This window comes from Plectrocnemia conspersa, unplaced genomic scaffold, assembly GCF_051122295.1.
Source record: "Plectrocnemia conspersa isolate PC_06_02 unplaced genomic scaffold, ASM5112229v1 ptg000012l, whole genome shotgun sequence".
Classification (NCBI taxonomy): domain Eukaryota; kingdom Metazoa; phylum Arthropoda; class Insecta; order Trichoptera; family Polycentropodidae; genus Plectrocnemia; species Plectrocnemia conspersa.
The window spans coordinates 11,030,824-11,157,195 of NW_028277176.1; the positions used below are offsets into that span (position 1 = coordinate 11,030,824).

At 28.8% G+C, this 126,372-nt stretch overlaps 6 protein-coding genes across 7 annotated transcripts; 2 read left to right on the top strand and 4 right to left on the bottom strand.

Moving 5' to 3' along the window:
* The first annotated feature begins 754 nt into the window (after window positions 1–754).
* Window positions 755–77,174, top strand: LOC148228188 (QRFP-like peptide receptor). The gene is made up of 9 exons (XM_088199837.1): window positions 755–1,222; window positions 26,577–26,719; window positions 36,379–36,593; window positions 39,068–39,176; window positions 40,937–41,034; window positions 41,113–41,281; window positions 41,366–41,493; window positions 62,126–62,206; window positions 76,529–77,174. The coding sequence occupies exons 1-9, from the start codon at window positions 945–947 to the stop codon at window positions 76,739–76,741; spliced, it is 1,434 nt and encodes a 477-aa protein (XP_088055963.1). The 5' UTR covers window positions 755–944; the 3' UTR covers window positions 76,742–77,174.
* Window positions 77,175–78,766: 1,592 nt separating this feature from the next.
* Window positions 78,767–82,595, bottom strand: Chmp1 (charged multivesicular body protein 1). Its single transcript, XM_088199994.1, has 4 exons — window positions 82,399–82,595; window positions 82,032–82,276; window positions 81,752–81,972; window positions 78,767–79,365 (listed from the first exon to the last, which is right to left on the bottom strand). Exons 1-4 carry the CDS (start codon window positions 82,418–82,420, stop codon window positions 79,242–79,244), a joined length of 612 nt encoding a protein of 203 aa, XP_088056120.1. The 5' UTR covers window positions 82,421–82,595; the 3' UTR covers window positions 78,767–79,241.
* A 1,855-nt stretch (window positions 82,596–84,450) lies between these two features.
* Dus3 (Dihydrouridine synthase 3) lies at window positions 84,451–86,339 on the top strand. The gene has a single exon (XM_088198959.1). The coding sequence runs from the start codon at window positions 84,548–84,550 to the stop codon at window positions 86,291–86,293; it is 1,746 nt and encodes a 581-aa protein (XP_088055085.1). The 5' UTR covers window positions 84,451–84,547; the 3' UTR covers window positions 86,294–86,339.
* A 3,836-nt stretch (window positions 86,340–90,175) lies between these two features.
* cnk (connector enhancer of ksr) lies at window positions 90,176–103,258 on the bottom strand. 2 transcript variants are annotated; one of them, XM_088198958.1, is made up of 12 exons: window positions 103,149–103,258; window positions 102,599–102,762; window positions 102,347–102,525; window positions 102,108–102,276; window positions 101,847–102,032; window positions 98,293–98,537; window positions 98,015–98,231; window positions 94,357–95,632; window positions 93,915–94,069; window positions 91,964–93,837; window positions 90,654–90,840; window positions 90,176–90,568 (listed from the first exon to the last, which is right to left on the bottom strand). In XM_088198958.1, exons 1-12 carry the CDS (start codon window positions 103,204–103,206, stop codon window positions 90,335–90,337), a joined length of 4,944 nt encoding a protein of 1,647 aa, XP_088055084.1. In that variant the 5' UTR covers window positions 103,207–103,258; the 3' UTR covers window positions 90,176–90,334. The 2 variants fall into 2 exon arrangements, with proteins under 2 accessions (XP_088055084.1, XP_088055083.1); XM_088198957.1 differs by having other exon boundaries at window positions 90,654–90,897.
* Window positions 103,259–106,172: 2,914 nt separating this feature from the next.
* Window positions 106,173–106,720, bottom strand: LOC148228192 (cilia- and flagella-associated protein 58-like). The gene is made up of 3 exons (XM_088200195.1): window positions 106,594–106,720; window positions 106,407–106,531; window positions 106,173–106,340 (listed from the first exon to the last, which is right to left on the bottom strand). Exons 1-3 carry the CDS (start codon window positions 106,718–106,720, stop codon window positions 106,173–106,175), a joined length of 420 nt encoding a protein of 139 aa, XP_088056321.1.
* A 518-nt stretch (window positions 106,721–107,238) lies between these two features.
* Window positions 107,239–119,319, bottom strand: e (nonribosomal peptide synthetase ebony). Its single transcript, XM_088199264.1, has 15 exons — window positions 119,212–119,319; window positions 111,930–112,077; window positions 111,703–111,856; window positions 111,253–111,386; window positions 111,017–111,184; window positions 110,453–110,956; window positions 109,643–109,810; window positions 109,415–109,573; window positions 109,211–109,350; window positions 109,047–109,137; window positions 108,769–108,981; window positions 108,553–108,706; window positions 108,218–108,484; window positions 107,965–108,148; window positions 107,239–107,904 (listed from the first exon to the last, which is right to left on the bottom strand). Exons 2-15 carry the CDS (start codon window positions 112,060–112,062, stop codon window positions 107,767–107,769), a joined length of 2,607 nt encoding a protein of 868 aa, XP_088055390.1. The 5' UTR covers window positions 112,063–112,077; window positions 119,212–119,319; the 3' UTR covers window positions 107,239–107,766.
* Window positions 119,320–126,372: the final 7,053 nt, after the last annotated feature.

Genomic DNA, 126,372 nt, shown 5'->3' on the forward strand with positions numbered 1-126,372 from the left:
ATAGAAATTTTCAGTCTCTCGATTTAATTTAACGTTTTGCACCATCGTGAAATGGTTTGAAATTTCGCCTACTCATAATCTGTAATAATTTTATTAATTTAATATATTTTAATATTAAGAAAAAGTCAGTAATATTTAAATTTATTATTATTTTTACAAAAATCCTAAAAATAAATATTGCTGAGAATAATAAAAAAGAGCAAAATTCTCACAGTATGTCCTGTTACAAAAGTCACAGCACGCCACTGATATGGATATGTATGTGGGTGTTATTATTTTATGTATATGAATGTACGAGGGATGTATACAAAGTTCTGCTATTTAATCGACATCCGCAGTACAAATGTGCGTGCTAACAACTCTTGACATGCTTATTGTTGATTAGGGAAAAGGGACATTTAGTTTGCTCCAGTCGTTTGCTACATATACTTCTGCAAAGTTATGATAATTTTAAGGCCTTGGAAAACGCAGTTATCTCACACAAAGAGCAATCATTTTCTTCTTAGGAAGAAGTAAATCAAATTCTCAGCTCAAATTATTCTGCATTTACAGGCTGAGTTTTGTGCGATTGGATCGACCGATTTAAATAAAATAGAAAGGGCCTTAAATGCGATTAGTAGATTTATAATAATGTAGGCACTAGAAAATTTTAATAAATATACTTTTAACTAATTTATGAATAGGTAACTAATGCACTTATAAAAAAATAAATGAATAGCGAATAAAATATACTATAAAATTATTTTTGAATAAGGAATCAACAAATAGATTTTTTAAATATTTATAATTAATAAGACACTGCTTCAAATTTATTAGTGTATAAATTAAACAAGTGAATAACTACAAACATATATTTATTAAAGTGCAGACTTGTGTGACTTTTCGATACATTATGTCGTCGAATAGGACCGAGCTTTTAGTGGAAATTTAAAAAAAATAACGATATGTTCACGTCGGAAGAGCCTCCTATACAGACTTCCGGTCAGACTCCGGAAGTCTTCCTCGACATGGAGTACGAGGAGACGACAGAATCCGGAAATGGATTCTACACCGTAAACGCTTCTGGAAATGTCTTCGGAAATTTTCCGCCAGGAAGCTTCATGAGCGTTTTCATCGATCCTGATCCGATCCTAATCAGCTTCTACATACCGGTGTTTCTGCTTTCTGTCACTGCCAATACGCTGGTCATCATCATAGTCATCAAGTACCACTACATGAGAAAGTAAGTATTTACTATTTTATTGCTACTATTACATAATTTAAAAAAAATATATCACGATAGAATATACGAGTGTAGTTTTGAAAGAAGAAAATTTCAAGTATCTTATTTGAGGATTGAATAATTATATCCTTAGAATACTTCTTTATTTATTTACAAATATATTTCCTATGAGCCTTTATACATATTATAAGCTTGATAAATATTTACTTCTCGTATTCTAACGTCATCGTCTCGCGCCTGTTCGATTTTTCAGAACCCAACGCGCGCAGAGGTTCGATAACCAAATCTATCGATTACATTTCATAATACTTATTTATATTTTTTATAAAACCCGTTAATAAAACAATTTTTAAAACCGATTTTAAAAATCAGTTTATTTTTTCTCATTTGCTTATTATGGTTTATTTATTGTATGTGTTAAATATGTTGTTAAATAATTGAAAGCAATTTTAAATAAAATATTTTGTCACGTTGAAAAGTTCTAGATTTAAGACACAAATTATATTTAATAAGACGCTTTTAGTGGGATTTTCAATTTTTGAATAATTATTTATTTGAAAGTTATCCACCGCTTGATATTTATATGAACATAAATACAGCAGTGATAAAATTTTAATATAGCTTAATAACAAAGCTCCTAAAATTAAACCGTTCAGGACGCCACAGACGAGATTCTAGAATAAAAGAATCTACAATTAAAAATTACAAAACGTTACTGGAATATTTTTTATTTTAAAATATATCAAAACATATAATGCGACCTTTTTGCGACCAATAATATGACGACGTTTCTCGTAACCATATTTCATTTCAATCATTTCCAACGTTTTTTGAACACAAATTCTAGTAAAGTGCTTTCAAATAAAAAATAGAAAACCGGTCTCCTTATAAGATATTTCTGAGAGGTTTTCCCATTAATCCTCAGTGAGATGTCAAAGATGTCGATTGTTTTAAACCACATTTAAAAACAGGGATTTTGAGTCAATCAGAAGTGCAAAGGTATTTTTTTGGACGAGGGCCAAAGTTATCATGCCCGACGCTGGAGGCTTCGTTTTTAGCCTTAGAATGTCTTAAAGTAGGCCACTCACAAAAGCAAATTGCTAATTGCCAAGCTTACGTCTTTGGCCGGTCATGCCCACATTTAAGGCATCCGCCAGAAAGAGACCCTCATTGGCACCGTTCATTGCAGCCTTCAGAGCTTCCACGAAATTTGAATGCCTTATAGACAGAAGTACACCCACCTAAACTGTAGCGCTTCGAGCTGCATCCACAGAGTGAGAACATAATTGATTAGGTGAGTCTGCGCCGTTTCTGAGGAACAACCTCAACTGCGGGGTTTCGCCCCAGTGGCGTTGATATTTAATTTTTGTTTTATTTGTTGATAAAATGCATATAATATTTTTTAGGGTTTGGGAACCCTAGAGGGTGTGACTTCGTACCCAGTGTAACGCTTAGTGGAATCTAGTTTGAGTTTTTATTAGATTATATTACAATTGCGTCAGACGATAAATGGCGAGATGTTTTCTCCGAGCGGTGGTTGGAAAGCTGACGTAGGGATGATGTCTGTGGGAGATCCTCAAAGGCCTTGTAGGTAGTGAGAGTGTCTGGAGGTAGTTCCTGCCGTGTTCGGGAGTCTCAGGTCGTACCTTCGCGTCTGTCAGTGGGGGCGCGTCTGGCAGGCGGCGGGGTGAATCTGCCGCTTATAAATCTTGTTCGAAACAAATGATATGACGCTTATAAATCTTGTTCGAAACAAATAACGCTTATATAACGAGTTGCTTAGCACAATTCAAGTGACTAAGGAATGCGTTCTTTTGATATAACTGTTTCACAGTAAGCTATACAAAAGTCAAAAGCTGTTCTTCCGAACAGGTTACCTACCAAACTACCGTTGCATGTTTTATATGAATATGTATTCTAAAACAAGTTTTTAAGATATTAATGAATTAGCAGCACCTAAATTGTCTCGCCCCATTTTTCCGGCAATATAGGTTAATACATGTAAGCCAAATATTTCATTATGAAGCACTTACTAATTAATTATGATTTATTATTTCTGATACACTAGTTTAGCCTTGTGTTTGATAAAGGTGAAGCTCAAGCCAAATTGACACAGACGATCCAACTAAAATTAAAAAACACTATATAAGATTGGAGTTTATAGATTTTCCACTTGAATCATCAGATTGCCAAAATTTGGTATCTTAGACTAAGTTTATTTTAATTATCTTAGACTAAGTTTATTTTAATGTTTTTTCAATATGGCTTAAGTGAAAAATTTTGTATTCAAGAGTAAACACGCCAATATTTTTATTTCTTTATAAGGTAGTGAGCAATTATTTAAAGAGGGTCATGTCAAAAATCACTTTATAAATTATAATTTAAGTAAAATACCAGTAGGCAAATTAATAAAAATCGTGTTATGTATACTATTGTGAAAACACTTCTTATTCAATATTATATAATAAATATTGTAAAAATATATTATAAAACAAAAAATATTTAACTCTACATATGTAGTTTTTAATGGTATTGCCTGTAAATTAAGTTTGTTGCTATCTAATTTTATAAAGTTTGCCTTTCTTCGAAAAATTTTGCTAAGGATAATTTTAATTCTATATGTCACAAATATTTTCCCGAAATATCCAAATGTTAAAGTAAAATTAATTTAATCAAAAATCATTATCTCTTGTGGTGGTGGTTTTTAAAATTTATAGACTGTATTGCGCATTATTGATTCAACGCACGTCTAAGTAAGATAGAACGAAAATAGAATACCAAATAATTCATACATGGGACTTAAACATGCTCGTGGTCTTGCATGTGGCTTTATTGTATAGTGACTTTGTGTGTTCGGATATATACGGTTGCGGCCGTGATTTTTGCTTGTTTGTGTACATTTTTGATCAAATAACTCGATTTATAAATATATGCACTATTATTTAAAAAATCATGTAAACTTTGAAGGCCAAATAATTTTAAATCTATTGACTTTTAGACTAAAATTGCTGGGTCTCTTGTATTTTGTGTCGAATTAAACGCAAATCATTAAATTACCTATTTAAAATAATTATTATAGGGCAGACACTGGAGTGCGCAGTATCCGAGAGGGGTATATACTCTTGTGACGCCGCCTCTGGGTCACCGGAACCCCGAGTAAAACTGGAACTATGTACCAGGGTACTTGCACGTTTTAAAAGAACCTAGTACCCTGTAATTTGTAGAGGGTACCCGATTATTTTAATTTCAATTTAATATTTGATTTCTCTATATAAAATATATATCGCACAAAATTCTTCGCAAAATCCATTTAGAGATTAGGTGGGGTAGTGAGGGCGGTGTATCGAAAAGGGACAGGAAATCGTTATTTAACAGTCCGAAAATATGTTTTATGACACATTTCGTTTCGGCTTCCTCAAATATTTGCCGTTTAATAAAAAAAAAAAATGAGAGTATTTTCAAAAACGATATTTAACACTATTGTTATTATTTACCGTCAGTGATTCACGATCGCAAAGAGTCTTGATCGCTCGGTATCCATCGGTTGATGGTTAGCTGATATTAAGAGATGTGAACAGATTTTTTAGTATTCTAATGCAATTTTAATACCAATTATATATAATAAAATATTTACTTAAATAATTTATATTTATTATCGATTTAGAAGTAACAAAACAAATTTATGAAAATATGAAACATGTACAATTAGATGATTTATAAATAGATTATAAAAAAATTATTCAAAATTTTATAAAGCTTTAAAGTTTATAATCCGCGAGAGTTGATAAAGGTGAGCACTTCACAACGTTTCTGTTAATCCTTTGACTCATAGTAGAAACACATTTTTGTTGTCAACAATAAACTGGGACGGGTGGCTTCATAAGCATGCTTTATCTCTTTCTTCGTTGCATGCGACACCACTCCCACTTTTATTTCTAGGGGATCGGCGTCAGTTCTGGATTGTTAAATGAATAAATTTGATTAACCTACAATACCACTAACTTCATTCCATAATTTTACTACTTATGTTTCTGATTTTTTTTAATTTTGTGCAGAATTTTAACGATATTCTAAATAAATATAATTATTATAGTCATTATTAAATGTATTCCTACTATTTTTGTTTCCAAAAGCAAAAATATTTATATTTATTATAAGAAAAAAGCATTATTATTAGAGTCTCCAATTCGAGTAATCAAGTACTCGATACTCGAGTATTTTTGTCTATTTTTCAAGTACTTGATAATCAAGTATTTTGAAAATTACTCGATTAATACTCGAAATTAAAAAAATTTGAAATATTTCAGAAACAAAAATAACTTTAACTTGGTCCGGTAAAGGTTAACGTCTTGCTTTTATTTGGCGTTTATGCCCGAAGTCTCGAGCTAGAGCGGTTACTATCAGGTATAATTTTTTCATAGTTCCATAGTTGCATAGTTCCGGTCGTCGGCTATGTTAGTGGGTACGACGGAGAAATTTCTTTTGTGTTTTCTGTTAGACAGTCCCGACTTATCTAATTTATGGCAATGAACAATATGAAATATCAACAAAAAAAATTTTTAGGTTTTATGACTATGCAGTTGTAGCGTAAAGTGTTGTAAATTGTTTATACTGATCCCTCAGCTTAAAATATAATTAAAAAAAATTGTCTGTTTTAAAGGCATTTAAAGTAAAGTTAGTTCTTTGCGAACCGTTTAGCTCTAGAGTGAAAGGGATTCACCCAAATACATCTTCGAAGGATATAGATTTAAATTCTTCGCAATAATCAGAAGAAGTAGAATATTGTATATTGTTAAGAAAAAAAATCTATTCAAGAAGAATTACAAAATGCTATTTTGTCAATAGTCGAAGGAAATAAAAGAAAAGCAGAGAAGAAAATGAAAGAAGAGAACATAAAAAGAGAGTTCAAAAAATTTTATATCTATAAAAAGCGAACAGATATAAATTAGAAGCTTTATCCAACGCGTTAATGACAATAAGACCAACATCAACAGCAACGGAAAGGGTTTTTTCCATAACGGGAATAATACAACCAAAGGTTAGCAGTGATATTAAATTCGAGACACTTTTTGCATTATTGTTTTTAAAAAGTATGTTCGTGAAGTTAAAATAATTGTAAAAATTAACATACTAAGTATTTTATTTATTTATTTATATGTGCACGAATTTGAATAATAGCTATTTTGGTACATTTGGTAAATACTCGAAAGTACTCGAGTACTCGAGAATTTTAAAATTGTAATATTCGATACTCGAGTAGTTGATGGTTCGAGTAATTGGAGACTCTAATTATTATATAATAAAAATAAAATGGTAAATATTTATTTAGAAGCGCAGGGTAACACCCCCACGGTGTATGGCTGAGAGGCAAATAGTAGTGGATTCTAATTAGAATGTAACGGTAAACCGTCGAGCTCGATAGGGAATCTTATGATGCGGACGGGTGAGATGTTTCACGTGTTTTTACGATAAGAAAATTCATATAATAAAATTATCTCACGCTCACAGACAAAAGGCGAAACAAGAGTAGTTCTGTAATATTTATTTGCAATTTTTTTATCCTAATTTGGTGTTATAACAAAATTTAATTTTCTCTGTGTACTTTAAAATTTACATACTATGATTAAAATTATTTTTTCCTTAGATACAACTTTATAAAATTACATTAGTTTCATCATAATAGTTTTGTACACACAATATTTTTAATCGCTGCTTCTTAGAATATAAAATCATTTTAGGCGAGCAAACTTTGTTGAAAATACCACTATTGTATAAGATTTTGTACTCAATGACTGTACTATATTTTTCAACAAAACAAATTCAAGCACATATATCTATTGATATATTGATATTTCTGTATTTAAAAATTGCTCGGTATTCGGTACACTGGTATTGAAGTTCCTAGTTTAATACAGTATGCGTATTAACTACCCACTCGCGTCTCAATACGACAAAAACACGCAGAGATGTCCACATTCGCATCCTGAATATAAATGCGGGAATCCTTAATCTTGGATTAAACCTTTTAATACCGGTGGGACGGGCAGGGATATCTTGCGACGCTTTTTTAGTATTCCCACACGTGTGAAAGGTTTTTATGGGCCGTCAACCGTCAAAATCTATTTCCAAGTATTCACTTATTTAAATTTTATAACCGTCGTTTATTTTGAATTCGTCCATGAATAATATAATGGAAAAATTCTTGCTCACTTTATATTACGTATTTTACGAGGCTCGTGTTGCTTTAGTAGGCAAATTTTACGCATTTAATATAGGGTAATATTACGTATTATGAGTCTTAAAATATAGTCAGAATGACTTTATGCGACGTAAAGTTGTGTGGGGGGTCCTACATATTTCGCCACCTCTGCACTGTTTGACGTCTAGAACAGACTAAGGGGTTGTAATTTTTATATTTAGTTCTAATTTTAGTTTACGTTCAATTCTAAATTACTCTTTATTAATTTTTGAATTTCAATGTTTATATTTCATATATCATTAACGGTACAATTAAAATATTTATAAATCATATTTTAAGCCTCTTTTTTTAATACATAATAATGACCCTAGCAATATGAGTTACCGGTGTGAAGTAGGTATATAATTTAATATATCAGTTAACAATCAGCCGTACAAAATCCAACAAATATATTTGATTTTTACTATTATTGAATTAATTCTAGATAATAAATAATAATAATTGTAAATGTATATATAATAATACAAATACAAACTGTATTACATATAGTTTTTAGATGTTCATATTTCTCGTGAATTTTCGAAAACTTCGGATCAATTTTGTATTTATTAAGAAATGGAAAACAACAAGAAATGAGAAACACTAAAACAATGAGCAAGGCAGCCGCTTTATATTATGTATACCGTCAATAGATGAAAAAAACTAAAAAACCAATATTCCAAATTTTTGCTCAATTGATTTAAAAATGGATTATTGTAAAAAAACTAAACAAAAAATTAAAGTTCATTCCATATTCTTTTAATTTATATTAATTAGTATCTATCTAAATTGTATCATAAATATGTAGGGACTATTCGGTGAAGTAGAAATAACTTATTACAAAGAAGCATTGACCGTTAGTAAAATTACTTTTCGCATATACGCGTTAAAAGCGTAATAAAATGCTATTTTACTTAACTACTTGCTGCGTAAAAACGCACTTGCATAGCAAATACATTTTTACGCATCGATCAGAATCATTTACAAACACAAAATAATGTGCTTTGATAAGTACAGACAGCTGGTCATGTAATGTGCTTATAGTGTTACCGAATCTCTACCTGTTTTAAACCTCAACGGTCACGCAACTATTTCTATAATAAAAACGACAATAAAATATAATTTCATCAATAAATGCTCATATATTAGCGCAGACATAGCGCATAACATTCACTCTTATTCTAAATGTACTTTAGACGTAAACCTTTATTAAGTCACACGAAAGTTCATCTGAACACGTACCAAGAAGAGCTACGCCAAGCATCGACTGAGACTTAACAAGTCTAAATAAGCAGCTATTTCCCTCATATTTTCACCTAATCTTTTGAGACGACTCGATTCTGCAGATACAGACAAGGCTACGATAACATCACGTATTTATAATACTTATTTAAACTGTACGTGACTCAAAATTTTTTGTACAAAAATATTATTTTCTAAGTAAATAAATATATAAACACGATGACATTTAAGTCAAAACAAATATTAATTTTCTAAGCAACCAGCACAAATGTACTTATATGTATATAAAAAAATAGTTAATACATAAAAAGTTGTTAAAATCCTTCTATAAGAATGTGGATAAAAATAGTTTTATAGCATTGTATATATATATATAGTATATTAAAAAATAAAGTGTGTTAAGGTACATATAATGAAGACAAAAGCTTGAATTATTCTCCTTCGTGTTTTTTACTTTTCAAAGACTCGCCAACCTCTTTTATTCGTCGTCCTTTGAGTAATGTTTGTGCTTCACGACATTCGGAAATTATTTTATCAAATGCATGATCTATATAAAACTAAAGTTTCCACTCCTTTTATAATGTTTTGTACCGGATTTTCCGCCTCCCCATTCCTAAGTATAAAAGTAGGTTGTAAACCTACTTTATTTGGCCCTAATGAGACGTAATTTGAGCTTGGTTATACATAATGCAGACTTACTTATATGCTTATTATACGACGACATAATTTAGTTATTAATTCTGGGTGAATCGTTTTTGTGCGAAAGCTGATTTCGAATTAATTGTATCTAATCTTGATTTAGTTAGACTTTCTGGTCTGCATTTAGTTGATCGAATCTCCAATGTCGATGTTAAATGGCGGACTTCTTAACTAAAGAGTTATTGAAATGTATATGTCCTTCTTCCTTGTTTTACTGCAGAAAATTCGAAGGAAGGGGTGCTTCTGACGTTTATCTTTGACTCGGCCAATCGAGTTTAGTGAAGCTTGCAATAACCATAACCGCGTAAAAAAATATTTTCTATGAGTTTTAAATCTGCTTTTAAAATACAATTGGAATGTGTATATATAACCATCCAAAATGGATGGTTATGTTCCACTAGAGACTAAATAATACGTTCACAGTTCACTCGCTGTCGAGTAGTTAATCGAAATGTGATTGTAACAAATTGTCATTATTATATCTGCGTCATAGCTTATGTAAAAAATCAGGTCTGTAAATTATTTACTAATTATCCTCTAGTTACAAATCACGTACCACCCCAAACCCGTTCCAAAGCACAGGCCTAATATTTCTTACTATATAAGAATATGTTTTTGTTTCCAATCCAATCACGAAAACAATCATTATTTCTGACATTGTACATTGTACGCCTTTGTTTTTTACATATCTAAATTTGAGCACAAACCAAAGGTATAAGATATTAATGTCATACAATAACATAAAATAAATGTAGAATATTTCATAAAATATTATACAAAAAATTGGAGAATTACGTTGTTAAAATATGATTATTTTTGATTTATTAATATATTTTCGTTTCTATTATTAAAAGAACATTACACAAACGATACAAAATCACTATAGTTTTTTATGTTTGTTTAAAGAACCCCTTAAAAGCTTTTTAACGAAATGTGTACATATATTAAATAATATTTTCACAATAAAAATGTTTCACATATTTTTTTAGTGTGAGTGGTAAGTACACACATTTTTGGGCAAATTCAGCTATATAAAGAGAGAAAAGTTTAATATAAAAGAAACCATGCAAGTTAACAAACTCAGTCGAGCAAAAAGTTACGCATTTCGGCAATATTTTGTCCGCCAATCTTATACATAAAAATAAGATGATCTCATTTTGGAATGTAAAAAGTTGTGTGATGTGAAAAATCAAGTTTTTTTATAGAATATGATTTGATATAAATCAATTTAAATTTGACTCAATCTTCATCATATTTTATTAATTAAAAATATCATTTGATACGTGTACATTAAAATACAAATAAAAAAGTATTTTCATGATAAAAAGGTTTTTATATAACACAATTAAATTCACTTCCATTGTCTTTCAATTTATTTTATTATGACTTTAAATTTAATAACGTATTTTAATATTATGATAATATAAAACGTGTATATATTTTTTCATCTAAAAGGTTAAATAATTTCATTTTTAAAGGTGGTTCGAAGTCAATTGACATAAAACAATTCCTATTTCTTTTAACATCCTATAAATACGGAATGGCCCAATATTTTTTTGCCACTGTTGTGTAAAGATATATGCAGAATGAGTCACGGTTATTTAAATAAAGTTTTTTTAAACATTTATTCAAACGTAAATCGCATTTTTTAAAACCGTCTCTGACACTCTCGTCTCGAATTGTCTGATCTTCCCCCAATGTAATTAAATGTCAATTTTTTTATATTCGTGATTTGAGACGTATCTTCGATCACAGATGTGGATGTTGATGAGCCAATTGCATCACTTGATGGTCCAACAAACGAAATATTTTTACGCTTTGAAGTTAAACTGCTAGGTGCAAACTTCGATGATTATTAATACAAGAGGTAGATGACAATAGTGGTTTTTGTGTAAATATGAGGCATTGACTGTTGCGCACCATTTACGCACAAAATGCTAGTTTCTCTGATACTAATGAGTAATTAACGCGACAGATGTGCTAGCCAAAGTGGTCCGTAAAATCTTTTAATTATTACGCAATTGTTATTTATTATATTATTTGGCCTTGCGAGCTAAATATTTTCTTTTTATAAAATTTGAATGCCCTTAGGATTACCGTTGGTTGGAGCCCCCGTAGTTTAATGCGCTTTATAACTAGAAGAGTGATCCCGACAGTATTTTAATTACAATAATCACTGATATGATTGAAATCGAAAAGCATTGAAGTACATGAGGGATTTGAGCCCATGTGACTTACACGACTTATACCACTGATCTATTCTAATAAAAAATAGCAAATGTGGTTTTTTACTTAATTTCTCAGTATGTTATTATCTATTGAAATCAGAAAAGAAAAAATTCGAATTAAAAGTTAAAAACAAATAAGAGCAAATGTCCAATAAGGTCTAACATTTTTTTAAGCATACCAGCTGGAATTAATCAGGGCCAGGCAAAATAATAATGCACATTTGTTGTACATGCTAGTGTAGGGTCTACCAACGCAAAATAACTCTTTAAATGAGTATTTGTAAAAGTTAGATATTTATTTAATCTTTATGTTAGATAGACTGGTAAATTAAAATATATATTTTAAGATTCGCTAAGTGATAGTAGGTGTATTTAAAAATTATAATAATATAGTCTACAATATTAAAATATTTTTGTATCTCTTTTACTTTCATTCATTTTCTCTCTTTATGCTTACTTTTAGCTCAATGGCTCAAAGTCCAATAACACTATTTGACCTTTATATGAAGAATATTTTGCCTTTGACAGATAATTAATTTTAAGCAATCTAAATTTATAAAATTCAAAGCAAAATAAATCGAACGATCTGATACAGGTGATCCATTAAATCTACAACAAAACAACCAAAAAAAAAATATATATATTGACAATGTTTGTAATTATTAATAAAAGTAAATATATCAATAAAATATCAACCTTTTCAGTATCAGGAAATCATAATAATAAAGCAAAGACATAAATATTACAAAATGAAATTTCGTGTCATATCCTTAAATGTATTATATCACACAATTCATATTTTGCAACCTATAAAAGACATATATATTTATAATATTTATATATTCATAATATTAATTTATATATAATAAATAAATTCATTTTAATAATTTATAAATATAACGTCTTGTATTTCTTAAATAATTTTATAGCCAGTTGTAATAAAAAAACATTTACTTCTTCTAAGAGCCTGGTATAACACCACTAGCTTTTTTTTTATCCCTTAATTAATCGACTAACTTCAGCCATCTATAGAGCATTATCTGCCCATAAAATTATAGGATTTCTGCGTGATATATTATGATATCCAAAGATTTCGTATTGTTTGAAGAGTGCCAGCACCAGTGCCAGAACGCTAATCTAAAAATCGACAACTTTGCCGTAGTACGAAAGTTTGTCCTAGTACAGGGAATCAATATGTTAAAATAGACAGATGCTATTTATTTTTATTAAGTTAGACATATACATATAGCCAAAGTATAATATATTACCTATGGTGAGGCCTTGCCTTATAAAAAGATTTTTCTCCAATTCTTATGCGACGCCATTTACTACTTATACGTCATAGAAGCAATACTAGCAGACCAGAAATCTTTTATTCATTTTTAATCCTAAAATGTGTTTATCCTTATAAAAACACGTTGCCAACACAGTACTTAAAGACTAATGCGGATTATAGAAAATTTTAATTTGAAAATTTCGAAAGGGGAATAACTAAAATGAATCAGAATAAAACAGAAAACTTACATACGAAAGGAAGATAATCTTTACTATTGCCTCTTTAAAGTGCACAAAGTAGTAATATAAAATTTAAAACTAGCAATAAATATCTGGGCATAAACCAAAGTTCTGCTGCAATCGCGATCCTTAGAGAAATATTTGATAAAAAAGCAGATTAACCACAATTTTTTTGTATTATTTTACAAAAATGTATGCTTGCTGGGTGTGGAGTAACAATAATGACAAACTCAGTGAACTACTAGTCATTTAAAATAAAGTCATAAAAATAATGAACCATCCACTTTTTACACTATGAAAAGTAACAAATTGTTATTTTCCTCTAAAAAATAGTATAAAAATATTTAGCAAAACCACACCAACTCACTTTTCTCAAGTGTCAACCTCAAATATAAATATAAGAAGAACATATTAACGTAAGAAATGCTTTATAAGCAAAAGCACATATTTCCAACGTCCCAAATCCTTTGCCAAATTATTTAAATTAGCATATAAATCTTAGTTTTTTCTTTTAATTTTAATAATAAAATTTAAACACTAACTATTAACTTACGACTTCATTATATATTTAAGAAGAAACTATTTTACACAAAACACAGATATTTTGACACTTATAAAAATTGATGCATTAACAGTAAGGAAAAAACTTGTCACAATACGCGTCTCAACAATCCGAAGAAGCAAAATATTATTTAACAATTATCCCAATAATGAAAAACCTTTTGCTTAAAATATTAATAAATTATATATAACAGATGCGTTTGGCACATAGACTGGCTGCAAACATTTTAATTAAACTGACATTTTTAAAAATGATATAATTAAAAAAATACGGGTTTTATAAATATTTTTTTAGTTAGTTATTTTTAAAGCGTCTCTAAGATTCAATGAACTCTGGGAGCTCAATATTACTCCTTGACCTGATCGAATGATCGAAGAGCCGTCTGCGTCGATTCAGCGTAGATTCGAGATCAAGGCTTACATACATACGAGGCTTACATACATACATTCTGGCTTACATACGTACGGGGAAATGGAAGAAGATCAACGTCACTATATATATTTTTTTGCCCAATCGAGATGATTTGAGACTGACCTGGATTCTTTGTTTATATTTCATTTTCTTTGACTTTCTAAACATTGGAGCTAGTGCAACAAAACAATTGCACCTGCTCACTCGGAGACGATATTTTGAATATTTCAAAAGTGAAAATTATGTTGGAATCATTTTTCATGTCAATAAAAACCTTTTCAGCGATAATTTCTTTCGGAAACGAATTCCATAACTGATATTCTGTTCCTTTTGTTGTAAATGTGAGGAACACAATCCATTACGTATTATAACCCTTTTTGTACATAAATTTGGACAACTTATTGCAACGCGACAATTATGGGTGGTCCTGACAACAGCGATTATTAAATTACGAGCCGCCATCGAAGAAAAACAACACAAAGCAAATATCCTGTTTCATTACCACAACGCCCTGGTTCATTTGTCAATACAAACGACCGCAAAAATCCATTATTTTGCTCTCTGACAGGTTTCTTAGGTTCTTATAAATTAAAATGTTATTCTCTGAAATGAGATTTTAGACAAATGATAGATGAAGTAAATGTATTTTTGAAAGCTTGACAAATCGCTTTTAAAAGGGATATATTGATCTTAATAAAAATCATACGTTCTAAAACATTATCTTTAAAATTAGTTTTAAAAACTTTCTGATACCCATAAAAAATACAAGCTTCCAAGAACAAAACGTTTTCTTTTTTTTTTTTAAATTTTCATTTTGTCGAAACAAAACAAAAAAAATACTACATAATTTTATATTTAAAATGCATACTTTTATTTATTGTATAAAAATTTTATGATTTATCATTTATATTTTTAAAATGACTCAATTTATAAATATATTTTTTCATTATCACTTATTTTCGTATTTTAAACATTTACCAGGATTTGTAATTAATTCACGCACTTCCTGAGCGATCGCGATTTTGTCTTAAGATTAAGCCTTACTTTATTAACTATGCCTAAATTTACTAAGGCCAAATAAATTAAAGCAGAAAACGAAAATGACTCGAGAGAGCATTGTGCCCACGGAAACGCTTAATTAATTTCCGCAAAAGTCTTGCACGTATTAATGAAGATTCATACTCGGTAATTAGCGTATTTTTGTATAAATACCATAAGTCATAACGTACATAATGCGTCTTAGTCCATTGAAAATTCGTGTCACGTAAATACGCGTTCAGTTATTGGATATTCCTTAGGTTATCCTTGACAGAAAAAAATAATTCATTGTCAGTTGCTCTGATAAATTTATATTCTGCAATGCGTACGAGTATAATACCTGTATAAGATGTATTGTATAATATATTTATATATAACGCATTTATTAGTTGCCTTAATATAAATATCATATTAAATGTAATATTATTATTTCGTCTAATATTGAATCATATTAAATGTAATATTATTATTTCGTCTAATATTGAATTATCATAATAATAAAAGTGAAAATATACAATAGAATATGTACATAGCATGATATTAAATAAGAAAATTGTAATAAGTCAACGTATGTCATAATAATATACAAAGGAATTAAAATTTAAATACATAAGAAAAAAATACATTTCCTTTTTTTATTAAACATATATAAAAATACTTTCTAATGAAAAAGTCACAATTGGCGTGAGAGAACCAAATGGAATATATATTATATGTTGATGTTAATACCAGAATTGTAAGGCAGGACCAATTGTGTCTTATTCGTGTAAATAAATGAAATTATTGTATAGCGAACGTCTACATTTGTAGGCAAATGAAGGAAATGTAATTATAATAGAATAAAGGGCGTAAAAGACGAGTAACTTTGAAAAAAAACAGCATTCAGAACGAAATAAGTTAGAATACCAAACTTTGTACTTCAATATATGAAAAGAAGATCCAACGAAAAATGTTTAATTGGAAATCTATCGAATGAACGATACATATGTACATATATTACACAAAAAGATAAATAGAAAATATATACATACGTTATTCTGATTTTTAAAATAAATATAACTCCAGCTAAATATATTTCATTTACAATGAATAACATAAACAATCAACTTTTTTTTAATGATTGCTATACACTTTTATACATATTAGTTCGTATAATCGTAGTTAAAAATTTGTTATAGTGTGTATGAAAACTACACATTGATAACTTTTAATGAAGATGGTATTAAACTTAATAAAGATAAACACTGGTAAGAAATAACAAGCTCCACGACAAATATATTATATTATTTATTTACATATACAAAGACTGGTCTTAAACGACTAGAACAAAAATATGTTTTTTTTTTTCAAAATAGGAACACCACCATGAGAAAATCTTTTTTGCAAATTTAGTCAAAGTATCCGCCGCAAAAGCTTTGTGAATCGGAATCGAAATCCAAACGACTTTCGTAATCTGTTCTAGTGGCCAACAACAATCTGTTTCAAACAAAATATCAAAGAGTTTTGTAATTGTCCGTCTCACCTAAAGGGACGAAAAGCAAAATATTTATAGAGTGCACGAGTATAAATACGGGAACACAGGTAACCAACGAGTACTTTCACTTTTTTAGAGACTTTCATTGACACTAAATGTCTACTTCAGAGTTCAAGGCAACAGAACTTCAAGAGCCTTTCAACTTAGTTCATACGAACTTCGACCAAGAGGAAGCCGACCCAACTTCAAACCATTAAAAATTAATTGTATCCGCTTTAGAGACGCCTGGGGGCTACAGACGCACTCATAGTAAACTTCACATATAATTAACATATACAAACTGTAGTGACGATCACAAAAAAAAACAAATAATAACAATTAACTGTTTTTTTTTAAAACAAAAATATTATATATCAATGATACAATAGTTAATAGATATATAATAGTTGGCAATTATAAAATATTTTGTACTTGGACATACTTGTAAAAACTGAAAAGCCGTCAGACAAACCATTTTTGAACAGGTTAATGAATTTGAATAACGAATAACTGCCCACGAAGAAATTCATTCCTCAAGACACAAAAATGATAGCATTTATGAATCGTAGTCGTACATTTTACAAAGTAGAATTATAATATAATAATGACAGTTGATAGTTAAAGGAAATTCCGAATCCAATTCAATTGGATGACTCGAAATAAGCAGACGAGGATATTTAAAAAATAAAATAACTACATGTATTTGTAATATGAATCCCAACAATCGCCAGAGACCAACATCTCTTCGTCAAGCTTTATCTTCATTGCTCTAAAAAGTATCTCATGTACCTGTTTTCTTTTATTGATTGATTGCTCTTTGATTGATAGATTGTTCCTTGTAAATTGACATTTTTAAATCCTTTTTATTTTTATCACATCCTGAAACTATTTTAAGTACTCCGATTTTATTTTGTTTAAACAGGAATAAATTCGTTATTTTTGCCAAATATTTCTCAAAATTGAACAATGACAAATAAATATTAAAAAATAAAAAATAGATATAAGTAGAATTACGTCTTAATAATAGATAATAACATCTTAACAGAAATCGTGTTTTATTTATTAAGAAGCTTATGTAAACAAATCTACAAAATACAGCCCGAAGCACTTTATAATCAATATACATAAAAAAAAACGGGAGTAGCTCAGATCAATGGCATTCTTGTTGTTTTAGTATTGAAAATATTTCATAAAAGGGTTGCACAAGAGTTAGGTTAATTTAAATTACAATATCAGATTAATTCCTTATGCTAAATATTTAACAAATTAATTCTACCCATTAAAATATATCGCTTTACATCCTTTGTGTATCGGCTTACAGTCTTTATAAATAAAAAGTGTCACTTGACTTGAAAGCTTAACTAACGTTTAAAAAATAATGATTTGATTACTTAATTTATTTTCAAGACTCGGGAATATTAAATAAAAAGTAAACTTGGAAATATTAAATGAAAAAACAAAGCTTGTAAGCTCAATTTAGTAATGGTGGTAAAAGGAATTAAGTGAAAACACAAAATTTCCCGTTTGTACTTGAATTTTTTTTAGTATTTTAAAAATTAAATATATTTTATCTTAAAATTATTTTGGAATGCTTAGATTATATATTTTTAGGTAATTTTTTAACTTAATTATTATCATGAACCAACATATCTTCTGTCAGGCATACTGTTTTATTTAAATTTAATTATCTATATGTAGACAGACTATTCTAAGAATCAGTTAATTAGATCGTGTTTGTCAAAATCATATTGTACAAGTGTCAAAGGCGTTCTCTACATTATACATGAACCTTATACATGATGAATAATCACTGATTATCAATCTGAATTATATTTATGATAATCACAGACACGATAAAAATTCAAATTTGTGTGAAATTTTAACTTGTATAATTCAGGTGTTAATCATTGACTTACGCCACTGATAAATTATAACAAGAAATGCTTATGAAATCTGTGGTCTTTTATGTAATCTGCTTATGAAATCTGTATCTTTAAATGTGATTATGGTGACAAAATTGTATCTTTCGATATTTTATAAGAATAAATATTAGGCCCATTATTTCTATTATTAAAAATAAATAATACATGTATTTTAAATACACAAAAACAATAAATTTTATACAAACTAAATATGCTAAAATAGACATATTACCATAACGTTCAAATAAATAACTTAAAGGTTAAAACAGGAATAAACACTAATTTTAAATTATTTAATTATAATAAACATTAAGTTTTAGATATTAAAATAAATTAATACTAAAATTTTAGAGAACATAAAATAATATATGTATTTGGAGTTGAGAATATACTGCCAAATAATATTTTATTATTTATTTATGATGCTATGATTTATGGTCACGTATCATATCATATCCGTTTTATAGAGATAAGTACCTAATATTCAACAAAATAATAACCACAATTTCCCATATGATTCCTACATAGATAAATAATAATTACTGTAATGTAATTATATAAAAATATCTACAATATGCGTATTATTATTTATTTATTTCAATCTTCCGTTGTAACATGACAGGTGCTAGCTCATTGCGTTACAGCGGTGTAAATCCAATCAATATTTAATAAGTAGAGTTGTGATCGCGTCCCTTATTATTACTCGTCGCAGCCTGAACGTCAGCGCTTGCGAATGTTCAGCTTCGCAACGAACTGGCAAAGAACAAATGTGCTTTTGGCGATAGCTATGAGGATTTTAAAAAAATATATGGAATATTTATATTGGGATAGTCATAGATCTATTTTAGGTGTGCATCAAAATTATATTTGTTTATGTTTATTTATATAATAACTATCAAGAAGCATTGGTTAAACAACCCTATTAGGTAATGATTGTCAGATTTGTATAAAAAAAAATAAGTAGTGAGACACAGTAAAATAGTGACAGTAATTTTATTTAATATAAAATAATATTACAGCTCACATTTAATAGTCACAATGCAGAACTTCTATTCAAATTATTTATCGTGAGATTAGGAAAAACTAGAAAAACCTAATTTGTGATGATCGATTAGAATTCAATTCATATAATAATGACTAATTCCGATCTCCCAGCTACAATAGGGTATAAATTGAAAAACAATATCGGTCTATCATGTTAGTTATGTTATGTTTAGTCTATATATGTATGTTTTATTTATGTGATGTGTATTTGATATACGCAATAAAAACTGGATGCTTTTAATAATAGCTTTGAGAACTATTGAAAAATAAAAATATAGTACTAATACGATAGAAACTTTAATAAATATATAGTTGTAGATAAAGGACATTGTATATATTACGACGAGTTTTATAAATATGTATTGTAAAATAAACATCTAAAGAGTAATCGATCTGTTGACAAACGACCCTTTTAAAATATACAAAACTATTTATTTATATGATATAAAATACCAGAGATCGACATGGGTTCTTTGTGATCCACGAAAAATGTTTACTTTTACGTTTAGCCAATTATATACTACATATACATACCATCCTACGGTCTTTAAGAGACATGAGTAAAATATTAAGCAGTCCTGTAAAGTGAATTATTAACATATATTCATGTATGATATTTTATATTATAATTACATACGCTTATGTAATCTATATTTAGTATTTAAAATATATGCTATATATATATCGGTCGAAAATCCATCTTATACAGCTGCCTAAACGCTCCTAAGCTGTTTTAACTAACTTCCTCAACTTTAAAGGACCTCTCCTTCATTGTTTATATATTTTATTGTTGCTTGTAAGTGCTGTGCTTTGAGTATGTATCAGAAAATCTAAGTTTATGTTTAATTATACGTTCAAATATAACTATCAATATAATTTTAAGTTGTTCGTAATTTAATTTTAAATACGTAATGGTTTTTAATTGTATTACCAACTTTAAAAAATATTATCGTTGGAATCAAAAGAAGCTGGCTTAAATAAGAAATATAAATTAATATAAGTAACGCAGAAATTTTAAACGATAACGCTCTGTTACAGACAGACAATAGGGATTAATTATATTCATATTTAAAGGTCTGTTTCGGGTCTGAAATATATTCTTGATTACGCAAAATTTGACTTCGACCTTCGGATTTCATTACTAATATCATTTTTGTTTATATAGGTATACAGTTTAATTAAAAGTTAAGCGATAACGAAACTCGATACTTCACTTTATTCCAAGGCTCATATTTTTAACGGAAATTAAACTATACAGATATTAGCCTACATGGCTATATTACAATCGCTAATAAGCGTTTCAAAACCATTTTGCCCGTCCTTTTTTATCTTTAAGGATTGATCTATTCAGCTGGTGACAGGAGAATAAACACGAATTAATCTACTTTAATAGTTTTGTAAACTTTTAACTATAACTTTTTAAGCTTGACATTACAGTCTGAAGAGAGAGTGAAATGAATGAAGTTCTTATAAAATAAAATAGTGTTTTATTTTTAAATTTATTTTTAAATAAAATTTCGAAACTTTTTCTTTATCATATATATAAAGAGTGATGCGCAATTTTTACAATACTTAGTGATTCGTTTTAAAAAGTAATAGAATTAATGACGCACATATAATAAGAGTGGTACAAGATCTTTGTTAATAAATTACTTCGCATCCATAGGCTGATGTGGGTCTAATTAGAGCTTTATATTATATTATAATGATTTCATTCTTTTCAAAGCCATAATTGCTTTTTTTATATATACACACTCACACACACATACACATAAATATATATATATATATATATATATATATATATATATATATATATATATATATATATATATATATATATATATATATATATATATATATATATATATATATATATATATATATATATATATATATATATATATATATATATATATATATATATATATATATATATATATATATATATATATATATATATATATATATATATATATATATATATGTATATATTCACAGGACAGTTCTAACAGTCCTCCGTAAAAACCCCAGAATAACAACAAACAAATTTAAATAAAAAATATGTATTCACATTTATTCAGAAACAGCTACTCGTTTTTCATCCTTTATTATTCCAAAATAAAAATGGTTCATTGCCATTTGTGTCCCATTGCTACCAATAAAGAAAGGGTAATGTCAAGTAAAACAGGACACGAATCAAATTCTCCTGGGAATAAGTCACCCTTAAGTCATGGAAAACTGTGTTACATGAAAAAATAAACAACTTATTTCGATCACGTAGAAATATTTCTTAGATACTGAAAATATAAAGTTTATTTACAACAACCTTGATGAAAAAATGTTAAAAATAGCCCTTATAATTGTAAATAGTAAAACAAATCAAAATAACAAAAATAAAGTATTGTCTAAAATGTATTTAACCATTTATTAAACTTAGTAAAAGTTTTAAGTTGAATTGAATTCAATTACTCTTGTTTTTATTAAACATGCTAAACAGATATATCTGGCGGGATTTATGTCACAAAATTAATTAAATCACAAAGCTTGTTAAGCGAAAGTTATAATCTTCGCACAGTATGTTGACATTTCGTTTACGCAGTATATTAATAACATCTTACATTATGATTTGTCATTGTTTGATATTTTGTAGCTTACATATGTAGTATTGTACAATATGTTTAAGTAAAAAATTAAAATATTGTATTACTGAAATTGTTAGATAAAGTTAATTTTTAATATTTTATTAACATACAAATTAAATATATTTCACAATCTACAAAGGAATGTGCTGCAAAGGTTTTCCATTACATCGATAGTGAATGGGATAGGTGTGATAAAATGCCATAAAGGAGTTTATAATCCTTTAATACTTATGTACTATATATGTAATACATTTTAAATAAAAAGAAAATGTATACATTAATTATTACAACTTTAGTTTAAACTACAGTTTTTAAATCTAGATAATGAGAATAAAGATACAAAGAATTAAAGATTAATTAATATATTTTAAGCTAAAGATCTCTAACAAATATTAAATTATTTTTTATTAAAATCTCCGAAATATAATATTAATAAATTGATATACCAATTTGTTTATTGTGTTTTATAGTATTAACATAATGAGTCTATTAATTCTTTAGTAGGCATTTAATGAAATTTTAATATTTGTATAAATAAAATAAATATTGTTATTTATTTTCTAGCTTTATTTTTTATAACCAGTAGTTTTACAAAATAGCGTTTAACAGTAAATGTAGTACTATGTAACTACATGGTACTACATGAGGACATTTAAAAATCAGTCATTTAAATGCCTTTCATTATAAAAGTAGAGGGAGCTAGGTTTAGAGCAAACAAAATGAATGAATAACTTTGTAAAAACATTCTGGAGAAAAAGTTTAAGACAACTCATACAAATATAACTTCAAAAGGCAACGAAGATAATAGTCAAACGACATTGTTAACATTGAGGACATTCAAACAATCATTTCAAATATTATAAAAAAGAAATAACCAACAGACTAGACAAAAGACTTTAAGGCTTAAACATATTTGATTTATGAATAATCAAGTGATGCAATTGGCCCACCAACATCCGCATCTATGAAGCAACAGAGACGTATTGAATCAAGAGTATATAAAAAGTGACACTTTGTGTCACTGGTAAACGAGAGGGTCCGAGATGATTCGAGGCGAGAGATGATCAGAAACAAATTCAGACAGACGGCATCCACACGAGAAACATCAGCGAATCTTTCAGAACGACAATCACAACGACAATACCAGTTTCTCCACCAGCACTCATTCTACGGAAGACAACTCGACAGTATTTTTCTGTGATTAAATGAAATTGAAACTGTTCTCAGCTTTCTCAGTGTATATTTTGGCTTTAAAGTTATACCCCTTCGGTCTCAAACCCAGAAAAAACTAATGTACCAATATAAAACATCAATAAAAGTGTAAATTTAAATCTTAAAGTATAAGAGCACACGAACTACATCTGGATAAGATTATATCATTGAGCAAATGGTAAAAGAACTTTCGATTAAATATGTATGTTTTTAACTTCCTTATCCGGTCAATGCATCCCTTAGATAAAAATATACATGATTTATATTTATTAAATATTAAAAAAAACATTACTAAGAAAAGTATTACTTTGATCGATAAGCTTTTTTGTACACAATTATAATTGTTTAACCAAATGGTTTATATATTAAGATCAATATATGGCATATATATGCGAATTATATATTATTATATAATATATAATTATATAATGAAATAGATTTTTTTTAAAGTATTATATATAAATTTATATAGATATTTATTATATCAAATTTAAACTAAACGTGGTAATTTAATAATATCTATATTTTTTAAAACAATAATTTGAATGGGACAATATTCGTACATTTATAAAATATTTTCTTGAAAAAATAAATATTTTATTCTTATAAAGGAGCCGGAATACTGTAGTCCGTAAGGATAATCTGATAATCCCGAGCCTATGGTACAATCCTCGCAGCAGAATAAAAATAAAAATTTTCTAATAAAAAAATATGTAATAAAAGCTAACAAGACTGCATAATATTGAAAAAATTTAATTTATTTCATAAAATAGTGTATATTCAATCAAATTGATATCATAAATTCTCAGACTCTTGTACTATTATAATAGTTGGTCAATTTAGTAATCCATTAATTGTTACCAACTGTTGCGTTGAGCCCCCCTTAATATATATTTTAGTGAATGCGTAATAAATGTAATTGTTACTTTGATTATTTCTAATCCATATGTATATTTTAATACAACTTGTTAAAAAAAACAAGCAAGTCAAATTAAATAAATATTTCGGCCACAATATTATTGTTTATACTTTATTAAAAATATTAATTTTTTTTTTTTAACTATTAACTTTTAAGGGAAATTGCAAACTTTAATCAATTAACTGAACCCCTTTCCCCTCCGCGCACCTGTCAAATATATTCTAAAAATATCCAGCATTATTGGAACTTTTGGAACGCTCTTCCAATTTATTGCGGCAAATTAGTAAAAAGCATGATCGAATCTGATCGGTGATATATACGATACTCAAAAGTGAAAATATTTTAATTGAAAAATGTAAAACAAACGGAATGACACCGCTTAAATAAATAATAAATTCTACTGATCATGTATATTTATATTTGTAGCACACCATATTTGGCAAAGCAATAAAGGATAACAACGATGTCAACTTGGTGAACAAATTGAAAAAAGTAAAGTCGTAAAACGTGACAATAATTCAAAGCGAGGGACTACGAAAATTGCTGTTTACTTATCATGATGGATATACATACTTATTTACAAAACTATAGGTACACTGGTGAAACTAGGTGCTATTAAATCAGTACGTAACAACTCTCAACCAGTTATATAGAGTTACTAAAATTCATAATTGCTTTTCGCCGTTGTGTTAGCTATACATATCATATATCCTACCTAAAGCATACAATTAAATTACGAAAGCTTAACGGACCCTTGAGAAATGTGACTAAGGTAAACAGATTTTATATTTGGAATAAAAATATTATACAATATTAAGTAATAGAGATTTAATCCCAAAATCCTTTTATGTCTTAAACTATTTTAAATGTTTCAAGATTTCAATAATTATTTAAAAAATCTTATTTTTTTTTCAAAGTATATGATACTGTTTGGGTGTAATTGCTAGCACGGTATTTAGTGCATTCGTGCTTGAAATTAAATTTTATTGCTAGAGGCAAAATTGAGCTAACTTATATTAAATATGGGAATTGGAAAAAAATAATCTCATAAACTGTACGTTAAATTTTTTTTAAAAAGGACATGAAGTCGGTACAACTTTTATGTCTATCCTAGTTTACAATCACAGCACTTTAAGGCAACCTAATTTGTATTATATTTTCACGTAAATTATCTACTTAATTATTCTACAATGTCTTAAATATAATCATTAGTTACAATATATTATTATTAAATTTACATGTCGAAACTAATAATTTGTTAAACAAATAAAAAATGTGGCTCGCAGTAAATATCAGCGTATTTCTAATCGCGATACGAGCTACAATAAGCTCAGAAATCTAGTAGAAAATTTGAAAGATTCACCAAAACTATTGATTGTACTAATAATTTGATATATTACTACAATCCTACAATGCTGTTGAAAGTAAGACTAAAATTTGACAAAATTACCTATTAAAATAATTAATTAACAAAAGCGCACGTGACGATCGGAGATATAAAATTATTAGGGGCACTATAAAATGTACCTTTTAAACGCACTTAAACAAAGGCTAGTTGCAGTGCCTAGCAGAAATTACAAGTGAAAAGTGACAATTTTGCTAAATCTACAGCTGTTTAATTTATTACCTCCGTGTAACATGACATTTTTAAAAAAAAAAGAACATAGCCTGTTTCCGCCCTAAGTCATTTCGCGCGAGCAAAGCATATTTATGACACTACCCTTCAGAGTATTTTTCGGAAACAGGATCTTTTATCTTGAGCTTTCATAAATTAAAACATGACTTTTCTGCTACTTCGTTTCCGATACCCAAAAAAATACTAGCTCAGAAAAGTTTTTTTTAAATATGCAATTTACTATCTACTAAAGACAAACATAAGAGTTTTTATTCAGTTAATAATGATATGGTTTTAATTCAGCAATACTAATATATGTATATTTAAGTTAACGGATAATTGTATATGTACTTGTATTTATATGTTATTTTTTCAAAGTGAATATAACTTTTATAAAATTCCGTTCATAATATATTATTGCTAATCAATAAAATAATGATATATGATAAGATTTTCGAACGGTCAATATTGCTTGATTTCAATTGTGTATTCTTTTTATTGGTATTGTAAAGATATTCTAATATAATAAACACCGCACTTATTTGTTTCAGCGTTACCAACATCTTTCTGGTCAATCTATCAGTAGCCGATTTGCTGGTCACCCTGTTGTGTATGCCTGTGCAAGTCGGGAAAGCTATTACTATAATATGGTTCTACGGCGAAGTTATGTGCAAGACGACCTATTATATGCAAGGTGAGTGGATCGATTTACATGCCTTTGTGTACGAACGTTTTCCGGTAATTTATCCTTAATTGAACTCGAATTTATTAAATTCAACACGCAGGATTCGTAAGGAAGATAAATCCAAGATTTAACTCGGCTACTTGGAATTGCCGTATTGGGCTTGTGTATAATAATTCGTAGAACTTGTTTGTTTTAATGATCCAGTATAAATATATTCACAGACTGCTTAGTATTCGTTTCCCCGAAGAAGGAAAATCTGTTCTTTAATAATTTAGATTTACATACAATATAGCTTTGGACATTTATTAAATATGTTATACCCTTAATTGGATATATATTATATATAGTTTTAAATTAACGTGTAATTTTATGTCATTATTTGTGCTTTTGACAGAATGTCTGATTATGTCAAAAACACAAATACACGCACTTAGCTTTGGGAGCACAATCAAAAACAGGTACTTAGCTTTGGGACATGGAAAAGCTTGCGAATATGGCCTTTTGACTCTCTCGTGTCTCTTGCCAACGTGTCGAGCTTCAAAGTTGATATATATTCATGGTCATCATTGTTGTTAATTAAAAACTTCGGTTTGGTTGATCTGTACTACAGATTAAGAAAATTAAAGTCAATTTCTTCTCAAAAACCAGATTTCATCACAGTCTAATATTTTGAACCCTCTTCGATTTATATTTTATTTAATTTTGAAATCATTCTGTTTTTCAAAGTAATTCAAATACTCTATGGTAATTCTGATTCATAATAATTACAGGCCAATAGCGTTTCTTTCAGCACCTGTAAAAGTATTTGAAACTATATTATATAAATATATTTTTATTCACTATAGGTGTATGTTTCTCGAACACTAACATGATTTCCTCCAATCTCGATATACTGTCATTAATCTAATGGGTTTTTTATCTTTGTTTTAAGATTGCCAATGTTGGGGATCATCATCTTGGGTGTAATTTTCATCTTATCTCAGCCACCGCAGAATATTTAGCTGCGTCGTCTTCGTTCGATTTTGTGTTTTATTATTTTTCCGTTTGTTTGTTACTAAGGGAACAACAAGTACATTCATTTAATAATTGGTTTGCTTAAATAAATTTATTTTCATATGAATTTTGTTAAAATTCAATTTAGCTGCGTTTTAAAACCGGTAACCATGTATTCGAAATTGTTTTCGCGTCGTCTCTTTTATTTAGTGCAATTTTTTTTTAGTTTCGATTTCAATTGCTTCACTATACTTTTTTACAAGTGGATTTTTAAGTTATAAGAAATATTTTTTTAAATTTGGGTTTTTAAGTAGTAATAAATATTTTAAAAAAATGAATTATTATATGGGGCTCTTCTCTATCAGATATATTCTCGCGATATTGCAAGTGTAATATGGTTTTGGGTGAATAATTATTTTCTATTATCTAATAAAAAAAAATAATTGATTTACATTTACAATTCCAAAATAAAATTATTCTGCGATTTGTCTTTTCAGTAAGCTAATTTTCGTTTCTGTGTATTTTAAATATTCATATATACAGAATTTATTTTCTGCAAATTTCGACCCTATTGCTTATCTACCTGAATGAGCAGCTATTATGCAAATTGTGCAATTTAAACGTTAGCCTTCCGCAACACTTATAACCCTAATATATTTTTACCTAAATGCATCATGCAATTAAAACGTTTTGTGAAAACGACGTTTGTGTCGGTTGCTATAGCGTGTCTTGTAATTTTTTGTTGTACGGATTCTTAATTTAAGTTTGATGCTGCTTTACTCTATCTACGCAATTAAATACCTATTAACTATTTTATTCACATTGATTATATTAAAAAAAAATTATTATAAAATAATATTTTTATTTTGAAACAAATTATATATTATTACAAAGACGCAGATATATATAATGTATGACAGGTATGGCACGTGCTTTAGAAGCTATTTGAATTGGAGCGCTACTGAATTTTTTTACAAACCCATACACCCCAAGGGGTGTTTTACATTAGACATGATATTATTTATTCATACATGTAGTTTATTTACATTCATAATATCTTTCTTCATTTTGAGAAATTTAAGATCGTGTCAGATTTTAGCTTTTGGTAACTGCAATTTTCTCGGGAAAGCTTTTACTTGTCCTTCTTTCAACCCCTTTTTCATTTTATCTCGGAAAAGTTAAATCTAGCCTCATGGGAGCCAATAATGTAATCAAAATAATTATATTCCTAAACAAGTCAACCAACTTCTCAATGAGCTCGCCGAAAGATTGGTAGCTTTGCGTGACGGTTTGTTAATTACATTATGATTTTCCTCTTTAATATTAAGGTTTAAATATAAATTTTAATAAACTTTCAAGCAGTGTACATCTATAGTTTTCAAGCAAGCATATAAAACAAATCGTCGTAAACAAGGTACAAACCCTACGCTTCGCTCCATTTATTGAATCATTAGTTAACTGATTATTGCGTAAAAGAGTACAAATACACTACATAATAAGTAATATGAAATCAAGGGTTTTAACATAAAAGTAATTTATTTTCAAATGCTGGAGTTTTAATTAAAATTTCGATATACGACATTGAAAGATATACATATTAAAGAATTAGACGGCACTTATTTTAAACTAAACCTAATTTTAAATTTGTTTGGTTAAAAATATTTGTGCCGTTCAAAAGATTATGTTTTAGCGTTAATCACGTTAAGCATCACTGGTGCTTTAATTTCCTTTTCTTATTTCGAACAAACCGATAAAATACCGTTACTTTTTAATTGCAATGATCAAAAATCAATTGTTTTTACAATTGAAGATGTTGTACAAACTAGTTGCTACGTGACGATTTAATGTGGTATGGAAATATATATACCAAAAATAGTCTAGGAACTGCAAAATACTATTAATGATTAATTATTATATATAAATATAAAAAATAAGATCCGCCGCACATATAGTATTTTTGTATAATCAATGTGTGTACATTTTCTTATAATTATATTATTTTCTATATACACAGTTGAATTTATTAAAAATGTTTACATGTGTGTATTTAAAAGTTTTACATATAAACAAATTTAATAATATTTAAATTTATATATACAATATATACATATACATATATTTATATATATACATATCTACTTATAATTTTAAAAGTAAAGTGTTTTTATTTTAAGCAAAATAAAATAATTTGTTTTTTATTATAAAAAATAAGAAATATAATTGATTACATATCTAAACAAGATCCAAAGATTGCAAAAAATGTTTAATAACATATATATTAGCTTTGGACATATATTTAAATAACCACTAAGCCTGTTTTTAATAATATAAATAGTAATATTTATCAAGATTTTCTTTCTCAATATTAACTAAAACAAAATGTTATGTAATAACTGCTACAATGTTCTGAACACTACAGCATCAAACGATTTAACGAGAATCTTATCTTACGACAAATCATCCAATAATATTATTCTATATAATAATTTTCCTGCTTTTAAAGTAGCCGTCGGCAAAGTTCGTTATCTGATTTTGTATATAATATTCAATTTCTTAGTAAACACGCCAAAATTTTACCAAACTCCGATGAGATACAAAGGCGGTGTGTTATTTATTTTAACTAAAAGACTACAAAAAACAAATTGTTTTATGTATCTTTATTATGAACATATTTTATATACAAAATAATCGACATTTAACATAATAGGCGTTGGCCCAATGTGTTACAACGATGTGAACACAATCAGCTAAAAAACAGCTAAGTAGTGAGATAACAGTATAAATTCAAAGTCTGTAATTCAGAAACAACTTTTTATTAATTATGAACTATTAATACTGTTTATAATCAAAAGATACTACGATCTAAATTAATTTTATTTTAAATGTTTAGCACAAAACCTAATCTGTAATGATCGATCAGAAAATAAACATAATTATCACCAATTCTGATCTTCCAGATACGATAAAAATTAAAAACACATTAAGATACATATAAAATTCAAACTCATTTGTTTCGTGTTTAAACCCAAACTCATTTGTTTTATACAATAAATTGCCAATATACATACATATTTATATAGTATTGAATATTATAACTTATTTTTTTTAATGCCAAGAAACACTAGCAATAAACTAAGCTAACGCGGTTAAAATATTCAGCACGTTTACTCTGCAGTATTCCACTACTTGTAGCCTATCCTGCCGCGATGTTAAATAATATATTTGCCGTACATATTAGCCGAATTCCCGTGTGGAATAATATAGTAAAATGCTATGTATTTGATCCATTTTTATTACCTATTCAATGCAATAAATGTTTTTTTATTTATAAAAAATAATAGTAAATGTTCACATTTTTTATAAAATATTTTAAGACCTACGTTTCTGTAACAAAGAAACATATAAAAGTATAGCAGCATAAAAAAGTTAGTTTGCTCGTTCGAGTTACACAGTTTCACCACAAAAAGAAGTAAAGTTAGCTATCGATAACACTAAACTCGTGTTCCGGTTATTTCGAGTTAAGTTTATAAAGATCTGTCTGCAAATGATGCTGTTTAATTATACTTTTTGTTGAGATACATACAAAAAAATGCCCGTAAATCTTTTTCGTAATACATTACTTAGATTATTTTTATTTTAATAATAAATTTATATTAAAACACAAACACATTTTAATGTACTGATTTAATAATACAGTGATAATTAATCACGTCAGAGTTGTTGGTATACAATTTTGACTAGAGCTATGTAATGAACTTGAATAGTTGAAGTAATTAAGTAAATATTCATGTTGATACAAGAGAATATTAATTTACAATACAGATATATTTCAAATGTTATAATATTCACGCTTTATTGAATATATGTAGGTATACTACTAGTCGAAAGCTTAATAAAACATATTATATATTAAAAATACTAAATAATTTGTCTGAATAGCTGTATTTTATTGTAAATTAGAATCGGATGTAGATTTGACTTATATTGTATTTTGTAGCTTTGAGTAATTTTGAATAATAATGATAATTTAATTTCTCTTGTGACATCTGTTTTAAATTAAATTATTCACTAGATACATATATTTAGCACTACATAATTAACAAATTTTATATTCGTTTGATTGATTGCAAATGTCTAGACTACATTTAAGTTTTAAAAGCTGTTTAAATGAGATTTAAAAAAAATTAAACTCATTATTAGAGTAAAATTAAGAAGCAGAGTGGCAAATTTGCAAATTTAAAAGCTCTCTATCCACAATGAAATATATTGAAAAAAAAAATATCGATGTCTCAGTGTTAAAGTTTTTGAAGCCGACAAAAAGTTACGAAGAGATATCAAATACCATAAATAGTTGATGAGATACCCTTTTTAAATCAATATCTAACCTAAGTAAACTTCCGGCAAACACGGAAGATTTAATTTGCAGTAAACTCTAATAATGATAAAACGCAAGAGTGGTAACAATAGAAAAAAAGATGTTAACGACATTACAATCTAAAGATGCTGATGATAATAGGATTATTGTGATAGCTGTATAGAAAAAAATATATAATATATTCATTTCAAATAACTTTAAATGAAAAATAATATATCTTTATAGCTCTTCATATATTTTTTATTAAAAAAACTTAAATACTGCTGTTTCTTATGTTGTATCGACTCCAGTGGCAGGACGCGTCTGTTTGCGTCGGCGTATTAATACGCCCTCTGCTTTAACACGTTGAATACCGTGTGCACAAAGTTATGCGTTCGTGATTTTAAAAGTATATATAAAAAAACACGCGTAAACTGTGTATATACTGTTACATATTAATTGCGTTCTAACCTGCGCAAAAAGGAATATTATATATTTTATCCCCATTATTAATTTGCATTATAAATCTTTGATTTACACGGCACTTGGTGTATCAATCAAAGATTTGAGTGTTCATTATTTATTAAAACAACATAGCTTCTACGTTTCAGGTATGAGCGTATTAAGCCTAGCAAACAGTCAGGGGTTTTGTTTTTGTACAATTTATGAATCATGCAATACTGTGCCGAAAGCTTTTTCTATATCTGACATTAAAATTCCTGTATTCTTTTTCATATTAAAATTAACACATATGTGCTCTGTTAAAAAATTAAGTTGATATGTTGTCGTGAGATATTAATGGAAACCAAACTGTACGTTAATAATTTTATTCCCCAAAGGTTCTTTTAAACGCTCAAGAATTATTTTACTTAATGACGTTAATAAATTGATAGGGCGATAATTAGGACCCTTATCAGTTTTTTTATTGGATGAATTTTAGCGGTTTTCTAAACAAACATTGTAATATACCCAAAAGATGTATATATATATATATATATATATATATATATATATATATATATATATATATATATATATATATATATATATATATATATATATATATATATATATATATATATATATATATATATATATATATATATATATATATTCATACTATATGTTTCATATTTATAAATTAACGTATTAACTTGTGTTATGAACTGTCTGTTATTGAAACTATCTTAAAATATATAACATAACAAAAATCTGATTATGATTTGTTTCTCTGAAAATAAAGGTACTTCTATAACGAAAATTGAGCGCAAACTTCAAATTGAACCAATGACTGTAACGTGTAGGTGTTCATATAAACTTGCCGTTACTTTTAGCAGACTATTTTTGATTTCTGCGAGCGTTTCTCTGCTTATTAACAGTCGCCATTTTCAAACGGCCAATACGAATTGATTTTCTCTCGATTAGGTTTTCTCATCTCACGCTTGGTGTGAAGAATTTCGAATCGATGGTTGTCTGCTTTATGTTGTCATTTGATTATTCAAGCGAAAATATCCTTTATGAAAAGGTTCAATGCTTCAATTTTAGTAGTAGATATTTCAATTATTTATAATATAAATTATTCGTGTTCGTCAATGAGGAAATTCTCAATTTTAAATTATCGAGTATTCAATAAATAATTAGATTGTTATTACTATCATTACTATTTATAAAAAATATCACGAGAAATAGAGATAAATTTAGGTATTTCTGTTCAACGTTTGATTCACCTATTTGTCCCATTATAAATAAATGTTTGACATAAACTAATAATATTTTTAATAAAATAGCAAAATATTAAAAATAAGAATCTAATTACATATTAAATATAAAAATTTCATTCACATTAAAATATGTTAATTAATAAAATAAACCATACTTATTATTTCAATAATTAATAATATTTAACTTTAATCACTCCAACACTATTTATAAAACTCTTGTGACAGTGATTTTTAATCACTATTGTTTTCACTTTTAAAAGAAGTGAGATTTTTTATTAAATAAATTTTAGAACATATTGATATATCAACCTCTTAACTTATGTAATAGAAATGTTTTTTATGCCATTCTTTTTCGGTATACGTCTAATGCTTGATTGATCCATTTCCAATTATGTTGGAGAGCTTTGCGAGCTCTTAATATTAAAAACAAACAACTTGAGATGAATGGATACTTCTAAAAATCTATAATTTAAATAGACGTATTCGGTGAAAGTACTACTAAAATTTCCGGGTAATAAACCGTTTATTTATTCGATTTTATGATAAATTCATAATAATTTATAATTAATGACGGTTGATGTGTTCATTCAAGCAATATTCTTATTATTACCTTAAGAGATTGCCTGATTGCCTGATTGGCTATTTGAGTAAGGTTAACTGAGTCTAAATAATCCATCAATGAATTCTTAAACCAAGTTAATTTATCTCTCTTTGATGCATTCCGCAAAGTTCATATTTAGATACAAAACAGATACATAGTGATGTGATGAATAACGGTATCTGTAAATATCTAACAAGGCGGTCAGATTTATTCGCTCTATTAAATCATAAATTGAATATAATATAACCGGGTAGCATTATGTTGTGAATATTGTATACTTACAATGGTAATTTTAATATCAATGAAAACCCTATAACATTTTAACCAAAAAATAAATTGTTGATACATATTAGTAAACAATTTTTAGGCAACAAACACAACTATAAACATTTTGTGACTAGCAATTTTATTGTAGGTAAATATTTTATTATTCGAATGAAGAATTGTTTGGCAAAGTAATGAAAATATATATACTATTTGTATATGACATACGTAATTTATTTTAATATAATATGCAAAATATAAGATTGCTTGAATTTTTATTTTATTGTAATACGGCAAATAGGGAGTTACTCGATTTCTTATTTTTCTTTATTAAAATACCAAGAATATTTGGAGGAAATTATATTCACATACAATTTTATGGTCAATAATTAAGTAGTTTTGAAAACAGATTTATTAATAACGAGCAACTTGAGCAAATCATAATATAATGTAAATTTATATATTATTAGTTAATATACAAAAATCAATTTAATTATATTTATTCTCATAAAATATTAAAATTGTTCTGTGATAAACATCCAAGAATTACAAATGTACATGCTCAGAGAGAATTAATTTTACATACAATTTTCAAGAAAGTAGTTATAAAAACAGTATTATAATATATATTAGAAGCAATTAAAAATCTGATATAAAGTAAAAATAAATATTATTACTTAATATATAAAGAGCAATAATATTACATTCTAACTCAAGTAATTTATAAATTGTTTTGTGACAAACACAGTGTAAAATCCACATAAAAATTTTATTTTATCTCTATTTATTTCAAGTGAAACAGATTATTTTTGTTTTGGGTCATACACTATTTAAGAATAATTACTAAGAATCATTACTTGATGTGCCAAAGTGCTAAAAAAAATAGACACTCAATTTTATATAAAACATAAGTTTATTCTTATTTCTGTAACCAAAGTATGAATCAATTTCCGGATGTTTCACTTTATAGAGTTGACCCGATTCGCTAACGATAAGCTTCTCATAATTTTCGATGTGCTTTCACAAAAGACTTTTCCGCACAATTACTCTTCAATCGGAAAACTTTCGTTTTTTACGATCTACTTACAGGCAAATACAAAAACTTTAAGGTAAAAAATAAATATCTTTAAGCACTGAACACCACCACTGAAGAAACGTCATAAATTTCACATATATCAATATAATTAAATGTAATATTGATAAGTTGAATTTTTAATTAAAATACCTGCATTTTAAACAACGTGATATGATAAAAAATATTGCAATAATTTAGAAAAAAAATTAACTCATATCCTTGCCTGCGTCTGTAGAATCCATTCATCTTCGAAGATCGGGTTGACGTAAAGAGAGAAGCGACTGCTTTCTCAGTATTTTAATCATTGCTTGGCATAGCTCTGGTTGATGAAAGTTTTGACTAGCACTCGTGTGCTCCAAATCATGAATAAATCGTAAAAGAATAATCAGAAATGAATTCAGAATAGAATTGAATGGTTTGCGTTATGTTTACGCTTACATGGTTCTTTTTATTGCCCAATTATTCGGGAAATAATTAGATTTGTTTATTTCCCTTGTATTTATTATATGAATTGTTGCATAACCGTTAAATTGGAATCCGTTAGAGATTTGGCAACCTCGCACTTGTCCTTGCTATTTACTCGTCTTTTTTCGTTCGTTTGCTTATCTTTTATTTTTTCAATAACTAAAAAACCTTTTAACCAATTTGATATTTTTTTAGGAGTAGCTGTAGCAGCGAGCGTATTTACAATCACGGCCATGTCCATCGATCGCTATTTGGCCATCACTCAATCGGTCTGGATTCCAAAATTGCCCAACAGAAAATGCGCCTTAGTCGTCATTATGCTGCTATGGTTTGTCGCCATTTCGATATTCGCCCCTTTGCTGCGGGTGGTGGTGCTGAAGGAAGAGACCTTTCCCGTTGTAAATGGATCGGTAAGCTTTCGGTTATCTACATAAATTAAGCAAATATTACACGTGGCGCCTTTGATGAAAACACTGACCGTATTTGATAAGTAATATATTGAATAGTGGTGTATAATATATGAATAGTCCTATGTGTAAATTGACTCTATTTTTGTGTTTTAATGTACACAAGTATATGTATGCTGTGAAAATTATATAAAAAAGCGTCTAAAGAAAATCCTTTGTCACTAAAAGCAATAAAGCAAAAAATCTGATAATATCTCTATCCTTTTGTTTGTGATCCTGGAAAAAAGTTTATAAAAAAAAATTCTTTGAAAATAACATTATATATAAAAATAACATTTCATCAATACGTCATCTTAATAAATAAAAAATCACCACGTGTATTTTTACTTTCTATAACTTTTATAATTATAAAGTATTCTTAAAGCCATTGCTATACCTAAAAAACTGTTACTCGTATATTTTTATCTATGTCTTAAATATCTCACAAAAATATGTAATTATTTTTTATATAAAAACAATATCTTATATATAATAAAAAAATTAACTTAATTCTAGCCTAAAATTCTAATTTTAACAATCAACCATATTACAGTTATAAACCAATTAATAAAATCAAATGGTTTATTGAATAAAAAGAAGGTAATATTATAATCTTTGGCTTTCATTTACGAAGTTTTAACAGCGCCGCAAAGCCTTTAGTAATGAGTTTCATTAAAAAATATTATAGAATATATATGTATATATACACTTATATTTTAGATTCAGGCTTATCGCCTATACTAATGTTATTTGTATTAAAGTAAATCTATAAATATAAAAAAAAAATTGTGCAATGTTGCTTAAATATGTAAAATATTTCATTTATTTTTAATTTATAGTTATACAATAATTAGTTTATATTGTAGATTAATATTTCATACCTATTTGTTTTTGTAATGATCGTATATATGTATATGTTGCAATTCACATTAAACCTATTTATTTTGTATAACTATAGACTCATCTCGGTATTAAAGATAAGTTTACTATGCTCAATTTAATTACTGCATTTATTTACCACATTTGAAAGCTTTATTGAAAATTGTTTCCGTGAATACAATAATCAATAGAGAAGATCAAAATTGTCCCTTGTTCATGTCTATGAATATCAAATGCATATTTTATAAGAACTGCACTATGTCTGAGGTATTTTTAAAATCAATAGAACACAAGAAAACATTTACATCTGTGGACTGTTTATATAATATTTGCAAGCTAAATAAAGCTTTCGTTCCTAACCATTTAAGACAACAAAATTGTTTACTTTAATTTATTGTCGATCTTTACATTTTTTACTGAAAGAATGTATGTTTATATAAATGTAAGATTGATATTTCCGTTTTCTCAAGAGAATTATACATTTCCTCGTATTCATTATAATCACTCAAATCACACAAAGGGAAACATTAAACGTTAATAAAATTTAATCTCGTTCATTTACAATATAAACAACAGTGTCGCTCTTAATAAATAATACATCATAATAATGAGAGAAAATTTTCTATACAAAATATTATAAAGGAGATGAAGTCTATAAAGTATTATCTATTTTTTGCTACACTTTTTTTTATATTCAAAACAACACATTGACAATTCCTATGTGTATATAAAAAATACACGTAAAAGTAAAAATAGAACTTTCCTTTTCCATGACAATGAAAAACCCTTTAAATGTTTACTTCTTCGTAAATAATTGACCTAGTTAAGTTTCATTAAGAAAACAACTTCAATTTATATTTGTCCTAGACAATGTTGGTAATAAAACGGTGTTTTAATTAAATTTTGCCGCTGTTTGTATAACAGTATTTCATAGGAATAAAATTTTAAGGCATTATTTATTTATACATTGAATATAAATTATTCCATTTGGATTTATCAGTATTATTAGTATTAATTATAAGAGGAAGTTTGGAAGGAATATAAGCTTATAAGATAGTTAAGTTTACCTTTAGGAAATCAATATATTAATAGAATATCGATTACAAAATCTGGGCTTCATCGCAATAGTTACTTTACTGATTCGAATATTTTACAGGAGTATTTGATTTCATTTGCATATAAAATACATTTATACTAATTTATTGTAATATATGTAAGAAGAATGATTTTTTTTGATTATATAATCACTAATTGTCTAGTCAGAAATCACAGTTAGTAAGCAGCATTAAAAAAACAACAATGTTATTGTTTTACCGATTCTCATCATATAATCAAAAAATGTTTATATTTAGAAAAACCACTTACTTTAACCGATTAATAATATATATATATATATATATATATATATATATATATATATATATATATATATATATATATATATATATATATATATATATATATATATATATATATATATATATATATATATATATATATATATATATGTATGTATATATTTTTTTATAATTTTAGCACTCACTTGTTTCTTGTTTCAGAGAATCGAGGAAACCAAATTATCCTTTTGCACAGAAGGCTGGGAAGGTGCTCCTATTAGAAGAGGAGTTTTCGGCTCGCTGAGCTTTGTACTTGTATATGCTGTACCAGGTACTTATTATTAACCATGGTTTAAAATAACACACCAATCAACTCACCTTTCCTTATTAATTAAATTATACGCCTTTAAATTAAAGGCAATGATAAATTTGTTTACTCTTTTAATTAAAAAAGTTTCTGCGTATTTTACAAGATGTAATTTGAAACAAATTTGTAATTTTCCTTTCATCACAATTCATGGTTTACGATTAAAAATATCGTATGATTGCTACATTTTCAGACTTTTTTAAATCAGTTAAGGATTTTTACTATGATCCATTATTTGTACCATCAATAAAACCCTAAATCAAGGACATTTGTTTTGCAATATTTATTATAATATATACAATTTTGTATCACCTTTTAAATTTACTTAGAAACCGTATTTTGTATAGACAAATAAATAATTACTTTTACAGATATATGCCTTTTTAGTTTTTTTTTAGATAAATTTGGGATTGAAAATATTAGTTAATATATGGATTCTTATTTTATCAAAAACATATGGTAATATGTGATGCACGCCCTTATCGTTTAATTTTAATCTCTTTACTTAATAACATTACATTATGATTAAGAAATGGTTTTATAATTTAATATTAATTTATTGATTAAATACATAATATTTTTGTTATGTATTAAATAAAAAGGGACTATTTTCAGATACCTTAATATCTATAAAATATTATATATAGTCAGAAAACCAGGTCTTGCTTTGTCGTCTAGAATAATTAAAATATATAAGGTGTGCTACAAATTTTAAGTGTTTGGAAATCTCGCGCATCACAACTGTTAGTTATATTAAACGCATAGTTTGTATTTTCTAACCATATATAGATGACGCATTTTGTTACTCTCAGCAAATTTCCTTATCCTGAAGTGAACAAAAACTTTTCAATAAATTTCGCGTTAAAATTGGAATAAAGTGCAGTAAATGTGGAAATTTTAAAGTAGGATTTTGGTAATGATGTTATGCTAAGACAACGGGTTTATGAAGAGTATAAAGGTTTTAAGAGAATCGTGAAAACGTCAAAAATGAAAATCAACTACTAATAAAAAATATGTAAAAATTAAGAAAAATAAATCACTATTAGAATAATTGCTGATAGTATCATGTTATTTGACATTTTAGGCATAAAACAAGTAACAAACAATTTTATTTTTAAGCTCTTAAAATTTCAACAAAAATAACTTCTGAGTAATTGTTGAATTTAGTCGCTGACTTGTTTCAATGCATCATAACATGTAATGTATGGTTATAAGGTTATGAAATAATAATAATGGTCCAATCGTATCACTTGAAGAGCGAAAACCAAAAAATAGTCTAGTTTAATCTAAAGTTAATGTTTTCCTTATTTTTTTGTTTGATTATAACGGTATAGTTCACTAAAAAATTGTAATACTAGCTCGTATGATTCCAAATCATTTTCAAATTAAAAGAAACGATAGCAAATTTGATGTAGACTACTTTGAAGGGGGCAATATTGGTATTAATAATAAAAATTTATATTATTTTTACCACACCTTGTTACATACATTCATATTATCTTACAATGCTTGCTTTACAATAATAATACTATCATCTACTTTTACAGCTCCGTAGTTATCAAATAAAATTCCATCCCCGTCGGATCATAACATAACAATTCCAATCACAATGAATGAACATTAAATATTTGAGATGTCTTAACGACAAATTTCTACCCGCCTTTGTTATATTACATTCGCAACCCCCGTTTATTAAACCGTGGTTAACCAACATTCTATTCCAGGTTGTATAATGGTTTTGGCGTACGCCCTTATGGGTCAAAGACTGTGCTCTGTTAAACCACCCTTCGACCACGAAGAAGGGAGCGCCAGCACGCAGCAGGTTAGAATTATTATCATACCTTAAATCTTTAACCGACGATGTATAAATAGCACTTATTAAAATCATAACTTTTACCAGGGAGTGAGACTAGTCCGGGAGAGGAAAAGAGTCGCGTGGATTCTTCTGTTGCTGGCAGTACTTTTTGCAATTTGTTGGTTGCCATACAATAGTATACAATTATTAGTAGATCTTAAGTGTATATCTCAAGAGTCAGTCTCTTCAATATTACCATACGCCCTACTGTTAGGTAAGAATTCAAGAATAATATGAAACCATCTATAAAACACCACAGACAAACTTCAATCAAATTAAATTATTGTTGTTTTTTCAGGTCACATGAACTCCGCGATAAATCCAATCGTGTATTGTTTCATGACCAAGAATTTCAGGCGGTCTGTTAGGAAGTTGATACGCAGGACCCCTGATGATCTGTCAAATAGGCCGCACCAACGATGTAAAGTAAGTATTAATTTTAAACATGTTTTTGTAAAGACTAATAATAGTTAGCTACCTTGGTACCTGGCGGTACACTGACGGTATGGTTATAAAATAGCAATTATAAAAATCACCTGTTAAGTAATTAATACACGTATTTAAGTCACATAATCTTTTAAATTTTATTTCAAAACCATCCTTAGCTTCTAGCGTTCAATGATAAGACTGTATCTATCTACGATATTTATAAACGAATAAAAAACTAAACCACAAGTCGATTTTCAGCTTTTAAAAAATCACTATTATCGAGTTGTAGATAGACGTAAAAATAGAATTAAAAATAACAGCATACTAAAAGCTTTTTACTTCTTAAAACTAGGTTAAATTTAAATATATAGAAAACTTTCAGTATTCTTAAAACTTACTTTAATTAAAACTTTCGATAAAATCTTACATAGATGAAAGGATTGAATTAAAAACGTATCTCAACCGCTTAACTATATTCATTTAATTAAAAACTAATTACTAATTTATAATATATTAGAAAACCTACAACTTCGTTTCGCTTCTTCGATCAAATAATAGCACTTGTAAATATCTTATTAAAGTTAAAAAAATACCTTACTAATAATTTCGTAAAATACATTTTTTGCCTGCAAATCGATCTTAGATATTGAAATTTAAAAATAAATACCCTTACTGAACAATTCGATTAAATTAATATAAAATAGAGTGAATGAATAAAAGCTCTACATGTAAAAATATTTAACTAAAAGAAAAACGTATAATTTATAATATAATTAATCTCATAATTGGTTTTCCTCTCTTTCTTTTATTTTCAAGGATCTGAATAAGATAATGGACACTGTATACAAATTTCCTGTGCTATAATATATTAAATTTATTATTTCTAGCATTACATGCATATACATTTTGGTTCAATAAAAACCCCACACAAATTATACAGTTATAACATATGGAAGAGAGAATAATTTTTCAACTTTTTGTAATTTAGTACATTAATTTAGTGAACATTTATTGTACTATGATAAATAAATTTCCAAATATATGATACAATATATTTTTCCTTCTAGCCTTAAAGCAATCTGTGCTTTGGTTTTTGTGCCTATCCTTAAATTTTAGTTTGTTTTTATCGTAGCTTCCAATATAATGATTCCAAAAGATTTACTAAATGTGAAAAGTGATTATATCATAGTGCTAAGAATATTTGGATCAGGCAATTTTAATAGTTGCAAAATTTTGTTATTGTACCTAGAATAATTTTATATACATATATCTTAAAAAGGAATATTGAATCCATGTGCAATTTTGACGGCAAATTCACGAGATTGTGTTTGAAGCACACCAATGTTGAGCATGTTCTACTAAAAAATACTGGAAGCATCCCGTGCTAAGATTTTGCGCATTTAAAATATTGATGTGCCATCAATATTTAATTGCATAATATTTTTGTCACAGAACATATCTACTATAAAACATGGCTGGCATATGACTAAGATATTTAGATATGTTAATTATATTTTATATTGTAGTAAAAAAAAAACATTTTTTTTTGCTATATATTATATTTGTACGCATGTATGAAATAACATTTTCTATGTTCAACAAATGTTTTCATTCACAACATATACACTGGATGTTATTTGCCAAATAACTTTCAAGTTAAGAAAATATTATTAATTCAAAATTTTAGCATAAAAATAATATATAGAAAAATTAGTGTATCAGTTTTTTAAGTTAAAGCGAATCTAAGATATATGCTTCCAAGAAATAAAATTATTATAAATTTATTAAGGGAATATATTAATGCGAGTTTAAATTAAAATATTTGTTTGTATAAAAAAAAGTAACTTTTAAAATTAATTTTTAATAATTTCTCTTAATTTTCCCTGTTTTCATAAAAACGTCGAGGCAATTAAAAATATATCGATTAAATTTTTTTTTAAACGAGGTTAATATAAAGAAGAAAAAAAGTCTCTGAATTATATTTCACCATCAGTCCTGTATATTAACAAAATATCCATCTAGTTTATTTTTTAATGAAACATTAGTTTATATGAAAAATATAATCGGGATGAAAATCTTGCGCTTGGGGTAATATTAAAAATATATAAATATAATATTACTTTAATTAACACAACGTCGATTGGAACATAATTAATTATCTTTTATATGTATAAATACAATATGTACAAAGCTCTTAGAGTCTAAATATTTTTTATTATGACGACTTCAGTAAACCAATTTTAGAACGCTTATCAGTGAAAATCAATAAAGCTGATTCGAAATGAGGATATAAATTAATAATGTGGTCTAAGAGATAAACTCGCAATTTACGATTTGAATTGGACCAAATCTGATGGTTACGCTTTGTTACAGACACACATCGGGCTTTGCTTAAATTAATATATCATTCAAAGCTCGTTTGTACATGCCTAAATATATGTATGTAAAATATCCAAACCATAAGCTCATTAGCATTCCTACATTTTTAAGTCGTTTAAAGCTCTCAGCTTTTTAAAGAAACAATAATAATCCTTTTGAGCTTTTGCAAGTAATTATATTAAATTATTATATTTTTTTATTGATAAAATGTGTCTTTTCTCTGTCTTGAAGCACTAGTTAGATTGATGGCTCTCTCTTAGAGTACCCCGTCTTCTTTTGTAGTGACACAAAAGGGTCGTCTTGGTTTTTGTACATCATACGAATTGCGTTAAACAAGTTTGCGAAATGGTGGTACAAATGATGCGAGATAAGTACGGTTAAAAAAGAGCCAACCTTTTTCAAGGGTATGATGGGTCTGTATAACTATTCTGCATCCAATTACCGACAAAAGAATGATACAATATTTGCCTTTGTAATTTGTATTTTTAAATGTAATATATATTAGATTTATATAACAAAAGTAAAAATATATATAAATATATTTTTTCGATTACATTTTTCACGGTTTTGGGACCAAGAAGTGTGACTTCGTGAGCCATTGATACGCTGATATATATTTTATTGCAATAATAATAAATCTGAGGTCCAGATAAATCCTCAAAGAGACGATGATGAGCTCGCGAAATCAACGATTAAAATATATAAAAAAAACATAAATTAAATTCAAAGTATTTAAGTACTATGTGAATTAACTTAAATGATAATGTAGCAAAAAAATATTGTACTTATATATAAACAGTATATATGTATATATACTTTAAACGCTATTCTAGTCTTAAAGCTAACCTATTAAAATGAGAGATTTTCAATATACTACATTATTATATACAATAATATCTGATTTCTCTGTCGCACCCATTGTTTGTTGTATAAGCAACATTTATTTACAATTTGTTGTTAGAGTAGCAGAACAAATAAAATAAACTCTGGAGGCTTTTGATGTAAACTTTTTGCGAAAATTACACTTGTTTTATTCATTTATGTAATATATACTTTTATGTACATTTGTAAATTATTTATTTTTGGTAATTGTTTCACAAACATAGTACATACTATAGATCGCAATTTATTAATGAAAATGTTGTTCTTTCGTGCTTTGAAAAATACTACTCCTGGCCTTTATTGCTAATATTAAATAAAATATATAAGCGGATGCTAAGTTTATCGCTAAAGCAATTTGTAAAATTTCATCTTTGTTTGAATGCTTTTTGTCCATCGTCGACTAATTGAGCGTAAATATTTACATACGAATGTTCAACAAAATATTGTTTGCCGATTCATAAATTTCCAAGTAATGCAAACCACGATCGGACAAAGCTAAATTTATACTATTAATTCAGTTTATTATAAATATTTACATCGGACCAATTGAGAAGTCAAACACAAACCTAGTTGACAACTTACCATAGTTGAAAGGTTAAGCTAATACAATTTATTTACTAACGTTAAAAATAATTTATATTAATAAAGAACTAAGAATATATTGTAATTCAAAAACCGATAAGGTTCATTGGTCGCAATAACTATGATAAAGTTGTATCTTTATTACACCTTAAGTTTTTACCTAGGCATTAAACAATTAATCTTTATACCAATGCATATCTAAATATATACTTTTGGTTACATGTATATATTATTAGAGATCCTTATAATAGGTATAGAAACCCGCTTTTAATTAATTTTCTACCTCCTATAATTTTAGGGGTAGATACGGTTAACAGTCCCTATAAATCACGATAGTTAGATATATGGGGTTTACTTTTTTAGTTATCTTGGATCGTGCGTGACTAAAGACATAAGTAAATAGATCATTATAAAAAATCGTGTTTTTGCTACATCTATTTTTTACTATACATAATAAAATATTTTTATAAACCTACACAATTATAATAACATATTTGTTTATATTAATAAAATCTGTTCAAAGGGCGTATATTGAAATATTACAATCTAATTTACACAACTAATAAGAACATATAAAAAATCAATGTTTACAATTTAGATTAAAAATAGCTCACTTAATAAATTCAAAGTGTACATGTATTGATTAAAGTATTTATGTAAAATCTCCTCTGAAAGGAAATCTTCAAATAGACTGTCTAAGGTGAAGTGATTGGTGAAAGCTCTCAGACGAAGTGTCTGAAGGGAAGTTCTTCTTATTGCCATGATAGATTTTTTGGTCGTCCCCTTTTTCAGTAGAGCGATTAATTACAGATGTTTATTGAATACGAATTACCGATGGCTGCTAAAGCAGATCATAAACAATCGTTTTGGGGATCAACTTGAATGCACAACTTATATCTTTTCAAGGCGTTGGATGTATTAATATTTTTTTATTTATGGCGCGTACCTTGTGACTAAATCTGTTAAGAGATTTCTCACAGTGTCCCGTTTTTTTTAACGTTAAAATACTTTATTAAAAGTCGATTAAAAAACTGATCTTTTTATAATTAATAGTATAACTTAATCTCTCCAATTGTTAATAAAGAAGTGGGTTTAATTGATGAACCCGACAGAAGTTACTTGTAATATCTTAGGGTTTTAAAATAAAGTTGATGTAATTGTCGGTAGTAGTGAAAAGCAGAGATCTTATTTTTTGCAAACTCTATACGTAACCTTCGAAATCTTTTGACTAATAGTAAACAGGTTTATTTTTCACAATTAAAATTATATACAAATTATTGAAAGGCAAAGTTTTTGTCTTGAGAATGAAAATGGTATATTTGTTAACCGCGCATTTAAAACAAATTAGAAGGGAAAAACGGCTATATAAATGTTGACGAAAATGCTAAATGTTTATGGTTCACGGGTCTTAAGACTCTGGATAAACAATATTTGTTTTCGCTTTTGAAAGTATGTGACGATCTCTTATCCCAAGGGATCTTATATCGCGTTTTGTTGAAATGGCGTATCATGGAGTACAATATTACTTAATAAATGAGACTTTAATTAAATATCAGACTAATATCTATTGTCTAGTTATACATATATTTATATTTCAAATTAAATCTACTTAGTAATTAAATATTAAAAAATAAGTATTAGTTTTATTTATAATTAATTTGTTTTAACTCAAGAGTTTCCAAATCAGATTTTATATTCTAATATATTTATTTTTAATGAACAGTATGACTTAAGTCTGCATATGTTTAGTATTGTGTTATGTAGCTTAAAATGTACGATGTCATTATTATAGCTAAGAAACGATAGAGGTCACAAGTACTACAGTACAGTATTTCATGATACAACCTGAGAATAACTTTTGATTTGACAAATCTCTACAACCTGTTGAAGGTCGTGAGAAAGCTTTTTTATAAATTTAAGCTACAGATCAGCCAAACCAATTAGTTGTAGTTTTTAAATCTATGTTTGCATCTATTCTTGGAGAGGATTGAAAGTTGAAAGCAATTGCTCAAATTTTTGCAGTCCGTGTATGACTTACGGTCCTTTTACGCTAATGAAAAATAAAAAAATCCTAATCTTGGGAATTACAATTCCATAAGATTTATTAACTGCGCGTTTGAATAATATTAATGACAAAATAGCGTAGTACGATAATTAAGAACAATTTATTATATTGAATATGTAAATATTTACTTAAATTAACTAAATTTCATTTCTGCTCGTATTTTTAAGGCCGTAAATAACACGAATTGATATCTAAATCACATACGCACTTCATAATATAACTCAAACATTTTTTATTTCACTTTGAAGGCATTACTCTTGCTATTCCCGTACTAATTTAACCAAACGTTAAAAATTTAATTAAGCTTAAGTAACGACGAGATTAAATTTGCGGCCAAAAATTTAACCGCATAAATCTGAGATTATATACCGTTGCCCTGTATTATTGAACGTTTCACTCTTTTATTAATTCAAGTATTTTTCTCTTTCCAAACGTTGTACAGAAAATCAATTTATTATCAAAATATTTATATTTCGACATACTAACGTTATATTTAGGATAAGCTACAAAAGATGATACTGCTCAAATTTAATTTACCCTCACAGTAGATAATGTTGTACATTCATAAATATCTAATAACGACACTTTTATCATAAATTCTTATAAACCCGAAAGTCTGAATACACGTTTCTGGTTTATTTGAGGTAAGTCTTGGAGAAAAAAGATTACCTTATATATTTCATATTTATATGTATGAGGTTCGCACAAGATGGCGCCATAATGGTGCAATCCATCAGATTTAAGAAATGTCAATAGACCCCGGAAATGTTATCATAGAATGATTATGCAATCAATCGCCTGAATCAAAGCTAAATCGTCTAAATTGCATGAAATATTGAATATAAAACAATATATCATTTATAAATCTAATATATTCTCGCATATTTTGTAATATTTCTTGACACATATATTTTAATATCAATATTTTATAAGTTAAAATTTCACTTAAACGCATTTTTATGTTACTTTGACACGGTGATTTTTACACAATTCAGACAGCTTACTCAATGACTTTTTTAATAATTCAGTGCTATCCGTTTTTGATCATCAATGAGATTTTTAGTAAAAGAAATATCGATCAGAAACCATTTAAAAACCAATACGTGCAATAATATATAATTCACTGTGAATAAGTTCGACGTTATAAATATCGGTTTAAATGGGATTAATTTCCGCTGGTTTCATCTCTTTCCTGAAGAATTGGCCGTAAAACACTAAAAACAGGATTTAAAGTACCGAGTGGAAAATTCGTACCCCCGAGAAACGAACAAGTTTAAGGCTGTAACTGTGGGGAATAATAATTCTTACACTTTCCACTCGAGCAGTTGTGCTGAGTTGAAAATAAAGAAAACCCTTCTCATAATCTATTGTGTTCGTGTTTAATATATCAGGAAGCTTACATTTAAACAGCGCCAAGAAAGTATTTCTATCGTACATTAATCAAATGCAAATCTGAATGTTATCTCGCAAATCTGATTCTTAAAATGATTTTATTTTATTATTTATGTAACAGAGGGTATACAATTTTCTGTCATAAATATATTGTTGAGCATTTAAAAAGTTTTATCGAAAGTTTAAAAAATATATTTTTAAATTTTGATAACATTTTCATAAAATTCCAAATGACTAATTCTAGATAATTATCAATTCAATATAAAGAATATTGTAAACTTTCATATGTATATATGCACAAGAGCTGCAAATTGTTTTTTTATTTACATGATATAAACTAATATATGAAACATATTTTTTTGAGATTGAAAAATAACTAAAAAGTGCTCACATTTTGCATGAGCAAGCTCGACTGAAAGATTTCGATAAGCACGTAAAAGTGAAACATAAAATAAAAAGGGTTTTTTTATTATATTTAATCAACCATTCTTGAAATTTAGTCTGAGACCCTCAATATTTTTTTGTATTATTTTTTTTAATAAACATTAGAAGTCATGTTTAAATGTTAAATGTTTCCGACGTAAAAATTTGTGCAATAATGCAACACTTCAAAAAAATTATCAATGCTACAAAAACTTAGCTCAAATTTAATTTTAATAAAGATCTCTTTAAAATACACACCTTATTTAACGTATTTTTAATTAGGATCAATTTTAATTATTTATCGAATAAAATATTTAGCACGAATTTTCATTAATTTCACGTTAATTAATATAAACCTGACCTTATACATTTTTTATGTAAAAAGTTACATTAATTTAAAGCTCAAAGCCTTAATACTTTAGTTGATATTAGTGTTTATGTTTGTATTACAAAAACAATTATACAATACACAAAAAGTGTGTTCAATTTTAATAATATTATAATATAATATATATAGCAATGGAGCTTTAATAAATAATATATTACAATTAACGATTACAATAATTTAATGCTTTGTTAATAATCATACACGTTGAAAAATCCACAGCAATAATTTAAAAATAGTATAATCAAACACAAATTTTAATATATATGTACATATATATTTAGAATCAATAGAAAATATATAAACAATTTTAATACATAATCAAAAATAAAAGAACTGCTTGAAAATATTTTTGTATAAATATAAATAATATATTGTTAATTGTTTCTCCGCCAATTTTTTTGAATATGGTTTCCGAGTATAAGCTGAAAAGAGTAGAAGAAAGAACACATCCCTGACGGACTCCTCTTTGTATAATAATATTTTCTGTTTGATCTCCTTCGATGCTTATTACTTATTTATTTATTTTTGTCATCTAGTCCGATAGAACTCTTTAAGATGCCCATGTTTAACGCAATCAAATACTTTCTCAAAGTCTATAATGTAAATGTTAATGCAAAACAGCTTTACAAACTTTGTAACATCTCTAAAGTAGCATTTTCATGCAGAAGAGCGCTTCTCGTGTGCCTAGGCCTTTTCAGCGAGTGACTCACTAAGTCGCTACAAACGTTCGAATTGTTATTTTTTGCTAAAAAAATAAATATCGACGCAACCATTCGCGTGGTATTTTTCCAGAAGAGTATATTTTATTGATGAATTTCGTAAAGATGTTTAAGTTCTCCTCGCTTAGATTTTCAGAACAAGATCGTTTTTATTTATTATGGCTTCTATATGGTCCGCAAATAATGATTTTATATATTTTCTTCATTCATTTTTTTTCACGAAAACTAAATAATATTTTATCTCTTGTATCTTTTTTAATTTATCTAATCTTCTACGATTTTTTAATTGTTTTTTATTAAACGATAAATATTATTGTATATAATCTGATTTATGTTTTAAATCATTGTCGAGCTCATATTTTTCCATTTAGAATTTTTTCTTTTTCTTCCCCTATTTGTTGATCATTGCCATGTTGTTAAAAAAATATTGCGATTTCAATTTAATTCAAGTTGTATTTTTTTTGTCATTTAAAAACTAATTTTAAATCTATTATTATTTCATATAAAATCAATTTGGTTAGTGTCGTCCATGTTTATAGCCTTTTTCTTGGTAATTCGAATAAGGAATTGGAGATTACTAAATCTTCCTCTTGGCAGAATTGAATTAGCCGCTCTCCTCTTTTATTGCGATCACCTAGTCCGAAGCGTTCTGTTATTTCCTGCGTTTCTTTACTTCCGAATTTTGCATTGAAATCACCTATAATCATATTAACGTCTTATTTTTTAGTATATTTAAATAATTCTTTGCTTTCTTGCTAGATTTTTTCACTTTCCTCGTTGTTTTTATCAGCTGTAGGAGCATATACTTGTAATATATTGAGATTATTCTGTTTTCCCATTAGTCGTATTTTATTAACACATTTAGGTCATGGTATAAAATTTATAAAATATTTGTTTTATAAATTTAATCAAACTAGTTATTTAATGGACTCAAATTTGACAGCTGTTATTAAAGTGTACTGATACAACGCAGTAAAAACATTTGATATATTACCAACTTTTATACAAAATCCCGAGAATTTTCAAAATGACCCATGTACATAATTTACAATGATATAAATAATAACCTTTATCGTTGCTTTCCGCTTTTAATTTTTTTTAAATCTAACGAAGAACCTACACACACGCGATTTTAATATTACATGCTGTGATTTATTTTCAAATGTAAACGAGGCACAAACAAAACGAATTTACATGTAAAGAGATTTAATTTGCCCTCACAGTGATAAACCTGATTTATTTAATGTAGGCTAAATATCAAGATAGGGTTTTTCTTTCTACTTTCTAATCAATTAAATTAAGGTAAAATACACACAAAAACAAAAACATCTGCTTTGTTAATTACTCGATAATGGAATTAATTTGCACGGTTCTTTATGTGACAATAATATAATGAAAAGCTAGGAAGTGTGTTTTTTTCAATAGGCAATGTGTAAAATGTATTTGTAAAGATATTAGCTATAATAAATTAAACAGTTTTCATAATTTTATCATTATTATTAATCCCTCAAAAAATCATGGCAAAATGTAATAATACTTATTTGACGCAGCAGTAAATACAGCGTTAGAGATCAATTTATAAAATGTGTAATGTCCTGTAAAAATTATTATTTTATTATTCAGCATTCATTCATTGAAAAATTGTATTCTAAACCAAGAAATTTAACATTAATCTGTAAAATTTCCTAGGGATAATAATATTGTAAATCTGATCAAGGAAACGACTGTTTCTAATCATACCCGGGGGAGTTAAACTTTGTAAAATATATTTATCGAATCAAATTTGAAATTATATAAATGTAATTTATCAAAGTATAATAATATTTTGATAATATACTTCGATTAAAAAATAATCCCAACAATGCGTGTTATCAAAAGTGTATTAGTATTTTTTAGTAATATAAATAAATATTATTTTTATTAGCTTATTGCTGTATAGCATGCTATGCAAAACTTACGTCTGAATAATAAAATACTAATCTTAAATGTGTAATATAATATTTTTAAAGTATTTACTTAATTTTTATTGATATTTAGACTTTTTCTCGCGTAATATTAATGTAAAATCAGTATAAAATACAGTTAAAGCACAACAAGGTTGTTTTCAAAAGTAGGTCACGAACCAAAAAGTTTTGTAAACATTGACCATTATAAAATAAATAATGAATGTTTAACGTATTTACATACATAAATATATTACGTATTATATATCCATTAGGCGTAAAAACGGTTTATAATATAACATAAATTTTCCAAAAAACTTTTAATCTATTTTATCTACAAAAATGTTTTCGTAAAACTTATGACATAACTCTTTATTGCCATTTTTATCTAACTTCTGATCTAACCCACGTAAATTATTAGAGTATGGATTAGATAGCATTGAAGTAAAAAAAATACAGAATTTCTTTCCTGAAGATCAAAAGGATCATCATAAATAAGAGATCCGTTTAATCGTACGATTTTCGGAATACATTACTTTTATCACCGATAAACCTCAAATGTGACCAAGGGTCAACCATTTCCAGTAAACTTTACACATAGTCGGATGATGCAAGTACCAGTAGTTAACGTTAAATTATCCTCCATTTGTGATTTCGACTTTAACGAGAGTTTTCAATTTATTAATATAAACCTTTCGTGACACTTCAACGAATTTTATTTTAACGAAATTGCAAAGGCAGTCTAGCAATTTGTTGTTAATGTTACTTTGAACCCAACGAACCTTAAATACGTGACCCTTCAAAGCTTAAGGGGTGATTTATTGATTTTTTCTGTTTCTAAAAGAACGTAAAGCACGTACAAGCGCGTGGTTTGAAATATTTACATATTATGACTGCGTCCAGGGCCTTTTGGCGTGAATTTTTTGGCCTGGGGCAAACTAGAATGGTTATGCGATATTTATAGGAGTTCAATATAAGTTTCTAAACATTACTTTGTCTTCTTTCAATATTGGTAAAACTAGTTTTATGGTAATCCTTTTTCGATAATACATTCAAATGAGTTAAAGAAAATATTTGTATTTATATTTTTTCCAATAGTCATTGAACAATTTTATGGTTTTACATAAGGTACATAAAGTCACACCAATCTAGGGCATGCTTTATTAGCCTTAGGGTCACGATCTAAATTTAGAACGTGAGCACTTTCAAAATTCGAAAGTCAAAGGCCTTTTGGCACACCTCATCATTATTACTATGCTATTTATAATATTTTACATCTTATTAATTTTAGCTACATATAACCTAATAATTAAAACATTTTAATATATGTATATTAAATTATATATTCACATTATATATACTTATTTTTTTAATGTGTTAATTTAATTGCCAATGAAATTTACTTTTCTATATTTCGACTGTTATGCTCTATGTGATGCTGATAGTTGAAAGAGCTGGATTTTTACGGAAAAAGTTTTCTCTCTTGAAGAGTTTTACCAAACTACTAATTCAAGTGGTTTGAATATGGTTAAAAATCTACCTAATATACACTATCAAGATAATTTTCCAAAGCTCTTCACAAATGATATTTTAAAGGTGCAAGTCCGGATTATATGGTGGATGGCATAAGAACCCTCAAGTGGCAAAAAAATTCAATAGAAATGTATAATCTTTTATGTAGTCAAATACAATACCCATTATATTGGCAACACATAATTATCTTTTGATTGATTGCTTATTTTAGTTTCGTAAATTATCTTAGAGAAATAAATAGTTTGTTTTATTGGCAGTAGAACACGATATTCTTAGTTGAATGGAATCCAACCTTTGCCACAGTTTGTCTCACCCTGCTCTAATAAATTATTGCAACAACTTATTTTGTATTGAGCATTGTTTTAAAAGCTCTTTCTTAGCGTTAGTTATTAGATATCGTAACTTCGCTGTATCTAGTATATCTTTTGACTAGCATTTATTTCTAGTAACGGTAATTTGCATATCCTTAATCGTTTTTAGTTTACATATATTATTTTATTTTGTGTAGCTCATACTATCCCCAAGTCTCTCTTAGCATTAACAATTGATATAAAACAATGAATAAAAAAACAATAAATATTATAGAAATGCCGTTTGGATATCGCCATAAATCATGCACAGAGTGACGTGGAAAAGTGCTCGAATCGTAATCCACGAAAGGTATTCAGAAAAAAGGTGGGTAGATAGTATCTCCTAACGACTGAGAAAATTTTCGTCTATATAATCCACACGCTTTAGGCTAAGGGACTTACACAATTTACCGCTCGAATATATTACCTAAGTTACAGGCGTTTCTTGCTGCCGAAAATCAGCGCATGTGTTCATTAAAATTTATAAGTAAACATTCAAACACGCATGTGCTAGATTGTAACTGCTAAAAATACAACGGGTGTGTTAGTATTCTAATTGTATATAAAATATAAGTATTAAAATAAAAATGCAACCCTAAATGTTGTGATTGCCACAAATGATATTAACAACAACATGTCTGTCTATGTTACAAAAAACGCCCGGTCTGTCACATCGCTTCTCGCATTCTAATTTCTTAATTTACGGCTAGATACAATTAGTCTGTCTCTAAAATACGGCGACAATGATTCAACACAACCTTTTATATCGTTATTCACAGTCTGCAAAATTTATTATCGTCTTGAACGAAACGCATCACAACGAGCCGTAGGTACGACTTTCTTTGTCTTATATCAGTCGCGTATTTTAATTGAAAATTACGATCCAAATAATAAGCTTTTTACTAAGAATTTATTAAGTGCAAAGCCAGGATAATTCAGTTTGTGAGAATTTTATATTAAAAAGTAACAACTTTAAATGTTTCGGGTTTTGAGACAGAAGGGGTGTGACTTTGCAACTAAAATAGACGCCGGAAAAGTCGGTAACAGATTACTTTATAAATGTATATAAATTACTACATACATACATAGAGTAATGTAGCTGCCGTTATTAGGCGCTAGAGTACAAATAAATGGCAGGTCATGGAAGTCAGAGTTTTCATTGGTGTGTCGAGTTGTATTATTGTCAACTGTGATTTCGTGAAGTAGCTGGGTTTATATGTTTAAACAATATACAAACTGAAAATTCCAAATTTCCAGCTGTGAAAAATAGTCGTTCCGCAAAAGACATTATTTAAAGTAGAGTGACAGACAATAACATGTTTATACCTCAAAACAACGCATTAACAAGAGGTCGATAGTAGGAAAGATCAAAGCACTAATACAAAATAAAATTTAAACGCAATATTACATTTCGAAATCCACTTGATACTTTAACCCGTAATTTTAAAACTGTTTCTATTTTAACCACAACTACATGATTAATATAAGTAGGTTGGTTGCAAAACTTAAATACAATTTTACATGGATATTAAATAAAACTTTTGGTAAATTTTTATTACTTTTGTGTAATCTCCGTTTATTTTTAATGCTGACCAAATATAACATAAACCAGAAATATCATAAAAAACTATTTAAGCGTCTCGTATACATAATATCTAATATATTTTGCACCCAAATCTCATTCTTTGATTCCATTATTTAGCTTTTATAAATCGTATTCAAATAAACGCATATTACTAATTAGACCCAAAAAGATAAAGTAGTAATAAATATGTATATATATTGCCATATCAATGTATTATCAGGTCGTGTGTTTTAATTATAAATCCAGAAAAGCGCTTAATTCTAAATGAATCAACTAGTAAGCTGTATATTACCGTATTTCAATCATCGTTATATGCAAAGGTTTGTTTTATATTATCTGCAAAGCAGCGACCCGAAATTATCACCGATAAACTGCCCAAGCAAGATTCGCACGTATTTATTTTTCAACCTCTAAATACGTATCACGAATGCGCAAAGCCTTTGATCATGAAAATTAACATATAAAATGACATTACCGATAACATTGAATAAACGATTTTCCCATTTACAAAAAGAGCATTATACTATATATGTGTACTACGCATCTGATATTTAATACAATTTTAGACAAAAGTCATATCAATGAAATATATATTTTTATGAAATGTTATATTTCAATAATCAGTTGATGTTATTTAGATGTTTATATGATCCTCGACATTAATTTTACACTTGAATAAATCCTGTCAGATGAGAGTGAAAACACCTATGTTATCGCTCAGCAATAACATTACCATAAAATAACAATTTACTATGCGTGTGTTAAAAAATATTTGCACTACTTTTTTTTAACTATCGATCTAGTACTAAATAATCTTGTTTACAAATATAAATTTGCTTTCGCTTAAAACTATTATATTGTTTTTAGAAATTGCGATCGCTTAACGAAAATAAATATCTGTCGTCTGAAAACAAGTATAACCATACAACAACACATTTTTCTATATAAGTTGCTTTTTCTATAAAAAATTATATACTCTTACGAAAACGTGCCGTTACATTCACGCGGTTTACGAAATTATATTTCGTGAAAAGTTTTCTCTGCGGTACGGCAGCGTTAAAACGTAGCAAAGCCGTATTTCAGTCGAGATTAAATATTTTGTGGGAATTGAAATATATCGTGAGGCCTTTACAGTATAAATGTGTATTTGTATGTAGTGTTTATTTTTTTTAAAATCATCTATAGATTTTTATCCTAGTTTATATTTGTTTTATAAAATTAATTTAATAAAAGTTATCACGTGACATTACTTTTTATATACGTTGTATATTTTTTCATAAAGGATTAATCTACAGTTCTTACATAAACGAGGATAACGCACAATCATAGCTTGACTGGATTTCTATATAATTATTCTCATACTCTTCAGACCTTTCATTCGGTCCGTTTATCTTAGAAGTGATATTCCTTTTTCTATTGTTATTTTCGACAATATTTGTAAGCCTTTTAATATGGTCATTTCTTTCTTCAAATAATCAAATAATCTTTTCGTACATATTGCTGTTTTTACATACTACATTATATTTTATTGTGGAACGATTGGTTATCTTTTCGTGTTTCTGAGAAAATCACAGAATTGTTTATTTAAAAAAGATAAATCTTCATTAAAAACACATTAAGAGCAAGTTTTTAAATATTTTTGTTGTTACACATCTTAAGAAAAGATCATATGAGTAACTCCCACGTTTTCAATCTAAGCTTTTAAACAATTTAATTTTAATTTTTTCTAAGAATTGTGGATATGTATATCTTTCATTGAAGACTCACCCACGTGAAAACTGGTGAAAATGCAACAAAAATGAATATTCGGATCAAATTTATTGGCAAAATAGTTTGCGCATTACTTAAAATAGTTTTTAAAATAAATTTCGTGACGATGTTAATTATATATTTGTTTATCCATTTAAATTTAATTAAGATCATCGTGACTTCATAGGTTATTTCAATGTGTCATGATGGTCAAAATAATAAACAATACATTATTTGAATTCCAGGTTCGATATTTCAGCAGTAATATTCCTGACATGGCTGAAATTTCGTGCCAAAGAAATGAAATATCGAACAATAAGTTCTCATCGCGATGATTCTCGGAAAGCAAATAATATTATTATTTGCGAACCTCTAAAAACCATGTTGTTTTGTTACAACACACACACACACATACACAAATATAAAAACAATACACAAAAAAATATTACATAAAATAATAAAATTAAGCGATACGACCCAGACTAGCTTCTTGTAGCTAGAATTAAATATATCAATGTGCAATGCCAACGTATTAACCCCTTTGAACGCGGAAATCGACTAAAGTCGCCCAATTGATTTTTTTATCTCTTTACGCAAAAATCAGTTAAAAAATGTTTTTCAAGAAAAAACTTTTTTTGTGAATAAACATAAAATATCGTTTTAAATAAATAGATTTGCATTTCTTTTTTAAAAAAATTGAATATTATTTTTGATTAACGCATCCAAAGGGTTAAAGAGCTTGATGGCAACAGCCATAGGTGAGTATGCTAATGTGGACGTCCAAGCTTTAACGGGTATCCAAAGGGACGCGATTGTTATAGTATTATTTTTTATGATATAAACCTTTCTTATATATATTTTTTAATAATATATAGTAAAGTTGCAATACTTTTTTAAAACGTAATCCAACATTTAGTTTTATCATTTTCTAAGTAAGTTGTAATCAAATCTTAAATGATACATAATATTTACTTTTATCATTAAATATCAAAGTTTCAAACCTAACTTTTATTTATAAAAAATGTTTTCTTCTATAAATATTTAGCTAAATTGTTAGCCTATTTTCAAATGAGCTAAAAATATTTTCCATAGATAAAAACATATTGAATAATAATTTTAAAAAATCCTAATTATTCGGTAATATAGTGGGCAATTTTACGCAGTAACGCGGTAACCGTCAAAAATTCACTAGGAGCAACCGCATATCTCTCGGACACATACGTGCGATCTCATACCATTTATACTGTATAGCACACAACTGCGCAATGGTTTTAAAATCTAATTTAATCATTGTATTTCAAAGCTAAATTTAGAAAAAATCAGAACGAATCAAAAATAATATTTATAACTCAAAAAGTAGAGGGTCCGGTATTCGCACATTCGTTAGCTTCGGTACCTCACGATAGTGAAAAACCGACAGCTAGTATGTGATAATTAGACTCAAATACAAATATTCTAATACTTAATATATTCACCTGTTTTTTATCCTATTTTTGTCATTCGAAGGATTTGAATATAATTTAAAGTATTTACTTATATTGTTAGTAGAATTATCAATTTTATTTTTTTTAATATAATTTTAGAAACTATATTTTTAGTTTAATTTCTAAAAGCACTAAAAATCTATAAACTCCCTATCTACAATACATAAATATCTTATCGATGAAATTAATATACTTTTAGTTATTAATTATTTGAAAATTATTACATTTATTTGTATTTTTTCTGCACCTTTTGTAGCTTACGTGTACAAAAAGATACGATATACGTTGACACGCGTTTTCAATAATACTCGTCGTATTTTCTCCATTTTACACAAGCAAATGCTTTTCACAAAGCTCAGTTATGCCGACGAGTTTTATCAATATAATATGAAAAAATACAGATTTGTATTTTTCATAATACTTATAAAGCTAGTAGCAAGTGAAATATTAAATATTATAATAATGGTTTTCAAGTGGGCTAAATTATTTACTTTTTAATTTATTTTTTTTTGGTCACAGATATCATAATAAATACTCCTATATATATATATATATATATATATATATATATATATATATATATATATATATATATATATATATATATATATATATATATATATATATATATATATATATATATATATATATATATATATATATATATAAAAATATGCAAATTTAGTTTAATATTAATTATCATCGGATTGTTTTGAATTTCGATGTGGCTGAAAAGTGATCTTGAGTCCGTGCTTTATTAACACGTTACATTCATGACTCGGATTATATAAAATAATTATTCATAAATAATAAAACGACCTTAAAATAAAGCAGTTTATAAATATTGAGATCAGATAAATTCTATAGGTTATACATACAGTAAAACACACTATATTTATGTTGTCTATGTTGACTTTTCAGAGAAGTACGATATTCAATATATAATAATAATATACATTCTTACCGTCACACAAGATTACTATTATACATAAATTATATTATAAGGCTTATGAAAGGAATTTCCTAGAGGCTTACTGAATAAGGATAGATAGTATTAATACGTAAAATTACTAAATAACTAAAGAGCGACTTCAGTTACAGGTTTAATCAATAATATATTACGCTAGAGGTACCGAGTTCAAATAAAACACTTTTACATCCTGTCCGTGACACCTGTCGATTGGAAATACGTGTAAATTGTTTGCAGGCAAAATTTAAATACAAATTTATTGAAAAGGTATATTTGCTGGTAGTTTTAATAATTAAATAAAATCTATCTATATTAAATAGATATATTCAATAGTTAGTTTCACAAAGATGAGATAAAACAGCGTGCGAGATTGCAAACAACGTACATGTTCCAGAGAATACTTTGTAGATTTTTAGGGCCGGGTTTAACCAGAAATTTACCATCAAGAACATAGGAATCGAGTTGTTATAAAAAATTAGTAAGCACGTCACTAAAACGTAACAATTTATTGACAATTGAAATGTTCTATAATACGTTAGTTCATAGCGTAATCCAATATAGTTTTATTATCTAGAATTACTCCTGGTTGTTAGAAAGGATCAAGCCCGACGAGAGGGGGAGAGAACCAGCCGATGTAATTAAGCTGTATAGTTACCACCTGCTCTTTGTGTACGCTCCCTATTATATGTATTGTAAAAATAAGGCTATTATCTATGGCCATTGAGACTAATAAAACGTGGCTTATATGGCTTTATTTTAAGCATGACAATTCCATAAAATTTCTAGATCACGCGTTTGTAATGATGGCAATATATGATATTTTTCGGAAATGACAAATATTATACAAATATTTTTAAAGATTACTAATGCATATAGCATAAACAAAACTAAATTTTCTTTCGGAGAACCTCGTAAACGTATTTATGTGCATTTTTAAGTTTGTGGCTATTTTTATTTCTTGGTGATATCGCGCTATTTTTAAAATACGATTTCTATTGAGAATTTATTTATATAGCACCTTTGTTCAAATGACACTTATTATGTAAAATTTAATAGAGTCCTCTATAATATATATTTTCACGGCAACTCAGTGATATATACATAGATACTGCTAAAATATTCCTTATGTAAGGAACATATATTGATTGTTATGATACTGCAGAGCATTTTAACGTTTTCTTGTGGGTATTGTAATTTATAACTAACAAATTGTTCATGATTTTAAAATAATGTTGCTGATTAATTTATGTTTTTGTAATAAAAGGTATTTTTACCAACCATATGTAATGGTTCAAAAATACTTTTTAACAATATTTTACATCAAATTCAAGTAATAAAACTGGGTTAAATGATAACCATAGACTTTATTAGACGGCGTTAGGAAACTAAACAAACTTAAAAAGATAATGGAACTTTGATCAAATGCTAAATAACAAAATTATAACTATTTCAACGGGCATTATGCTATATATGTACGCGAAAACATTATATAGATATAAGCAAATCATATAGAAATACTGCTTTTTTAATCAATTTTTATACTTAAAAGCCTTAAGTAAACTTGTCTCGTATAGGCAAATTTTATAGTTCTAAAAAGCTTATTCCTTTATTATATATTTTTGACGAAAATATATTTATATTTCATCTAAATTTTTAATTTTTTATAGGTATTATGATATTACATTTCGAACTTGTATTTATGGATAGTTTTTAATAATAAAATATTATCTCGAATGCGCATTCAAGTAAAAAATATTAAAAGACAATAGTAATATTAGTTATTATTAAAATTAAAAATTGTGAAGATAATAAAAAAATTATGTTAATTATCAAATATTTTTAGAAAGTTCATGGTTAGATCAATAAGAATAACGAAATTGTTACTAAAGTAAATAAAAATCACGTTTTTCAAATAACCAATATATAATCTTAGTAGCTTATAATAACATTGTCTTTTAATACTTTTTGAACTTTCCGGTCGGCGAATTGTCATCGGTGACCTTTCATCGGTGAACATATTATACAAAACTAATGATGTTAATGCGATATTTACAGTGAATGTTTGGCTTATTTATTATGTATTGTAAATTGTTTTATATATTTTGCTTATATTAAAATAATAATTTACTGATTGAATGCTATAATTCACGTGCTTTTCGTCTGTTCTCGGTGTGGTCCGCGTCAGATCCGCTGGCCAGCTCGCGCAGCCACCAGTTCCAGCGGATACGACTCTTACCATTCGCCTCACCGAAAGTGTTATTTACAGGTAAGGAAATATCCAATTAACATTTAATATCCAAGCATGTATGTAGATGTTTACCCGCCACATAATACTAAAGCGCTATCACATATTCGACAAAAGATGAGCGACTGACTTTATTACTGTTATGTTAATAGGTATACATGTTTTCTTAGGAAACATAATATTCTGCTGAGTAAGTAAAAATAAAACACCATAAGTTATAGAAAATATCATGACATTCGTCATCTCGCAATGAATTTCGGTCAATATGAGATCTACTAGTAAATTAAATTATCAAGGATAATAAGTGTTTTAGAAATTCATTAACACTAAACGCGGTACTTAGTTTACGCAAAAGTGATGAACTTAGAATTAAAATATTATATATATACAAAGCTCTACTATTGGGAAGAGGAAAGATTCTGTTTTGCTCATCTATAATTGGATCTGACAAGGTCGTAAAAATAATTTGCAAAAAACTTTATTAAAAAACGAGTTTACAAACGAATTTTATGATCTGATTTTTATCTGTATTTTATGAATACGATTATGTTTGTAAGTGGCTTTTATCTATGAGTGTTTAAGTGCGTTAGTTTTAGGTGGCTTAACACTAAATGCGCACTATTTAATTTACAGCGAAAGTGATTAATTAAAGTTCGATTAATTAAAATATATACAAAGTTACACTGTTGGGAAAAGTGAAAATCTTTTTTCGCTTATCTATGAGTGTTCTGAATAATCAGAGCTGACAGGAACGTGAAAATAATTTGCAAAAATTTTAATTTAAATGAAACGAGTTCACAAACAACATAATTTTTGTCTATATTTTATAAATACAATTATGCTAGTAAATGGCTTTTGTCTATTCGTGTTTAAGTGCATTAGTCTTATGTTGCTTATTTTTTGTATTCTCTGAAGTTGTGATACCAAAATCGATTAAGTAGCGAGTTGATATGATATGTGAGAATAAAATATCAATAATACGTTTACATACAGATGTATGTTCTGATTTTCGTAATGGGTCTGAATTTATGTATTTTCAAAATTAACTCCATTTTATGTTCATTTAAAAATAATGAAATGATATATATTGTCTGAAGTGTGGCTTGTTGAATGAGACGCAATTCCACATGTTATTTGAAAATTTCGATTTGATTAACTTTACAAATGAACCCGCTTTTTAAAATAAACGTTTATTCATAAAATCTGTATCATTCATATTTATTTCATTAAATTTAAATAGACAAAAACACTGCAAAGATTACTTTGCGTGCACACTTTTAGATCTCATTTTAGAACTTTCAAGGCGAATAGGTTCAGATTGCTACTTTGTAGCATTGTACGTTAATCCCTTAAGATTCATTCGACCTTTCTTTAACATCTCGACAACCCAAAGTCTATTTTTATTATCAGTGAGAGGTAAAATCCTAATCCTTAAAAGGTTTCGTGCAGCTCTTTATTTGTGTGTGCCTGACGTGCCGACAAACAATATTTATTATATGAAAATACACTAATTAAATAATAAGTTGTTAATAGATGTACAGTGATCCTTATCTAAATATTTATATACAAAGACCGTCTGGGTAGACAAAAAATAATTAAAATCCAAGAATTTGCGTATTAAAAAGTCATTGAAATGTCTAAACGGTATTTCTTTTCTTGTGATCAACTCTCAATAGCTAAGGAAATGTTGTAATTATTTTTCATTAACTAATTATATTATTTTACTAAATCTTTAAAAAGATATTACCGATGTTCTATGCTAAGAATAAAATACAATAATATTTTTATCCCATTCAAAGCAAAAAAGAGCACTATTGGTTGTCCTTATATATAGTCACAAATAATAATTGTAAAAATACACGAATCACCTATGCAATATATTTAAGTTGCAATTATAATAATAATATATAATATAAACAGCAATGGTCTCAATTTGGTGGTACACCATGAGATATTATTTTCTCTTTGAAATACACATAATTTATTTCAACATTTTGCTTTATTTTTTTAAATAATTATTAAACTATCTTAAAACTATTTTATTTATACCGATATTCTCTAATATATTTAATATTTAAATTCTGTCTATTATTTCGAAAGCTCTCTTAAAATCTAAGAAAACTGCTACAATGATTTTGTTTGTATCCTTGGTTTACAACCAATAATTTATAACTACTTGTAATGCAGTCTCAGTGTAATGTTTTTTTCTGAATCCCGATTTTAAAAAATAATGAAATCCTTTAATTGTTTGGGACGGACTTATGGTCCAAAGACTAACCGAGAAAAGCTCCACACGCCATTTAGTCCAACATCATAACGTCCGCAAATAAAATATTAAAAATGTTTTTTTTTTAACAAATCGAGGCGTAACGGAAATTTGCATATTAATCTTTTGTAGATTACTAAATATAAATAAGGCAATCAATTCAAATCCGATTGCGTAATACTTTATATTAAAAAATAACGTTATAATTACACAAAAAACATATATTTTGCTAAAACATAATATACTTCCTTAATTAGTTATATTTTTACTATAAATGCTTTAAAAAGTCGATGGAATTATTCATGCGTGACCAGTGTGTACCATTCCAGTCATCATCAACAGATTATTTTTTTACTAACAGTACCATATGATTTATCATATTATGATAATACGATGTTTACAAAATATTTATTTAACGGTATTGATATATTGAATACACCCATTTTCATGTTATAAAATTAAATTCACAGTATGTATATCAAATCAAATCCAATAGCAAAGTACAATGTTTATCGCGTGAGTGTCGAATTCTTTAAATTCAAAAAGAACGTCATAATTATACTTAAACAAATACGCTACTAGGTACATAATTAAAGAAGTGTAAAGAAGTATTATGTTTTAGTAGCGTATATGTTTTTTGTATAATTATAACATTCTTTTTTAATTTAGAGAATTCCACACTCTATAAACCTTGTATTACGCGATCGAATTGATTTGATTGTCTTAAATATGTTTTTTATTATGCAAATTCCCATCACCCCTCGATTCATCGATTTAATAAAAAATCGTTTTGAATATTTTATTTATGAACGTTATGTCGTTGGACCAAATGGCGTGTGGACCATTTGCCGTATGAGCTTTTGTCGTGGATGTTTAGTCGTTGGACCAAATGTCCGTGGAGCTTTTGTTGTGGAGGCTTATTTTCACATGATCAGAGATTCACATAATTATAGTCACATTGTTCGACAAAACACTACAATATTTAAAATCAATTAAGCCAAAACGAATTAACCTAATTATAGGTCAAGTAAATAATATTTTTTACAGTAAGTGCCATAATATATAATATATAACTAGCATATCACACTCCTGAATAAATTACATACTAAAGCATACGATGAAGCGCTGCTTTACATATTATTAAATTTTCGAAAAGTTATTCGAATATTATGGAACAATCCATCGTGATTTTTTTAGACATTTTAAAACTAAAACTTTTGCTTATTTTATAAAGAAAACGAAATGTTATCATATGCCTTAAACTTTATGATTTTACATATAATACTTTTATAACCACATTTTTTAATAAAAAAAAAGTAATTTTTCAAAGAACGACTTTACTTCAAATATTCATTTCATTTCTCCATCACCATAAATCATCCAGATTAGTAATCTTTGCCTATTTTTATAGTTTGACATTAAATATTAGAGCATGTTACAGTTAACCTAAAGTACCACGACGGAATTAAAAAAGTTCAATTACTAATTGTATTTAATAATAAATGTATATTTTCTCATGCAAACATTGCTTATGAGAATATTGTAAATACAAAATGAAAATCCATCTTCATTTCGAATGTCGAATTAATTGAAATGTCATATTCAGATTTTATATTATTTGCATAAAACTATATTCACTGCTGAATTGTGTATGCAAATTCATCGTATACTGACTTGTTTATCCATATTTATGTTTGAATAAATATTTTAATTAAAAATGTAATATTAAAAATATATAATTTTATTAAAATAATAATTAATGATAAAGAGTAATTTAACCATTGTCTAACGAATAACCTTAGTACATGTATCATTTAATATACATAATATATTCAAACAAATGTGATAATAATATGATTTTGAACGAATAGCTTAAATTCCGATTTAAACACACTGAATAATCCATATATAAGTATATAGAGAAACTCTGCGTTTGCAAAAGTTTCAAAGGTTGAATAGCTAAGAACTCAGAATTGCTATGTAATTGAAATTTCCTTGTTGTTATTTAATATTATATTTTAGCCGACGAAAATGTATTATTATATACGTCTGTATGTACGCAGTCAAATTGCCCTGATCTATTCGTGCAAGTTCACACCTCAAACTTTTCCCATATCCTATAAAAATCTTTTTAATGGTCGATTTGCAGAAGAGAGAGTAATATAATGTTTCGACATATTGAAATAGTTTTTTTTTATATAGTAAATGGAATTATTTTGTAACCTGAACGCGAATATTCATCTTAGTTTTAGACTTTTTTCTGAGAGAATTCGTAAAAGGTGTGGTTTAATAGCTTATTAGAGAGAATGTATTAAATTAAATAAGTTATGTAGATTACATTTAGGTCAAATCTTGACACAAATGTTTCAAAACATATTATTAAATTGCTAAAAACGAGTGACAAACCAGTGAGTTTTAGAACTCTGCTGTGGGAATGAGAAAATAAATAAAAGGACAGATTATCGTGAGAGTTTTTTTATAATAGTAAACCAGAAACGATAAACATGATTTTTAAGAAAATATTCCATATTCCGGTTATTAAATCGCTCGATTAAAATTTAATATGAGAAATATAAGTCCTCATATTGACCGTATTGAAATTTTTTTATTAAGAAAAATATCCCTTAAAATACTTTTTGTTGTTTTCGGGGTCTTTTGCCCAATACAACTCACAGTTCTACTTTTGGGCAAATTTGACAACATTACTATTGTCGCAAAATAATAACCTAGTTTTCCACTCTGCATTATTTCATATAATTTATATTTATTTAATTATTTAAATTAAATTATTTATATGTATAATAATATTATTGTTTGTACTTTTCAGCATTAGCTTTGTTTAAGTTGCTGAGCTTTAAAATATAAAAAGGAAAGTAATTTTAATCAGATATATGCATATATATATATATACAGATTCGTTTCTCACCATTTATTTGTAAGAATTCTATAGCGTCACATAAACAAAGGTGGTCTATAAATCAACCCTGTGAAAACACACAAGATTTCAAAATCGTGAATAATTTACGAGACGCTACCCAAAAAGTAATCATAAACATTAATTTGTGCTACTAAAATAATAATAAATAATATAATTATATTCATTGAAATGGTCAGTTAAGAAATTTTATATTACTGCCATGCTCATGTTGTCTATATTTATTTGAATGAAAAGATCATAAAGATCACAATTTAGGAATGGCCAATAACTAAAATAAATTATTATAAAGTCACACTAGTCGGCTGCTAATCCTGAAAATTCATGTATCCCCTATCCAGTATGATCGGGCCTGTAGGAAGTGAAAGTAGTGCCGAGGCAAAGCTTAAATCTGCCCCCCCCCCTCACAAATAAAAAAAATTATATGTACAAAAAATGAAAAATAAATTATGGTGGCACTACAAACCGTTACGGCTCTTAGCCAAAGTATTCAAGTTATCCTGGGAGTAGAATTTGCGTAAAGGGTTTCCCGTTGCCTGATATGCCGGATTTTTGTTGATAGAGTATGAGGGAAGAAAATATGTATGTAAAGGAATAGAGATATCTCTTATACACAACTGCTAGTTTTTTATTATAATAATTGCTAAATAATTTTTATTATCAGGATTTATAATTGTTGCAATTAGAGTATCTTTGGTAGCGACCGGCCTTTTAACAGCGCAATATTATTCAGCGAAACGATGATTGCGCTATCACTGGCCCAACAGATATAATAAAATTGTCAAGAAAGTATAAATGTGGAGTCTGAAAAGGCGTTTTGTGGGGGTCTTTTTCTTTATTTATTTATTTATTTTTATAGCCAAAACTTGGCTGCAATCTAGTAACACTAGCGTCATGGCGGCGGAGGGCAGTACAGGACAGGAAGACAACGGACGGTGGTGCCCCATCACCGTTCGCTCAATATGTGTAATTGCCACCCGTCACCATCTGTCCGCCAAAATTTTATTGAAATATTCATGTTTTTATATTGATGTATTTTATCATTATACAATATATAGTCACTTTAGAAACACTGTATGCTAAGTTATAGCTATTCATTTTATTGATTTTATAATTAATAATAAATTAATTTATCTTAAAATTCAAGGGTCATAGGTACAAAAAGGGATCGCGTACGATTTGAATATTACTGAAATATTACTGGCTCATATAACATATAACTTTATTATAAATATAAAAAACTAGTATGAATATTATTAAATAAATGTAAAACGTGAAATATTAGGTAAAATAAAATGATATATTAATTTTAAAAATATAAAAAATCACGTTATTAATATTTTTTATTCATATTTATTTACTTATTTACTAAAAATTGAGTATATTTTTAATCTTTGAATACAAACAATAATAAAAATAATTTTAATATGAGTGCTCCCGTAGGTTGGCAACCCGGACTACTGGGCTGGAAATTATTATGTAATAATAAAATATATTATATTATGATAGTGGATTGTTCAGCCCAGTTAATCTGGTTATTTTCTCATGAATTTTCATTAAACAAATATGCGTGTGTGTAATTAATAAAAGTATAATAAATAAACTTTAAATTCAGGTCACTTAAAAAGAGCAATATTTTAATATTCAATGCGTAGATTATAATATTTATATTTTTCCTTTAATATTCATATTATTTCACCTAAAGTTCTTCCGGATGTGTTTGGAATATTTGAAAGTGAGTTAACGAGTCCGATTTATAAAAACGTATTAATTTAGCTTTTAACACCAGACTTTTGAGATTTGTGAGAGAATTCTTTGATAAATATACATACATTTTTCGAGTCACCTTGGTTTTGGCAAAAAAATCCCAATAAACGAAAAGCCGCGCCAGACCTTTGTTTCGGACCCGACATTCCGTTCTTATTAAATTCGACAGAAATATTTCCTTTATTATGAATTTCAATATTGCCTGAGATTAGTATTTTTTTAATAATTTTATATGAGAGGTTAAGAATGGGGTTAAATTAATGTACAAATTCCAAGGAGTCGTCCATTACGTATTTATAATTATCCATTCTTTCACACCGTATTTAAAATTTGTAAACGTTAGGAAATGACTCCATCGAATATCTTATTCGATGCTGACAACTTCGTAAAATGTCGTATATGAATTGTTATGTCTTTTACACTAAGATGAGTAAAATTAAAACTTAAAATATGTTTAAATATGAGATCAAATAGTACATAAGTAGTACAGATATTATTTTACAAGTAATATTCATTACAAAGTGTTAACTTTATCAAAATTTATTATTATTATATGTTCAAATATTAAAGGACAATCGTCGGAATTCGCATTTCATAATAAGCTATTATATTCTATCACTAAAGATTTGTTATTCAATACGGAGTATTTGTAAGTATTTGCCTTTTATCGGGGGACATTTTTAAGTCGCGTTTTCAACATTAATCTTAGACTACTCTCACAACGAGTTTTGTGAGAAAAGCCATTTTCGGTACTAAGCGAGTTGAAAACGTTTATTTTTAAAAACTCAACTGACTCAAACCAACATAAATATAAATAAAAGTCTCTAAATAACAGAAAGCTTCTAATACATTCGATTCATTGTATGAAAATTTGAAGCATTCCTGTAAAGCTTAAAGAAACTTTAGGGTGGGTGGCTTACTAATTCAAGTTTATCGATGGCTAATTAAAATATTTTAATTTTGTTTTTACACATTATTGTTGACTATTGCTGGACGTTGCAGAGAGACTCTCAAGATACGTACAAGCGCAAATCAGCAGCAAAACGGATAAAATTAGGGTAATTTATATAGTTTTATCATTGAGTACTTGCCATACTATGAAACAATTATGTTATGAAACTTTGTAAAATAAAAACCTGACCTCTAACACAAAAAAATACTTTATTTCGTACATAAGTATACTAAATACTTTTAAACTAAAAACGCATTTAAACTAAAGGGATAACACATTAGTTAAAATTTGTCGACCAGTGTTTTTTTTTTTTTTAAATTATCGTATCGAAGAAAAATGTACTACATAACTCGAATAATTTTTAATAACAACGTTTTATCGCGTTATTATTTATCGTATACAGCTAAAGATGATAAATATAATATAACGTACAAAACTCACTTTTAAGTCTCGAAGGCCCGTCGACGGAATGCGAAACTTCAACATTTCATGACGAAGGTCGAGTCACTGTAAAAAAACACGTTGTATTATAGTTTACATGGTTTAATCTATGTTTAGTTCTATTCATCGCATAAATTACATTGTAATAGTTAAAATATACCTAGTTAATTTGCACTCCGAATCTTTATAACCGGTCAAAACAACGATGCACGTGTAAAACCGCACAAAAAATCGCACTCTGCGCCATCTTGTTTTTACTCGTGTAAAAACATTTGAAAAACAAATAAATATTTAAATCGTATTTATTTTTATTCGAATTTTTTTTAAATAATTATTTAAGACCGTCGAAACGCGGCAACACTGTAGTGTTTAAATTATTATTATATACATATACACTATATAATAATCTTATATGTACATACATACTATATAAGATTATTATATCTATAATATGTATATTCAAACTTATCATTTATATTTTTTAACGTATGGTATTTTTCATATGTAACATCCAAATCGAAGTATTTTATAACTATGCCAAAACCTTCACCAACCGAAGAAAGTTTGATTTGCAACAAATTTGCAAAAAAGAGGTTTGCAACATATATTATTGGCAGTCATAACTTATATACAATTAGTAATGATAGCTTTGTGGCGAAACGGTCACGGAAGGTAGAGATATTTTCGCCCCTTCCCCTCCCCTTTGAATATGGCTAGAAAAATGCATGTCATTGAATTAAATACGACTACTAGCTAGTCAGCCCCCATATGACGTTCTTGTGCTTACGAGAAAATACGTGAGCTATACGGGCGGTCGCCTGGGGCGCCAATTACTTTAAATGGATACGTCGTTTACTCAGAACAAGGGCGCCATTTGATAATATTTTACACGGTATCGTTATCTCCTCGATTTCTTGAATATTTTTTGGAGATCGTATTTGAACAAAATTTTCTAAATGATCTCTGCTTGAGCCCAGGGCACTGAACACTAATCGTCAACTAGAGCATAAAAGACAACGCACTCCTCTTCTTTTCTTGGCCTGTCGTCCATAGTTTCTTTAATTGCCTAATCGCTTGGCGGCTTATTATTTCAGGTCTCTTAGCAGGCCAGCATCACAGCGGGTTATTTTAAGCAAGTTTTTTTTTTCTTTGGCCGGCTGCCTCCATTGTCGCCAGTGGTGCTCTTAATCGAGACGACAGGCTTTCGAGTTGTTTCGACGAATCTAAGTGTCAATAAAAAAGTGTTACTCGTAATTATTTTTCTACCACTAAACGGGCTTGATATTTTTATTTCAAAGCAGTACTTGTATTTTTTTTTCTTGACAAAGTGTTATATTTTTCACTTCTATTAAGCCAAGATTGAAATAGTATATAATAAAAAATACACTTATCTATATAATATAGTAAACTACGCGGCAACATATAATAAGATGCGTTCTTGTATATAATTATTGATTTAAATGAATTTTATTTACAGGACACAAATAAATTCAGAGTTGCATTTAAGAAACAAAAAGCGGAGGTTCAATAAAATATATTAGTAAGAACAGGGGTTCCTAAACTTTAATCATCAAATTAAGATTTTGATTAAAATTAGTACTTCAAAATTAATTACAACGGCGGCTAAAAATATTCTTTGTTACAAAACTATTGTGGTTGAGAAGTTTATCAGTTTTAAAATATTCATGGAATAACGTATAAACAATTTGATAACTTATATTACACCGCATAATAAACTAATGTTATTTTTAAAAAGTTGTATCTCAGATAATTTTAATTTTTTTCAAGATTAAATTTTGTCATGAGACCAAAGAAAAATGGAAAAATCGACAAAGAAGTATTTCAGTATTACTCTTGTTTCGCTTTTTGTCCGTAAGGGTGGAATAATTTTAATATATGAATTTGCTTATCATAAAAATACGTGAAAAGGCTTACCCGATCCAATATATTGTAGACAACAAAAATGTGTTTCTACTGAGTCAAGGATTAACAGAAACTTTATTAAGTGCCCACCATTGTTAACTCTCGCGGATTATAAACTTGAAAGCATCATAAAATTTTGAATGAATGTTTTATAATCTTTTATTCATAAATCAGCTAATTGTGTATACAGAATCTTCTCGTTTCATATTTGCAAAAGTAAAAAATAAATATTTTTTGTTACTTCTAAATCGATTATAATATTAATTATCTAGTCAAATAATTTATTATGTGCTATTGATATCAAAATTGCATTGGAATATTTAAAAAAATCTGTTCATATCTCTTGCTAGCGATGCTAACCATCTACCGATGGATAGCGAGCAACACTATCAAGTCATAAATCGGTAACGGTAAATAATAACAATAGACTTAAATGCCTTTTTTGTATTACCATTTCCCCAGTATGCCGTGTGTATTTTTTGCAAATACTTGCATTTTATTATTTTTGTTAAACGGCAAATGTTTGAAGATGTCGAAACGAAATATATCATAAAGCTTAAAGTTCAACCCTGCTTTTTATAAGATACTAGACGAATAAATGTGGGTCGAAGTCGATACGACATAGTTAGAAGTCGATTGAGGGTCGATAGAAAATGTTATTACATAACAATTGAATAATTAAATTCATCAAAAATTACTAAATATTTCTCTTTGCTTTAATTTTGTAATGTTAGTTATTTTTCGCTTAATATAAGTTTGCTATCTTTTTTTTACATAAATGTATTTTTTGTAATATTATTTTATAAGGGTTTAATTTTTATACATTAATATTCCTATAATTTTATATGTATTTTTACGGGCTATAAATAATACCGAATACAATCAAATATTATATTGTAGGTTGCGGTTAGATTAGGAGGTTCATAATCTCCGACATTCAGCACTCCGTCTTATAAGCGAACTTGATCATATGAATATTACTTGACTAAACATCACTTATTTGGGGTAGATCTTAAATCTCATATTAAAATATTCTAGCTATTTAGCATGTGCAGTGCGTCCGATTTTGCATAAATCCGGCAACAATTGAATTTGTAACTATCTTCTTGGAAAACGGATTTGCCGGTTTTTGTGCTTAGGTATCGATCAGTTATCTTTAAAAGCGCTTCATATTCTTTCGTTGCTGGTGCCATTCATAATAGATACAATTGTATCGTTAATTGCGCCGGAAAGAAATTAAAAAATTAAATGTAAAACGTAAATTAGATTTAATAGATGATGTTGGAATGCCCTTTTTATTGCGAGTGAATTAAATACAATATTAGTTAAAGCATTAAATAAAGACGTTTGCCGAACTTTGAATAACATTATGATTTATAATTAAAATGTATAATAATATTTAGCTTACGAGACCAACGAACCTTAAAATATTAATAATAAAAATGACAATTTATGAATTAAATACTTAAAACTTTGTGACAAATTATCTCACAACCTTTTGTTAAAATAAAATAACACATTTATAAAAAATATACATATTTATTTTATACATAAATAAATCCTTAGAATTTTACTTTAAGTTAAATAAAAGATTATTAAAAAAATCTATGATTTTTAATTCCTTATTATATAATAATTAAGGAATAAAAAGTCAATAGGTTCAATCAACATAGCTATACAAAAGCTTAATTTTAAATTATTGAAATGGAGATAGCAAAAATATATATCGCTAATCCTCTTTGTTATTTATGGTTACTGGAGAATGGAGAACCTAAGCGCTTTTGCATCTTAAAGCATTTTAAAAATTCAAGTGAAAATAAATTTTACATGTTCCACTTACAAAAATTGAATTTTTTCTTTTTGTTAATAAATATATCAATTTGTATAGCTAAATTCTCGTCCGACTAAAAAAAGTTCACGTGATATCAAGTGAAACGCTGTTATGATAAAATAAATTATGGTAATTAGTTTATGTTGGAATAAACTTTGCCTGTTTCAGTTCAAATTAGTTTCTAACAATATCCATATATATTACTTTTAAATAAAGGCGTTTAGCTTTCGCCTTTCAGCACTCAATCCCGTTGATAGAGCATCTGACCCGATTCAGTGCTCAATGATAATAATTATATCTTCCAAGTAATCTGTATCCAATATATGATTAAACTCAAGATTATTTGCCAGTCCAGAACCTCTACTTTGACAAACTTTGTTATACAATAACAAATGCTTTATTGCTAAAGCATTTGCTGAGACAAATTAGAATAAATACATACATATTATTTACATCATACCTCGCTTTACGAGATTCCGAATAACGAATCCTTTATTATAGCCAAATTTTCAGTTGCACTTTTTGCTATGTATTTCATTTAAATAAAATCACTTATAAATATAATTAACATAAAAAAATGTTAAACGCGTGACATGATGTTCTTATCAGTATCCAATGTTGTGGATGAATCTTGTAGGAAAAATTGTTTCAACGTTTTACTCTACTTTCTGCTTCTTTCTGCAGTTATTTGCACAGTATACTGGATGTCTAAATATATGTGAAGCTTTGGCGCTACGTTCTTAGACAGAATAACTTTAATAAAACAAGATATTTATTACACTTTCGAAATGAAAAAGCGTTTCTAACAAATATTTTGCTGTCGGCAGCTCCTTGTGTATAGTCTGTTCTGCAAATGATTATATTTGGATCAGTAAGCGGTGGATATAACTCAAAGAGACTCAGCTGATATGGTTGATAACCCTACAAGTCATATTTCGAATATAGAAATTTCGGCCGGCGGAAAAATACTTTGTACGCCGGCTGATCGTAATCTTACCTGAACACTAGAGACGAGCCTTTTTAGATTACGCAATCCCGTCCGGTGTTCTTTGTATTGATCAACTCTGCCTTTGTAAAACATGCAATTCATTGCTTTTATTATACTGAAGATTTATAATTTTATATCTTATATTTTGATTTCGCCACAAAATCTCCTTGCAATATTTACATTCAATTTTAACTCGTAAATAAATAGTTTTTTATGATTTCTCATTCCGTACAAGCGACCATTTTCGGAGTACTTTTTCTCCGTTGAGTAGTGAATCATTGGTCTCAGCATTTTTTGGTACTTTTCAGTTTCGTTTTAATGGATCGTTGATCAAAAACTATTACAACCTTTCTCCTTACACTTCATTGTGTGGAAGTTTTTTAATTGTATTTTAATAAAGTGTTAGGTGCTACAGACATTTACGCTGTACAGTACTTATCCCAGGCACATTCCTTTATTTTTAATAACGAATTACAAAGTTTTATAAATTATTTTTAAGTTATAACAGTTGAATATGTCTATACAGCTTGTAGAGTATATTGATATAATAGTATGGATAGGTACGAGCTATCGTTAGTTGTTGTGATGCTGCGTCGAATTATTCTCAAAGTAGTTTTATAATATCTTATTCGCGACCATAACAACGCAATCAACTATGCAACCTAAGTTACAAAATCACACCATGACCGAATTTCTGAACTGCTCCGTTTCTTTATAAGCGCAAGAAAATCCATACATTTATTATTATGACTCTCTTTGAAAATTGATTTCACACATCTCACTATCATAAAATATCTTAAAACATTTGTATAACAATAACTAAAAAAAAATTATAAAAATAAACTCACAAATGTAATGTCACTATTACAAAATAGTTTCAAAATATCAAACGTATTTACTAGAAACATTGAGTGATTTGTTTAAAAAATGTCCATCATACTGCCGTACTACATAGACAATGGGTTAGAATTATTTTTACCTTTAACCTAAACCAAATTCAAACTCACCCGAAAGAACAAGTATTTCTAAAACTACTGCCAGAGACAAACTTCCAGTGCGATATTGAATAAAATATATAACAAAACCATATCGTATTACACTTCTCTTGAAAATTTTGAAGTCGTTTAAATTTTCACCCTATTTTGCTAACCGAAAAATCATTAGTTTTATAAGTTTGTCTGCGATTGCTTAATACCTATTTATGTTTCAAATGAGTAATGCTTGCCAATTTAATTTCCAGATGCACAGTTTCAAAAGGAACGTGGGCACGCAGCTAACAACATCAGGGGGCCGCGTCTCCAGAAGGCTTCAGTGCGTGGGGACAGCCGGCCCAACAGGGACACGACGTCCCCAGTTCGCTCTATGTAGTCCGAACGATTTCACCTGTCCGATCCACAGGTGCCACCATGAATACGACCGTTCACTGAGGCACTCGGATCCCGAGTACATTTGAGAGTGCGCCAACCGTGACCGGCTCATGTATTCCCACATGGACGTTAACTATCATCTACCTCATTGGTAGAGTCTTAGCACAAATTTTTACATCGAATAAAATTATTAATATATCAAAATAAAGACTTAAATATAAATGTATGTGTAAAAACAGTGCATCCGTAATGCTTATATATTATAATAATGATAATTTTTTTAATTTTATATTTTCCATGACATTGAGTTAAGATAAAACTAAGTTATCACATGTACAAATATTATTTAAATGTTAATTTCTAAGACGACTATGTAAAAATGTTAACATATTATTTTTGTAAATAAGTAAAAGTGTATAAGTACGCAATTAATAGTATATATATATTTTATATGGATGTTATAAATAATAATATTGCCAATGTATGCTTACATAGTAAATTTTTTGGTAAAATAATATTGTATTTGATTGACATTTATGAATTTATTACCAGTTAATTCACAATCACTCACAGATTTAACCGAAGCCTTGGTGTAAGCTTAACATTATATTTGTTCTGTTTCTACTGGAACCAGATTCAAATACAATAATTGGAAACCATATATAAATCCTGATGGAGATTTATAGTTTTAAAGTAATATTAAATAGATAGTGATAGATGCTACCTAAGTATTTCAAATGTTTCTTGTCGAAACTTGCAGAATAATATTTCAATGCACTTTCTTCGATCATGACTAGGATTCCCCAAAACTATCCCCCGACTAAAAGTTTATCTATGTATAATAAATTTGGATGAAGACTATTTTAACTCAATGGACAGTAATTTAAATTTGAAGAAAGTTACAAGTTCTAACTTTTATAGAAATCGCTAGATACCGTTTGTGTAAGTCTGTGCTGCCAGCCATTTTACGCTGTCATTCTGCCTTGATTTATGGAAGTCCATAAGAATTCAAAATACCACTTTATTGCTCTGTAAATTGGTTAAAGTGATATATATGAATATCATAGTTTAAAAAGCGGACTATTGGTGTCATTACAAATCAGTAATGTAACACAAAAGAACAACAGTAGCTTAAAATAACCGCCGCACTTGCAACATACACCAAAGTAAAACAACATTCAATTTTTAAACACTGAATTCATCATTAAATTAAAATTCAGTATGATTTATGCATGTCTTTCACCTCGGTAAGTGTATGAGTAGACTAAAAATTACCAAAACAGCATCAGTTCTGTAGCAGATACTTCTTAAAAAGATGAATCACACCAAGTAGAGGCATTACAGCAGTTTAAGGCATCGCAAAGGAAAATCTTTGAGTTACAGTTAATAAAATAGCCTCAATTCTGAAGATGAGTAATGGATCAGCAGATTGTGTTGTCCATGATGTTCCACACCATCTGCCAAAAAGATTATACTGGCTCACTTTTGCAACTAACGAGATGTAATTGTTCATTTATATTCAGCATACTCACCAAGTGATTAAATTGCAAGGAGGCAATGGAAGGAAAGAGGTTCAGGTCAGACAAAAATAATTTAGGTCCACTTGCTGCACAAATGCACAAAATATATGTTGGGGACCGATACAGTTGGCAAACCTGGACCTAGAGCAGCATTGGAGGAACTGGGTCATTTTACAACGTGACAGCTCATAATTATATACATATTATCATACCATGTAATAATCTAGTTACAAAATTGAACATCTGTAGCAGCTAACTGTAACTCATTGCAAACTTAACATCACACAGTCGCCGAATATATATTTTTATTTATCTGTGCATTTTCTAATCACCGGAAATCTTGCATTGGAAGCCATGGTGACTTTGTAGAAACACAATAAATTGTAGTTCATAAAATTACAAGATTAAAAATTTGATATACAAATAAAAGAGCTTTTACAAGTGTAAAAATAGTTAAGGCTTTAAACAGCATTATTTATGTTCAAGAAGAAATAAACCCTATTACAATTATATATCAAAATTTAAAGAAAGTGCATTACAAAAGAGTATTTTATTTATATGTATAAAGTATTTAATCATCAAAAAATCGCATTCTTAAAAAATAATTTATTTTAACTTTTTAATAATACAATAAACATACTTGAATACAAAAATAAACATAATTAAATCATCGTGAATTGGTTTCGACGAAAGCAACTAAAAATTTTGTTTCCTAATAAAAACATAGCTAGCACTTTTTTAAATTGCAAAATATATTTTTTTATTTTTATAAAAATGATTTATTAAGGCATTTTTAAAAAAGCTAATTTACTTTAAACTAATTTATAATAAATATCAACTGTTTATAATAAAGTCACTGGTATTACTCACCATTTTTGTCTACCAGAAGGGTAAGTTTTTTTTAATTTTAAGAATTTTGAAAGCAATTTATAGTAGAAGTATGATAAATAATTTAAATTTAAGTGAAAGTAGAGGAAGCGACACTTCCAGTGTTTTCTGTGAAACTTATATATTTTACATAATTACATACATATGTATTGTTATTTTAAAAATATTAACAATAAAATTATTCGGCCTGTCTCAAACGGGCTAATCTTTGAGTGAGTTCATCTTGTTCTTGCGAAACCACACTGGGGGTTCCGATTGAGCTGCCTGTGACTTCTTGCGGAAGCTCCATATTTAACTCCAATCTGAAACATATCACATTGTTACACATGTTAGTTAATCCAGTGATACAATACTTCACTATGGTTTACTATAACACTATGATTCTTAACTTTTTACAAACAAAACAACAATTTAAACCTCAAATTACAGTCAAAACTCTTCCTAGAAACAATAATTACTAGCATCACAAAAAGGAAGAACTTGCATTTGCCCATATAGATAGTAACACCAGTGTGATATCGGTTAATTGTCAGAAAATAAATATTTCTTTTCAACACTCAGCCATTTAACGTAAAATTTGAAGTGATCATTTGATTTTTTTTATTTATTTTGAAATTCTGACTATGGTATGCTTGAACAAAATATATATGTATTATATGCGAAAGATAATCACATTTCATATCAAATTATCATGGAACCGACATTTCATATCAAATTATAATGGAACCGACAAGTCATGTTTTCAACGAAAACAAGTTGATACATGTAAAGCATTATAATGATCACACGAGCCAAGAGGATAAGGCAGATATGTTACGGCCCTTATATGAAATATACAGAAAGTCTAAGGAGTGGTGACATAGCCTTCTTATGGATTGATTGAAGTAAGATTAACTCCTAGAGATTGCTTATTGTGAAATTGATAAAAATATTTTTAAAAATGGGGACAGAAAATCTTATATCTTTTGGAACAATAAGTATTGAAAAACGTCATTTTTGATAAAATATCTTCTGAGAAAGGAGAGCATCGAAAATTGTAAACGGTTCAAAATGCGAAATATTTTTTTCTAAAAACAAATTTATGTGATTAAGGTGTTATTTATTTATATATATTAATTTTAATTATTGCATGTTTAATATTTATTTTAGAATATATCAATATTCATTTTCAAAAGATTTATCCCTCATATGGTTATTTATTACTACTCATATTTAACGATAATTAAATTTAAATAATAAATGTATATGTGAATATTATAGAATATAAAATGCGTAAATACTACATAATATTACTCAACTTTGATATCCTATGCCAATAACTCTACTTAGGTTAATCCCCTACAATAAGCATAATTTATTCTCGCTTCTGCTCTTAACACTTAACCGGCGGGTCAGGTAGTATTTACCGATTTCGTCCACTGGCGGTAACCGGCGGAACAGGTAATAACTACCTTTTACGATTTCTGACGTTTAACGACGGGTCCAGTTGTTTCTACCCGCAAACACTAAAGTGTTTTGTGATGACATATATGAATGAAGGTTTGTACTACAAGAAAAAAAATATTTCAAGGCGAAAATATTTTTATTGTCGCCACAACTTCACATGTGGGGGACAATAAAAAAACTCTTTGCATCAACAAGCTAAAGTAATAAAACACATCGTAAATTACTTTAAAAGCATGACAAAGCTTGGCATAACAAATTTAGCCCATGGAAGACCGAAATATAATTTACATATGATAATTCACATAGTTCATTTTATGTACATAATTAATTATTATCTATTTTTTTAAACTAGAGATATAATAAAGTAGAATAAAGCAAATTTTATGATATTAATTATTATTTTATGCAACCCACGGAATGAAAACCATTGATAAAATAATTTTAACATATGAACCAATACAATGCAGAACATTTGATAAATTTTTGTTTTTTAATTCCATTTAATTCAAAAGTTATCATATATTTTTGTTAAAAATCTGTGTTGCGTAAAATTCTCGCGAAACAGCCCATTTTTACAGATCATACGGGAAAAAAAACGACCCGCCGGTTAAGTGTTAAGCAATATGGGCATCGCTGTTTTTGTAGTTTTAAGCTATGGAGATATCGTTTTTAACTAATAAAACACACAAATTGGAAAAAAAATTTCGCTACTACCAGTATTTTATTTTGTAATACTGGTATTACTACTGGTAGTATCGAAGGTCGATTTTTTCCCCAATACCGGTATTGCAAAACCTAGGCAGGCTCCTGGTGCCAATAATATTTTTGAGTGAAAGTTTTCTATAACCCTTTGTTATATATTTTCTACTCTTAGGCAGTGGTAATCATTTGGGCTGGTCAGCCATAATGGCCAAGTGACCATAAATAATCATTTTGTTTGTCAGTATTATTGAGTCATTCCATGCCTCTATGATGAACTTCTGCTTTATTTTTTTTCACGATTGGCGAATAAATAGCCATTAAAATCGCTCAACAGTTGCTTATTACTTTTAAATACTTATAAATGTTTAATTCTGGTTTTAATTGACATTTTTAAAAAATAAAAATTTACATAAATTTAGCTCAAATGTTACTTTTTCAACAAAAAAAATAAGAAAAATCACATTTTAAGCCCTGCATTTAATAAATATCTCCCATTTTCTGATATATATTATGATTTTATCAACTATTTTAAGTACTAACCCAGCTTCGTCAGCGACTTGGTGAAGAAGATTATCTACGTCAGCTTGCGGCACAGATGTCGTGGTCGTTTCCGACATTGTATTTTCCATATATGAAGATTGAACATCTAAATCTTCAAATTGACTCTCAAACCTATCCATCAATCCTGATATCTTTTCTAAATTCATAGATTTCATGGCAGCATCCATTGCTTTCACGACACCTGCCATGGATTGTGTGACCTAAACCAAGCAAAACATCATTATACAGCAAATAATTGGAGAAATAACAAGATAAATACCTTTCTGGTGGTCAAAGCTGTTTGGACTCTGCTAGCGACAGCGTCAACTCTAGCCGACATTCTGAGATAATTCAATGATTGATTTTTTTGCCGAATAGCATTCTCTGCGTGAATTCGAGCCACGTCTATGTTGCCTTTCTGTATCGCCTTCTTAGCTTTGTTCTTCTCGAGCTTCTCTTCTTTTTCACATTTTTTTGAGCTTCGCTCCAGATCTTTCACGGCAAATTTTAGATTAAATAGATGTTCTGTGATATTATTGTTAAGGAAAACGCAAATTTTACATGATTGAATGAGTTAAAAAGAAATACCAATCACTTATCTTTTATTTACATATGTGGTGAAAGTTTTCGACAGTTTAAAAGGATACTTTCCATTGCAGACGAAGACATTTCGTTCCCCGTTTTGGATTCCTTGGAATTTAACGATATAGAATTTAATGAAGCTACACAATCAGCTCAATTGCTATCGTGAAGCGAATTAAACACCCGAAAATGAGTCACAACTGTCAGTGTTGCGCACAGACGTCATAACCTTGGGCCATAAAAGCGCAAAAACTGTTCAGCTGTTTACTAGGTATAAATAATAGTATTTTGCTACAATAAAAACTGATATTATTTTTAAATAAATGAAAAAATAAGTTGATTTAAATAATACGTTTTCTTAAAATTAAAATTAATAAAATAAAATACTATTTTATATTTGTAAAAATAAATATATATTTTTATTTTATATTATTGCTATCAATCTTCTCTTAAAGCTAAATAAAACATCTGAAGTTTATTTAAGATCAATAATTTGTCTGCGTTAGTTATCATAAATTTAGATTTTTAAGAATTTACATGTATTCGTATTTTTTTGCAAAATTGCAAAGTTTTACGCTAATGCTGATTGAAAAATGTTTAAAAACTGTGATACATCTTAGATATTTAGTATTTTTATCTTTCTACATTTTAGTTTTGCAAATTAAATGTGTGGGGACCTATTTATGCATTTATTTTATTACGACCAAAAGTTGACGACACTCTGGTAACACTGACGGGACGGCGGCGAGGACAGCACATTCTTGGACAAAAGTTGACTGGAGATTAATGGCCGATGGTGCCTCGTTTATCAATCATAGACAGGAGGGAGGATTATACCTAGCTGACCTCTAATACATAAGTTGCACGTTTAATCTGGCATCAGTTTCCATTTAAAAAAAACGACGAATTGCAGTAAAATATGCTGATATTGCAATAATAATAGCCTTTAGCTATAAAAAAACGTGTTAAGAGAAAACGATGTCTACTGAAAAATATCTCTACACGCATTTGAATAAATTAAATTAAATAAAAAAATCTAAGGAAGATGACAACTACGAAAATTTTTATGTTTTGCCCACTGTTTGAAGCGGTGAAGCCATACTTGATAAAACAAGATATGTGTTTTAATATTAAAAAATAAGAAAAAGGGTAAAGAATTTGGGTACACGACAGAAATAAAACCCGGGAAGACTATGGAGAGTATCATAGGCTCCATAATTGAATCTTATGAATACCGATTTTACACTTATTTTCGTATGTCTAACGAATAGTTTGTAAACAATCACAACCGGCATGCTTTGCCTTCGCTTCGCCACGAAAACGCCTCGGAACGCTTCGCGTTCGCTTTCTGTGTGACTAAACTCGAAGGACTCGGTGTATTACAAAATAAAAACGCCTCGCCACGCCTTCGCTTCGCTCTCTGTTTGGATAGGCCTTTATGCTACGTGTTTCCAGGTCTATTTTTACGATTATTATTTTTCACTGTTTTTCTCAGAATAATGTCTAAATTGCAAAGCCAAACTAAGTTTATATGACTTGTTGGCAAATTTAAACAATAATTGGAGCTGTCGTGAGTATGTTCACTGTATTATGCATTAATAACGTTTACAAATAATTAATAAAATGCAGGCAAGTGTGTTAAGTGAATATTAAAATTATATTACAAGTTGGCAAATCCATGGTTTGAATTTTGATTTCAAGTGGTGTCCATGATTTGTAAATCTTTGAATCATTTTTATTTCCATATAACCTAGAATATTATGTAAAACAAATTACAAGTTAAACTTTGGGCGAGACTGATTCGCGCGATATTCAAATGAATAATAAAATAGTACGGTAATTACTAAATTAGCTTTTACATAATAAAGAATTTATTTTATATGTATTTTTTACCAAAGATAAATGCCAAGTTTGTGTAGTGATATTATTTATTTTTACCATTGATTTTAAATGTGCGTTAAAAAACAGAGAGGTGGGAAAAACATACAAAGATATAAATAAGTGATTATGTAGTTCTTTTAAATTATAAATTTGCATAAATTCTGTTGCGATTCAATTTAGTCATTATATTTCAATTATATTTTTAGATTGGCAACACCTAAATCACCATGCTTCGTATTCTTGGTTAGCTCAGTTTGACGTTTCGAATTTATCCGTCAAACATTTTTCATCTTCAAAAAAATATTAATGATTGAATAATAACAATTCACAACAATGACAAGCGATGGATATTGCGCTATAAAAAATGAATTTATGGTTAAAAAGGAAATTATTATCGAAAAGGTCGAAATTAAACCAAACACAGAAGCAACCGACGAACCGGAAGCTAAAAAGATAAAGCTCGAGGAAAATGGAGAAAAAAATAACGACAAGAAAAACAATGGGAAGCAGAAGAAGAGAGGACAAAACAAAGGTAGGCCTAGGCCTAAACGGGAAGCTCCTGATTCGTTACCCTGCAATAGCATAGTGAATGTACACGTTGGGAAAGAACCTGAAAATTGTAAATTTGCAAATTGCGTTTATATACACGACCCTGTTGAATATTTAAAGGTTAAAACGGAAGACATTAGCATCAACGGTGGCGATTGCTATGTTTACAAGACAAGAGGAGAGTGTCCTTGGGGGCTACGTTGCCGTTTCGGATCGTCTCATTTATCGGCTGAAGGACATAATATAGTCGACGATGAAAAGTTATCTAAATGGATCGACGAAACTTCAAATTGCATCAAGTTTGACGCTTTGATCAATTTGCAAAGAAGGCAGTATAATTTTAAGGATATTGAGAAAATAGTCGAGTTAGAAACTAAAAGGGTTAAAGGAAGAAAAGACGCTGACGCTAAAGCTTTAGGGGATGTGACGGACGAGGATATTGTTCCATTGAGAGAGTGCGAAAAGAAGAAGATAGATTGGAAGGATAAGTTGTATCTCGGTCCTTTGACTACGTTAGGGAATCTTCCTTTCAGGCGCATCTGTAAAGAATTCGGAGCCGATATAACGTGCGGGGAAATGGTTATGTGTGATTCGTTGCTCAAAGGCACTAAGCAAGAATGGGCTTTGGTTAAGCGTCATCAAAGTGAAGACCTATTCGGAGTTCAAATATGCGGTACAAATCCGTACGTTATATCTAAAGTAGCTCACGTAGTCAATAAAGAGATTAATGTAGATTTTGTGGATCTCAACCTAGGATGTCCGATTGATCTTGTATATCAAAGAGGAGGAGGCTGCGGCATGTTATTAAGACAGAATGTCTTAGAAATTTCAGTTAAATGCGCTTCGTCTCTCCTATCGGTTCCGTTTACGATTAAGACTAGAATCGGAGTTCATCAAGGCACAAAGATAGCTCATAACCTAGCACCTAAGTTCTTCGAATGGGGCGCTTCTTTGGTTACCGTTCATGGAAGATCTCGCGAACAAAGATATACCAAATTATCCGATTGGCCATACATTAACGAATGCGCCGCACTATGTAAACCGAATCCGGTGTTTGGAAATGGAGACGTGATGTCTTACGAAGATTATATAAAATCTAGAGAAGTGGCTCCAAACGTTTCCGGTGTGATGATATGCCGAGGAGGTCTGATCAAGCCTTGGATTTTCACGGAAATCAAAGAGCAAAGGTTGTGGGACATAAGCAGCAGTGAGCGCTTTGAAATGTTGAAGAAGTACGCGAATTATGGGTTAAGTCATTGGGGAGCCGATTCCAGGGGCGTGGAGAATACGAGGCGGTTCTTGTTGGAATGGTGCTCGTTCTTGTATCGCTATGTTCCCATCGGATTGTTGGAGAGACCGCCGCAGAAGATTAACGAAAGACCTCCGTATTATTTCGGCAGGGACGATTTGGAGACTTTGATGGCGTCTTCGAATTGCGCCGATTGGATCAAGCTGAGCGAGATGCTGTTGGGACCTGTGCCGGATGGATTCCAATTTTTACCAAAACACAAAGCCAACTCATATAAATAAGTTGTTTCTTCCTATTAAATAAATATTGTTAATTGTTAAATTTATAGTTTTATTTGTATTCTTAGATTCCTAATTAAATAGAAAAAAAATAACACTACTGGGCTATCATGCTAGTTAATGTTTATGTTTGCTTACACAATTAAACGTTCATGTATTTCAGTTGTCACTAAACGGATGATCGCTAGATACTAGTAGTTTTTGAGGAAATACAAAATAAAAATAATAATTATGCCAAATTTATTTCAACGTGCAGTTTCTTATAATTTGAGTAAAATAAAAGATATTAATATTATCGTCAACATAATAAATGTCTATAGTCCATTTATTTTCATGTCAGTGTGCAATAACATCGTTTTAACGAGTAATCGTAATGTTCTCTTAAATTTCTGCCCTGTGATTGGTCATTCTCAAGGAATCAATTGATCAAGCGGGCAGAAATTTAAGACCACATTATGATTACACGTTGAATGTTATTGCGCACTGACTTGAAAATAAATAGACTATAGATATATTGTTTTTACTACAAAAGTTAATCATTCGAATGTCATATTTAGTACTATTATCAAGTACACTTCATGCGAAAATTGGATGATCATATCAAAGATATATTGTTGACAAAAAGAAAAGTTACACTTACGTATATTCCATTAAAGTCAACATTTGCTATAATTTTTCAAATGCATTTTTCAACTTCCATAAGAAATTGTCTCGTCTGTCTGAAATATTGAACTATATTTTTGAAATATGTCGTACTGATATTTTTTTCATAATAGGAAAGTAATTGCTTTATCTAAGATTTTTAGAAAAAAGTTATCTAAATGCTTTCATAAAATTAAACACTTCATATACTATTTTTTTCACTTGTAGTTTAATATTTCATTTATTCAGATAATTTAAAATATAAACCGAAAAACAAAAATCGATAAGTCAAGAAGTCTGTCTCAGTACAGGAACATAATTTATTTTCTCTTTTATTTCTAAGAATAGGACGATATACTCTTTTAATTTCCATACTTAATTAAAAACACATCCCAGGCTCAAGTGAGTAATATGGAATGTTTGTATGTTCAGATTCAAAATCATTCAAAAATGATGCAGATTGCCTTTTAACAAAGTTCACAACAGCAGCCACAACTTTTACTACATAATTCAATTTTAAAACTTTTCTAAATAAAACCTGGTGAATTATGCTGTGCAAAAATCCTTTTTTTTATTTGGATCGATTGACTTGACTTGATCCCTGAATATTTTTTCCATCATATTTTCCAAGCCTATTCGTAAGTCAGGAAGACATTTATTAACTTCAAACAATAAATCTTCGCCTGTAGTAGTATCTTTCATTGCTCGCAAACTTGCTAATTCTTTAATTATTTCAAATTGATCGTTTATTCCTCTGATACATATTGCAAGTTGAGCAGTATTTCGAAAAGATTATTTTTGTCAGGACATTAACACTGCTTTATCAATCATGCAATCTATCATAAATTCAGTGATAATGATTTATTGGCATTCGAAATTTTATGTGAAATAAAGTAACTAGCCTTAGCTAGGTTAGGATCCGTAGAATTTCGTTTCCTAAATGGCTAGAGTTATTTCTGTAAATTATTTCCCAATTTTTTAATTGCAATTTTCATTTCTTTGATTGACAATTTTCTTTCCTTTGTATAAAAATCTGGTTTATTGTCAATATTTGAGGGCACTGCACAACGATTCGATATTAAGATATTCTTTAAATGAAGATTCCCAAACAGGTTTTAGATTCACTCTTAAGTGATAAAGAATCATAATTGCAACTACAAAGGAAATTAAATTGAATAAGCATATTTAGCAAAAAATAAATTAATTTAACTCAACTTGTATTAAATAGGTACATAATTTAAGTTCCGAGTTAATGTTTTTATTGCCCAAAAATAAATTCAAGTTTAGATAGGTTTTTGGGAACCTCATCATGTGCTTGGTTAGTTGTGTCTGTGCCATGATACTCAGTCAACCCTTCAGATTCGAAATTTCACCTAATATATATACAATCATCTTTCAAATACGAATGATTTATTTAGCTATAATTACAATAAAACAATATACAAATATATAGGAATAATGTAGAATATATTTAGATACATTTTAAAAATTGTACATATAATTGTTTTAATTGTAAAAATAATATCACATGTACATTATATAAATCAAATACTTTCTATTTTATAATTATACTAATCATTTACAATACAGTATTTAATCAGAAATGAATTGTATTACATAAACCTATTACGAAATGAGCATAAGTTTGTTTTAAAAATACTTTTATATAATGAAATTAAAATTAAAATGTATACTAATCATTTTAACAATATTTTTTCAACAATGTTGTATATATATGTATGTATACATAATAGAAGCACCCTAATTTAGCTACAATAATTTGCAAACAATTCACTTAGTGCCATTATATAATACATCAAAGGAAGACAATTCAAGTTATAACAGTGATATTATTATTTTCATAAAACATTTGCTATTTTTTTAAATATAACACGTAATTTACATGTGTATAAAAATAAAAGTACTAATTTAATCGCAAATGAAAAAAATAATTTATCAGTGCAAGTTTATCTAGACGCTTAAAACACATTAAATTTAGGCAATCTTTATAAGCATAAACTTAATATCAACGTCTACACAATAACGATTGCAGGTATAGAAAAATATAAATCTAATTTACGTATAAAAATATACATGTGGTATATACCCTGATGGTGATTTTTTAACATTATATAAGATTTCATTTTGAGCACGAAACACAGTGTATATTATTTACACAAATTTTTTGCTTTAGATAAAAATTTATATTACAATATATCAACAAAGAAGGCGTCGTAGCAGTATGTTGCATATTTTTTACTAAGGCATTTTATAAGCATAAACTATATTCGCAAAATATGCAACATGATTATTTAAGAATCAACAATTTATTCGATCGAGTTATAGGCGTTATTTGACATAATAAATTGACCTCAACAAGTTTTACTATATAGGCAATGTTAAGGCAATTTTTTATTCAATAGAAATACTCTCGAAGGTGTAATCTAAAATTAAAGAAATAATTGTCATTTATGGCGAATATAATACAATGGAAAAAATGCATATTAATAAATACCGAAAGCTACGTAAAAAATGTATAAACAGATAGACAAACAATAATAGAGCAAATAAAAAAATATATTTGACAAAAGCTTTGATATATACAGTATAAAATAAAATATGAATTATATGAGCAATCATTGTTTAAATAAATGATAAATAGCAATAATTCTTTACTAAATCTCGAAAACATTTTTCACAAAATAAATATGTAATCACAACACTTTCGTTTTAGAATTTTCATTTCTATATTATCCACTTCTTAGTTATTATCTTTACATTTATAGAAATGTTAGAAACTTTTAGTGCTTTGGCAGTCTATTTGTACAATTTTGTTTAAACATGCACTGGGTGTAATGTGATAAATAAAATGACATCTTGCTACATTTCAGTTAGTTTAAATAATGATTTAGTAATTAAATAGAAATTATCAAAATTCAGAAATAAATAATTATTATTGTTTTATTTTAAATATCACGGTTTCGCTTTTTAGTATTATTGTATTATAATATTTGATCCAAAAATAATTTTTATAATTAGGGACTATTATTGTGAAATATTATTAATATTTAGAAATCACTGATAAATATTATTAGAATGGTTATTAGATGATTATGCAATAAATGTACGTTTATTTAGATACATTACAACAGTAATAATATTGTAGTTTACTATTTAACTACTCGAAAATATTATTGTTTTAAATTAATAATTCAAGAAAAGGTAAGAAATATTATTGTTGTATTTTATACATCACACGTTCACTTTAAATAAAGTCAGAATATTAACAAACGGTTAAACGATAAGGCTACATAAACTAACTGAAAAATTGTAGCGCACCCAGTACCCGTAAAGTAAAAAACGATGCTATACATCGTCAAACGTGTATAGCCGTGCCGAATATCACTTTCGATCGGCATCTAAGCCTTTATTTTTCAAAATACTAGGTCCCGGATGAGCCAGAGTGTAAGTCTCCGGCTCAAACACGGGCGGGTACTCCAAATGCGAGTAGTCAGGAGTGCTCAAGTTGCACTTGTTCGTTTCGTAACCGCTCTTAGTAGCCGATTGATCTTCAGACGTAAACATTTCATCGTTGTCGTTATCGTGATGGACCGTCATCGGTGTTGGCGGTGGTGACTGTGAATAAGGAGCAAACGAAACGAAAAAGGTAAACAAAAAGTCAAATGATAACAAGCGTAACAAGCAAAAAATAAAAGAAGACCTTGGTGTAACTAAAATCTTTGGTCCACTCGTCGGCGGCCGACGTCGACGAGTTGTTGTGGTGCTTGCGGAATATGGCGCGGTGGAGGCGCGGCGAACCGAGCAGTGTCTTTTCTTTGGGTGCTGATTGTGCGGTGGTGGGGGAGAGAATGGCGGCCACGGGGGCGGCGGTGGTTTTGGGCACGTTACTGTGTTGGAATATTTGACGCAAACGAGATATGTTCGTGACGGGTGGAGTGACATCCCTGCAAAGATTTTTTTTTATTTAATTTACGATGGCTACAAAGAGTTTATGCGTTTCAATAGCTTAAAAATGATATATTCTAATTATATGTTACAACAGGGTGATAATCAACACACAGTAGTAGGTATTGTAGCAATCCTAGACTGAAATTTACTTTTTATCTTATAAACTACTTTATTATACAGTTTAGTCACTGGATATTGCAGTTAAATTTTTATTAGTAATGCAAATTTGATTCGGCCGCAGTATGGCTTCTCAATGCAAGAATATTACTATGAAAAAATGTGTATATCTTGTTTTTTTTCAAATCAAGAATATTACATCAAAAAAAAGCAATATTCATACACAAATGATCGACTACTATTTTTGACAAAAGACAGCTTATATTTCATGTTTTTTACACATATAAATCAGGTATAAAAATATTGTATTATACATATAAATACATTAATAAAATAAGACGTCTGGCACACATCAAAACGATTCAGGTTTCAAGTTCATATATTTTTAATTTTTTTTTTTATTCCTTGATGATTATTAATCTAAAATTACAATAAAAAATACTTTGCGCAACAAAGATATATAACAAAAAAATAAGATATCTTTTGAATTAAAAGGAAACAAAAAACAAAAATTGATCAAATTTTCTGAATTGTATTGGTACAAATGTTTAAATTATTTTATCAGTGGTTTTCAATTAAAATAAATAAAAAAAAATTGATTAGAATTTTTTTAAATGTATATTTTCAAATATATTTGGAAAACCTAATTAAAATTAAGTAATAAAATAGTATCCATTAAGAATTTACAAGTTCGTAACTGATCTTAAGATTACGCAACAACAAAGAACTAAACCTGACTTATTTATGTTACTTTTCAGCTATGTGTTTTTGGTTTGACCAACATAAACTAATATTTGGCAAAATGAAAAATGAACGTTAGATCATTTTTGAAAAAAAAAACACAAAGTCTCTTGGTCAAAGAGTAATAAATGTTGTCCTATATACTCTTTTGTAACCATCTTTTAAAAAAACATGTGCTATCAAACATCAAGAATAGAGACTTACCTTGAATCCAAAGATAGTTCAAACTTAGGCGAAGTTTTCAGAGCTTTGTTCGGCGACATGAGCGGCAAAGACATGGGCGTGTATTGAGTTGCGCTCTTCAAAATCTTATGTTCCACCTTCACCTCACCTTCACCATGATTCAAAGATTTGCTGTACATCTTGTCTGACTTAACAATAGTGGCTTCACTGCTCTTCATTAACGCGGACGGTTCACTGTGCTTCGTATAAAACTTATCAGACTTTAAACTCGACTGAGTATAGACCTTATCGTTCCTCTTCAAAGAATCTAATAAGTTCTTTTCAGGTCTATCTGAATCGCGTTTAAAAACCGATCTCTCTTCTACGCTCGTCTTCCTATCTATCGGAGAATACTGCCTGCTAGGTAATTGTTTCGTTTTGGTAAATTTTGGCGGCGGAGTAGGCTTTTTTCTCTCTGCACTCAAATCATCCCCTTTCCCATATATAGACTCATAACCCAAATCTTTCCTGAAATCAGACATGGATTTCGGCGTCCACTTCGACTCAATCGTGCTATGAATTGAAGGCATTGCTTCATTAACAATCACATCCGGCTTTTTATGAATAATGTTCACAGAAGCGTCAATGAACGCTATGTCGTCCAAATTATCTATTTTTTTAATTGTATCCGTCATCTCGTCATATTTGATCGTTTCATATCCGTCATTCTTCTTCTTTGATCTGAAAGATCTCTTTTTATCGTCGTTAGTGTTTTTTATTTCAGGTGTTTTAGGCAAAGATCTACTTTGAATGTGTTCTATTTTTGAGGGCGTTTTACATTTTTCCATCATCGTTGGAATCTCGCCATAGATTACGTCTGGAACAATATTATCCAATTGTCTTTGTAGATTATTATCTCTCAGGTTATCCTGTTTGGCACTAGATATTTTATCTTCTCTTTTATCACGCTCTACACCCATTAGAACTCGATTCGAATACATCTGCCTTTGTTCTTCTTCCTGTTTATTCAACATGAACTGCTTCAAAGTAACGAATCCTATAAAGCTATCGTGTCTCGGACTTAGACTATTCAAAAACGGTATATTATTCTTAGATTCAGGTACGAAATTGTTTATGTCAAAATCTAATAAATTAGGATTAGAAGCGTGTATGAAATTGATAGGATTCGATTTTTTTTTCGGCTTCGCAGTGAGATCCGGAAGATTGTCGTTCTCTTGAAATACAGTTATCTCTATCGGATCGATCTTTTTAATCTTGGCTATATTCTGCATTTGCTCGTCCTTTACATTTTGCGATACAATATTAAGCGATTGATCGTCTGAAGACGTCGACGAATTATTTGGCACTTTTCGGTAACATCTGTATTGATCCGTCGGTATCGGAACGTCGTCACTCTTCAGTTTTAACTTTTCCTCCTTGTTTTTACTCTTCGACGAGAAAAATCTGAGATATTTTCTATCTAAGCTCGTTGAAGTATGACTCACGTTTTCTCTTGAATCCGACTTATTGATTCTCGTTGTGAACTTTTTGAGCGAACCAAATTTATGTGACTTTTCTGATTTACTTTCGGCAGTCTTCGGCTTTTCAATGTTCAAACTGGCCAAGTCCGGCGAATCACTCATGAGATCTTCATCAGAATAATCTGTCTCGGAAAAGTGTTTAGATTCATCAGTTTTCTTGTCTTTTTTACTCGCTCTCTCCCAAGAGTCGTTATTCGTCAAAGTAGCTCTTGTTATATTTTCCACCCAAATGCTCATTGATTCCGCACTTTCGCAAGCGAAATAAAATGCTGTTCCTGTATGATACACTTTAAAGGCGAAGGGTTTTGATTTAACCTCTTGAGCAATGCACACGGTGAAGCCACTCAAGAATATCAGGCACTCTGCTTTAGTAGCCTATAAAGTTAAAATGGCAAAATAAATACATAAAATAATAAATAGAAGTATATTTTATTTCAATTAATATAACGTACCTCTCTACTCTTGAAACCGTAAAAGGTATTATCGGTTAAAATGTACCATCTAATCTTCCAAACGGCATTGCTATTGTTCTTTGTGCGGCATCGTTGAAATAAATATCCTTGCATTTCACCAGTACCAATGTCTTTTACAGAGACTTTACGCCTTTCTAAAATATATAATTTAGCAAATTAATGTAGAACAAATTAAATTAAGTAGTAATGTGAGTTGAAAATATTCTGAAAAAACGAGAAGCTATAATTTAATTTGAATGTAATAATATAAATACTCTTGATATTCTAAAAATTCTTGATAATCTCAGTTTAGAAAATATTACAACACAAATTAGAATGATGCTTAAAATATACATTGATTATGATTTTTAACCTCGGAGAAGGGTCTTGTAAAATATAAGTAGTTTAATTATAAAAATAAAATAATAAACGTTATACTAACTGCTTAATATGGAGTTCTTCTTTTTCAAGTTTTTATTTTTAGCGCTTGGAAGTATTCCTCGTACCATACTATTCGGTGGTGATATTGAAATCTTCGTCCCGTCCAAAGTGTTACACTTCAAATTAATTATAGACGAGTCCAATTTATTTATATTCGATTGAGACAACGATGTAGAAGTTTTAAAATCTGGTTCCAGTTTCTGCAAGCTCTTCGAACTAATCAACGGCGTTTGAGGTGGAGACAACTTAGTCGCAGCTGAGTTATTTTCCATATGCGATGAAGACAATCCATACAGATTGTCATTTAAATTTAAAGAAGTAACTAACGAAACTTCCTTTCTCGGTGACAATATTGGCAGCAGCTTTTCGTTCGGTATCACTTTGATGTCTTCTTTGCATATATTCTTCGGTTTTGGCGGCACGTATCCAGGCTTCTGCGTACTTAGCGGTCTGGGTGGCGGCTCCGGTGGTACGTCCGGCTTTGAGTTCAAATTCAAATACCTAATTTGACTATTGACCGTTTCGATCGATTCGTTCTGTATGACAAAATTTTGTTCATCGTTTTTCTTCATAAAGTAGACGTCTCCAAATTCGTCCTTGTAATTTTCGCTGATCAGTTTTGTTCTTAGGCTACCGATGACTTCCACCTTCTTCTGCTCCAATAACGGTATGTTAATTGTCTCGATAATTTGATTATAACCGTTATCCTGCAAATTTTGATCGTTCTCTTTTATAGTTTCGATGCTGCTTTCAATTTTGTTTTTATCCTTCGAATGCATCATCGCGCCGCTAATTTGTTCGCTCGACTTCTTGAATTCTAATATTTGTTCAATCTTTTCCGGACTGTGCACTACGATCAAAGGACTTTCAATGGACGTTGGCGATTCTGGTATAATTTCCCTCACCAATGGAAATTCTCCTTCTTCGTTTTCTCCGAAATCATACGCTGGCGTAGAATAGCTTTTATCCAATCTACCCCTCTCTCTATGTGTCTCTTTGTTATCTATATCTTCTTCGTTTGATACAATTTGATCATGGAACTTAACACTTTTGGCGTTTTTCTCTTCCGATACAATTTTGTTCAATTTTGTAATCTTGGGATGTGTGACACCAACTCCGAGACAAGTCTTCGGTCTTGGAGATAATTCCAAGCCTGTGCTGCACGAAATAGATTTGTCTCGCCTGCAGAGATTGTCAGATATGTCATCTATATCATCTGAAATTTGAGCGCTGCCTGAATGTTGTAATGATTTATGATTTCTAAGCTTTCTCCACATCTGAAAGGCAAAAATAAATATATATATTATTAAACAGGGCCTGCTCAAGTATGGAGCCAAGTACGCCTCGGCTTAGGATACCATAATAAAAGGCGCATAATGGAGTACTTAATATTTAATCAACATATTTTTTAAATATCCTTATGAAAACAAAGACAAAGGAATGAAGAATTTTATTTTAGTATAATTTTTTTTAAATTTTAGACACTACCATCGTGACTTTAAAATATCATTTTGATTTGCACAATGGCAATAATTTTCACATGCTTTTAAATTTTAATAAATGTAAACATGAATGACAAAGAACTTTTGATATAAACTCCTATTAACGGCAGCAGAAGCAAAGGACATATCAGGAACGGATTTGCTTTACCAAATCAAATACATCAACCATTTACATTTAAGTAAAGGAATGTATGGATAAAATTTTAGATTTTTTAATCAAAAATAAATTAACGGCTTTATTACTAAATTTGTTTATTGCTATCTACATTTTTTAACTTTGCCTGTATCTGTGACTAACGTCGAAAAACGTTTTTTAAATTAAAGTTAATAAAAACTAATTTAAGATCTTTTACGTGTCAAAAAAAAATTAAGCAGGCTCATTATGTTATCAATTTAAGGATTTTTTAAAGGAATTGGACATAAAAGGACTAATTACAGATTTTACTTTAATTACATAAACATACAGCATAGACTAAATCTGTTATGTTGCTAAGAAGTTTTATAGTGTACTAATTCTGTACAACATAACTTGATCGGTTGTGTTGGCATTTAATATGATACTTAGTAGAGTCTCCAATTCGAGTAATCGAGTACTCGATACTCGAGTATTTTTGTCTATTTTTCAAGTACTTGATAATCGAGTATTTTGAAAATTACTCGATTAATACTCGAAATTGAAAAATTTTGAAATATTTCAGAAACAAAAATAACTTTAACTCGGTCCGGTAAAGGTTAACGTCTTGCTTTTATTTGGCGTTTATGCCCGAAGTCCCGAGTAAGAGCGGTTACTATCAGGTATAATTTTTTCATAGTTCCATAGTTGCATAGTTCCGGTCGTCGGCTATGTTAGTGGGTACGACGGAGAAATTTCTTTTGTGTTTTCTGTTCGACAGTCCCGACTTATCTAATTTATGGCAATGAACAATATGAAATATCAACAAAAAAATTTTTTAGGTTTTATGACTATGCAGTTGTAGCGTAAAGTGTTGTAAATTGTTTATACTGATCTCTCAGCTTAAAATATAGATCAAAACAATTGTGTGTTTTAAAGGCATTTAAAGTAAAGTCAGTTCTTTGCGAACCGTTTAGCTCTAGAGTGAAAGGGATACACCCAAATACATCTTCGAAGGATATAGATTTAAATTCTTCGCATTAATCAGAAGGAGTAGAATATTGTATATTGTTAAGAAAAAAAATCTATTCAAGAAGAATTACAAAATGCTATTTTGTCAATAGTCGAAGGAAATAAGAGAAAAGCAGAGAAGGGAATGAACGAAGAGAACATAAAAAGAGAGTTCAAAAAAGTTTATATCTATAAAAAGCGAACAGATATAAATTAGAAGCCTTATCCAACGCGTTAATGACAATAAGTCCAACATCAACAGCAACGGAAAGGGTTTATTCCATAACGGGAATATTAAAACCAAAGGTTAGCAGTAATATTAAATTCGAGACACTTTTTGCATTATTGTTTTTAAAAAGTATGTTCGTGAAGTTAAAATAATTGTAAAAATTAATATACTAAGTATTTTATTTATTTATTTATATGTGCACGAATTTGAATAATAGCTATTTTGGTACATTTGGTAAATACTCGAAAGTACTCGAGTACTCGAGTATTTTAAAATTTTAATATTCGATACTCGAGTAGTTGATGGTTCGAGTAATTGGAGACTCTAATACTTAGTGACTAAGGCAAATGATCCTGACTGGCAAGTTTAATGGCAAAATCGGGTTTACTACCAAAATATGTTCCATTTTCTTTTTGATTCATTCCCAATTCGCATTACCTTTACCGTGTCAACAAATAAGTCATAAGAAAGGAATTGTCTTGAGAGATAAAAGCTTCTCTCATAATAAATTTTATGTCAAAGTCAGTCAGGAAGAAATGAAAAATATGGTTTATCAACAAAATAAAATGTGAATGTAGTTGGGTGTGAAAATTAGTTAATGAATAAATCTCTTATACTGCCATATACATATGTACATATACAATTAAATTTACTAAACCATATTATATTATCATAATTAAAAATGTGTTTTATTATCTACTATGAGATTGCACACAGTAATATCCAGCATCCGTTTTATATTTTACACACAAATATAGATAAATATCTGACCAAAAAAAGTTTATAAAATTAAATATGAACTTACTTGTTCAATGCTTGTGTTTGGACATTTATACAAAGGACTCGTTCCACCGATTGTGTTTCTTCTCTGCACCATAGACCGAGGTTTCGGCATGTATATCCTCAATTGAGACGACACGTCCAAGGTAGTCGGAGATCCGGGCGGCGATAGGGTTTCGTTTTCGTCCGATGAGGAATTACCGTCAATATCCGATAGCGGAGGTTGAGCGGCAGGTGAAGGTCTATATCAAAATAATATTGTAAGCAAACACTCAATACATAAAAGAGTATATAAATACATACTTTGGAAGTGGCATTTCAAAGTGCCGAATGGTTAGTAATTCAGGCCTCGGTGAGGGCAGGCTGCCCCATTTGTTATACGGTGTCCTCTTCTTACTCGGCAGACGGTACGGCTTCATGTAGATTTGACCATAAGTGTGCGTGTGTCGTGGTCTCTTCTTGAGTGTCAAGAGAACGTCTATGGAGGATTCTTGACATAGTAGCAATATCTCGTTGGCTTGCCATCCCACGACGGTTTGATAGTTTACCTTAAAGTTAAAGGCATGTTTAGATGGACATATACATTTCTATGAAATACGAAAGTGTACATATGGATGAATGATGAAACACTAATGCTGATAGGGTTTTAAAACAGCACTATCAAATGTTTATGACCAGTGTAATTTGATAACAGAATGAGATTAAATATTAATATTATCAAATATATGCAGCATGGTTTGTAATTTAAGTACAGGGAGGTCAAGAAAGATATGTTATAATAAAAAATGGGAGAAAGTCATTAAATATTGATAATACAGATAACAGCTCAAATGAAATAAATTACTTTCCATGTATGTTGAAAATATATACATAGACTAAAGCAATCTACAAAATGTAGAGCAGTGGTGTCAAACTCATACACAAGGAGGGGGCCACCAAATTAATTTTATCGCCTAACTTTTGCGCAAAAAAACACACGTACAGCCGGCATAATTGCGCACAATCGAAAAAGTGCCAAATAATCGCAATTTTCAACTTGTCATATTACTAAAACTACGCTATTGATAATTATAAAAATTGTTGTGGGCATTCACTAAATACAATAACAATGAGAACTTTTCGGTCGTAAATATACAATTTTGTCGGCTTTTGTAAAATGCCATAAGGCATAAAATAAGACTTCATAATACAAACACCACATGTGTGACTATCCTAGAATTTGTCGGCATCAATTCTAAATGAGAATTCGTTATGGTGAGACATTTATATAAACCGATTTAGGATAATATATAAGGATATTCGATAAAAATTTTTTAAACAAAATCTCGAATCACTAATTATTTTTTAATTACTTAATTTTGTATGGAAAGAATTATAATAACGACATCTATTACAAGAATATACTATCTAAAATATAATTAATACCTTTTGGTGCCCTAAAATATTAATTATAGATGTTTTTACTTGAAACATATTTTGAACATCTTTTGCCAGTCTTATTAATTTTATGACATAACGATGTCTATAATACTGATGCTCATTTGCTAATCTCGTAATAAGTATTATTAGTTTTTAAAAGAGAAAAAAATAATTGTTCACACAGGTACTTGAAACATTGCCAATATTTTTTCTGCAAACTTACGCATTTCAATAGATGTCCTGGCATGTACAAATAAGAACCCGGAATACCAACTTCATTATAATTTTATTTTAATACTACATTGCACTCGATTTCGAGCAATTCTACTTTTTGTATGAAGTACTAAATAATTAAAAATCATTTTCACATTCTTTGACTTCTTCAAATTAGGCTTAATATTCAAATAATAGAACTCTTGAATATTTATAGCAAATTTAAAAAATCAAAGCTGTAATATAATTCTTACATGAAGAGAAACAAATTAAATCACAATTTTATAGTTGATTTTTTACATTCCAAGTTTTAACTTAAAAGCCTTAATTTAGTAACATAATTGTGACTTGTGACAACTATATTTTGACTATTATGACTGACTGAAGTTTGAAGAGCCGCGTAATATCTGTAATGAAGGCCTAATCATACTTTCAGCAAATATATTTAAGTTTTTATCTGAATCTCCTTTCATTTCTAGAAACATTTTGATTTTATTCTGATAGTTACCAAAATCGTATTAAATGATCGAAGAGCCAACATACTTTAATAAATTAAACCATCATATCTACATTCGACTTCTGAGGGTAATGAAGAAAACCGTCATTGATTCTTTCCTCGAGAACGTATAAAATACTTTTTATAATAAAATCTTGAAACTTGCGCACTAAATCACCGTAACTACGACAATAATAAGGATGATCGTAACAAAAAATGAAACTGAATAAACCGCACAATAGCCCACAATACGCCCAGGAAAAAAGGTAACACGAAATTACCCTCTGATACATAGAAAAATATTTCTTTATTGCGTAATGCACCGTTGACCACATTTAACCCATTGCACAATTTAATATCCAAATATGTCCATCAAGCAAATGTCAATTTCTAGAGGTGTGGACATATTTCGTTGGTTGAATAAACGAGTGCAACGATTGGCTTAATGGTCGCTGCATGGATATAATTTATCAGCGAGCTTTGCAACCCTTGATACTTAGGGCTGGTCTCCAACGGAGAGACGGTCTGAGATGTGCAGAGACGGCGAGAGAGGAACGGACATCGACTACACCGCTGCAGCCATAACTACAAGACCCCCGAGGACCATTCACTGGACATCATCCCTCCGCCAGCTTCTCCACCACCGCACAGAGAATAACAATAATCGCCTATAATAGTTTGTTACAATATTAAATTCATTACCAGTTTCCAGCGTCTTACTGGCTGCGAAGTCACACCCCTTGGGGTTAGAAACCTTAAAAAAATTTAGCACATATTCATTTCTATGACTCAAGGAACACAATGGTAAATATTGCTTTTGGGGAAAAAAAATACTGATACTCATATTTTAACTAAAAACCCATTTAGAATTAAGATTAACCCATTAAGGAACTGTAGTAGAATCTTTAAGAGGCAAAATAACAGTAACGTAAAATGGAAAATAAGTGTACACCTGGACTCCAAACTTAAATTTAATAAACATATTTTGGAACTTTGTTCTAAATGTCTTGCCGCCTACGCGGCTTTAGATCGATATTTAATATATAGAGAGCGCTTACTACAAAAAATAAAATCCTAATCTATAAACAATTAACCAAACGTAAGTAAGTAGTTTTCATAAAAGCCAGAAAAGATATTACACTTTTTACCGTTTGATAAATAGTAATATTGTAAAAGTATATCACGGAAAAATAGTTCAAAATTATCTTTTAAAAATACTTTCTCTTAGCATTTAAAAAAATTTAAGCACTCGTATGTGCGCCAATTAAAACACGCACATGTGCATGTCCTGGCGCCTAAGAAAATAATCAAAATGCACACATGTGTGCGCCCCGACGTCCATATGTTAATATTCCAAATTCATAACATAGCAAGAATTATGTATTTGAACTTGTAGTACATATAACTTTATAAATAAGATTATGCGCAAAGTTTGAACAAAATTATTAAATTAAAGTACAAATATTTCTATAGAAAAATGATTAGCATTATATGAAATATATACTAGAAATGTTTACTATTGTAAATAGCGTTCTTAATATTATGTAAGATTGTTCTTCAAATAAATTATTAACATAACAAAATTAGGTCTGAAAATCTTTACATGTTAAAAAGCTTGAATCTACCTGTACTAGAAATTAAAAAGTTAATTAATCAATATACTTCAATGCAGTTATTAAACAATTTCATATAAAATATCTAAGTAATAACTAGTTTTTTTTTAACATACTTGGACAATTTCATCTCCATTTTCTATCTTGCCGCTCAGGTGTGATGGGAAACCGAGTTTTATGTCAATAATCTGATGGATTCCATTGATGCTTGGCAAAATATCGAAACCTAACTCGTTTTCCTTCTTTTTAAGCGTGACCAGATCTAAAGTCGCAGGCTGCATTATCATAGGATCGGAGATATTCTATAAAAAAATATAATAAGTATATCCATCATATAAAAACCTAAATAAATACCTCATAAATATAAAATTAATTACTTGAACAATATTATCGGCTATCTCGGCGACTTTTTTAGACAAATCTTTTATATTCTCGAGTGGTTTCACAGCAAAAGTTCCTAGATGAGCGAGAGTTGCCATTTTTAACGAGAGCTTTAAAAGATCCGACTTTATCACCATATAATCAGTTTTATCGGTGAACGGTGATCTGTAAATCGATTAAAATCAATATAAATTGTATCAAATGATTACTTATAAATGAGCAAAATGTGGCTAACCTATCCAACCATAAAACCAACGTTTTAACCATTCCCATGATATACGTGAGATCACTGAGCGTCTGGGTCTCCAATTTAGACTTATCTTCGTATTGGAGTAATTCATTATACAGCGACGTTGCCGAACATGATAGTTTTAAAGCTAAATATTGTAGATTTTCACGATCTAATTCATAATGCTAAAATAAAAAAAAATTGTTGAACATTTTACCAACGTAAACGTTATTATATAACAATTTAAAATATACGTACGAAATTTCGTAATTGAGCTACCGCCTCCAAGATCAGTTCTTGATGTCCGATGGTGCAAATATTCAAGTTGTCTAAATTGTCTGCGCGGAAACCTAACAGCTGATATCCGTGGACTTGATTGGCTAGGAATACTGAGGCGTATACGGCAACTGATTCATCGACACCTAAGAATATGTTAACAAATAAGGAATTCAATTAGTTAATTGTGTTAACAGCTATGAAGCTCGTCGCACGATGACTTTGTATACTGACGCTGCGCGTTCACTTTATCAATTAAGCTTATTAGTCACTCAGTGCAAGTGAAAACTTAGTGGGTTAGCAAAACAAGGTCAAAATGCGATCAATGAGATTTTTTGTCGAGTGCAACGAATTTTAAGACATGATATGTAGTGTTACGATGACTTTTAGCGTTTATTAGTCGTTTCAGTGGGTTTAATTGAGATAATTCACGAGTTTGCGCAAAAATTAGTGACGCACCTGAGGGGTTAATGCAGTCAGAGGGAAACGTCAGATATTGTGGTGATGAGGGTTATGACGGAAAAATCGTTACCTTTTAACCAGTCTGCCGTTTGGTCAGGTGACCATTCTGCTACGTTTACGTACGCCATTCGCGATGCATCCCTGTCGTTCGTGTAGTGACAGGTAGCGCTGTTTTTAAATAGCAAGATTACAACACGTCACATTTTGACCATATACTTTATAAGATAAAACTTATAAATTAAAATATGAATATTTTTATAAAAATGGATATATGTGTCTACTTTTTTAATTTTTACATTTAAAAATTTACAAATATATCTCAAAATTTAAATATGCAGTTTTATTCGACATTACCCCATTTAGTATAAATTAGGTCTTTTGCGGCTTCCGTAAATTATGTCACAAGTTTTTCGTAAAATTTGAAACTACCTTTCTCTCCTATGTCATAAATTGTCACACCATTTCAGACCCTCTCTCCCCTCCCTCCGTACGCACGTCACAGAATCAAAATTATTTTGATTTACAAAAGCAACAATAGGTATCATTAGTACTATAAGATATGTATTTGTGTGGAATTGATGTTGCTGAATAATTCCTTTTACAAATTCTGTATAATAATAATAAAAGATGTACTCAATATTTATAGGCATATATTGTAAACAAATCACATATTGACACATTGGAGTTTGATGAATTTTACATTATATTTCTGTTTTAGGAAAACTATTTTATTAAAAAATACTTTAGGCTTGATGAACAAATACAAATTCGTGATGTCACATTTTTTTAAAAACCTCTCCTACTCCTCCTTGTCACAAACTGTCACAATTCCGCTGACCTTTTCTCTCCTAGACCAGTGATATAATTTATGGAAGTCGCTTTATAACAAAAATATCAAATTAAATACACAATTATCATTTGTATTTAAAAAATATTTCTTGTAATTAAAAGAAAATTAACATGTGTATTATATTTTAGTGCGGTAGTCACAGCCACTATGTTACTGTTAGTCTTACACATTAAAAAAATATGATTTACTATTTTTTTTAATATTATTTCAATTTGATTTTTAGATTAGGCTTCGTTAGCGCAAAGCATAAAATGCTTATTTATGCGCACACTATATCGAAGATAAAAAAAATGTTTTATTGGCGTTTATATGGCTTGATCGACGTTAACTTTCAATCCTCGTATGAAGTTAGTATATGTAGCACGTTCACGGTTAAAACGTACTTGGTTTATTTGCAATTCGGATAATTATACAGTGATCCAATTCGAGTTTCCTATGTTAGCAACACTGTAAATCAGACAGCTATCAATAATCACGCGTGTTCATTGTGTGTATACAAATTTACGGAACTATGTATACAAATTTACGGAAATATTATGGTCAGTTTCATTATCCTAGGTATTACCGAAGTACAAAAACCGCGGGTAACAAAGAATTTTTAAGGAAAATCTTATTCTATTATAAGACACATTTCCACCTCTTTGGGTATGTTAATAAGCAAAATTGCCGTGTATGGGGCGAAGAAAATCCTCATGTAATACACTAAAGATCATTACATGCGCAAAAAGGGATTGTTTGGTGCACATTGTGGTCAGATGACGTCATTGAGCCTTACTTATTTTAATTTTTGCTGTTCAATTTTTTGTTTCACTACTAATAAACCGCCATCATTAATTTTATTATAAAATTACTCATGAGGCTAAGCATTAAGTTTGTGGGAGTCTAGATTTGTTATGGCCAAAACTTGGCGGCATTTGAGTAGCACTGGCGTGACGTTTATGCTCTCGACTGGCAATCTTCAGGCGATTCGCGCGCGCGCCCCGTACTTTGTAAACCACGTAAACAACTATTAATCATCAATAAAAACATTACTGCAGCAGCTCAATCTGTCTAATTGTCACCTGTCACCACCTCGCTGCTAAAAGTTTATCTCCAATTATTAATTTATTCATACTGTTAATCAAAGGACAAAACGAAACTAAAAATATTTTTTTTTTATTACAATTAGGATAACTGGTAAATCATTAACTACAGTTAAAACCCGAAGGGCCGAAGATTTATCTTTTCATCCCAGAAGTTGGCGTTCTTTTAGTTGAACTGTGACCTAGACTCTCTTGGGAATACCATCTTAACAGGGCTTAGAATGAGCAGTGAAAGTCAATGTACACACACATGTTAATTTATACAATGGCCACCCGATGGCTTACAAAAAATACCATTTAGCGGAATCGTAGTTCTACGACCAGTTGGACGACTAGCGCACGATGCGCTGTTGGTATACCGCGGCCGTTAGTCATAACAATTAAGTTGACCATATTTCACATAAATAAGAACACTATACTTTTATCAGATTTTGGTATAACTAGTTTTATAACAAATTATTATGTTCATGTTAGTGAATTTATTTTATTTCAGAAATATATGTGTACATTTTTAAATAAAATACATTTTTTTGAATTATTTAAAAATTTACTTTTTTAAATTTTGCGTCGATTCTCTTTTTGCAGAAAAGTTAAAACCACCACCTATAAATTTCCTTGAGTCCGCTGAGCTTTCAGGATTCTTTAAAGATCTTTCCATATTTACAGGAGCACTTTCACAGCTGCGTTCATTTTTTAAGGTTCTTAGAGTGCCGTTCATTTGTGGAGCTTTATAATTTTCTATCTTGAAAGTTTGATTTATTTTGTAATCCATTAGTTCTTCTTTAATTTTCAATTCTAAAAAAAAATATAATAGTTATTTACACATATTATACATTTTTATTTTAATATCCATCATTTAATTAGTATTACAAAAAACAATAATACTTTACCTGTAACCAACGCTTTGACTTTTTCATTTTTTTCCAGTAATTGTTTCTTCAATTTATTTACTTCATCCTAATAAAAATATATATTTTTTTTAATATAGTTTAATATCATGCATATGTTTTTATTAATACCTTTGGTGATGCGTCTTCTGATATTTTTTTGATATTTTTCTCACCTAAAAGTGATTCCATTTGTTTGATTTTTTCAGTCTGCATTAAAGATTTCCTAAAGAAAATATTGCAAGTTATTAAAAAAATATAAAGCAAAACCAGTTTTAGATATACTTCTGTAACATCTGCACTTGTTCAATCAGTTCTAGCATACTAGGATCAGTCCCTTCTAATTTCCTCCATCTATGTATATTTTGAGGAGTTTTCATCAAATCTTCTAATGCTCGAGCCCGTATTCTCTCACGGTTCAACTCCCTTTCCAATGTGATAATCTAAATTCGATTATTTTTAAATAATGTTATAACAGACAGGAAATGTTTATTAAAATACAATCATACTTCTTTTCTAAGATCGGTCATATTTCCTATTTCGTTCAAAAGTATAGTTTTTTCATGCCTTAGTCTTTGTATTTCAAGCTTTAGCAATCGGATATCATCTAACCGTTGACTGTACTCTTTTTCTCCTTAAACAATAATTATTTAAAGAAAATTATAAAACGAATAATAGGTTAGATAGTAAATATACTTTTATCAGCAGCAAACTGTAATAATTTTATTTTATCTTCTTGCATAGATAATTCATTGTTCTTTTTTACTAATTGCGTGCCAATATTGTCTCTCTCAATCATAATATTCTCATATTTTTTATCCATCTTAATTGTGTATCTGAAGCTAATAAAAACATTATATTATTTATGTATTAGTTTTTCTATAATTATATACCTAATTTTTAGTATACTACACTAAACTTACCTAATCAATTCTACTATTTCACGAAAATATGTTTATAAATTAATCTTGATTTCTATAGCAACTGCTGCTTAGCTACAATATATTGATCACACTATGAAGCATTATATTTTTTTAAAACCAATGTATTTGATATCTATTGTTATTATTTTTTATATAATACAAAGCGATAAATATTAATAATAAATTTAACTATTTAGTTCCCGAAATCTGAAATATTGACTGGTATGGATTGAAGAAAGAATCTGATACATTAATAGGGTGTATGGTATTTGATTTAGGGGTAAATAACATTTACTACAAACATATATTTTTGTTATTACCGTTGGTATTTAAAAGTAATCCTAAAAGGTATGGAAACAAAAATGAAGGAATATTATTTAGTATTAGTATTTTTTAATTTTAAAATAAAAAATATCTGTAGTTTGTAAATATTTATTTTCACATCTATTTTTGTAACTAAAAATTAGGAAGGAAAATTCGTTCATTGAAAATTCCGATAAATTTAAGGAAAACAGCAATTTCTAAAATGCAATTTTAATATCATAGTTATTCTTGCTTTTTACGATCCTTTATTAAACACTGATTAATTTTTAATTAATAATCTGATCGAGGATCAATTTCATTTTCAATACCTCAATACCTTACAATCCATTTTGTATATTTTTGTTTACTAATAAACGTAATCTATTTATAATTTATTGTGTATTCATTCATAAAAGTGTATATTTTTATGCATATTCTTACAAAAATAATAATTATGTTAACAATTCACACTTTATTATAAATGTAGATATAACACTTTGTCGTTATTATCATTCTATGTATATCACATCTCTTTGCTATCATATTTTAATCATTATTTACACATACAAAACCATTATACAATAACTAATCGACTAACTTAAAAATTTAATAAATAAACTATCAAATAATAATACTGTGCATTTTATAATCTTTTTAGGCAGACTGTAGCAGTTTGTGAATCAGGAGCTTTGCTGAACGGTTCCCAACCACTATGCGTTGTATAATGATTCAGTTGATATTCCATCAAAATTTCATATCCCATTACATCAGTGGCGAGTTGCTAAAAAGCATATTGTTTAATATGTAACATATAATATAAACATAAGATATAAATATTTACCTGCGTTAACGGACTTGTGTTTGTTGTGAATATGTATTGGAATCCCTTCCTTTTAGCAATGCTTACAATCTCTTCTTCCATGAAATGAATCACAGATACATTTTCCTGTGTGCTTAACTCAGAATGTGTAGCCATCATGAAGGAATGTATTATTTTTCCAATCTCCATTGGTAAGTGTAAATCCCTTGAATCGTATATAAGTAATATAATAATATTAAAAAAATCAATCAATAATTATTAATTATATAATTACCTCATTGGCTTTTCAAGATATTCAAGAAATTCAAATATTGTCATAAGACCACTTTCAATCATTACTTCAGGTTCATCTCTCAAGTCAAAGTTTAAAGCAACTCCGACTAATTTACCGCTTGATTGAGATTTCACTACAAAACTAAATCCTTTCTCAATCACCAAACTCCAGACCTTTTCTAAGAGATCGAAATAGTCTTGTTCTTTAATATAGGCTTTCAATAACTGTTCCAACTCTGCTTTTTCATAAAAACTCGATACAATCATTCTGTAAATCGTATATAATATATATATAAAAAATATATCTAAAGATATTATTTTAATTCTATCGCATACTTTAAACACTCTTCTTTATGAACATCGTTCAAACTCTCCGAAGAGTATTCCTTTGATGTCATTCCATCCAAGAGATTGTATATATCGTTTGATCCATTGCTTATTCTATCGAGAACTTCACCTAAGTTCTTAGCTGTGATGAAATCTGTTATGCCTAAAATTATATTAAATACGTTTTGTAATCTTGATGAGTAATTTCATATACAAATTATTTACCTATTATATAGCCTTGTTCTCGGAGTTGAGAAATTGTGTAGATGGAGTTCAAAGAATTTCCTCCTAGCTCATAATAGTTTGATGTAAGTGATAATGTGTGTCTAGCTGATCTTCCAATGATAGATCCAACTGTTTCAAAGAGCACTTCAGCAGCTTTCATCTTCAATGGTGTAACTCCAGAGTAGTCAATGTCCAATGTTATTTCAGTATCATCTAATTTATATAAGGACATTATTTATTAAACGTGTATTTATATGATACGCTATAGATTAACTCACCGTTATTATTTGTGTTTTCATACATTTTCAATAGAGCTTGTCTATCAACTTTACCATTCACTAATAATGGAATAGTGTCCAAGAAAATTACCTAAATTTATTAATATGATTATTAATTTATTAATACATTATATATTTAATATGATAAGAAGTATGTTAATTACTTGTGGAATCATATAAGCCGCAAGTTGTTCTTGAAGCTCTCGTTCAATTTTTAAACCGGTAACATTCTTACCAGGTTCGGATGTAACAAACGCTAAGAGTGCTTGATCCATTTCACCAGGCTTGTAACACAGTACAACGCCTATAATAATACATAATTTAAAGCAATCTCGTTACAAATATATATCATATATCTATTAGTATACCTTTCTCTACGCCTTCTGTAGATAAAACTGCCTTTTCAACCTCGGCAAGATCTACACGGTGTCCCCTAATCTTGATTTGAGAATCGGTTCTGCCTTCGTAGAATATGGTATCGTTTTCTATTTTCGCAAAGTCTCCAGTACGATAGAGTCTCGAATATGCTGTAATGATGTGAGATATGAGATAAAAATCCTTAACACATTTAGTAAATCATGTAACTATGTAATTACCTGGATCTTTAGACATTGTGTTCAATATAAATCTGTCTGGATCACGTCCGTTCACATAACCAGCAGCCAAATTACAACCACTGACCCACAATTCACCAGTATTGCCCATCGGCACTGGTGTCAAGTATTCATCTAGTAAATAGATTATGGTATTATCGATAGGTATGCCTAAAAATAATTATAAATTACAATATAAGAATTGAATGATATAATAGTATGAGAGTTGTACAAAAGAAATGTGAATGTATACAATATATTTTTTAATTAGTAATTTGCTTTATAAACTAACATAAATGAAATAAGGATAGAGTAATTGTATCATAAGTTGAAGACTCAAATTTTAGTTTAGAGAGCAGATAAGAGTATATTTGATACAAAGATCAAATTAACATTGCTGCAGTGGATGTAGTAGTAGTAAACATTCTCTTCTTTTCATATGAGTATTCTCTTTGTTTTGCACAATGATTTTAATTTATTTTAGTATTATATTTAATTGACATGGCTCTGATGTAGAAGAATAAACGATTAGTCTCAAGTTCTCCTAATTGTTTTTTATGGTGTTACTCATGTAATTTTCTATTAAAAAAATTGCTAAATAGTTCAAAATTACAGGCAATCATATATGACCTGTTCCTTTTATGTGAAATATTGATACATGTGATTCATGAAGATAGTTTTTTACCTTATCTAGCTCACTATTATAATTTATACACAATGTTATGTTAAAAAATTAATACAATTCTTGATTAGAAACAAAATATTCTTTTCACTTTTTGTTGCAATACTTATGAATTACTTTTATATACTTACCAATTGGTATTTTATCTAAGTTTAATAAAGACTCTTCACTGGTTAGCGAACAATATGTGACATCTCCCATGATTTCCGTGCTTCCGTAAAAGTTACACAAAATGTATCCTTTATTCGACGAGAAATGTTTGAAAAATTCTCTAGCCAACGAAACGGTTAAAGGCTCTCCTGAACTAATCCATAGTTTAAGGCTGCTTAAAACCTCTTTATCGTCGCTTAATGATAAATACATAAGTAGTGAACGCAGTAAAGATGGAACTAAAACTAAACGTTCGACTTTATATTTGTGTAACTCTTCGGCCAACTTTTGTGGATCTCTTGTGATGTTCTTTGGTATGACCAAGATGGTCAAAGAGTTTATTAACGGTCCCCATATTTCACAAACTGAATCGACAAATGTAAGAGCCGTTTTAAAGACGCAGACTCTTTCAGTCGGAGAATAAGGAAATTCATCAAATTGCCATTGTAATCGGTTTAGTATTATATCAAACGGTAAACGAACACCTAAAAAATTATAATATAATTAAATCATTAGCATAAAACTCATTATTTGATATTATGTACCTTTAGGTATGCCTGTACTGCCCGACGTGTACAAAACGATGGCTAAATTTTCAGTTTTTTGAGTCAAACTGTTAATCTCTGGTATGTTTTCTATTGAATTGCTGATACTCTCTTCCATCAACGTAGAATATGCAATAGCGTGAGATCCTTCGAAGTATTCTGTCTTAGCTATACAAACATGATATTAAAATAAAATATTTTTTCAATTTAACGTAGAGAAAGTTGAAGATATTTACTTAATTCGTCATGAACGACAATCACCGGCTTGGATTCTTTCAAAATATGTTTGATTCTTTGCTCAGGGAAAGTTGGATCCAATGGTAGATAAGCAGCACCACATTTCCATATTGCAAGCAATGTAATCAAAAGTCTGTCAAAATAGAATATGATTAATCAGTTCAGATTTTTTTAAAATCACGTATCAGTTACCATTGGTTTTAATCAAATTAATAATTTCTTATTATTATTTGAGAATTGCAGTTTTCTTTCATTGCAATTCAATATAAGTAAGTTTGATTAAGATAGATAGTGAGAACTTTTGCATTGTGATTAAAGATGTAAAATAGGGTATACATGTAGTACTGTATTTTGATTCTTATAAATAATTGTTTTAATTAATTTTATTAAACAGGATGATTATAAAGTGAAATTAGATCTAACATTTTTGATAGATTAATTGTTCTTACCTGTCACTAGGTAATATTGAAACTGCAATTATGTAATCTCCATCGCTGTTCACTGATTGTTGGTTTTCCATTATATGCTTCAAAATCGATCTGGCCAGTTTGTTAGCCGTGGCGTTTAGTTCGCCATATGTCAAATTTCTTTTAACGTTATTTTCTGTAATATATGTCATATAAACCGTTAGAAATGAATCATGTGTATAATATGTTTTAATGAAAAATGAACTTGCCTTTGAATATAACAGCCAACTTGTCATAACCGTTACTCTCTTGAAGGTTCTGCTCAAACATATGATGGATCTTTCTCTTTTCCAAATTTTTCTTTCTTCCGTTCATTGCAGACATGGTGGGTAGCGTACCCATTTTCGAATCGCTCCACTGTTAAAATTAAAATATGAATTGATTTATTTTCATTAAATATGTTGTTGAAATAGATAATTTAATAAAATAATAATATATGATAATTAATTGATTATGAAATGATATTATTCAGCTGATTACTATGAAAGATTCTGTCAAAGGATTACTTGAACGTGTTTTCCTGGTAAATCTCTAAAAAATCCCTCATTTAATAAAATTTTATCTTAAGAAAGAATTCAACAGTTTGTAATTACCAGAAGAGAAAAAGTACGGTACCAAATCTCGCGTCGAAAAGAAATAAAAACGCACGAATATAACACATAGAGTCGTAAAAGGCAGATATAAAGGAACCGGCTCTAGAACCCAAAATTAGTTCGCCCTACTCGTTTTTAAGTTTTATTATCCATATCACCGTTATTTATAACCTTTTTTATTTATTGGTTTTTATACCATTCGTAAGGACTTGTCGAGTAGTTTGGTCGAAATAATTATCCATTCTTTTTTTAATCATAAATATCCAACCACAGTTTAGTTTTTAGTGTATGTGGTTAATTTACAATGACAGTTTCCTGATTTTTTTAAAAAATTATACGTTTTTATAGAGCATAATTGATGAACATATCTTTAAAAAATATCAAAACTAGCAACAACAAAAAAATATTGTGCTTTTTTTATGAACAGAAAAAAGTGATAATGGTTTACTAAAGATTTTATTATATAAAATTATTTTTGGAGTATCTCGGAGCGTAGAGTAGAAATATAGTTTGCTTAAAGCCTATATAAGCTGACAAATTGCAAAAAAAAATATTTTATTTGATAGCAATTGGACTATTTAATAAAAACTTTTATTATCCTTCACATAAAACATTCACATTCGTGATGTATTTATTGTCTAAAGTAATTGATTATATTTTATTGCATGTCTGTACCATGGTAATTTTTTATCGTATCATTTTTGTAAACAATGTTGGCCTTCGTGCGTCCATTGTCTTTTTGAACCAAATCACCCAACTCTTGCACGTCTGTCCACATTGAGCAATCGTCGAGCAATCTGGATAATATGCCAAGAAGCGAAAGGAGGTTCGGAACGTTGAACCTATGCCAATGAGCAATTTTTCAGCTTTTCGAGGCCTCCTTACGTGCCTCGCGAATCTTTGCGAGATGTGACTTTTTCCGGTGTTCCATCGTAATTGAACTTGCGAGCAAGGTCTTCAACTTTCCAAAGTCCACCTGGTTATTCTCGACCGTGAAATGTGCAAAAAGAGTTCGACGAAAGCGAGAAAATCCTTGGTAAAGGACAAAGGACAAGAATTCCATGAGTTTACTACCAGCCTCGAGGCAACCGCTATCTTTGCTTTAAATAATAATCAGATCAGATTTTTTTGATATAACATTTGGGAAGGTCGTGTTATACTTATTTTTTGTATATGTACATTCACAAAAAAATCGGTGCAAAATAATCAATCAATGCCTTAGGCTAAATTGTAATTCGGTGTAAATATTTAGTAACGAAGTTCAATTGATAATTATTCATGATTAAAAATGGCTATCGAATTTAACATGCGTTATGTATTTAGGTTAGCTATTTTTAAATGGGTAACTTTACAGAACATTATAGTGAAATTTAATGTTTGTATCAGAATCAAGATTTTTTCTCCCAACATGAACAATACGTTATTTTCTACTGATGGAATGGATAAAATAAATCTTTCTTAAGGTTCTATGGAATAAAGTATCACGAACAAATATGTTTTTGTACAGTATTCGCTTAAATCAAATGATAAGATATATTGCCTTGAAAAACTATTTTTTAACCATTGTTTTTCTTAATAAAGCTAATATAATGGCTCTGAAACATTAATGCCCGATTGCAGGATTAAATCCTCATATATCTTTGCAAGAACAACGTGTCTGTAACATCGTGGGCCAATCAATTTTTGCAAGGATGGATTGGGATTTCTTCGACGAAAAGAAAAGAAAAGATTTATATATCGCAAAAGAACAGCGTTAACATGAAAAGATTTGTATTGGGAGTGTTGAAAAAAAGAATAGCTAGAAGATCGATCCTCAATAAACACACATCAAAGGTAGGGAATATAATCATATAACCAGAATACTCATGGGAGCGATGATTGCCATAGCTTATGTAATATATTTTAAGTGACTGATTTGATTAAAATTACAAATGACACATAATTGAGTCAGCGGCTCTAAACACTAGTTTTATTATACAAATGCTAAACAAGCTTAAATAGTCGATTATATAATCAGTTTGATACAGCAGTTGTTAATAATAAAGTAATGTTAATGATATCTACCTTGCCTATGGTTTTAGTGTACGAGTTTCAGTACGTTTCATTTTTTTCCTATAAAATTTAGAAGAGAAGCTTACAAAGTTATTGGAATTTTGTTCTGATTGCACAAAATGCATTTTCAGCACTCGAAGACAATAATTCACAAAGAGCATTTTTTTGTACAAATAGACCTCACAAATTATTCAAGTTTTAATGAGTTCACATAATATGAAAACCATTTAATGTCTTAAAGACGATAATTGCAGTAATTGACCTAAAACTGCATTTAACAAAGAAAATAATGCTGTTGCGGAAAAAAATAATTATTGATGATATAATAAATGTGTTTTATAGATTTGCGATATGACTAATGAGGTTTTAGACATGTTTATTCGAGATCAAATAAAGATCTCCTACATTAATTCCGATATAAAAAAAAACAAGCTGAAGCGATACTTTTTATTGTATTTTCGAATAATAAAGAGATATTTATTGTAAAATATCTTCCAAAATGGAGTACAATAAATGCTAAATACTATTCCATTCTCTTTTGGAATATCCGCGATGGGAATTACTACCACATCTACATCATATCCTTATTTGTAGAAATAAAAGATCACTACAGGGCTATCATTTCCAGAAAAAAATGACGAATTAGTGAATGAAGAGTAGTAGTAGTTTTCTTATGTAAACGTTCGGTGATTAATATAAAAAAATGTATTATTAATTTTTAAGAAATATGAACGAGTGAGAAAAATACTGCAAGTTCCTAGAACTTTGTATACATTCGTCTATAACGGACACTTGTATTATCATTTAACATAAGGAAAATCATTATAAAACACTATCTAGAATATATGTATGTATTTTTATATGTATTAAACCTTATAGTAATTATATGTTTAGGTGTTATTACCCTTCATATGAAATTTTATAATAATGTCTAAAATTCCAAGTAGCATTACTACATTCTTAAACATAGTTTTACCATTTCTAGTACAAGAATAGTTGCACTGTCTAAATTAGATATTTTTATCTTTGCTTAATTCAGTTTTCAGTACTATAAAAAAATCTTGTTAAATAATTAGGTTTAATATAAAAAATGCAATCCACCCATTTTTAACATTATAGTTAAAAGAAATCCACCACTGAAATTATTGAGAAATTAACATAAATAACACAGTCTTTGCACAAATTATGATCTTGACGCACTGCTCCAACTAGAAATACTAGTTCTGCATAAAAGCTGCCAGATTCCCTTTACGGTGCTTTAATAAATTGTGCAACGTCAATAGAATAATTTTCACGCAGTTTATTGATACGATTCTATGAGTATTATAATATTTATGATAAAAGTTGTAAGTTAATTTTTTTGATTGAATGTTTATTGCGAGACTGCTCCGTTTATAACAACTACGACTAGTCCAATCGAGAAATTGTTTATAACATTAATGCTGATTGCTCGGACACGAGTAGATAAGTGATCATATCCCGAGGATCATTTTGTCTTATTGCATACTCGAGTCGAAGGGTTCACACAAAGAATATCAGAGAGGAGCAATCGCCAATAAGGCGGATTCGCTTCCGTAGATACGTAATTAGCGATTATGAATATATATTCATATAATATTAAAATGCAAGCGTTGTCCGTTTTGTAACGATTTTCCACTCGAGTGATTTCTTTTCGTAGAATTTTCCGCCGATGAAAAGTTTGCGTTGTGAAAAAGCGAACGTATCGTTTGCTTCGGCAGTTTGGGAAGCGTACAATTAACGAGATGGGAAGTTGCATTTCTGAGCAGACAAGGCTATGCAAGAATAACGTTGCGCCATTATTGCAGTTGGCCATTTTCCTACATTTCGCCATTCGAAAAAGTAAGTTAATTGACGCGAAATTATCTAGTTCCTAGTGCGCAACTGAGCACCAAAAATATATGCAGAGTATTTATTCTAGAACGATTTTATATGTTTGATTTACTTATGAATCTAATAATACTATTTATTTTAAATATTTACCGATATTAAAAAAAAATATTGATTTCCAATTGTTCTTAATAAACAATACTATTTATCTAATACTGTATTTTTTGTGGTGTCCTATATGAGCTAAATTTTTACTAAATATGTACGACCTAGCTCGATTTTAATTAATCATCCCGATCTGTGAGATTAGGAAAATAAAAGAAAACCCAATCTTTGATGATCATAAGTTTAAATATAAAATAATCAATAAGTTAGATTTTCCAGACACAATGGAAAATGAAGAACAGCTGGATTCATATTTATTTATTTTAAAACTTCCGTTGCAACATGACAGGCATTTAGTCCAATGCGTTACAACGAGTTTACTTAGTAAGTAATAAGACACCAGACTGAAATCAGTAATATTTATAATATTAATTATAAACTATTATTACAGCTTTCAATCAATATCTGTACCTATGCACGTCTAGATCAATTTATTTTAAATATTTTTCACACGATATTCATCCGTGAGATAAAAAAAATCTAGGATTTTTCTATATTTATCAGATCTTGCCTCAACTGACTACCACTTTTTTTGGAATTTGAATAACTTTTTCATAGGAAAATAATTTAATTCCGACAATGCTATAAAACAAGCCTTCAAGATTTAATTGACTGAACAAGCTACCGCTGAAATAGCAAAAGTGTATTAACAATATGGGTGCATACTTTGACGAATCCTTGTATTTATAAAAAACTAACAAACTTTGATTTTTTTCTCTACAAATTTCATATTTGTTGACCTGATACAAAGAGTTAAGACACAACTGAGTTTTTAGAGTTAGTAGATTTTTGGTGTTTATAGAAATTTAAAATTAAAAATATTTTACTACATACTACAAATACTTTATGAATAGTTGGACTAATATTCGAACACCAAATTGTTAAGAAATAGGCTAATATATTCGGTACTTGAACATAATAATTAAACTCTCTAGCAATTGTATCGAATTTTAACCAAAACTAAGCGTTCTAGTGAAAAAATCTACGTTCCTTTAAATAATATAATAACTATGAAATATTTTTTGCCAACTTCTGAAACAGATTTTTTAATTTTTTTCTCTCTTTTAAAAAAATATGTTTATAACATAAAGCACAACATTTAATAAGAAATGTTCAAATTAATTACATAGGAATTCTGAATCATATTAAGACACAATCAATAATATTAATACAATTAAATATTATTTTATAGGAGACATTTGAGAGTAAAACAAAATGTAAGTAAACTCTGCGTGCAATTTTACATACATTAAGATATTGTTGTACAATAAAACATTAATCAATGTTAAAATTTCCAACGTCAATTTATATACAGGCGACTGATTAAAATTCATATTCTACCATGTCAAAAATATTTAATACATTCAGTCTTGAGTAACTTGAGTCGAATTGTGTAACGCAAATGTTTGCACTCATTTCGTTTCTCAATGAATGTCTACAAATTACAAACAAAAAAAATCGGATAATAAAACGCGAGTAATGTCGTTATGTGTTTTTACTTTCATCATCATTAGCCATAACATAACATAGCGTATTAACTGTCAATTTTTATTTAGTTCTTAATAAACAATGAACCTGACTTCTGATTTTTAATGAAATCAGTGCGTATTAATAAAATACTGGTTTATATTGATGAATGATTTGTGCACTCGAGCATTAAAAATAATAAAAAGCAATGCGCATAATTAAAAAAATAATTAAAACTATTGGATTCAATTAAGTCGATTTGCACTAGTATATTTTATTACTGGTAAATATTAAACATCTCCTTTAATTTGTGTTAAAACATTTCATTTATATTATATTTATAATTCTATTCTATTCGTTTTACGTGAAAATTTGTGTACCTTAGCGTTTAATTCACTATCCTTAAACGAGTAAACGAGGAAAAGGATTATAAATAAATTTGTCTACTAGATGACAAAAAGTTCAACTATGTGATAATATAATATAATATTGAATAAATTATGTACAGCGCAATTTGTACAAATACGCAAAAAAATTTTTTTAAGATTTTATAAAAAATGTTTTCAAATAATGTAATATTTGAAAATTTAATTATAATATATATACCTTCGATTATAAGGAAAGTTTATTTTTAATAAAATTTTATTAAAAAAAAAATTATTTTAATGTTAATTTGAAATTATTTTTTTAATAAATAATATCTACAATTGTGGGTATTTTTTTAATTTTTAAATCCCTTTAAGATTAGAAAAAATATTTGAAATTAAAAACCACTGATATTTGTGATAAAAAAATAGAAGATTATTTTGTTATTTTTTATTTATTTATTTTTTGCACATATTAATAATAAATAATCAAAATATTAATAAATTTGCTTGTAATACACAATATTATTGTATTTTTATTACCTAAACTTTTATGAGTCTTCTCAATTCCTTGCAATTAATTTATAGGCTAAAGAGTTTAACTTAAAAAAATTATAATTGTCACTAGAAATTTTTTTAATCACATTGCCTAAGGATTGTATTAAACATTTATTATACAATCATGTAGTTCATAATGTTAAGATTGTCAAGCTTATAACTCAAAATATTAAAATTCTTTTTCATGAGAAACATATATGTATATATCCAGCTCTCACATTAATTTTAAAATTACTTTATATGCTTATCTCTTTTGATAACAATTGTTTAGGAAATCAATTATTTTTTATAAATAACCCTTGGTAAATAACTGGCAAAACCAATAAAATATTGTTTTGCTCAATGGTTAATTTACAAAACATCACTTTTAAATCACGATCACGAGTCACGTATAAAATAATCACAAATTCAGCACTAGCTGAAAAAGAAAAACTGGTACTAACCGAAACTGAACTTTGGCGATGCGCGGCCTTTGCTCGACTACCGTTTTAACGACCGGTTAGCACTGACTGAACGAATCTTGACCAGTGAATGTTGTCAGTTGAACCGAGTGCAGCTTATTTATAGATTTTGAAAGCATCCGCAGTCGCGAAACCTCAGAGTGAGGTCCCATCCTGGAGACACCTAGTGAACTACTATGGGAAAAGGTATCGAAAGTCTTTTCCGATCGCGTTCGTAGTATTATATTCACCTGAAACTTGTGCCCCTTATCGCCACGGCTGTAATGGTCAGTTATTAAAGGTATACACGTGACTGGTTTATTGCCGTTCAAATCAGCATAATCAACATATTTTTAATCGAATTTACTTGTTATCAAGTAATGTTTTTTTCTTAGTTTTTTATTGTTTATTTAGATTAGATTGAGGTTATCAATGGTATACTGTATGCAGTGGTATAGAATGCTATGATCCGGACTGTTATATATTTTTACAGGTATTCTAACCATTGGAAAAATAACAAAGAAAAACAAAACAATATAATACAGTAAAATTGTTTTTGTTATTTATAAATAATTTTAAAAAGTAATATATGTATGCTTGTTTATAATATGTATATTATAAAATAACAGTCTGTTTAAATTCCGATTGATTTATATTATTCGGAAAAATAATATTGTTGTACTAAATGAAATGAAACAGTGTTATTATAATATAAATATATCTACATACTATCAACATCAAAATTAGGTAATCATGTTTTTTTAATTAAAGTTGTAAAGAAACAGACAATTTCGCTTTTACCGTTGATACCTGAGTAAGCTTTTTATTAAATTCGTATTAAAAAAATTGTGCAAAAAATTAGGTCGTAAAATTTGAAGAATTCATAAGAAATTCATTAAAAACATTTGTGATGTGGTAGGCGATTTATTATATATCCGTAAAAGTCAAAGTAAGTTTAAAAAACCTAGGAAAGAATAGAATAGGATGTGGGAAATACCAGCAAAGATAGACGATGATGTCCTGGCTGTAGAAATGAAAGCAAATCCTACTTAAGCTATCCATCAGCACCCCAAAAAACTAAGCCAGTCCGTTTTAACAGTGCATAGACACATTAAAAAGATTGGAAAAGCTTAGAGACAAGGTTTATGGGTATCACACAAATTGAGCAAAGAAAACAAGACAACACGTATCTACATATTCCAAAAACTTCTAGATCTTGAAGCTGGTCGCTTTTTCTCAATTATTTCATACCCGGAGAAAAAAAATGAGTGTTGTACGACAAAATTTTCTAGTGCCAATTAGTGCAATAAAATTTGTCCGAGGAATATATGAAAAGTATTTTTTCAATCAAGGACGAAGCCTCCAATGAATCCAAAAGAGTTAATTAAATTTTCTGTGACAACAGCAACAAAATTTTCCAAAAATAAACAGAAAATAGAATTACCAGATTATACAACAAATTGTCAGACTTTAAAATATAATGTTTTTATTGTAAACAAAATTTAATACATAAACTTAAAGAAGCGGTGTTAGTGTCCAAATATATTTGGACATATGGAAATTTTAATCTTATCACATATTCATTTTAATTTAAAGCCGAAGTGACGCAATAAAATTATATTTTTATTATTATGTAGCGTAGGTAGTGATTGAAGTAATTAACTTTTATGGTTTTATTTTTATTTTTGTAAAAGCCATAAAGATTGCACGGGTAGTAAAGATATCCAAAATATTTTTTTCTATGGACTTGGAAATCTTGGAAAATATCGAGAAGCCTGTAAGAGCAATCTCATTGCTCTCCATCGATATTCTTTCAATGTATCACTTAAAACTTCATTGTTTCTTAATTCGTGGAAATGTATGAAAAGCCCACAGATCAACAAAAATGATGAAAAATTATGTAGCAGTTTTTTAGAAGTGTTGGAATACAATTAATTATTATCGACTGAAGGTGTATTCAATGATGCATTTTTTAAGTTTGCCGAGGGGGTGGTGTCGACAATCATTCGATGATCGATGATTTTCGGTTGCGGGCTCTAGAATGCCCTAAAAATTCTCGATTGCATCAGATTCGATCGATTGTACCAGTTTTTGAAATAGCATGCCAGATGTAATGATGTATAGGCGACGGCCATGAGGAGCTGGAACAGTATTATTATTTTTTTATTTAAAAAAAATAATTTCGTTCTAATTTGTAATAATAATATGTGCGGTAAAGTTTATTTATATGTATGTACATGTATTGTAGTATATGCATGTATATTAAATGTTTTTGTGTAAAGGTCAAGGTCAGACTACCAAAATATGAATAAATAAAGATATTAAGAAAAATAAACTTTTTCATTATTAGAGAATAAATCTTAGGTTACGTTTTTCAATAGCATTCATGCTTCAATAGCGAGCCATATTACAATTTTAATTATCCATATTGAAACACTTTTCAGTAGATATAAAAAAAGGCTTTTTATCGACAAAACAATTACATTTGTAAATATACATTAAAAACAGTTTCGTTTAATATTTTTGCAATTTTTAGTATGAAAGTCAGTAATAATATAATGGATATTTATGATTGATTTTATGTGAGATGTCATAAGTTCAGTATTCACGATTTGATAAAGAAATCTATTTTACAATAGCTGCTAAAAATATAGATCGTTATCAAAGAGACATTCTCTAATAGCAGAAATAAAAATATTTATAAATGATTATATTTCATTAACTGTTTATATTTAATATAAAGTACCGTTACTCATTTTAGCCTTTAATAGAAAGGTTTTGTTTTGTATCTAGTAATAGTTATGAAAACATATAAATTAGTTATATGTTGCCAAATGCTTTATTTCTTTAATGTATAAATTAATTGCTTATTGTATTTAAATTCATTAAAAACTGACGTGAAATACTGTAATAAAGTATATAGATATGTATAACAAGGTAAACCAGTGCAATTTTCAATGTGCATGCTAGAGCTCCTCCCATGGGAGATAAGGAATGTATAATATTTTACTATATAGATTTATAATTTTATTATTAACAAAATTGCATAAGGAAGTATAATAATAAGATTTAAATAATTAACACCTTAAATATATGAATAATTTTTAATAAAGACCTAATTAATAGTGTGTTAAATTAATTTATAGATAAGTATACAATAGTTTACCAAGTGGAGATTTCCTCAAACATCTAAAGAAGGTCATTATGACTGCTCTGAAATTTACTTTATTGTCATTTTCTGGTTTTTTTTTTGCATAAGTTAATCTAAAAAATAACCTTCCCAATGATTGGTTTCCATTATCAGGTCAAGATCTTTATGACTTGAACGAAATTTTTACCAAGTATCAAATTAAAGTTTATTATTGTAATGTATTTGCATTGCATTATGCTACAAAACGGTTACTGTTTAATTAATTAACATGCATACTGTTCTTTTATGACACTTAAAGCTGTCAATAACTTAATAACAAGTATTAAATAGTAACGAAGATATGATTTATTTTATAACTGTTTTAATATAAAAATAATTCATGCGATTTGAATACTTTCTATTAACAATTCAATGGAATTCAGAACTAATCAATAATTAAATAAATAATCTATATTTTGAATATTATTATATTAGACCTTCAAAGATTGTTTAATTAATTTTATTTCAGCAAACTTATGAAAAGGGCATTTTAATTAACCTAATTACTATCATCGTTTCTATATTATATAAAACACACAACATAGATAAATAGATTAATTATTGTATTTTTCTCGAAAGAGAGATGATTATATTTTGATTGTAGTGTATTTGTCAGATAATCTGTAATCTCAGTGGTTTATAAGATATTTAAAAAGTCAAACTGATTTGTGATACTTATTTTTAATTATTATGTAAGTGAAATATAAATATATTACACTGAAATCAATCAACTTTCTTGGGTTTCGTCCTGCCCGTTCCACTGTTACTAATCTTCTGTCGTTCACCAAAACGGTGACAACTTCTCTCGATGCCGGAATTCAAGTAGACGTCGTGTATACAGATTTTGAGAAAGCCTTTGACAAAGTTTGTCATACGTTATAATTAAAAAAATTGTCGAACCTCGGTTGCTCAGATAATTTAACTCGGTTATTTTCGAGTTATTTAAGCAATCGTAGACAGTTTGTAACCTATGGTGGCCGATTGTCAAAAGAATATTTTACCCCTTCGGGGGTTCCTCAAGGATCCAATCTGGGACCTCTGCTTTTTGTATTATTTATTAATGACATAAATACAGCAATTAAAAATTCAAGTTTTCTTCTGTACGCAGATGATTTAAAATTATATAAATGCATTCGATCTGTTGCGGACTCCTTCTCTCTACAAAGGGATTTAGACTCTCTGTGGAGATGGGCTTCCGTTAACCGTCTGCCCTTAAGTGTCGGAAAGTGCCATACTGTGTCATTTTCTCGATCCCGTTCGCCATCAGCTTTTTTCTACCATCTCGGCGGTAACATTTTGACTAGAGAAACTTCCATTAAAGATCTTGGAATCACTTTCGAGAGCAAATGGAGGTTCTCTCTACACATACACGACGTCTGTGATAAATCTTCCAAGATGCTCGGCTTTGTTATGAGGAATGCCTTTCACTTTGACGATCCGTCAGTTATTCGCATCCTCTATGACACCTTAGTTCGTAGCATTCTTGAATCGGGATCTATAATCTGGAATCCCCGAATAGCCAAATATTCCCTTTTAGTAGAAAAAATTCAAAAAAGGTATTTAAGATACCTTTACAAAAGGACATTTGGTTATTATCCGTTCTTATATCCCAGCGCCTTTCTTTTAGGAGCGTTGGGATATGATTCGCTGAATTCTCGCAGAAAGCTGTATGTCGCTAAGCATTTTTTCAAACTACTAAAAGGTGCTGTCGACAATCCAGCTATTCTCGAGGAATTCCAGTTTTGGGTTCCGGAACATTTTCGAGAATCACGATCGAGACCTCTTTTGATGGCAGTTAGGGCTAGGACATCCGCACTTGCCGACTCGCCTATGGCTGTGGCCATACGGCTCCTTAATACGCTGGCATTGAAAATTGATTTATTTAATGTTAGCTACGAGGATCTGATCCGGTTTATATCTTTTAATTTTAATATTTTATAATTTTTTTTGTTATGTTTAAGTATTGTTATATTTATTTATATATATACGTTTTTTTATGTTTTATAAATTTATAATTTGCTTTCGACCATCGTGGCGCATTGGGGTAACCTGTTAGGCCACGAAGGTCTTAATTTAATCGAAAAAATAAAATATAAAATACAGTATTAAAAATGCTGCGTTTTTTAACCATGTTGAAAATTTTGTTACATATATACGATTTTTATCTGGTGAATAAAGTGACTGCGGCATTACGACGATGTCGTTTTTGGCCTTTATTTCTATGTAATAACCTGCTTTCTATCTATTGCGTTTTGATATGAATTAAAACCGACTTAAATTTATTGTATTATTAATTATTAAATCGTTATGGTTTGTGGGTAAATTTTAAAATGTTTGTCAGCTTAATAAAAAGATTATCTGCCAAATAAGCTTCATGTTAATATTCTTAAAAATTTCACAGAAACTAATAGGGGAGATTTATTCACAGGATGCAACAAGGGATGTGGTATCGCGTGGGAGATAGAAAAAAATATTCGTAGAAGATACAACCATCCATTTATTAATCTTCTTCTGCTTTCATGTTCGATTCCAGACATTGTAGATTAGTTTCAAATATCCCTCCCAGTCCTTGGCTGCACGAAACACTTCTTCGGCTGTCATCCCTATCCATATGCGTATATTTCTCAACCAAGACATCTGCTTTCTCTCGATCCATTTTTTACGTTTACTAATTAAATCTCTAAATAATTTTGTGCAACCTAATGAACAAGGTTCTCAATGATACAATAAAAAATGCCAGATGCAATTACACGATTGATGTCAGTGGTTCCAAAACGTTGCTTAATCTCGTGCATCGCTGCACCGGAGCAGAACAGTTTTTTCATTATTTTTCCTTGCATCGGAAGTTGCCGCAGATACAATCGGAAGCTGTCTAATAGGCTTTTATACATATATATAATGAAAAAACGTTCGTGATTGTATTGGCGGTTCCGACCTCAATCTTTAGAGCAGTCTTTAGAGCCGAATCTCTAAAACGCAACGAGGAACGACATGATATGGTTTCAAGGAGAGACACTTACGTGCCGCTTGCAAATGAAACTGCGCGCTCCGATGATTGAACTCGCAAAAAATATCTCTTTTTATTTTTTCTCTCTCTTCACACAATCGTTCAAATTAACTTCATTCTTGTCCCACTTTTTGAACAGAGGTCACAACTAAATCCATGCTTATTAGACATGCTAATTAATTGCGATTGCTAATTTTCACAAGAACACCGTGTAGTGACAGTTGTAGTGGAGGATATTAAATTGATGGACGGATTATGATAAATATGTATATCAAAAAGTGCACTACACTCGGACCCAGGTAGCACAATAGCTTTTTGTCATCTATTCGCGCGTCTACTTGCAATCTTGCGTCACCTTCCTTCATATTTTTAACATCTTCAATTGGCGTAAAATGGAACTCTATGTCAATTTACACAAAGTGGACGCGCGAATAGATGACAAAACGCTATTATGCAGTTGGGTGACACAGTTAATAAAGAAATATTTGCACTGACTTAAACCGATAAATCAGGGATGACCCAACTCTTTTACAAAGCAATCAGTGGCAAAATTTGAATAAATAATATTATTAAATACAATAAAATATTGTAAAAAAAACACACAAATTAGAAGTAAGTATATAGGTTAAAATATAAATATTCATTATTACACACTGACCGTTCGTTCACACTACGACGCGCACAAGACGAATGTGTTGCTCTCACTTGCCTTTGGTAAAATCGACACATGCCTATGGTTAAATCGACACATGTCGATAACTTTGTATGATGAAATTTATTTGACCACTTTGTACTTATTTTTTTATATTAGGTAATACAAAGTCCATCAATGAACGTCAGCTTCTAAAATAACCTAAAATTAAAATGTTATTATTAACAATTTTATAAAAAATTGGTTTGATTTTGATTAAAGTTACTAAATTCATTTTTTATTATATTATGTTTTTTTTATGCTACAAAACATATA

What these genes read in the sequence shown, in the direction of transcription:
- LOC148228188 (XM_088199837.1), top strand. Translation starts at nt 945, where the DNA reads ATGTTCACGTCGGAAGAGCCTCCTATACAGACTTCCGGTCAGACTCCG. An exon ending in ACTTGTATATGCTGTACCAG is followed by an intron (nt 39,177 to 40,936) that starts GTACTTATTATT and finishes ATTCTATTCCAG; the next exon opens with GTTGTATAATGGTTTTGGCG. An exon ending in GGCCGCACCAACGATGTAAA is followed by an intron (nt 41,494 to 62,125) that starts GTAAGTATTAAT and finishes GGTCCGCGTCAG; the next exon opens with ATCCGCTGGCCAGCTCGCGC.
- Chmp1 (XM_088199994.1), bottom strand. Translation starts at nt 82,420, where the DNA reads ATGTCTTCGTCTGCAATGGAAA. An exon ending in CAGCTTTGACCACCAGAAAG is followed by an intron (nt 81,973 to 82,031) that starts GTATTTATCTTG and finishes TGCTTGGTTTAG; the next exon opens with GTCACACAATCCATGGCAGG. An exon ending in CAAGTCGCTGACGAAGCTGG is followed by an intron (nt 79,366 to 81,751) that starts GTTAGTACTTAA and finishes GATATGTTTCAG; the next exon opens with ATTGGAGTTAAATATGGAGC.
- Dus3 (XM_088198959.1), top strand. Translation starts at nt 84,548, where the DNA reads ATGACAAGCGATGGATATTGCGCTATAAAAAATGAATTTATGGTTAAA.
- cnk (XM_088198957.1), bottom strand. Translation starts at nt 103,206, where the DNA reads ATGGCGTACGTAAACGTAGCAGAATGGTCACCTGACCAAACGGCAGAC. An exon ending in ATGGAGATGAAATTGTCCAA is followed by an intron (nt 98,538 to 101,846) that starts GTATGTTAAAAA and finishes TTTAACTTTAAG; the next exon opens with GTAAACTATCAAACCGTCGT. An exon ending in CAAACACAAGCATTGAACAA is followed by an intron (nt 95,633 to 98,014) that starts GTAAGTTCATAT and finishes TTTGCCTTTCAG; the next exon opens with ATGTGGAGAAAGCTTAGAAA.
- LOC148228192 (XM_088200195.1), bottom strand. Translation starts at nt 106,720, where the DNA reads ATGGATAAAAAATATGAGAATATTATGATTGAGAGAGACAATATTGGC. An exon ending in ACAGTTTGCTGCTGATAAAA is followed by an intron (nt 106,532 to 106,593) that starts GTATATTTACTA and finishes TTATTGTTTAAG; the next exon opens with GAGAAAAAGAGTACAGTCAA. An exon ending in TGACCGATCTTAGAAAAGAA is followed by an intron (nt 106,341 to 106,406) that starts GTATGATTGTAT and finishes AATCGAATTTAG; the next exon opens with ATTATCACATTGGAAAGGGA.
- e (XM_088199264.1), bottom strand. Translation starts at nt 112,062, where the DNA reads ATGGGTACGCTACCCACCATGTCTGCAATGAACGGAAGAAAGAAAAAT. An exon ending in CAGTACAGGCATACCTAAAG is followed by an intron (nt 110,957 to 111,016) that starts GTACATAATATC and finishes ATAATTTTTTAG; the next exon opens with GTGTTCGTTTACCGTTTGAT. An exon ending in TATCTTGAAAAGCCAATGAG is followed by an intron (nt 108,149 to 108,217) that starts GTAATTATATAA and finishes ATACGATTCAAG; the next exon opens with GGATTTACACTTACCAATGG.